This window comes from Rhopalosiphum padi, chromosome 3 (assembly GCF_020882245.1).
Source record: "Rhopalosiphum padi isolate XX-2018 chromosome 3, ASM2088224v1, whole genome shotgun sequence".
In the NCBI taxonomy this organism is placed as follows: Eukaryota; Metazoa; Arthropoda; class Insecta; order Hemiptera; family Aphididae; genus Rhopalosiphum; species Rhopalosiphum padi.
In genome coordinates, this window is record NC_083599.1 from 58,480,252 (window position 1) to 58,624,430 (window position 144,179).

General features: G+C 26.7%; 8 protein-coding genes and 1 long non-coding RNA gene across 13 annotated transcripts; 4 read left to right on the top strand and 5 right to left on the bottom strand.

Moving 5' to 3' along the window:
* Positions 1-12,020: 12,020 nt before the first annotated feature.
* LOC132924355 (F-BAR domain only protein 2) lies at positions 12,021-25,581 on the top strand. 4 transcript variants are annotated; one of them, XM_060988605.1, is made up of 20 exons: positions 12,021-12,421; positions 14,965-15,056; positions 15,173-15,389; positions 15,466-15,723; positions 15,806-15,904; positions 16,032-16,128; positions 17,421-17,696; positions 18,626-18,715; positions 20,163-20,262; positions 20,321-20,445; positions 20,512-20,651; positions 20,712-20,785; positions 20,861-21,024; positions 21,086-21,207; positions 21,896-22,098; positions 23,235-23,390; positions 23,459-23,591; positions 23,653-23,858; positions 23,925-24,151; positions 24,482-25,581. In XM_060988605.1, exons 1-20 carry the CDS (start codon positions 12,392-12,394, stop codon positions 24,553-24,555), a joined length of 2,883 nt encoding a protein of 960 aa, XP_060844588.1. In that variant the 5' UTR covers positions 12,021-12,391; the 3' UTR covers positions 24,556-25,581. The 4 variants fall into 4 exon arrangements, with proteins under 4 accessions (XP_060844588.1, XP_060844590.1, XP_060844589.1 ...); XM_060988607.1 differs by having other exon boundaries at positions 12,022-12,421; positions 17,421-17,603; XM_060988606.1 differs by lacking the exon at positions 18,626-18,715 and having other exon boundaries at positions 12,022-12,421.
* Positions 25,582-27,372: 1,791 nt separating this feature from the next.
* LOC132925240 (phosducin-like protein) lies at positions 27,373-35,456 on the bottom strand. The gene is given in 4 exon segments (XM_060989650.1): positions 27,373-27,441; positions 27,638-27,702; positions 27,705-27,993; positions 35,418-35,456. Coding segments are annotated over 4 exon segments (462 nt in total).
* Positions 28,026-28,488, top strand: LOC132923856 (thioredoxin domain-containing protein 9-like; the record flags this gene model as incomplete). The annotated part of the gene is given in 2 exon segments (XM_060987831.1): positions 28,026-28,270; positions 28,272-28,488. Coding segments are annotated over 2 exon segments (462 nt in total), but the record flags the coding sequence as incomplete, so codon positions are not given.
* Positions 30,185-31,559, top strand: LOC132924521 (probable small nuclear ribonucleoprotein E). Its single transcript, XM_060988886.1, has 2 exons — positions 30,185-30,400; positions 31,275-31,559. The coding sequence occupies exons 1-2, from the start codon at positions 30,311-30,313 to the stop codon at positions 31,464-31,466; spliced, it is 282 nt and encodes a 93-aa protein (XP_060844869.1). The 5' UTR covers positions 30,185-30,310; the 3' UTR covers positions 31,467-31,559.
* Positions 34,626-44,305, bottom strand: LOC132924520 (leucine-rich repeats and immunoglobulin-like domains protein 3). Its single transcript, XM_060988885.1, has 15 exons — positions 43,887-44,305; positions 43,570-43,799; positions 41,465-41,536; positions 40,672-40,743; positions 40,465-40,596; positions 40,238-40,381; positions 40,009-40,152; positions 39,781-39,921; positions 39,505-39,648; positions 38,795-39,186; positions 38,425-38,739; positions 38,081-38,362; positions 37,715-37,990; positions 36,318-36,545; positions 34,626-36,253 (listed from the first exon to the last, which is right to left on the bottom strand). Exons 2-15 carry the CDS (start codon positions 43,737-43,739, stop codon positions 35,934-35,936), a joined length of 2,832 nt encoding a protein of 943 aa, XP_060844868.1. The 5' UTR covers positions 43,740-43,799; positions 43,887-44,305; the 3' UTR covers positions 34,626-35,933.
* An 8,288-nt stretch (positions 44,306-52,593) lies between these two features.
* LOC132927440 (uncharacterized) lies at positions 52,594-64,218 on the bottom strand. Its single transcript, XM_060991970.1, has 4 exons — positions 64,030-64,218; positions 54,393-54,553; positions 53,017-53,353; positions 52,594-52,932 (listed from the first exon to the last, which is right to left on the bottom strand). Exons 2-4 carry the CDS (start codon positions 54,479-54,481, stop codon positions 52,711-52,713), a joined length of 648 nt encoding a protein of 215 aa, XP_060847953.1. The 5' UTR covers positions 54,482-54,553; positions 64,030-64,218; the 3' UTR covers positions 52,594-52,710.
* A 3,045-nt stretch (positions 64,219-67,263) lies between these two features.
* Positions 67,264-109,119, top strand: LOC132927585 (protein unc-80 homolog). 2 transcript variants are annotated; one of them, XM_060992139.1, is made up of 61 exons: positions 67,264-67,973; positions 72,942-72,990; positions 73,876-73,902; positions 79,082-79,102; positions 79,830-79,975; positions 83,650-83,815; positions 83,900-84,092; positions 84,174-84,283; positions 84,493-84,573; positions 84,644-84,712; positions 84,785-84,903; positions 85,115-85,297; positions 85,520-85,689; positions 85,798-86,000; positions 86,075-86,193; positions 86,280-86,376; positions 86,452-86,652; positions 86,711-86,946; positions 87,019-87,257; positions 87,340-87,512; positions 87,635-87,783; positions 87,858-87,975; positions 88,054-88,213; positions 88,361-88,520; positions 88,584-88,696; positions 88,771-88,961; positions 89,022-89,225; positions 90,039-90,174; positions 90,239-90,523; positions 90,842-90,982; positions 93,607-93,701; positions 93,782-93,959; positions 94,044-94,201; positions 94,289-94,408; positions 94,496-94,656; positions 94,731-94,884; positions 94,941-95,188; positions 95,253-95,460; positions 95,545-95,737; positions 95,793-95,968; positions 96,056-96,304; positions 96,370-96,502; positions 96,733-96,873; positions 97,002-97,195; positions 97,889-97,999; positions 98,665-98,894; positions 98,954-99,149; positions 99,521-99,739; positions 100,021-100,157; positions 100,227-100,431; positions 100,494-100,646; positions 100,710-100,913; positions 101,058-101,174; positions 101,259-101,402; positions 101,984-102,110; positions 102,942-103,154; positions 103,227-103,411; positions 103,471-103,633; positions 103,816-104,022; positions 104,636-104,751; positions 105,638-109,119. In XM_060992139.1, the coding sequence occupies exons 1-61, from the start codon at positions 67,879-67,881 to the stop codon at positions 106,088-106,090; spliced, it is 9,942 nt and encodes a 3,313-aa protein (XP_060848122.1). In that variant the 5' UTR covers positions 67,264-67,878; the 3' UTR covers positions 106,091-109,119. The 2 variants fall into 2 exon arrangements, with proteins under 2 accessions (XP_060848122.1, XP_060848123.1); XM_060992140.1 differs by lacking the exon at positions 90,842-90,982.
* A 1,068-nt stretch (positions 109,120-110,187) lies between these two features.
* On the bottom strand, positions 110,188-113,681 carry LOC132927586 (homocysteine S-methyltransferase-like). The gene is made up of 6 exons (XM_060992141.1): positions 113,358-113,681; positions 111,596-111,789; positions 111,339-111,485; positions 110,963-111,225; positions 110,552-110,760; positions 110,188-110,469 (listed from the first exon to the last, which is right to left on the bottom strand). The coding sequence occupies exons 2-6, from the start codon at positions 111,738-111,740 to the stop codon at positions 110,322-110,324; spliced, it is 912 nt and encodes a 303-aa protein (XP_060848124.1). The 5' UTR covers positions 111,741-111,789; positions 113,358-113,681; the 3' UTR covers positions 110,188-110,321.
* An 8,246-nt stretch (positions 113,682-121,927) lies between these two features.
* On the bottom strand, positions 121,928-126,069 carry LOC132926595 (uncharacterized). Its single transcript, XR_009661483.1, has 3 exons — positions 125,991-126,069; positions 124,332-124,418; positions 121,928-122,726 (listed from the first exon to the last, which is right to left on the bottom strand). It is a non-coding gene; the product is annotated as an uncharacterized LOC132926595 (long non-coding RNA).
* Positions 126,070-144,179: the final 18,110 nt, after the last annotated feature.

A 144,179-nucleotide genomic window follows, 5' to 3' on the forward strand; every position in this document is an offset into this window, starting at 1 on the left:
AATCACAATTATAATTATAAATGTTAATTGTTTATTTTATAAAATATAAGTAATTAGTGAGCGTAAAACTACATACATTTTTATTGTTATTATTATTATCGTTAAAAATTAAGCTGACATTTTTTATTTACATATAAATTATGATTTTTGTAATTTTTTTGTAATTCAAAAACTAATAAACTTAAGAACTTGAAAAATGTAACTATATTACCTTAACTTTATTGTTCTATATTACACTATACAATTTTAAAAATATTTAAACAATTTTTAGTTATTTATAAGTATTTGTAGCACGTAGGAACTTAAAACTTTTTGACACTACATATTATTACATACTTAACACAATAAAACTTTCAAAATATTTAGTTTAATTTTAAGCTATTTATACCATGAACCTATTCATACCAGTTCTATGGTACAACAATATACTTAATAACATTTTTTTGAAACATTGAAGAACATTACTGTTTAATACATATTTTTAGCAAAAATTAATTTAACCTATCGCATACTCTTTAGAATATATGTTGAAAAAACCAAATAACCATCTCCACTCAAAATCAATATGATCTTTTATTTTTTATAAATCTTAATAATTTTAACATGTCTATTACTTGATAAGTATATCAAGATTATAATTCAATATACTGACTAATTTTGCTTAAGATTCAATAATACAATAATATTTATTGGCCATTAGGTAATAAATATAGTTTGATTAGATTTTAGTTTAAAAAGTGTTAAATATATTAAACAATAGTTAAAAATAAGAAATAAAATATGAGTAATAAAATGATGATTTTCAAAAGATTTTTGAAACATCTTCAATCATTTTTCAATAAGCAAATAAAAAGCTACCATTGTTATAAAACTGTATTAAGTGATTGAAGAATAAAAATTGTAAGCATTAGCCTAATATTTATCATTTGCTTAGAATAACTTTTTGTATGGTTTGAATGATTATTTTACAATAAAAATGAATTGCACCATATCAACGTAGATTATAGATGGGTTGATATTTAATAGGTATACAAAAGTTGAAAAGTCAAAAGTATTAAGTAATGATACAGGAAGTGAAGTATTGTTGTATTGAAATAATGCTCTAACAGTTCACCTTTATGCGGCGACTTAAAATCGTAAAAAAAGGGTACTCAAGAGTTATAATTATAATCTTAATTAATAACCTCATTAAATGCTGAAAACATTAATATTGTGGCAGTAGCACACCATACATAATTTAATTTCAGGGTAAATTTTCACATCACTTATATACATAAATAATGTAGATATAGATATGAATAATGTTTAACAAAATGCTCAATAAGTAGGTATTACCTAAATACAAAATATTTTAAAATGCTATTAATCACTAATGAAGTAATTTATGACTAGGGCCCGGATTTCAATGCAAAGTGCATATTTTTTCGGTTGATCTTACACAATGCTTTCTAAGTACATAATTTGTTTCATGTAACGAGGGTTTCAAATCTACAAATTTTGTTTTGCATTTTTTGCATACTTCGACGTTTTTTCATTTTTAGAGCATTTTTAGCATTATTGGGTCATTCTATTGGTTTTTAATGCATATTTGTTCAATATACGATACAATTTAGCCAATTCAAAATAATAACTAAAAGAAACTTCTCGTACAAAAATATCAGAAGAATTAACTACAACGATATTTGTCACATGAAATTTGCTCCGATTACATCCGTGGACGTCGAAAGGAGCTTTTCCGCGTACAAAAATATTCTTTCGGATAATAGAAGATCTTTGATGTTTGAACATATTAAACAATATATTATTGTTCAATGCAATGCTCAAAATGTAGTAAGTACAATAGTCAATGGGCTTACTTAGAATTTTAATTTTACATACATTTTAATATATTATACTTTGGTATGTTTAGAATGAATAATATTTCCCCAAATCGGCCAAAACGTTACCGAAAAACCGCAATAAAAACATTACATTTTTTGCCCCATATTTTTGTAGTAAGTAGGTTCAATAAGGTTGTAGGTACAAGGTACCGGGATTGGTAAATTGGGTCCCAAATGACCTTATCTCGGTAAATTGGGTCCCGGAAAATAAAAGGTTGTAGGTAAGTTGAGTCCCAGATAAAAAAAGGTTGTAGGTAAGTTGAGTCCCGGATAAAAAAAATATAAATTATTAAAATATATGTGGTTTTTATAATATTATGTTCTAAATAAATAATAGTGTAAATGATTAATTTAAAAATGTTAATAAGCTAAATAATAAAAGTATGTAAAATTTTACAATATATGGTATAAATAATTAAAAAATTGTGTCTCGGGAAAAAATGTTAATACACTAAATATTATAGTACGTCAAATTTTACAATATATGATATAAAATACATATTATGCTTTAGGTAAAAACTTAAATGATAAACATTTAACAAATTCTAATCGAGTTATTATATTATTAGTATATTTCATCATTTGTTCTCTTAAGTATTTTTCTTTACCGAGCGTGATTTTCTTTTTTTGTATTGTACTTCGTAGTTTAATATGTGTCTCAGACTGTATTTGTAATAGTTCGTCCACAAAATTGAAAATATTAGGATGGGGACTATAAAATCTTCGGTTTAGTACAGCATGATAGGATTCACAACTATTTGTTGTACGCACAGTGGTGGCTGCAAATTCAGACCAAATATATGGGGGAAATGTAGCATCAGGTGAAATGTAGTTATCTAGTACATAATCGCAAAATGTTTTTATTTGTTTGTCATTTGGTTGTATTGCCATTAAATCTTGTGCAAAACATTCGCCAACTTCTTCAGGTCTTAAAAATGGCAAACCAAAAAAACATTTAAAAAAATCGCTTTTTTCTGTGTTTAAAGAGTTGTATGTGTTTACTAAACCAAGAGTTTGAATTTTTTTCCACCAATTTTGTCCTAAATGAAAACGACATCCTTTTATATTGATTTTAGGCCAAACAAGCTTTGCAGCCGTATGTATAGCAATCTCAAAGTCTATAAATACTACATCAGGAGAAAATATTAATTGATATTGTGCACAACTATTTACAGTATGTTCAAATAAACGTGCATTTCTTATATTTCTTTTTATTAAAGAAGTATCATTTAAAGATAAACTATTTATATCACAGTTTTTTAACTCTCTGCAAATAAGTTTCGATGGCAACACCGATATCTCTTCTACCGCTTTTCTCTTGAGATTATTATTTAATTTTTGCCGGTTGATGTCTTGTTCGCTAGGTTTATTGTGATTGTGATCATTAAAAATCTCAGTATCAACACCATTATAAGTTTTAAAAAAACACTTACATGTACTTTTACAGCAGGTCCATCTCTGTACTTCATTTTTCAACATTTTGTGAAACCTAAACTTATGACCATATTTTATAATAACAGTTTTGTTTTTTTCGCTAGCCATTATTTCCATTTTTAAAATGTATAAAAAAAACAATAACTGTAAAATTGTGTAACTGTATAGCTGTAAGACACGATATAGTCACAAGTTGACGTTCAGCAGGCTACTAAATATATAATGAAATATCCCAGATATCGTACGTATATCTGTATGTAATCATCATAAAAATCGATGATAACTACTAACTAATACAAAAAAAGATAGACGAATAATACTAACACTTGTATACGCTCGTATTTCGTATACTCGTATATATATCTTAATTAGATTTAATCAAAGATACGACATTTCGGTATCTCATTTTTGGATAAAAGTGGCTACGGCCAGTGTAATAAAATCCGCGATAAGAATACCTGTCTATACACACATAAACATCAAAGTAGAATTAATTGATGTCCAGGCGGTGTACCCCTGTATGAAATATGACGTAGTATTGTAACAGAATTATTCAAAAGTATATTATATAAATATGAAATATTAAAGTTTTAAGTTTTTAATATTTTAGACATCATTGGCGCAATGATTTATAGCCGGGACCCAACTTACCTATTACCTTTTCATACCCGGGACTCAACTTACCGCTTTCAAAACGGACCCAAATTATCGCGGACCCAATTCACCTAGCTCCCAAGGTACACACTTAATACTGTTGTATGTAGATTGTAGGTCGACTATAGTAACTAGTACTTAAGACCTAACTTAACACTTACCTACGTAGTACTAATAACTACATAGTCTATATAGTCATATAATACCTATATTAATTTATACCAATAATAGCTACATATAATATACATAAATATATAATATCCTAACGCATTTACACAGTTACACACTTACACCTAAGTAAATGTATAATATAATATCATTAATATCAATAATATCATATAAGTATTTGTCTACCATTTAATGTGAAAGGTGGCATATAGATAGGCCATGTGGCATAGTAATAACAATTTTTAGTTATGTCTTATTTATATCTATCTATGTCACCATTTTGTACGTTACGTACGTATACGGCTATACATAATAAAATTATTCAAAACATTAATTGAAACGGACATTTTCTGATGAAGGTCGTCGCATAGCGAGTGTCTGTCACAGTTTATACAGAGTGATAATTTTAACTATAGTGAATTTCAGATAATAAAAATTAAAAACTAATAACTTATAATTTATAAATAAACACTTAAAACACTCATTAATTTAAGAAATACTAACTTTTTGGAAATATTTTTTTATATACCTAACTATAAAGTTTTATTCGTATAGTATCATTTTTGATACAAAATTGTATATTTTTATTTTTATCGTTATCGTGTACTTATACTTTAAGTTAATGACGTTAATATACTTTCTTGAATGACATTACGATCGTATACATTGTTAATTTTCAAAACTTTAGAAAATGTCGATATTTAAAAATAAAATTTCAAATAAGTATTTAGGTAATATAAGGTATATAATATATTAATATAAATATTTTAAGCTTATGCTGTAATTTTAGAAAATTAAAAAAATTAAAATAAAAAAAAAATTTGTTTAATATTCATATTATTATCATATAAGTATTACACATGCAATCGCAATGTAATATTGTTATAAATTTACAACGTGTGCATGGTGACGAGTATAATCGTGAGTTCAGCAGTATTCGTGTGTTTGCGATCCAATGATCGTATAATAGTGAATAGATACCTACCTACTATTTATTATAAGAATTAGTTTCCAATAATAATTATAGTTACTGACACGCACAGCACATTGTTGCGTGTTACAATACAATATCATACCCAGTACAATATGCTGTAGGTATATATTTAGTAGGTATTAACATTAATATATCTAAATTCAAGTCATAATTTATTGTTATTTAGGTATATAATATATTGTATAAAATATGTATTTTGTATATATGATAATAATATATATATATAATATATTATAGACATATGCCAGATGACTATTGATGCGTATTTACTGTTAATGCATCGCAGTCCGTTGATACAGTGAAATAGTAAATAATTCAATAACAATTAACGACTATTATATTACTATAATAAAGGTACATTATATTAATATGTGCCTACGCGTGGTTGTGCGCCAATTAAAAAAGAAACCATTCATATCGGCGATAAAATTAACAGATAATTAAATAAGACTACCGTACACATGGTTTAAAAACTTAAAATTTAAAAATATATTTTAACCCGTGATAACACTCGTAATACTCATTAATAATTTGCCTATATTTTTCTCCTTAAACCATGCAGTGTTTATACCTACTATACATGAAAATATTGTCGAAAAGTTGAAAAGCATTAGTTCTTGTTGTTTCTCTCGACTCTTGACCAACTGACTAACCACGTATTCAGGATCAATTTTCGAGGGGGGGTTAGGTTAAAATATTTATAATATATGAATTAAAAATATATTATTTTATTATTATTTTAATTTTAATGATAAAAAATAATTCTACTTTAAAAATGTCTGGGGGGGTTCACGACCTATTGGTATTGGGTATTATTTTTGACACTATCATATAGTTAAATTATAATTATTTATTAGTTTATTACATAATAAATTTCAAACACGGTGTTCTTGTAAATGTAAATTGTAATTATAATACTATATTAAAAAACGCATATTATTTTTAACCGTTTTAACTAATTAAATTATTGGGAGTGGTTGCTTTAACACGTATTGATGTGAAATTCAAATAATAAAAACACATTTTCTATTTTCCATTGACGATATATACCTAATGGCTAATTGTATCATAAAAACAAACGACTAGAGTATTATATAAGTTTAGGTTGTATATTTAATACAGTATGTACGGTTAACAATACCTATATATCTAGGTGCAAATATAAATAAACTCACATTACATATTATAATATCAGGTATATATTTATATTATTTTATTATTTTTATAATATTCGTATATAGGACAATTACGTATATACTATATAGGTACATGTCACATAGAAATTAAACACATTGAGATATCTAGGCGCTAACTATATTCAGCATATATATACATTTTATTAGATACTATATATAAGTCTATAACATAATTAATTAATAATATCCATTATCAACTAGGGAGATTAGTAGATACCTTTAAGTGTATTAAAATTTAAAATAATTGAATATTAAAAAATATTTGATGTTTTACCTTTTACACTTATGAAGGTGGAGTTTTTACATTAACATTTAATACCTTTGTTTATCATTATTCATGATTTATAAACAACATTTAATAATTTATATCACTAAACACGTTCATAAAGCTTACAAAAATTAACATCAGCCATCGAAATTTTATTTTAGACAAAAAGTAAGTCTATTATCAACTTACAAACAGCCTTTTTTAATGTTAATTGTTAGTTCATCTATATTATTAGACTGCTCAAAATCTACGAAGTTCTAAATAATTTTTTTTACTTTAAAATAATTAATACTCGTTGATATAATACTTTACATGAATACAATTATATTTATGACCATATGGTATTTATACAAGAGTTGTAGTAATTATGAGATACGGAATTCATATTTCAATACATATGTTATTTTCAAAAGAACTTAAATTCATTTTAGTGTTTATTTATTAAGATTTTAGAAAAAATTATTCGAATTAATGCAAAGTAAATTTTAAACGTACAATATAAAATAAAAATTAAATATTCATATTATACCTAAGTATATTATTGTTGAGAATAAATATATTACTATTACTATTAGTAATAATAATTGTTAATTGCCAATTGGTTTATACTGTATAGATTGTAATTAGTAAATAGTAGGTTATTATTGTATATTAATATAGTCTTTCAAAGATAAACAGTCAAAAGAAGACTGTCTTTGTATATCAATTTAATCAATATATATACATCATAATAAATTGTATATTTATTATTATATATATTATAATTTAATTTTAATTGAGTCACAATTGTACTTACTAAAAGCATTGTAGGTATAAATTAAATTGGAATTTATTTCCCATTAATAAAGTTATTGTTATTATTTTTATTCTTCTTTTAGAATATAATAATTTAATTATAACATACAATAAGAATAATAAATATACATAGATCTATGTAAATGTAATTCACCATATTATAGTTATATGTATATGTTTATGTATAGAAATTTTATCTATCTACTTACACAGCTATTCACTAAGTGTGAATATAACTTATACCTACCTAGTAACAGCAAAACTATTATTAAATACATATTATAATATATTGTTTCAGTAACATATCCTTATGAACTTAAGATATTTCTCATTCATAGTTTGATAATTAGTAAGTATATCAATAATACCTACGTATATTATTAAAATAACAATAATGTATTATTTCAGAAGAATAGAAAAAAATTATTTACTTTTCGTGATATTTTTTAGAGTGAGAATGGACGAACACTGAATATACAGTATTCACAATTCAACAAACAATAAAAATAAAAATAAGTTTAAGTAGTGTTCACTATTCGTTAAGTAGGTATACGAGTTTTGAATACACAACTAGTATTTTATTCTATACGTAATATCGTAATATACGGTTCGTTCTAAAATTCAATTTGTAGAGGTAGTACATAGTTTTTCTTTTTATTCCGCTCATTCTTGACCATATCAAAATAAATTATTTGATTCCCCGAATATATCCATTGGTGATCGGAGTATCGGACAGTCTCATAGGATACAATCTTATTATAATAATCCGTTTACAACACTTGTCACTATTTTATTGTACAGCATGATTGTGTGAATTTTTAAAGTGTGTAACTTTAGTAGTTTAGTCATGTAAACTGTAAAGGCATACAGTAATAAATGAGTTTCTACTGTTTCGGGCGTCTTTATATAATATTAGGTACTCTTTGTTGTTATTATTGCGCTAATTTTTTTTTCAAGACAATACGTTTTTAAATCAAATTTAATATCGCGAAAATTGAGTTAAGTGAACTCCAGAAGTAAAGCTTTTGCAAAAATTTTAAAACAATACCTTTTAATATTATTTTTTAATAGATAGATATAAACATTAATTGTTAATGGACGCTTTGAACAATTAAACCTCATATTTAGTCATAGTTGAACGCATTAAAAGTGCGATTAATTTATTAACTATATAATATATTATATAGTATATATATATTATACGTTATGTATGTATACCGTTTCGACCGCATGTACATTTGCGATTTTTTAAATTTTGTTATATATGTTATTTTATTTTGCGGATAATTTGCATAATTTTGTGGACTTATTATTTTCAATTTTTGCGGAAAACCAGTTTTTTTAGCAAATCAAAAAAAGGTAGGTACTGAATATTTCATATAAATATACATATTAAATTATTAATTATTTATTTTTAGATGACAGTTCTATACAGGTCAATGGTAAATGCTTATGCTAATAGCCAATAAGCCACATCGCGATCATCCCTATCAAGTGATTATACGTTCAACTATCGATAATGTTAATACACATAGATTATTTTATCATATTATATTTTGTTCGGTTAAAAGTGTAATATAGTGTACAAAATAATGTCCACATAAATTGTTCATAGGTCAATTAACAAATATCAAAGAAAGTATAATACAACATTTTTAATAAGCGTTTAGTTAGAATTTTGATGAAATACATCAAAATCTCAACAATTTTAACTGAAACCCAAAAAACTAAAAAAAAGTGATACAATAATATAATATTCAATAATAGTTCAAAAATCTAGTTAGTTCTATGGAAGGTCAAATTCAAAAAATATTTTAGTAAAATCGGAAAAATACTAACAAAAAACAGCATAGGCGCATTGGCAGACATTTAGTTGAATTTTTAGGGGGGGGGGGGGCTATAATAATCCAATGTAAAGTGACCCCGCACCCACTTTCTATACACCAGTATAACATATTACATTCGATTTTTGGGGTTGTTTATAAGCATGGGCGTAACTAGGATATAATAGTTACAGAGGCTAGAGTCCTAGAAAACCAAAGTTAAAAATAACATGAAGGCTATAATTGAGACTAAAAAGTAAAACCTTATAGGGGAGCTAAATACAAATACTGGGGCCTATGCCCCCTCTAGTTAAGCCGATGTTTATAAGCCCCACGAATTCCTCTCGATGTCTGCCTATGCATAGATGACTAAGTTAACCTATAAAGTTAATGCTATAATTAGCGTTAAATTTGATAAATAGAAAAAATATTGCAATGTTAATATATCATAAACATTCGAGTACTATAGACTAATTTATATGCTTGCACTATATGCCTAAAGAGCAAAGACTTGTAAATTCCAAAGTATTGTTTGAGCAGTTTGAAGATTTATAGCAACGTAAAAATATTTTAATTTACTCGTAATAGTCGTATAATATACCTAATAATTATATGTTATTAGTTATTATACCAATACGATATAATAGTTTTTACGCTTGGTTAAAAAAAATTTTTTTTTTTTTTACTTTTTATTTTTTAACTACTGACTATTTATATATTAATAATACGATAGACTATAAACAATACCAATATATTCAGTGGAATAAAACAAAATTAGGGGCCTCCACAAAATAAAAAGGCCCGTTTTTTTGACGAAAAACAAAAACATCCATCTTATTCCATTTTTTTTAATCTTTCAAAAGTAAAAACAGATGTATAACTTATTTTTAATTAAAATTTTGTTGTCTGGTAAGAAAAAAAACAATTCCATCTCTTTCACTTTTGTAAGAATTTATTACCATAATGATATACCGTCATACCGATATAGTTATCTACATAGATATTAATTGTTTTAGGCTTTAAATTTAGAGTAGGACGACTGACGAATATAGGTAATAAAACGCTTTATCGTAAATATTTCCGTATACGCGGAGTAGATAATAAATAAGAATGTAATTTTAACGGAATACAATAAACAAGCCAAGTATAAAATAATGTCAGTAAAAATCATAGCATAAATAAGAAAACGAATTAATTTTTTTTTAAGTCAATCCCTCGATATTTTTTTATTATTTCTTGGAGTTTTTCCTTCAGAGGATTGCGTAAAGGCCAAACATTTTCGTGCTCCTCCCCTCTTACCAAGGTTCTGTGGAGTTTTGTTACGCCACTGTTTATATTTATATTTATGCAGTAACCAGTAGGTTACTAGTAAAGCAAATACATTAGGTAAACAATAAACATATTTGTTTTTAATACGACAAACGCATAGTCCAACAATAAATGTATGTATATAGGTATATTATAATAACCTAGTCTTTAAAACGACCATTTTTATTGTTGTAAATTTTATTATTTTTTGAGGGAGACAAATTATATCTCACTTTCAGTGGCCTTGGCATATATGATATATAATAATATAAAGGATCGGAGCGTCCGGACTCCGGAACTATATATTGCGCGTTGGCTGGTCCCACGCACACTCGTTCAGCATCCATAGATTATCATATCATAGCAGACGGATAAGACGTAATCATTAAACTCTGAAGTATGACAAATGGTTTCGGCGACCGACTTAATGACACGATGATAATCATTATTCATTTTAATAAATAATAGTCATAAACAGGGAGGACTCGGGACTTGACGCATTTGCTTATTTTTATGGATTGACTTAAGATGTAACAGAGTGCTAATTGAAGTGTATGTCATGTTAAAACACGTTCAATTATGAAATTTGAAAGTGCTTTTTTTGCTTTTTTCAACGATTTTTTAAAAATATGCTTATTTTCAGTTATTCTGATTATTTTTGTTATTTGACCAGTTTTTCTAATTTTTAAGGCTTTTTCAGAAAATCTTTTTTTTTTCAGTTTAAATTGACGACGTCGTGGGGACCGCTTACCCATTACTTCCACGACGCAGAAAATCTATAAACAATAAGGTAAAATGTCCTTAAAGTGAAGTTTGATTTTTTTTAAAATAAAGATTTATTTTTGATTTTTTGATTTTTTAGTTAGAAAGTTTCCTTACGACTAAGTTTAAATTTATAATATGTAATAATAATTATTTATTCGTAATAACTGTAATAAATAACTATATATATATATATACCCAGTCAATAACAATAATATAATACCTATATATCCGTGCCCTAGGCTAACATTTGCACACCTGTGTTATTGAGGAAAAGATATGGCACGTTTGCTGTTTTTTGGGCATAGGAAAATTCGTATGGGCGCTAAACTTGGTTTTTTTTTATATCATAGTACAACGTACCATAAATTGAATTTTTTTTTGAAAAAAAAAATGTTTTTACATTTTATCGCATTGAACATTTGAACGTGATCGAATTCATTTTAACCACAGCCTACGAAATCAACAACAATAACAACAATAACCTCATAATAACAAATAACAATGTTGCGTAATTGCAAGTATCGCACGCGCACCGTAATTATTTAACAAGTATCTACCGTACGTACATCACATAGACACACACCGACGGTGGAGGCGGCAACGCGGCGGCGGCGGTTACTGTGTCGGTAGTAGGCGTTTGCCGGAACGCTTCTGGTTTCTTCCATGACCGCATCGTGGGCGTGCTGCACCGCGGTATCGGAATGCCGTGTCGTTGCACCGGTGGCGGTTCGCGGGGCCGTCGAGAGGGCGTAAACTGTTTTTGGCTCGAGCGGTGATAGCGGGTCCGATAATTTTTTTATTCCACAATCAGTCAACCCCGTCTCCCTCGCACACAACACTAAATGTTAATGCGCTATCAGTCCCGTCGGTCGGTCCTCCTCGGCGTCGGACGAAACGACTGAATTTCGGTCCGGAGCTGCGTTTTTTCCAAAATCACTGCACTACTGCAGTCGTCCCGCTTGAGGCGTTACATAATTTCACGCGGACTACCGTTCAACAATCACTGTAAGTGCGATCACGCACACTGACGACAACACGGAAACGGCCCCACGTTTTCGTCACTCCCGTTTCGATTTTGGAATGACCAGTGCTACACGGCGTTCATCATGACTGTTGACTTTTGTGATTATTTCTGGGTAAATATCTTTCTTATCGATTGTCTCCGTGTTGATTAGCAATAATTGTCCAATCTACCTATCCTTATCCCTCGTTACCTAGTGTTGGATTTCACGGTTCCTGACATGTCTTAATCGTGTAATATACGTTGTAAACGCGCGCGCACACGCACACCCACACATTCATACTCAATCTAAATTGTTTCTTATAATGTGTGGTTAACTCCAATCAATAATAATTATATTTTTGACCTCCCTACTGCGTTTGATTTTTTTATTTATTTTATTCGATTTTGCTGTACCTACTTAATTGTTTTACCGAGCAATAATAATTTTCAGAGTGATCGATGTTCGATACTATACAGCGTCTTATTTCATCTACGTGTTTGTACGTCATATATTATTTATTCCCTATGATCAAAACTTAGGTTTTGTTGTAGTGTATGCATTTTAATCAACTAATAAAGAATCTATTGCCAGAATCATTTGATTAATATATAATGTAAATGTTAAAAAGAGACATGGTATTTTCTTTAAAAAATATAGATCATGAGAAAATTCTAATTATATTATTAGGTTTTTCTAGGACTTATTAGTTAGTATTTATATTAAAAGGTAGATAATAATGAGTCAAGTACTGGATTTTAACGCATGAAAACTCTCAAGATATGCTAGAATAAATATAACACGATATGCCTTACAACATTAAAAAATATACATGTTTAATTGTATGATTTTTTTACGATCTATATAATAAATAATAAAAGGTATACAGTGAAATTATAACAAACTGCACTTCTTTTTATAAATTATAAGTATTAAAAAAAACAAAATTGATAAAATAAGTATACTAACTTTTTACTGTTTATTTTAATTTACTCAAATTTATATACCTAACATTATAGTATGTTATGTATGTTTTTCATATCAATAACTTTGAAGCTTTTACCCTTCATCAGTCATAGGTCTTTTTGACTAACAATTTTCCAATTTCTTCAATAATATGTGTTTGGAATCTATTAATATTAAATTAATTTTAGTTTTTTATCATATAATATGTGGAATAATACTGTTTAAATATGGTATATTGGTCAATTTGACTATTGCAGCTAATAGATTTTATAAATCAAAATATATAAAATATATTAATAAAATACAAAAAATTACATTTATGTATAAAAGTATATCATCATATAATAAAAGCATTGTGATATCATAATACTTGATTGATTATAAATTTAAATTTATTATTTATCATAATTTAGTTAAGCCTGTTTAGGATGCCAGCATAGTATTTATCTCTCTCTAATCCACGCGCAACATAACAAATTAGAGTGAAATGACCTATTTTAGAATTTAAAGTTAAGAACATTATCTAAGGTATCTCATAAACGTTTTGCTATATTTTTATTTTAAAGCGAGTTATGAGTTTTTTAAGATGTATAAACAATTTACAATTTTAAAATACTTATAACTCGCTTTAAAAAAAAATATAATAAAACGCTTATGAGATGCCCTAGATAATGTTCTTAACTTTAAATTCTATAATAGGTCATTTCACTCTAGTTTGAGAAATTAATATAGCTATAGTAATTTTTGTGAACGGAAAATATGTTATGTTGCGCGTGAGTTAGAGAGAGATAACAAATACTACGCTACTATCCTCTTAAGTAAATCAAAGATACCTATTGCATAGTTTTTCAGGATTTCTCTGATGTTGGAGTTATTATCCAATATAATTTTATATTATTTTACCATTCATGAATCATGATAAAATTATACTTTGTTTTTATTATAGAACATTTATTCTTATTTAACTTAAATTTTTAGTTTGCCACTGTGGTTAAGAAGACTACAGTTGGTTGTGTTTTAAGGAGAAAAATATAGATAAATTAAAATGATATGATGTTATTTTAATGACTTATGAGCGTGTGTCAAGTAAATGAACATAACATATGTACTATAGTTATTAGTAGACCATCGATTAATGACTCATCACACATTTGCTATTATTTTAAAACAAATTAATATGAAGATTCTATTTCTTGACTGCAATTGTTTGACTATGGTTGAAAAGTTTTTTATTTTAATTTATTAACAAGCATAATCAACATTGATAAGCATTTTTAATTTCAAATATCACTATTTATTATAATACAAAAATATAATTTTTTCACTCATTAATGGTTTAGTTGAAAAACAAATGTTAAAAATTGCTTTGCTTAAAACATATTAACACTCTTATTTTGAGATGTTATATTTTAGTATGTAGTTCTTGTATGAATAAAAAAAGTTCTTCGTAATTCATATTTTAAATGTTAGTGATAAATTCTTATAATTATTTTTAAATTTAAGTTTGTTTAACATTTCTTTTGGATATCAATTTGGTACTTAACACTCATTAATAAATATAATTGTAGATTAGTTTCTTGATCTGTTAAATAAAATATACTAGGTCAGAGAGCATAATCAGAGAATAAACTATAAATCTAAATCCCTAAATGAAAAGAGAAATTTACACAGTTAACCTATGTATGCAAATTTTAATTTTCCAATTGTTGCAGGGTGAAAAAAATAATGGATTTGATATTTTGTACCATAATATGAAACATGGGTTGATTGCTAATAAGGATCTATCAGATTTTTTAAGAGAAAGGTAATTTTTTTTATGTAAATAATATAAACCATTTTCAAATAATATCTGAAATATACGTAGCATAATAATTACCTAAAGGCATATATTATACATAATGTTAATATTATTTTTATTAGGACTAACATTGAAGAAACATGTTCTAAATTACTTGCAAAGTTAGCTAAACAAACAAGTAGTAGTTCAAATACAGGAACATTCAATCCTTTATGGCAATTACTTCGTTTATCTATTGAGAAACTAACCACAATACATATGCAGATGGTACATAAAGTTTGTGAATTAGTAAAGGACGTTACTAAATACACTGATGAATTGCACAAAAAACATAAAACTGTAAGTATAAATTATAATTTACGACTGAAATTGTTATTTCTTATAATTTTTTTTTATGGTATAATAAATACTTAAGGTTAAAGAAGAACAAAGTGGAACCTTAGATGCAGTACAAGCCATTCAGTCAACCACATTGGCCTTACAAAAAGCTAAAGATATTTATTTACAAAAAGGTGGAGAATTAGATAAGCTTAGAAAAGATAATGCCTCTGCCAAGGAAATTGAAAAAGCCGAAGTAAAATTAAAAAAAGCTCAAGATGATTACAAAGTATTAGTTGAAAAATATAGTAATGTAAAAGAAGAATTTGAAAAAAAAATGAATATAGCATGCAAGGTTATACATTTTTATTTTTTTTTAAATATAATAATTATTGTTTCTTATACCAATTTAGTTAATTAAATTTTTTATAATATAGCTTTTTCAAGAAGTTGAACAATCACATCTGAAACAAATGAAAGATTTTCTCAATGTCTATACAGAGCTAATTGAAACTAATCATGAAGAAATTGGAAAGGTTAGTTAAAATTATAATTTTAATTTAGAATACAAGTCAATATGACTGTATAACTTTTGTAATCTATTAGTTAAATCAAATAAGTAACATATATTTATAAATTAATGATATATATTGTCATATCTAGGTACATGTTGAATTCAAAAAACAATGTTTAGAAATGACTGTGGACAAATTATTGGAGCAATTTGTTTTAACAAAATATACAGGATTAGAAAAACCAGGTACTTGGTATTTTACACATTATTAGGATTAGGATGTTCATGACCTTAAAAACTCAAAATATGTTTGAGCATATTTCAACATTAATTATCAAGGTGTGCCCTTAAAATAGTCAAGTATGACATAAAATGTTTTAAAAATTCTATTATTTATTATTAATTCAAAATAATATACTACCTATATACTTTTAATGGTTCTGGGTCAATCAACCAACAACTAAAATACTGATAATACTACACAACTACCGACTAGTTTCTGGAACATGATTACGATTTTTGTTGGACCTCAACTTTTGTCTTTCATCTATTCAAATTGTTGAGACTTGCCCTTTATACATATTTATAAAAAATTTTTCACAATTTAAATTAAAGAGCTCATCTCTATTTTTATCTTGCCTCATTAAAAATATCCTTTGACAACTAATTTTTCTCGGCTTTGTTATGATAGGACAATATTTCTCTATTTTACCTTTATTATATAAAATATGCACAGAGACTGCATGTATCTTCAATGGCTCAACTAAATTTTCACAGTCGGAAAAAGATATCATGTTAAATGAGTGTTCGTTGTCCCTTTATAAAATGTTTCGATTAGATAAAAACATAAAATGTATTTGGATGGTTTAATCATTTTATAACCAGTTTATTTTTGAAATGTTATAATCTCCAATAATTTTGTTGTTAACCAGATTATTTTTAATCTTTATCAAATATAAGTGCTAATTTTAAAAATTTTCAGCAATATTTACTTTTATAATATTTGGCCTTTATATCTTAAACCACATTTAAATATTCATTTTTAATATTAATTATGGGCAGATATTTTAAATAAGAATATAAAATAAAAGTTAAATTAAATGGACTACAATACTACATATTATATTATTGTCAGTTGTCCTGTCAGTCGATTGTCTCTCTCTCGCTTTTAATAGATTATGAATATGAATTACATGTTTTTATATTTATGTGCTTGCCTGAGCCATGAGTATGAAACTTATGTAGTGTACCTTACATGATAAATTCAATAATAAAATATTATATGTAAAATTTTAAGAAAAATAACATAATATTGTATAAAACTATGTATGGTAAATATAATTACAACTGCCTCTAAGTCAAACTTTTTGTATTTATAATTTTTGCTACAATAATTTATTATGCTCGAATAAAAGAAAAATAATAATAATAAAAGAAAGTAATTTAGTAATAAACATACTAACCTTACACATTATACTTAGTAGATGTATGTTTTTAATTGTATTTAACTTATAATAAATTGTATTTGTCTTTATAAGAAAACATCGAATTTGAGGAAGTTTGTCTGAATAGCACTACTAGTAGTTTGAATCAGGTTCCGGACTCGTCAAGCGATTCAAAATCAATTCAAGGAACCAATTCACCAGTCTTTACGAGTACACCACAAAATTCATGTGCAGCTAGTGTAGCGTCTGAAAAGCCTTCTACGGCAAAACGTGAAGGTAATTGCCGTGTAAGGGACAAGAAAGATGCTACCAATTACCAGTCCTCCAGAGCAACATCCTTACTCAATATCTTCATCTCCAACTCCCATGGTATGTTCATTTAACAATAAATTTTTTTCAACCTCGCAATTGGCCTACCGGAACTGCTATTATAGTAGAATTTTTTTCTGCACCGTACCAGCAATCGGTAATATCAAACATCTTTTTAGTTGCTTTATACGATTATGTTTGTATACTAGTTTGTATTACTTGACCAATTCCCTTAATATATTAGTGTTCATTTTCTTCTGTCTTTTAAAATCAGTTTTTCATTTCATTACTCACAAACACTTGAAATTTAGTTGTATTAAAATTATTTTGATTTTGCCAACATAATTTTTATTCTACCTGTATTGATAATCAAAACAAACATTTATTTGAAACTGTACTTGATTATATCTAAAAGGAAAACAGATGTATAGAAATAATAAAAAATCAATACAACATTTATAAATGTTAATAAATTTGAAAAATATTACATTACTGTTATATTGAAGTATTCTATACAATAAATCTATATGTTGTTGTATAACTAATGTATATTCATTTACAAATTAATGATGAAATTATCACGCATTAATTTTGTCATTGTTATATATTATTAGTTATCTATAAATTGATAGTATTTCGTAGTAATTTGTATTTGTAATAATTGTTGATTTGATTTCATAAACTACATTTATCGGTTTTTAAATATATTTTTGGAAAGAAAAACATTTACAATTTCTAAGTGATATTTCTTCATTTTATTGTTTTCATTAATCGTTTATAATAATTATTTTATACATTTTTATTCATATTAAATAACTGTAATGACATATTAAAAAATATTAAGTACAATATTTATGCTGTTCAAAATGTACTTATCATTGATCATTATTCATTATTGTCCTGCCAAATTATGTATAATGCATGCATATTATTTATGTAAATTAATCATAAGCTTTTGTGTTGTTATTTAAGTAAAAGCTGTGTTACAGGTGCTTTTTCAAAATCAAACAGAACTGTGAGTTTAAGTGCTGATCACACAGCTTATTCACTTCCTCAGAATTCTATTCGTGGATCAAAATGTAATTTGTGTTTATTATTATTGATCCTTAGGTATAAAGTTTCTTGCATGTTTACATATTTTTGTAGCATTTTCCTTTAGATCAATGAAGTATGCTCCCTTCTTAAGCGCTATATTCAGATTTATTTGAGTTCTTATTCTTGATATATACTGTTTAAGCAAATATATGAATGAAGTAAGTTTCAGATAAATTAAATTTGATAGTTAATAACTAAATAATTGAAATAATAATTTAGGTATACAATATTTTTTTAATTTTGTTTAAAATATTTAATGGGAATACAAAAGTATATTGTTGATGAATACATTAGTATTTAGTTGTTATTCTGAAACATATATTATACTTATACAGTTTATTTATCATAATATTTCTTTGAAGCAAATTATCTATGTTTAATACAATTTTATAATAATGATTAAATGCAATTCTACGCTCTTATGTATTTATTGTTTCTACAAATAACATTTTTGAATAATAATATATTTTTCTATCTGAAATAGCATTTGGATTTAAACCATTAATTTTTTTATATTCTGAACTAAATTAATTAATTTAAAATAGAAGATGTTTTTTATTTTATTAGAAATTGTATTATGTGTTTATTATTGCGTTTAATCATAAAGTAATCAAATTCATTAATCAAAAATTAGTCACTTTTATATTAAGGAGAATGGTCAAAATAGTATACAATTTTTTTCTGTCGTTAAGGTATTTTATGAACATTTTTTATGCATCAGTTATATTCAATATAAATCATTAAATAAATTTTTAACATAATCTTCAAAAAAAATTTAACTTTTAACATTAATTATTTAGTTTAGTTAGTACTTAAATTATATTATTTGTTTTTAAAGTTATCAATAAATACACTAATTCATATTTTTTTTAAACATATTTTTGGATTATTTTTGCGAGTTAAGGCTCATATATAAATCATTACAGTTAACATGCTTTAATACTAAAAATTATATCTTTTTTATTAACATATCTTTATATTTAGCATGCTGTCATACAAGTACACAACCTTCAAGTTAACTAATTTCAAGGTGGCCAAATATATTATAAGGCGGCTATAAGTATATTTTATTATTTCATATTAACTATAGAACATTCCAAAACAAATTTCTTTTATCCTTTATACATCCTTTGAAATGGCTTTTATTGTTGCATTTGTTATAAATTATTACCTATATTATTTATTTAATTTTAATACAATTTTATTTTATTGTAGTTGCATGTATGTTTTTCACAGTTATTTTATCATTAGTATTATTTATTGAGATGATACTTAAGTGCCAAATACAAAGAGAATGTTTAGTATTTTAAAATATTAAATTTGTTTTTACTTTACCATTATTATACTTTTATACTACCATCTCTTTGTATTATTTGCTCAATGGTTTGTATTTGCCGAGTAATTTGGTAAAAGAAATAAATATATGTTCAGGGTTTTTAAGAAGTAGAAGAGACAAACGTAAAGAAAAGAAAACAAAAAAGAAAAAGGATTCTGGTAGTGAAACAATTGGCAAAGAAGATAAATCTGACAAGTAAAACTTTTTTATCAAATAAATTGTATTTTAAACTAAATTATGGTTTAATTTTCAGTGAAGAAAAAGAAGAAGAGTCGAAAAATTGTGCTCCAGAAATAGATGATGAAGGATATTGTATTCAGCCATCCGGACAATGGACTGTTGACAAAGAAGAGACATTTGATTCTTCTTCTGATTCAGGTTCTTAGTTTTTACTTGTAACTCAAAACTATGCATACTTACTTATTATAAATAATAATTGTACAGATGAAGAAAGAGATAAAAGACTACATGTTGAGATAAAACCATTAAGCAATGGGGCAGGTCCAATCAGTGCAAGTGTTGATGAATTAAGAGCCACTGTTGAAAACATATCGTTATTACCTTTAGGAACACATACTTTAAAGGTAAATAAAAAAACAAAAAAAAAAAATGTATCAAATCTTACTTTAATTTATAATTTTTAGAATCGGCGAGGATCAGTTAATGATGATGGTACCATGAAACGTTCTAAATCTGTTTCTCAACAATTGAATTCTGCGTAAGCAATATTTCAATAATACGTTTATTATTTGTTATATATATTATAATAGTACAATTATTATTTAAATTTTAGGAAAATAAGTAATGATCTGATAGGATTGAATTTGTTTCAACCCAGCGAGCCCACTCCAAACCCAGTTCAGCAGAGTAATTCATTGAATAGTCCTACATTATCTTTAACTAATAAATCCATTTCTCCGCCAAATGTTTTTCCTGTGGTTTCAAGATATGCTGCAGGTAATACAATTTATACAATGCTATAGTAAAAAGATAATATAATAATAATATAAATTTTTAGACCTAGGCGATTTGTTTTTTGATGTTGGAGATGCTCAACAGTCTACTCCAAAACAGGGGCCTCCATCAACCACTCCTCCAGTGTGTTCTATTTCTATTCCTCGTCCTCCTTCAAGACGTGAGGTAATCAGAGTTATTTAAATAATAATATGATGGATACTAGATATTTTACTAAGATTAATTTTTAAACATTCAACCAACACAAATGAATGTGTCACATCCAATTCCCAGAACAGAATTACATTTTTTCCCAGCGCGTAAAGTAAATACATAATTTACAAATGATATCATAAATACAATCATTTTATAATGTTAGCTTTAATATTGGGGTCAATTTAACTTAATATCAAGAATATTATTTAGGGCATCACAAAGGCTTTTATTGATATTTTATTTTTTAAGCGAGTTATAGTTGTATAAAATATGAAAACTTTAGAATGATCCTAACTCACTTTAAAATAAAATTATCAATAAAATTCTATGTGATGTCTTAGATAATAATCTTACCATCAATAATATACAGTATCGATCAAATATTGAATATCACAATTAAAAGTTGTTTTTAATTTTAAAAATGTAATACCTATGTATAGTTTGTTTTTGTTATTTGGATATACAAAATGATCAAACAAGTTCCGTATTACTAAATTTCTGTGTACATTTTCTAAAAATGTGTGTGTGATTACAGTGTAAAAATGCAGTTTTTGTGAACTGGAATTTTCAAGTTTTATGAAATGGATATGACATATATATTGTACAAAAATTATATATTTCTAACTAGTTAAAATAAATTTTTTGTTATTGAATATAGAACAATGGACCTCGTAATCAACTTAGTCCAATAAGTATTGGTAGAACAGACAGTGTGTCAAGCCTTGATTTTCGATCTTCCGGGGTTTTAGGACCATCCAGAGGACCATCACCATTAACAATTGGATTATGTGATTCTATTCCACTGGCCGTTGCGTTTCATGAAATAATCCATGCATATTTCAAAGGATCAAATGAATCAAGGTGTTATTTTAAAATATTTTAAAAATATTTATTATTAAAACAAAAGCTATGATGTTTAGTGTAAAAATAAGACTGAATGAATAAAATAATCTTTTAGTACTTTAACATTGTGATATAATTGATATTTTATTATGATAAGTAAACAGAGAATATTTGGTACTTAATACTGCTAATTATTTACTTATTAAGAAAATTTTTATAGAGATATAGAATTGTGAGACTAACACTTAATATATTAATAAATATTTTAAGTTTAGTATAGAAATAATCTCTCCAAGTAAATTTTTAAAGATCTGAGTCCAATAGTTTCGATTTACTTAGTATAATACAATATATAATCACAATTTTATAATGGTATATAATTTTTTTCATAGAATATTATTAAGGAATCTTATTGTGATATCATTAATTTAAATTTTATATTTTTTTTTCATTTTTCCAAGTTTATTCTTCATTGAAACTGATTTGTTATAAACCACTAATATTGGTATATAAAGTTATTATGTGTGATAGAACAACTACAGAACAGACCAACTCTCAAGTAAATGATAGCACCATCAATCATCAATATTTTGGCATCCCCTCACTTTATGGCTTGTATAAATAGTGGTCTGAGCATATTGTGGATACAGAATAGTTTATATTTACTGTCATATTGTTTATTTTTATAATTTTTTCCCCATAAAAATAGCCACATTTTGCTTCATAACTTTTAGTTCTACTTATGTTTTCACTATTAAGAGGACGTTCAATGTAACGTTAAAACATAAAATGTGTTCTGCTGAATGCAAATTTGCTATGATGTACGTTAATAAAACTGAGACAACATATGCGGGTATAACGTCCTTTTAACAAAATGTTTACAAAAGTATAATTTGCATAATATTTCTAATATTTTGTAGAATATTAAAAATAAACAAGCTTAATGGTTGGTTAGTTAATGAACAAAACAACATCATTTACACAGTTTAAATTGGCAAACTATGCTTCCAGATGTGTTATAGTTGAACTTCTATCTTTATTTTTATATAGCTCGTATCAAAATTATTTTTAGATAAATCAACATCATAATAAAATATAAACAAATTAATTATTACAGTTATGTCAGTCAGATTATTATTAAAATGTTATTTCAGATGTCAAGTAAAAATGTTTGGAGATATGATGGTATCATTCCCTGCGGGTATTGCAAATATTTTAGCAAATAATCCCAATCCAGCAAAATTATCATTTCGTTTGAAGAACACTGCTCGGGTGGAAAATATTCTTCCAAACAAACAATTAGTTATAACGTAAGAAAATAATATAACAATAAATATCAAAAATAAAATTTATTTTCAATGTTTTTTTGTTATTTCAGTGATAGTCCATTTACATCTACTGATTCAACTGTTTATGAGTTCAATATGCCTGCTCTAACTTCATTATTACGCAAACAATTTGAGCAAAATCCTTCTGCATCTTATTTTAATGTTGATATCCTTAAATATCAAGTTAGTGTTATTAGTATCATGATTAATTAAACATTTTATAATTTTATATTTTACGTTATAGGTAAAATTACACAATACTGCAGCCGGTTCATGTCCGTTCCAATTAGTTTCATTTTACAAATGCAGTAATACTTATACAGATCTTAAAATTGGTTACAAGTTTAATAGTCACTCCATGAGTGTTCCTTCCCCTTTGCTGAATGTTACTGTTTCTGCTAATTTAAATTCAGCCATACGTAATATGCAGTCCAAGCCAACTGCACAATGGTAATTTTGATTTACTTCAATTTTGTGAATCGATATTTTTTTAAATTGTTTTAAACATATTTATAGGGCACCAGATACCAAAACAGTAAGCTGGAGGTTTGCGGAACTTGCTCAATATTCTGAAAGTCAAGGTTCTGGTTCACTAAAAGCAAGATTTGAAGTTGATAGCTTATGCCCTATATCAACAATAGTAACTCAGTTTAACTGTGAGGGTACTACATTATCTGGAGTAGAATTTGAACTAGCGAGCAGTGGTTATAGAGTATCGTTGATCAAAAGACGTTTTGTTGCTGGTAAATTTTTAATATCAATTATTCTACTTACCTAAAAAAATAATCTTAATTAACTTTATAGTATTATAAACTGGTATTAATTAAAGTATTTATTTGTATAAATATTGATTAAAAATTCTTTTTAATTTATCATTTTTATTTTTCAACTGAGATCCGTTTTAGACTTAGATAAGTTAAAATCAGGTTATTTTTATACATAATATAACAATTAGTTTTATTTCATTTTTTTTCTAATAACTGAAAGTTTCCACTGATTTTTTACATATAAAATAATCATATCCTGTTTAATAAGAATATATTTGACTAATTTATAATAATTAATTTTTTCAGGTAAATATATATGTGATGGTGAACCAGATCCCAAAAGTTCTACTCAACATTCCACTGTGTCATCAGATTGTTAATTATCAGTTACTTTATTATTTGTTTTTATTTATATTTTTTATATTATTTAAACTCGAGTATTATAATCTCAACAAATATTTTTTGTTGATAATGTTTTTCTTTGGTATATCAGTACACATCTTTTATTTTCATAAAATAATTAACACTATACAAATTAACTTCAGCTTTAACTTATTTTATCATATTCTCTTAATACAGAATTATAATTACTGTTATGTAATTATTTTGCTATTAAATAAAACTGTCTGATAGTAATTTTACAGTATTATATACCAGTTTAAAATTACTTTTTTTTTTAAAAAATGAACGTAATAAGAAGAATGATTTTAAATATTAATGTTTGTGTATTATATAAAACTATATTTTAATTCCATTTTAATATACATTTCTAACTGAATTAGAGACCGTTTAATTACTCAGCTTTAGTCAATTAAAACATATCCTTAAAGTAATAATGAATGAGACAAATAGTTGAATTAAAAACAAATTGTTTTTAAGTTAATTCAGATATAAACGTTGAAATTTTGCTTATAAATGTGTTTTTAAAATAAATAAATACTGAAATAATAATACTCTTCTGTATATTTAAACTAATATATTTATACTTATTTTATATTATTCCATTTAAAATTAGCAATAATCAAATTTATCTTCTAGTTAACTATTTTATATGTAAACCAAAACAAAAAACAATAGATCTGATTGTAAAATCTCTTTTTGTCATTATTATTATTATTATTATTATTATTTTTTTTTTTTTTATTGTTGTGATAAAATTATCAATATTAAGGCTCTATTTATGCTTCCTTGTTAAACTAGTTAGTTTTTGATAACAACGTTGCATGTTATCTAATTTTGGATTTGTGATTATAATGTGGATTTACAGATAATACCTTCTCAGACACCTGTATTAGGTTAACTGTATTTTTAATTTGTTAATTTGGACCAATTTATTATGTAGATGTACCTAAACAATTTACATTAATAATTTAGATTTAAAAATCAAAATTTTTATTTAAAATTAATTTGTTGGTATTTTTATTTTTTAATACAATAGTATTACATAAAATGTTCTGTGCTCTGAAACGATATTTATTTGTGTGCTCTGAAACAATATTTATTTGTGGCTCAAAAAAAAAGTTAACTGGTAATATTATTATATTATTAATGTATGTGAAGATTACTATTTTTTTAGATTTAATATATTGTATATATATATATTATTACATACACAAATATATCAAATAAATATACTTATCCATATAAATATATTTTCTTTTATTATATTATTACATAATATTTAAGCTTAATAATTATAATATAATTTAAAATGGAACAATATATTATACATGACACTTTTAGGTTTCTGCAAATATTACCAGAAAAGGTTACAAATTTTAATATTGATTAAAAGGTTTTATTTAAACATACATTTATAACTATACTCAATTATTTTAGTAATATTTATTTGATGGTTTTTTTTTATATAGCAATAATATTAAATAAAAAATTATCAAGTTACAATTATAAATATGCTGCCGTGCTGGTTTTTGTTTTTAGTTCCAGGGTTTTTAATAAAAATATTTACCTAACCTAATCTAACCTATGTATTTTAACTTATAATATTGTTATTTTAATTTAAATAATAATTTTTCAATATTTTTTCTTTTATCATTTACTAAAATCAGTAAAATCTCTTGGTCGAAGCATATTGTATTTTTACTTTCATTTTAATTAGTGAATTGTGTATAATTTTACAAAAATCAGTGAGTATAAACGACTGTATGGTTACACACGTTTTTCATGACTAATAACAATTTGAATTTGACGTTGGTTGTCCCTTTCACACCATAGTAACAATATGAGTTAATTTTTTTAATTCTTGAAAAAAAATTTGAAAAATTCCATCTTTAATTAAATTGTTATTATCTATTCACGATATTATATTAGAGTATTAAATTAATTTTGAGGTATTTATAGACAATTATTGAAGTTTTTGATTTTACTCATTGTTGAAACAACAATGGAAACACTAATTATGTTGATAAAAAATTATATACTTATTCAAAATTTATTTTGAGTTAAAAAGAGTGTCGAAACTCTACCTATTTAATTAAAATATACATACCTACATATTAGGTACCTACTAGTTATTTTGATATAACTTTTTTAAATCTTATTCGTAGGAAATTTAAACTTTTTGGCATTAGATATATCGTTTTCCTATACACAATGACATATTGTAATAATTTAAATTAATTTTAAACTACCTATTTATACAATACACGTATGTTTTGACTCAATAATGGCTATAGTAACTTATTATATTGACATATTGTGTTCTGTATGTTAAACATTTAATTATGGTTAGTTGCAATTTTCCTAAACTTCGTGGCTCCCTAGCTCTTTTAGATTATTATCTCATATTAAATTTAGGTAAAAATGATCTTTTAAAATTTTAAATGAATGATCTGTGTTAGAAAACTCAAAAAAAAAATAGGTAGATTATTTTAACTCTACTGATAATGATTAATATCTATTTGAATTCAAAGGACAAGATCATAAGTTTTTGTACCTGATGATATGTACACTTTTTTACAAAATGGTAACTATAGAATATAGTATTATTTAGTGTACTAGGTATGTCATACAATTATAAGTATTGTGTTTTTAAAAATGATGTATATTTTATGTAATATGGGAAATAATAGTAAATTTATCATAAGATTAGATTAATTAACCAAGATTTAATATACAAAATTATTATTTTTCTATATTAGATGCAAAACAGTTAAACAAATATATTTTACACATACTTAAAAACAATATGTCGAAACAGACTGATAAATTCCCACTTCATGGTGTCTGGAAGTCAGGCACAGGTTCTTTGTTTGACACAACATTGGGTATAGACAATGAACACATAAGTAATAATAGATTAATCATAATAATATATTCAGTGCCATGTCAACAAATGTAATGTGTTAGTAAGACCATTTTTAAAAACATATCCTTAGTACAAACATTTTAATAACTGAACAACTACTCGTTCAAATTATTAATTAATAAGTACCTATTTACAAAGTCATCACCAAGTTCATCTGTAATCCGCACAAAGTTTCCAACAAGTTGTCCTGCTCTATATGCAAATAAGCTGGAACACCACACATTTTGAAGTTTAAACTCATACCAGCACTTGAACCAATTAGTTTACAAACTTTTGTTTTTTGAAATTCATGACAAAGAACTTTCAAGTATGAGTTCATTATTGAACATGTTGGCACATTGTGTTCATAAGCATGCACAATCACAGTTACATTGGGATTTTCATTCTCAACGGCAACTAAAAAGTCATCCCCTGTTAATAAATCCAAGACTTTACCAAATTCTGGTGCTTCTTGAGTCTTAGCCATCATTTCCTTCATGCATTTTTTACGGTATTCAGCTTATTATTTATTTAACTATAAAATGTGTTTCTCAGGGACATGGAGAATATGAAGAATTAAGTGATGAAAAAAGTTTCTTCGAAAAATCAAAACTGAGTCCAAACATGGTGTTACACTTTTATAAAGATGGATCAACTCGATGCAAAATTGTTGTTTATCATTTAAAAATATTGTGTGCACAACATTTAGAAACACGTTTGGTTAAACTAAATGTTACACGTTTTCCTTTTCTGACAGAACGAATGAAGATTCGTGTCATACCAACTATTGTCAATATCCAAAGATTTTATTGTTGGTTTTACTGAGTTGGGGAATTGTGAAGATTTCTCAACAGAGATGTTGGAATGGCGTTTAGCACGGTCGCAAGTTATTGATTACAAGGGAGACTTACTTAATCCACCAGATGTTGTCAAGAACAACCGAACAATGTTATTAGAGAAAAATAAAAAAATAAGAGGTTATGTAGGAAATGATGATTCAGTTTAATCTTGTTTGAAATGTTAAATTAATATACTAATCATCTAATCACTAATCAAATGAAAAATTGATGTTTCCTAACACTACTTATAATATTGTTTATCTTACTTAACCACTACTGTAGAATATTTTATACAGTCCTACAAGGTTTTTCATACATTGAATGTGAAAGTATGATTTTTATTTTATTCTTGATAAACTTTTAATATCATTATTTTTTTTTAATTGTTTCAAAATATTCTTATATAAGTTGCTTATACCTACAAAAAATCAGTAGTCATCAAGTTTATATGATAATTTATTTACATATTTTACATGTTTAAATTTATTTTTACTTATCTTTTTTTTAAATTTTTTTGAAATACTTTTTAAGATTTGTTAAAAAAAGATGCTAATTTATTTTTGTTTTCAAGTTGAATATAACATGCACGTCACATTAGCAAGATAAGTTTATTTCCAACATTTAATTATTATTTTTAAGTAATGATTTTATAACTTAAATAATTAAATATTATTTTTCTAAATTTTTTAGATTATTTCAAAACTAGTAAAAAGTTAATAACCATTTTAAAATGAATTAGATTTTATATATTATATAAACTGAAAAGATACATAGATTATTTTTTTTATTATTCAAATATATTTAATGCATTACATTTTTTTATATCATATTCATTTTAATGGTTAACTGAACTCCCCTCGCTTTTTATTTATAATGTAGTTTTTATTAACTATAATATTAAATAAATAGGCATTTTACTTGCATAATATCACAGAATTAACAAATACAATGTTGTATAAGAATAGAAATACAGAGGTAAACAATATAATAGTTATTTAACTTGGGTCTAATCTCAATTAACTTGAGTGATAATAAAAATAAACATGATAAATTATTGTAGTAATCTCAACATACAACGTGTGCTTCATAGTTAATAGATTTCTAATGGAATTCAAGCAGTACTATTTTGTTTTGATTCATTTGTTTCAAAAAGTACTTTCAAGTTTGTAGTATAGTAGAAAATAATAGAAGTTCATAACATGGAATGAATTATTTTTTTCCTAAGTATAAAGTACATATTTACTTAATAGCGTTTAATAAAACGAATTGTCGTTAACTTTAATATTAGAGTAAATTGACCAATTATCTCTAAGGTAAGAATGTTATAGGTCGTCGGTTTTTAAAAGATTTTAATTTTTAAGCAATTAATGAGTATTAAATATAAAAAAAACTTATAACTTGCAATAATACAATGTCGGTTCTAGTGTTCTACTGTAAGAAAATCTGTCATGTTTTACGTTTGTATTGTTTATGAAATGCAAACAATACATGTGGGGCAGAGTAGCATCATAGGTCTATGTGAAGTATTGTGTACATACCATAATACACATATGTAGTGACATTGGTTACGTTGATGTTATTTTTAGTTCTGTAAATATTGTCATAGAACATGTTCTATGATATGGATCATGTTCTATGGTTAAAATTAATAAAATTATTTATTATTGAATGTAATATAATAATGAATTTTAAAAATGCTGCGGCAGTCCTTTCCAACTGTCAACACGTCAATCTATATTCTATTCTGTATATTTTCTGTTGAACAGATAACAGGCCGAGCTAACTAATCCCCTGGAAGAAACGATATTTTTAGTTTATGTATACAGCCGTGATACTCGTATTAACAATTTAAATGCTAACCCCAAACAACAAGTTATCATAATTTTGTGCGGTGCCATTTATTGACGCTAAATAATACAGTTGAGTATTTACAAATTACTGAATTTTACAAGTTTTTATTTTTAAAACGAATTATTTCTAAAAAGTAAAATGTATAAAGTTCCTCAAAAAGTACAGAAGGTTATGGTACAGCCCATTAACCTTATCTTCCGACACTTGCAAAATCGTGCTAAAGTACAAGTAAGTTATTCAAATATAGTGAATTAACATATTTCAGTAGTGGCGTATTCACGGGAGCAGATGTCAAATAAATTTTTCGTATGGAAAAAGCTTACCATACGTCCTGTTACAACGAAACAAGGTTTATAACTAGTGTCAGTTGTCTCAGTGTACCTTGTAAATGTTTTGGTTAAGTGTAAACCGAATATAATCAAAAATTATAATTAATATTATTTTTATCTAAATACATTTAATTCCATAATCGACACAATAATTAATTATCTATCAAATTTTTCCCAAACATAGAATCTATTGGATGTGTATTTTATCATAGTCAATAATTGTACTAAAAATTTTAATATTCTATTATAATTAAATACTACTGGCTGACCATAATTTATTGTTCAAATCAAACTAGCTTGTATAACGTGTATTATTGTGCAATACTTAAACTATATTATTTTTTTGGTCCAATAATAAGTTTTAAAAACTTTCAAGTCAACAAGAACCAAATAAAATTGTCAAAATAACTAAATTAATTAATAATAAACAACCAAATTTTTTTTTTTAATGAGAAATATATTTATTTTTAAGTTGCAATAGCCTATATTAAAATATATAGTTCCACTTTGTTAATTCTATAGCAATTAAAACATTAAAGATTGTTTTTCTCAATGAAAAAAATAATTTGTTAAAGTACAAAAAAAAAGTTGTTTAATATTCAAAAATATCCTGGTCAGTACTTAAAGTTGATAGTAACTCAACAACCAACATAACCTTTTTTTTTATACATCCTAGGTTTAGTTTTCAATAATACCTAAAACTATTTAGATATCTGCTCCTTACAAAAAATTATAAATGACACTATAAATTTAATTATGCATTTCAATCATAGGTGTGGCTTCAGGAAAAAATACATTTGAGGATTGAAGGACATATCGTGGGTTTTGATGAATACATGAATCTGGTCTTGGACGAAGCTTGTGAAGTTAATACTAAAGTTGACTCGCGCAAACCTGTTGGCCGCATATTATTGAAAGGAGAAAACATTACATTAATACAAAATATGACTTCATCTAAAGGATAAAACAAGAAAACTATCTGAATTAAATTTAACTTTAATATATCCTTTGTAATATAAAGTTATAATAAAATATCTTAATACTTACAACTTAAACAATGAATAACTTGCAGTAATATTTATTTAGTATTCAAGAAATAAAAAAAAACTATTCTTCCAACTATTTTACTAAATTTCATTTTATGTGATATATATGTTATGGGTAGACTACGAAAATGGGTTGTATCTTGTGTATACATTCCCCGGGTTTGAACAGCTTATCCATATGAACAGTATAATGTATCCCTTGTGCTGTGTAGATAAATATGTAGTAGAAAAAACAAAATCATAATCGAAAAATAATTATCTATCAAGTAAATTAGATATCATTACTTTATTATTATTTATTGGAACAATTCAAACTCTGGTGATTTTTGGAGTTGCAAATTGTCCCCCTAAATTTCCATTTATTTGATAAACATTTACTTATATACAGAAATTTTTTAAAACTGACCACTGGAAAGAAATTGTGCATTAGCTATTTTACGCAAAGATTTTTTTGTTACCAACACATCTAAAATATCTATTAATGGTTCAGTCAGAACATACAGAAAATTTCTTAAATAAAGTTGAAGAAGAGTGCCATTTTTATTTGTGAGAGTATATAGTATTAACTATCTCCAAAAAACAAAATTGCAAAAAGTATATTCTGTAGATTACTAACTTCTGTCTACTTTTGATAATTTGAATCTAATTGTATTACCAACATTGCATGGTGGGAATTTATTTATTTTATTCTATCAAAATACTTTATTCACTCAGAGGTAGATGGTAGATAATGTACAAAATAAACATTTTACAAATAATATTTTTACTTTCCAATAGACATGGGTAGTATTCACATTACTCGAATTTTGTTCTCTACCCGTAATATATTTATATACAGTGGAATTTTGATTATTCACCAGCACGGATATAGATCCGTATATATATATGTATATGTCTATGATAATAAGTGATTGCCAATATTATTATATTTTTAGATTAAGCAATTAATTTAGATATAATTTTGTATTTTATTCGTATTAATAGTGGGGGTCTATTATTTGAAAATGATCCGGGTTAAAAAGAAATATGGTTTCAAAAACAGTATACTGTAGAGTATTTTTAATCCTACATATAACCATTGTACTACTCGATTGTAGAAAAAAATTGATATTTAAATATTTTTAACAGAATTGGGTAAAAATAAAATTTATTTATTTTTGTTGAAATTTCAACAATATAATTGCAATTTACTATTTAGTTATTTTAGTTAAAGGATATATAATATTGAATGTAGTTTTTTCTTTTAATCATTATTTTTTAAATAATATAAATTAATATTAGATATAAATAATAAATAGACTATAAAGTAATTTTGTTCTATTTTAAAAGAATAATTTCTCATAAATAATTCATCCCCTAGTCTGTAACGTTTAATGGTCATTACATTGGATTCAGTAGAAACAATCTCTTGACAGGAGCACTTGAGAACATTGATGCATTGATGACTGATGTATTGTTCTCTATAATATTTTCATAACATCTGAATGAACTTTTAAAAATGTATTTTAATTTCAATTACTTAAATATCTGTGTGAATTGAAACTCGAAAGGAATGAAAAATTTTGTTCTTTTTCCTAGAAAAAAAAAAATTTGTTCATTTCCTCAACGGTAGTTAATAGTAGAGGACTGGGAGGTATATTACAAATATAACGGCCCAAACCCATTCTATACCAGACTTTTTATTTAATGATTTTAAAAGGAATTTTTTTCCAGTTAGGTTTTACGTACATATTTTATTAGGTAGTATACTCAAATCTAAAATAAAAATGATAAAGTCTTTAGGGTCAAAAATATACTAAATATTTTATTGTGATTATAGCAGTGATTGCATCATATACTCAAGACTTTAGTTGTTGATTTTAATAAATTCTAAATAAAAATTGGTTTACAAATATAACAAAACTTATGTTAACAATTAACCTTTTTACATAAATAATAAATAATTATAAAATATTTAATACTATAACTCCAAACACTAAATATATTTTCAGAAAAGATGTAGTTTAATAATCTGATAAGTAGAGTTACTAAATATAGTCAATAAAAAGATTGAAAAAATGACTTAGGCTTAATCTGTTCTTTAAAGCTGGTATCAATGATGTAGACATTCTTAAAATAAAATGTATAGGGTTAGTATTACAAGTATTTGTATGTTATTACTTATTAGTATACATATCTATAGTATGGTTATTTTGTCTGATCATGAATTATAAAATAGTGACACAAAATTGAAAATCTCAACATTGATCGCACATTCTGGCTTGAAAAATATAATCAACATGATCAACTTTTATAGTTATTTAAATACGTTTATTATGTTAGTTTAAGATTTTTAGGAATTCAAAAAAAATTTTTTTAACTAGACTACTCAACTTAAATAATAGTCTTAATAAATTAAAAATATATTTTTTTAAGTATCCCGAGCATCACTAAATTAAAATAGTGATAGTGGATAATATTTATTAAAAACAATTTTAGAAAATTTTGCTTTCAAAGAATAAGAATTTACAATAATTAAAATAATTAATGGCAGTTTAAAACTAAAATATGAAAAAATGAGATCAAAAAGTATATAAATTCAAGACAAAGGACTAAAAGTCATATTATAAGCTTCAAATTGAAAGTCATTTCTGTATTTTAATAAAGATTTGTTCTTCATTAATTTTAAAATCTGGCAATTGGTAAATATTTTTATCAGACATTAATCTTATAATTTAGCATGGCTTAATTCAAAAACATGGATGATACGAGAATACACTTGATAAATTTCTACCTAAGTAATACATTCCTATTTTTTTTTTTATATAAATTGTATGAATCAAGCATGAACATAATATGTTATTACTTATTCCTATTGGCTCAATAGTGGCAGTTTAAAACTTCTTAGTATTTAAAATAAATGTATTAGTAATATTGTCAAATGTTCAGTGGCTTCCAGTTCGGCGTACTACAGAACACTAGCACACTTAAACATCTGGCCAGTTTACCATTAGTTGTTAAAGGTTAAACAAACTTTGATGGTTATTGATCCATTTTTTTTTAACTAAATAGAAATTAAAAATAAATAAACAATTAAAATATTATCAAACATTGTATTTTATTTGTTATTATTATTATTTAATTAAGTAGTACAAAATACGAGCAGTTTTATTGTAACAATATTTGTAGTGAGATCATTATTTATAATATAATACATATAAAAATTATAAAACATAAGATGTAACAATATAAATAAAAATAGATACAGTAAACTCTTGATTAGGGTGGCACGACAATAATGAGCAAATTCTCATGTTGGAGGCAAAACTTGATAAAAAGTATGTCCATTTCCAAATATCAAAAAACCCCTGGATGGAACGGGGCATTGTCATCAGTATTAAGAGATATTCTTTAATTTGTTTTATAAGATATATGGATACATAATTTCTCATAGTTTTGCGGAAGACCGCAGATAATCAGCTCAGGTATAATCAAGAATTGACTGTATTGTGTTACAATTTAGTAGTAGGTAATTAAATTGTTAATTAACAATTAATAGATATTTAAATATTTATGTACATGCTATTAATAGTCATACAAAGTTTAATAACAATACATGTAGAATATTGAAAGCATTCTAACAGTAAATTAATTTTTATAATCGAGTTAGCTTATGGAAATGATAACCGCAATAAATACAAATCATTTTAAATAACTCATGTCAAAGGTTTAAAGAAAATAGAAGTTATTACATTATCTTGTTAATATTTCAAATAAAAAAATCTTAAAACTATTAAAAACAAAAATTAAATACAGGAACCATTTTGATATTTCAATAATATCTAAGTAGGATTAAGTTGGAATAATAATCATAACCAACAGCTTAACGATCCATTGAAGAATTGTGCTATCACTAATAAGTTTTTCCATTTTTCTCTATCTGAAGTCCACTCTATTGTTGCATTTCCATTTATTAATTTCATATTTTTTTCTACAGTATCTTTCCATTTGGTTCTTGGTCTACCAAGTGATCTTTTCTTGTTTATATTTTACTAATAGAACATTTTTATACAACCTCATTGGCTCTTTATAGATGTCCTAGCCATTCTAAGAATTTAAATCTTGCAAATATAAGTATATTGAGTTTCTCTTAAAGAGAATACAACTATTCATTATATATTTATTTGTATGTTCCTGGGTAAATACTATATACCGGTCCATAAATGTTTTTAAGACTTTATTTCCTATATCACAAGTTTTTTTGTTATCTTTTTTTTTTATGGACCAAGTCTCACAGGCTTACTATCATAGGTTACTATTAATCTTGGAATAATAGTAGAAAAAATATATATACATTTTACATAATACTATTGGCAGATAAAAAAAATAAAAAGATTAAACGATGAATTAACAAGGGTCAACAGTTGGATCATGCAAGCAAACATGGGAACTTGACTGTTGAACAATTGGAGGTAAATCCTGAGTCTCGTTTGGCAGTGGAACTGGTATAGAACATGGTTTTTCAGAGGTTTTAACACATTTTATTTGGTCTTCAACAGTTTCATGTGTTTCTGTAGTTGATAATTGGACAGGAGAAGCTGTATGTGAATGCTTATACTTGACAGAATTTTCGCCAAGAATAACAGAAGCATGTGTTAGTAGCGGCAAATTTATTTCAGGTGATAAATTGCCTACATTATTATTCATCTTTTGACACGCATTCAAACCTATAATAATTGAAAATTAAATTTTTAGTAATTTAATTAATTTTTAAAAATGTAGTTCATTTACTTTCATTAAATAATTGTTCTTGACTTCTTTTAGTGGATTCACCAGTACCACTATCTTTGCTGTTTGAAGAATCCAATGATTTATTATCGGCACTATTGATTAAATTTGATGAAGGGCGTTTTGCTCTATACACAAATAATACCCAAATTGCTGATATAATTATAATGCACATAATTATAACAATGACAACCACTCCGAGGGTATATTCATGAATTAAACTCCGATACACTAGAAAATTTTAAATTTAATTGAAACAACAAAATCTTAAATAGCATATGTAATATTTATAATAAAATGTAATAATATTATTTATATTATGTTTTTATTATACAAATAATACCTATAATATACATTTTTATTTTTATTTATTATTAATACAATAATTTTAGAATATAAATAATAAATATGTTGCATTATTTTGAAAATTGTTGAGTAATTTATTTAATCTACCTAAGATTTCATCTTTAAAATTGTGATATTTTTTATTTTACTAGGAGAGGAAATATAACTGTAAGAATAGTTAGACTTCAGTAAATAAAAAATTATAAAAACTAATATTATTCACGAAATATATAAATAATCTATAGATTGTATACGGAGTAGTTAAATACTTCTTTATAATATTAAACAATTTTATGTATTATAACAATAATTGGGTTGTTTATTTTAATATTATGACATATAATTGTATGTTTAAAAGAAAATTGAATTTGTTTAAAGATAAAATGTTAATAACTGAGTATATAATTGATAAAATATCTATTTAAATGTTAGTAATATTTATAAATAAAAATATTATTTATTTTTAATGAAATTTAATATTTTATGTAACAAAAAAAAAAATTATATATTATTTAATATATGTTCTTTCCATTATACTAATGTGCAAAATAACAAATTTAAATTCAGGAAAATATATTTAGTGTAGTCACTATATTAGGGTCAATTTATATGTTATAAAACTAATAGGTAAGAATATTATCTAGGGCATCTCATTTGATTTGTTTAATATTGTAATTTTAAGTAAGTTACTAAGTTATGAACATTTTATAGTTGTAATATTTTATATAGCTATAACTCACTATAAAATTAAAATATGAATGAAAACTTATAAAATGCCCTAGATAATATTATTTCCTATCTTTAAGTTAGATAATAGATAAATTATTGACCATTATATTAAAGTTAACAGCATACAATAGATTCTGTTAAACCTAAGTGTTATATAGGAGTGTGGGACTGAAACAACATATGTGGGCTTCCCCTTAACAACTATTATTAGTAATTCTGTTTTTAATTTGACATTATTTTTACTTTTTATTTTATGCGTTCAATCTTATTTTTAATAGAAACATAATATTCAAGAAAAAACTAAATACATATAAAATAATATTTACATGGCATAACTAGAACATCAACTTTTTGACTATTAACTCCTAAAGAATTAGTTATTTCACATTGATACGTGCCAGAGTCATCTGTATTTGCTTCCATTATAACTAAAAGTTGATTCTCGGCGGTAAAAAAGTGTCTATTACTCAAGGTAAGAGAAATGCCATCTTTCATCCATTTTATTTTTGGTTTTGGAGATCCATAACTTAAACACTCTAAAACGACTTCTTCGCCAACCCTAACTTGTTTGTTGGACATTTCACTTTTAAACCATGGGGGTTCTGTGATAAAAATCATTAAATAATAATAAATAACAATGTACAAAAAGAAATGTAACTATAAAAAAAATAATTATAACAGTATTTTTATACCTAAAACATTAAGTGTTGCATTTGCAGCTATCATACCAGCAACATTTTTGGCAGTACAGCTATATATGCCCATGTCAACTAATTTTACATCAACAATTAAAAATACATCATCCCTAGCCATGACTTTCATACGGCGTTCTTGTGCTGCTGGAAAATCAGTTCCCCCATCTTTTTGCCAAGATATTTGAGGAGCTGGATATCCATTTGCAGCACATTCTAACTTAGCAGTAAGGCCAGTCTTTACCGAACTATTTCCGGGGACTTTAGCAAAAAATGGATAAACTAAAAATAAAAAATAAAATAAATATTCAATTATTATTATGTTAAATCCATTTTGTACTTACCAACAACTGATAAAACCGAACGATTAGAATAAGTAATACCAAATTCGTTAGAAGCAACACATTGATATTTACCACTTTGTGACATTGATATATTATACAAGTTTAAAATAGAAAATTGTGTCATACCATTAAACTCAAAAGTTGAGTAATGGTTTGTAGAAATCGATTCCAAATCGTGGTTATCTTTTTTCCAGACAAAATTAATTTTTTCAGTTGATGAAGAATTTACCCCACATTTTAAGGTAATGTTTTGCCTTTCAAGAACCATTTTTGATTCAGGATGGAATATTATCATGGGTTTTGGACTGTTCTCAACTAAAATAATTATAAATTAGCATGGTAATAAAAGATTAAAATCATTAATACTTACGACATGAGAAGTCTGTTAAGGATATTTCTTTCAAATTTTTTCCTTTATTTTTTTCTGGGAAGCCACAAAATGCATTTATGTAATCAAATGGTAAATTTTCAATTATATTTGGTTGTTTAAGCCATGACATAGAGCAGTCACATACAAGTGAAGAACTATTTAAATATAGATATTCAAGATTAGGCATATATTTGAATGCTTCATCCTGAATTTCTAGGACATTATTTTGAAGTAAATTTAATTCATCTAGGTTGTCTAAACCAGAGAATGCTTCTTTTTTAATGAATAATATTTTGTTATTAGCTAAACTTAATTTTTTCAAATTTCTTAGACCAATAAAAGTTTCTTTTGCATCTTCAATAAGCCATGACAAATAGTTGTGATCCATTTGACTAAAAAAAGTAAATATAGTTTTATAAAATAAATATGTTTCACATATTATATTTAATAAATAAAGAATAATAATTTGTATAATAGTAACAAATTAGATAGCTGAATAAAAAAAAAAATTTAAATACAAAATAAAATAAAAATATAATGTTAGTTTATTTATTAATGGAAAGATTTGAGAAATAAATAGTTTAATGTTGTTATAAAACTAATTTTCCATAAATTAATATCCTAAATAAATTTCTTACAACATTTTATAGTAGATACTATTGATTTAACATTATTATTAGGTATATATTAGCTATATAAATATAACTTACAGTAATCGTATCATAGGTGTATTATTGAATGATCCCTCTTCAATGAATGATAATCTATTGTTATTTAAATGTAATTTTTGTAATTTTCTTAAATTTTCTAGATTACTTTTTTCAATGTACTGTAGTTTATTGTAGGATAAATCCCTAAATAAATAAAATGGAACATTTGCGCATTAATTAAAATATAAATATCATGGTTTTTACTAATGTATTATTAATATTATACATTCAAAAATAATTATTGTAACAAAATATAATATTGAATAAACGACTTACAATTCTTCAAGCTCTGCACAATATTCCCATCCACTTTTGATTTGATCTATTCTGTTATAACTTATATTTAAATAGACAAGTGAATTCAGTCCATATAACCAGCCTTTGGATATTTTGCTCAAATTATTTTCTTCTAAATGTCTAAAATTATAAAAAAAAGGTTACAAAAACAATTTAATTATGTTGTCAGTCTTATATATTATATCATATAAATATAAATAAACATACAATGATTGTAAATTTATCAAACCAAAAAATGATCCATCTTGTAAATCTTCAATTTGATTTTGTCGAAGTATCATTGTTTTCAAATTCACTAAGTCCATAAATAATAAACCATGAATGACAGTTATGTGATTTCTACTTAAATCGCTAAAAATAACAAATGTTTATTGTAATTAATGTTATAGTTAAAAAAAAGTATGTATATATAAATATATAATCAATAGGTACTTACAGTAATTCAAGGTTTTTAAGTTTTTTGAATAATCCTCCAGGTAGATTGTTGAGCTTATTATGAGATATTTTCAATTCTACTAAATTTGTCAATGAGTCCAAGCAATTTGCACTTAAGTTGGTGATTAAATTATTGTTTAGATTTCTAAAAAATGAATAAAATATACAATAGATTCCATAAAATATATATTTTATTATTAATAACAAATATGTTTAATGTTTACTAACAGTATTTTTAAATGTGGAGACTGCGGAAAAGAATTATCATCCAAAAATACCAATTTATTTTTATTCATGTCTAAATTTTTTAAGCTAGGTAAATTCTCTAAAGCCTCCAATTTTTCTATTTTATTATGTGCTCTGTAAAATTTAAAAATAATTTAATATTAATATTATAATATAACTTTTGATAAGTTATAACAAAATTAAACTTACAAATTTAAATTATTGATATTTGATTTGTTCACAAATATTGGAAAAGATGAGATTGAGTTTTTAGTAAGTTTCCTAAAAATACAAAAAAGTAAATTATTGGATTTATAATAATTTGTTGAATATTGAACATAATTAGTCTTAATATTTTAGTTTAGATAATAGTACAATGGGTACAAGCAAGTATGACCTATGAAAAAACAGAATAAATATATTATAGCCATTACAGTTATATTTTCTATTCTGGTTATATTATTTCTGATCAATTAAAAAAAATAATTGTTAGAAGTAAATTGATAATGTTAAGGACTGTTGCAAACTCTTGAGTTAAATTAAATATATAGGAGATGCTTAATAGGTGGAGGGTGCCCCCTCCCTAATTACATCTATGATAGAAATTATAATAGTTATATAATTAGTAAATAAAAAGCCGTAAAATTGAGTAATTGAGATGGTAATAATGTTTACTAGACATTCCTCAAATGCTTATAGACATAATAATTCAAAATTATTAGCTAATATAGAAGTTAAATTATTGATGTATAAATAAAAAAAATAACAGGTGATTTAAACAACATTAGTAAAATCAAATGATATAATCATTTAAAAAATGTGATGGAAATCTCTAAAATGGGACAAAACTGCAAAAGCACTTAATGAAAAATGTTTAATGTTTTTATAACTACGAGTATATACAATACATATGACACAAGAATTTTATATTTGTATTACAATTTATTACTTAATAAAATAATACATTACACAATTTAAATAGATATTAATATTGATTACTTACAATGTTGTTAGAAGTAAGTAACTATTAGTATCGATTGTCATAGTTCCATCAATTTTATTTAAGCTCAAATCCCTGAAAATAAAAATATTAAATTTTACAATTAAAATATTGTAGGTATATAAAATATATATTGTGATAAAATAATCATTGATTATTTAGATTAGTTATTACAATAAAAAGTAAATTTGATACTATAATATATGGTACAGTCAAGTCGCGATAACTCGAAGTTGAAGGGAGATAAAGATTTGCTTCGAGATATCTAACTCGAGATTAAATAAATCTATATTAATTTATAAATAATTTATATTTATTGGAGAATAAAAAAAATTTGAGTTGTTAAATTTTTTCGAGTTATCGCGACTCGATTGTAATATTTTTTTCAAGCAAATTATACCACTAAATTTGGATTTGATTTAGATTATTTTGAAATTGATCTTAGCGGTACTCTTATTCACGTTAAAATTGTTTTGTTAAATAGCGATACTTATTTTTGTAACCATACTTAGATAAGCCTACTTTTTAAAATTAATTTTGACTTAACAAACATTAGCTCTAAAGTTAAAATTTATTGAACAAAATATTATCCAGATAAAAGATCCCCAAACCTTTTGGTTCATACATCCCTGAGCATAAAAAAACTATGATCGCGCCTCTCTTGAATAAATGATAAATTTTTTATTAGTGTATAATACTATGATAGAATTGTGTAAACAATATCAATATTTACATTACGCCTCCCCTGTTCAGTGCTTGCGCCTAATAGTTTGTAACTGCTGATCTAGATAATAATATAGTTAACATAAAGGAAATTTATCTAAATAAAGATAATAATACATTCATCCAGATAAAAATATACATGAATACTATGTTTTACATTTATTTGAATTTGAATCGTATAGATTTATAATGCCATAATGGCATAACAAGTAATTATATGATAACAATGGATTGTGCTGATTACCTTTTATTTTAATCATACTATAAATATTTTAATTATTTTTTAGAATACATAAAAAATGAAACATCATAGCACATTTTAACATTTATACCAATCATACATTTTAATAAAAATTAATAAAGAAAAATATATTAATTTATAATATTATTTCACATACAAGAAACATATTAGTTCTAAATAAATCTTGTCAAATGTTTATATTTGCACTTATAGCCACTCGTAATCTACCAATTCCCAAAGATGAGCTATTAACTTCACATATTTAAAAACACAAAATATGTGATGTACTGAACTCAGAACTAAATATTGTCTACTGCAGTGGTTTTCAACAAGTACGTCATGGCTCCCAGGGGCGTTGTCGGTTATTATCAAAGGAGTCGCAATTTTGTAGTATTAACAAAAAATAAAATTGTAAACATTTTTTTTCTATTATTATCATTATTCATATGGAAGCCGTTGTTCAACCTATCAACCTAACCGTATATTTGATTCCAAAATCAAAAGGAGCCGTGGACCCAAAAAGGTTGAAAACCACTAGTCTATTGAGTACTGAGTGCACAACATGATTATCGAGTATTGACAATTTACATTTCACGTGTACATGTGTCATGTATGTATCGATATACTTTTTAAAAATATTTAAATATCTAAAATATCATGGTCTCTATGAATTTAATATTGGTTTATTTTTAAAATAGATTGGATATTAATAAATATTTCATTATGGCTCATGGAGTGCACAACGCACATTGCACATACATTTTAACGAGACATATTGTAAATTTTCTTATTTTATATTAGTATTTTAGTAACATTGGTTTTATTTGTGACACAGATTAAGTGCTTTTGTCTCATAAGTCATAGTTCATGTTTGTAATATAATATGAAGATTAAAATAAATATATAATTTATAAAAATGTAATTTTTTTGTAAAACTCATATAATATTAAAATTATCTACATACATTTATTTAGATGAGTCTATATTTTATCTATCCTAAATATTAGATAAATTAAAACAGAATTACCAAGATACATTAAAAGATAATTAATTTAGATAAATCTTATATAGATAATTCCCAACAATACAAATGATAGATCGTGTACAAATGGTTTAGTATTGGACGGAAATTCGGTTTACTTACAAAGTTTCTATCCACGGGGGTAACGCTTCTGGAAATGTGTTCATCATTTTTTTGCTACAATCGACATACGAGCCGAGACATTTGCATTTCTTGTAACAGTCTTTCTTGGCGTTGCAAATCGCGGATTCGTACAACAGAGTTGATACGAACAACAAGTATGCAATCAACATGATGGTATCAAACAGTTATACTACCTATGCGAAACGGTCATAGTCTCCGACGAACACACGCTGCAAAAATAGTAAGCATTAAGCGTCTTTCACCGGACCATTATCCGCATTCGACAGCGTTAACAGCGCGTGATGATTGATACTTACACTCCATGCCACAGCTACCTAGGTATTTCGAGGGATCCGTATTTTTCGTTCACATCACGAGTGCACAGACACGGGCTGACACAAAACGAGTTGCCGAGACAATAAGATTCAAAGCGCATGGAAGACGTTTTCCGAGTACGCCTACATCATTCGGGTTATTAATCGTCGGCATTCGCGTCGGCAGGAAGGGAAAAAAAAACACAGCGCAAAGCACCGACTACCTACAGCGGCGCGAACCTACTAAGAGCGACGAGCAGTAGTGCAGTACGAACATCGACTATGCGGTAATGACTAATGAGAGAATGAAGAACCGTTATCACTAATTCATAAACGACGATGATAATGGTTTTTTTTTTTTGTTTAAATTTAAATAATATTGTGGCCCGTAGGTTTTTGTCAAGGACCTTCCATACACCGTTACCATTTGTGGGCGGGCCCGTTCGTACGAAACTCTACACCGGCGGCGGCGTCCGACACGACCGACGCGAAACCGACGTCGTGCCGAACCGTAAAAACGTATAATAATAATATAATATAGAAATATACCTACCTATTATTGTTATTATTATTATTTACAATAAATAAATGCTGTATATTTGTATATTCCTCGGTATCCGATGGTTCGATATGCGAATTCGTTTGAAAGAAATATTTATATAATATTAGAGTCGTATCTGCACGCGTGCGATATGAGTATACCGAATGATGATTCGAACGCTCATCGAATGGTTACAATCGTATTCACGACATTATTATGCATAGAAATCGCAGCACCGAATGCATAATGATTTAATATTTTTTATGCTTAGCTACCATATTGTATCACCATCGTAATATATTATATCATAAGCGTATACCTATATACTTATAGGTATATAAAGCTGCGTACCTATACACAGTAGGTATATATACAAATATTATAATATAAGTGTTGCGATGCGCAGTCGCGTAGGTTTTTATAAAAACGGGTCCGCTTGTTTGACGATGATTCGAATAATATAATATTTCCTCTCGAAATCAGAAACAGCTCGTACAGCAGTGGCGAGGTAGTATATTAATATTAAACGCTCTGTAGGTAGTAGGAGTGGTGGCGGTTGTATATGTAAATATATAATGGTGTTGCTGAATGAATCACTGCATACGTGAACCCACCCACCCACGTACCAACAATAAAAGATGTTGCACCTGGTGTCCTGCGACCTGTTATGATCGTCACCTGCACATAATATTATACGTTTAATAAATGTGTATAGAGAGAGAGTTGGCCGCGCATATAACACACTGCAGTCCGTCGAACACAATGAACACCTCTACCTACCTACTTATATATATTGTACGAAGAGACTTGGTGTTAGCGTGACTACCGCAGACGTCCTGATTTTATAATGTGCAGTACAGTACCGATTTTTCATAGTTGTTATTCGGTTAAATGTCTGCTGTGCAGCGTCAGGACTGTAAAATGTACCGATTTTAACTGTTAACCGTCTATGGTTTTCGTCCCGATTTCGTGATGGTTTCTATATGTATGCAACCACAGACATATTTATAATGAGATTGAATATTTTTATTTTATTAGTATCCCGTATTTTACTTTATTTCAATTTTGTCCTTATAAGGAGTTATATAACTCATATACCTGTGGTAATACCTGCCCGTTTCAACAAACATTATATCTGGTCATTTATTTATAGACTTGGTGTATGCAACATACAATCATCATTTGTTTAGTATCGCTTTAAATTTACTTAAACTATATTGTCTACATTATAATTTATAAGGTATATACCACGATATATTACCTATTATTTGTATACTATAATTGTGTGTAATGTGTATACTTAACATGACGATCACACGTAATTATTATACCTATAATACGGTTCGTAATCGCCAGGATTTACGATAGGATTGTTTCTCACTACATAGGTAGTAAATTTAATAATGCTAGTACTTTGCGTTATTTTATGAATAAAAAATATAACGGATTATTATTCAGTTAACGTTATAAGCTCATGCATTTTATGAATAATGGATAAACATGGATTTAACTATGTAAAAACATGTTTATTGCTGCAATAATTAAGCATCTTTATAATCTTCATGAATATGACATTGTAAAAATCAACACGGTGAAATTATTACTTAAATCACAAGATCAAATAAGTATAAAAAATAATAAAATAAAGAAATAAGGAAGTATAGGTACATCGTACATAAACATAATATTATATGAATAATTGTTATTCCGTCAGTGTTTGCGAGGCAACCAGTCCATGCTGAGGTAGGTATTATGATTTGCCTAATAAATAACGCCAGAAAAAATAACCCCGGAAATTTAGTCCCTGAAAAAAACCCCCTAAAAAATAACCCCGCGAAAATATAACCACGGAAAAATAACCCCACATGAGATTTTGTAAGATTTAAATAATAATAATTGTTTAATATTCAAAACTAAAATGTATATTCTAATTGTTACGTGTATGAGAATATTTTATAAAATACAGTAAAACCTGACTTAACAGACACATCCGACACCTGTATACAACGGACACCTCTCTTAACGGACAAAATGACCAGGTCCTGGCAAAAAGATAGGCATTCCAATGTATTTTGACCTGTCTATAACGGACTTTTTGTATTACAGACACTGACACTAATATTTTACCCCGGTGATTTCAGAACGAACAAAAATCCTAGTTCAAATCTAAAATCTAAATGTAATATCATATTATGAATTTATGAACTACGAAATAGTGTCAATACAAAGCACAACACGTGAAAACACAGATTATGACCGATTGCATTATCGTCGATTTCGAAAACGTCAATTGCGAGTACCTATTGAATTTATGAAGTTGAGATACAATTAAACAGATATAAATCCAGAAATAAATTGTAATACGCATAAAAGAAAACCATAAGTAATTCTAATGTTTTTATTCAGTTTCTATATAGGTTAACAGTCAGAGTTTACATTTTTTTTCTTAGCAATGGCACTTATCATACCGTGTAAATCTTTCAAGTTAAAACAAAGGTGAACATTATTCGTTGTAAAGAGTCTAGTGGTTTGTCTATTCGTAAACTTGCTGATAAATATTAAAATTAAATTTATTACGTATATGTAAAATTTAATAATATAATAATAATGATAAAGATTATAATAATATGTACAATATTAATATAATATACATACACAATTTTAATTTTTCCTTAAACAGATATGTTTCTAATTTTATTTATAAAACACTGAAACCTGTCGAAAACGGACACCTGTCATCTATAACGGACAATTATTTTTGTCCCTATGACTATCCGTTATATACCTACACTTTATACAGGTTTCACTGTATTTTAATTTTTAAGTGAATTATGAGCATTTTCAAATATTTAATATTTTTCATACTCATATAACTCACCTAAAAATAAAGTATCATAAAAACTAACGAGAGAACACAGATAATGTTATTACCTAAAAGTTTGATAATAGGTCAATTCACTCTAATATCAAAACTAAAAGCACACTATATTGCGGGTGCGACGTCCTCTTAAGATATGGTATATCTTAATGTATCTATAAGTCCTATATTTGTATTTATATTGTTAAATCATGGACTTCCTAATCTTCCCATGTTACTTAGTAAATTAGTTTGAAATATCAATAATATATAAATAAATAAATAAATAAATAATATAGTAATAATAATAATATTAATAATAAATAGTCAATATTTTCAATTACGGTCAATAATATGCATATAAATAAAAAAAATTCACAATAAATGTGTTATACGATTTCAATAATATAATAATTTTAAAAAAATAGTCAATTTTTTCAATTACGGTCAATAATATATAAATAAATAAAAAAACGTATATAATATTAATTAGAATATACATTTTAGTTTTGAATATTAACAAATATAATCATTTAAAATCTTACAAAATCTCATATAGGGTATTTTTTTCCGTGGTTATTTTTTCGCGGTACCTGCAGGTATTTTTTATACATGCAGTAGTCCGAATTATAAAATAAGAATATAATATCAGTATATCACGAAGATTTCTGATCTCCACGAGGGGAGGGAGGACAATCCGACAATATATACTATATAGAAAGGAATCTGCAAGTGTATTTTCAGATTTTTTTTTTATTTGTCACCTGGAGCACCTGTCGACTGGTGACTGGTGAGTCGAGTAGGTACTTATGTAAAATCGTAAACTCAAGCGGTGTAAAGTGTATTTATTATTTATTTGAGTACGGAGTACCTAACCTATATACGACTTAAATTGAATTATATTGAACTTTGTATTTTTTTTAATAATTTTATAATCACTAAATATATTTATAGAGGTTTGTTATAAAAAAAAAAATATTGATAATCTGTTATTAGTTTATTCTCACATATTTTCAACAATGCACGTCGATTGTTTCACAATCGGATATGCTACACTATAAATAAAATAGTGTGTACTGTATACATTTAATAATTGGAAACACTATATCAATATTTTAACGCCGAGTTGTATAATTATAGTCATTATTTATTTATTTTTTATCAATATGCTAAAGATTAAAGAATGAGTATTCTTTAGAATATTCAAACACGATCATTTATTCCTAGATTCGTAATATTCGCAATAACCGCCCATAAGAAGTAGATGATTCACAAAGAAACCGAAGGATATAATGTAACAACACCATGTTGGTCTCTTTTTAAAATCATTTCTATATCTCTATATCACAGTATCTTAGATATCCTATCTATCACTTACTATATATTGGTACTACAGACTGACAGACTTCTATATAATATATAATGTATTATATAGAAGTCTGTGGTTGGTACCAAGGTAAGACCCAGTAGGTATAGAGTATACTGTATTATAGTGCATATTTAGTGCGAGTACATATTATCAAATAAGAAATCGTAGGTAAGTTTGATAATCCAAACTAAATTTTACGATACAGGTCAACGTTGCAAAAAAAGTAAATGTAACATTGTCGCCTGTATAAGTAATTTCCAGTAATAAAATGTTGTTAATTGTTATATAAACAATACGTTTAATTTAAAGTTTAAACTAACATTTCGGGTAGAGTATTTATTGTCTGTCCTAAAATTTAATATGCGTGTTTAATAAATACGAGTATACTTTATAACTTAAGACAAAATGTTTTTTATTTTTCAAACTATATTTATACTTAAATCTAACTGCGAAGATAGAACCTTTTAAAAAAATAATAAAACGATTCTATGGTTTATTTTATCAGCCTAAATTATTAAGTTTATTTATCATATAATATATTATATTTATATTGCTATTATTTTAATTAATTTTACCATTAGTAATATTGTGTAAGTAGACAATAATCTAAAATGTATTAATCAAAATATATTTTGAAAATTCCATTGCATATAGTAAAATATAATAAAATATATATGTACAATTTCAAGTTCCCAGTTCCCACAAATATTTTTTAACAAAATAACTAAAATTGTTATATTTTGTATAAATATATATTTCATCAAAATTTGAATTTCAGACGATTATAATAAAGTTTGAACCTATGCATTGAGTCCAACACAACTAAGTTTAGTAGATAGTCTATACCCAAATAGGATAGTTGTATGTGTAAAATTCAGATTTATTAATCATTTTATACTATAAATTATTAAGGGGCCGAACATCAACAATTGTTTTTTCTGTCTATTTCCCACATAATTAGAAACAAAGATATTCCGTATTTCCACGATTACGACTCTCTAATACAGTTTAGGCCCTAAACTTTAAGGAAAAGGCATTAATCATATATTTTTTAAAAGAAAAATGTTTCCCGTGCATTGATCGGATAGATTTTTAATATTTATTTTTTATATAAATATAAGCATGTATTTAATTTAAAATAATTTTAACCATAAATAACTTATTCAAAAATGTGAATAATAAAAGTCTATATCCTGTTAATATATAGAAAATATTTTTCTTATAAAATACATATTATATACTTGGTGGCTTTGTTCTAAACTGAACCAGAGTCGTAAATCGTAATCGTGGTAATTCGGAATATCTTTGTTCCCACATTATGCGAGAGATGGATAGAGAAAATAAATATTGATGTTCGGCTTCTTAATAAGCGATTTATCGACATCTTGGTCTATTACATCAAAAACCATAATGTTACGGAATTTTGATTCACGTACTTTTAACTCACGTACAATGTTAATAATGAATTAATTTAATGATCAACTATATATATATATCATATATCGTATAAATTTATTATTTTAAGCGGGACATTTTTGTCAATGAGTAGGCATAGGAAGCACAATAAAAAAAGTTATAAAAGAAAAAGGTTATAATAAGTCTATATAGCTGTATAGGTAAATCTAGCGATTAAAATGTCTTGAAAAATGTATTTTTGGATAAATAGAATTGCTGGAACATGGATTTGGAATATTATGTTATTGAGTATACCTTCCGATTTGAACGTCGAAGGAGTCAGGTGTAGGCAATTCTATAAGCATATGCGTTTTTTTGTGCGTATTAAGTGCCTAGTAAATTTCTAGAATAGTAAAATAATTTTAACATCTTAAATACGAAAGGTAAAGATGACACATATAATTAGGAAATTAGAAACAAATACATGCGAAACCCATTGTGAAAAACGTAGCCTACATTGTACGAGTTTAATATAGCAAATAAATGAAAACCAGATACACACGTCTCAATGGAAAACCTTAGGTATTTACCATCATAAGGAAACGCATCGACTAGAATACCAAATGTTACAGTGAAATCACTAACATTTTGCCAAGATTCGCCATAATCACAACTACTACTCTTATTGGAAGGGACTATCTATCAGGACATCGAAATAAGAGCTCGGCAGGTGGTTAGGGATATCGAAGTCAGATATCTGGAGTCCGGTCATTATACATCACTTATAGTTGCAAATATTGACTTATACGTAAATTGTAAATTGTGATTTGTTTTAAAAAAGGCATTAAGTTGAATAAACATATTTTTTATTATCGACAAAACATAAGTATTCATATTGGCATATGATAAATTTTCTGAGAGGTGGATCATAAAATGTGTAACCTAACCTAATGAGGTTCGTCAAAAATAGTTCACACTATGATAAAAAAATACATTATATACAATATACATGTATAAAGTTTGTTTTTTATACACATTTCAGGTTTAAATTTATACGATATTAGATATTTGAATGAACAACAACAATTTTAGTTATTTAATAAAATTGTTGTAATTTAAAAATATTATATTGTGTTCTTATAACTTTTATTTAATTTTATTATATTTTACATATACTGTAATTTGAGTACATTTCTATGAAAGATCTAATACCTTTTTGAGTTTTTTCTTATTTAAACTTGGTAACTGCTTTTATATTTTAATGTAATTTTTAAATTTTGTCAAGTTAATAAGCTGTACCGTGACCTAATGATTCAATTTTATCATTAAATAACATTTGGTTTGCTGCATACTTTATTTTAAATCTTTCTTCTATAAATTCTTAAAAGCAATAAAAGCTTTGTTAAAATTTTAACCTATTGACCTATCTGGGATTACATTGGATAATCCGAGATTATAAAGGGTATTTCGTTTTGACAACAGACAATTATCAAACATCAATTAATCATCATTTAATATTAAAGGGGAGTAACCATAGGACATAGATTCCATAATTTTGACTCTTCATTCTCAGTTTTATAAAAACTTTTCATTCCGTACACATTATTTATTTATAATCCAACTTAATTTTGTGGGTACGTTGTTTAATAATTATTTTTTTAGTGTTTAGTGTTTTTAGTTATTAAGGTTTAGGTTATAATGTTTGAAATATTGAAACTAGTGATTTTATTAATGACTAGTAATAGTAGGTTGAGTGATTGTCTTTTCCAAGTAATTTATTTAATTTTTACTATTTTTAATTATAACGTTTTAATTATTTAATTTATTTTTTCTTATAAAAGATTGCATTTTCTATATCTGTAGGTAATTGTGTTATTTCTCTCGTAATCGTATAAACAACATTTTTTCGTATTTAAAAATAGTAAATTTGACTATTTGAGTTCTAAATTCAATTTCAATTTTAACATTAAAATCAACTTAAATTTAAAATTTGTCATTAAATTCAACTTTTAACATTAATTTAAACTCTGATAAATATTGTTGGATGATTTTTATTCGGTTATAGTTTTTTATTTGTACAATCAAAATGACAAATGTAATGTGCCAAGTGTGAAATTAACAGTTCGAAGTTAAATAAACAAATAGAGGGACTACTAAAAATTCCAAAATGTTACTAATAACAATGTCCAACAAGTCAATTTAAACATTGTTGGAAGGTTTTAATAAAATTGTAATGTCGGCAAGTGTGAAATTGACAGTACAAAGTTTAATATGAGGCAGTTAAAATAGGGGCTCAAAGGAATTCCAATTATATTCTACAAGTCTATTTGAACATAGTTGGATTTGTTTTAAAAAGTTCAGTTAACAATGTAATTCTAACTTTACGTTCTTTATCAAATACTTCAAACAGAAATTTACGAGGGTAGAAAATAGATAAAAATACAATATTATACATTATAAATAGGTAATTAATTTCTCTATATTTAATTGGGTTGGAAATAATAAAGTAAGATTTGGTTATTTTAGTTGAATTGAACAAAGTACCACATACTCTATACAATATATTTTAATTGTCCACATAAAGATATAATATCCAATAAGTCATAAGTATAATGGTTGACCGAAATTCGTATTGTTTAAGTCATAATTGATGATGTAAAATTGTTCAGTTTGCATCTCCGTAAGGCTCTGCCCATATTTGATCCACCACTAATGACGATAAGCCTGATTGTTTAAAATTTTCATAAACGCCACCAGCCACTTGAATGCCAAATGAGGTAATATTTTTCACATTTAATGTAGGTCCATCATTTATTATTTTACCTCTATAATAGGGTTTGAATTGTGAAATTGGCATTTTTACTGTGGTATCTGAATCAGTGTTAACCTGTTAACATCATTGTAAATAGCACATTGAAAATAGTTGTAAATCTATATCAAAGTTACATTAGAATATAATTAATAATTATACCTTAAACTTTTGTTCAAAAGTTGGGTTTGGCTCGTCGTTCAAATTATTGTGCCTTAAAATAATTTTATATGTAGTGGCATTTCCTGTGGTTTTGCATAAAAATGATAAATATTCATATCCATCGAGGTTTAGTTGTGTTACTGTACGGACGCCACCGAAACATGCACCGTTTGGTAGTGGATTTAGCAATGTGAATAAGATTGCAGACTGTTTAGTTTGAGTTTTATATAAGTCAAATGATGCTTTTGACCTTCCTGCTGATCTTACAGTGTCAGATTGTTCTGTCCAGTTATTTAAATCGGTTACATTTTGAAAATCAAATAACAACAAACTTGATCTAAAAATTAAAAATAAACACAGTTAAATGTGTTAAGTATTATTCAGCTTTTATTAAATTAATGTACAAAATGGTGATACACAATGCTGCTGTATGAGTAAGTAGTATTAGTATACATAGAATATTCATCACCTCATATTCGTTTTTTGAATACTAAAAATATTTCTTGATGGATTTATACGGTACAACACACCTTTTATTTAATTTTATTTTTAAAAATAAGTGTAACTTTTTTTATTAAACACTAATGTATTATTATAATACGAATATGAGGTTATCTCCGAAATATTGTTTACTTTAAACTTAGTCATTAATGATTTTGCTCTAAGACAATAATCGAATTGTATTTAAACGCGCGATTTATTTGTTAAAACTTAAAAATGTTTTAAGTTTAGTTTTATCAACACTTTAAACTTAGCTTTGCCTTTGCGTTTAATATTATGATTGTAATGAATTATTATACAATATACCCTATAACACACATTTATTGTACTATTACTACTATTTTTACTTGTAAACATTTAACCTTTCCTCAAATTCTGATTAGTAATTACTTATTACAACAATCAACGACTTCCTTTGTTTTAATTTATGATCGTTCATTCTTAACTATTTAATTACCACAGTAATTATATTATAGTTATATTGTGTAATTTTTTCAGTTAATAAATCAGAATCTCATAATAAACGAAAATATACATTTAAGCACAGTTATACAAAAATAATATACATATAGGTAAAAATATTAAAATTATGTTTTTCTATTATTTATGATAATAAGCTATTACATTAGTATTTACTTGTACTTATATAGTTATATGGTATAAGCGTGTATACTGTATAGTCCTTGATTAAAAATTATACAATTGTAATAGTAAAATCATTAATATTATTAACTATTATTTTTTTTTTATCAAATTTACAACTACATGTATGCGTGGGACATATACGTATATGACACGTTGTAATTATCATTTGTTGCCGCTGTGTAATTGTTTTATAATTGTATTATTTATTTATTGATATACTAGGTACTTACACCGTGGGATTATCGGCCATAATTATTGTCGAAAGAGAAACTTGTACAATAATTGAAAATAAAATCAACACGTTAAATTTCATCGACATATTACATATGTTTTATACTTTTATAGTCAACAGATTGATATCTTCTGTGAATTGATAAACTATAGAATTATCCTGAAACAAAATTAATAAAAATAGTAAAAAAAAATTAAATAAATATAAAAAAAGTTAATATTTTTTCCAAAAATGTTGTGTTATAATAACTTAAAATTATTTAAATTAAACATTTTCAAAAACATAATGTCTCATTCACTGAAATCACTCATACTGTTTTAGTACCTATTATAGGAATATTTTTTTTTAATTTTTCGCAGGTGAAAAAAATTGATTTGTGTTATGTATTATTTTTATATTTTTCTAAAATGTATTTAATTAAAATTAAAATTACTTTATAATAACTAAGATGAAGACAAAAAAATGTATTCATTATGATAATCTATTTTTTACATAATTAGTTATTTGTTCAAAGTTAAGAATTATAACTATGAATATTTTTTGAAACATAATTTACAAATTATAGATTCTGCTTCTTTATGCTTTTTCACCAAATTTTGGTTGATTTTATTTATTATTATTATTTTACACTAAATGTATAATTAACCGTTAAATTTTTTAAATTTTCTTTGATTTCTTTCTCAAAGGTAATATCTTTATCAATGTTAATTTATTACAAGTCTAGAATTTTTCAATCCAACTTTTAAATTATTTTCAAATAATACATTATAAGATTTGGAGACTTCTTTCTACATAATGTATAAACGATAAAACGAACAGTGTTTTTGGATTGAACATATTGAAGACCTTCGGGTCTTATTTGTTTTTTGATCTATAATCTTAACATAATATGTCCATGTCCAACGTACCAATTTGCCTACTCAATACTTGATTTTAAGGACATAATGGATATCTATGTATATTTTATAATAAAAACATATACTTGATGATAAAATAAAAAAATATGAATTATGATAAAAATAATTTCAACCATTTCACGAAATGGTAAAAAGTTGTAACTATTATGGTATTATGAGTGGTCATTCACTTCATGAAATAATAAGTAGTTTCTCTATGTAAATGTGACATTTATATCTATCGGGATATTTAATTAATTTAAATGACCAATATCAGCTTTACACATTTTTCAAATGGTCACATAAGTACGAATTTCTATTGCTATTTTTTTTTAAATTTCACTGTTACAAGAATTTCCTTTGTTAAAAGTGATCTATACCGATCGTTTTTGTCTTTGTCTAACACACGAGAAACATGGAAATTTAGACGTGTTTTTTGCCAATCGTATCGCGGTTGATCTAGTGGAGCGATAAGAAATCTGGAAATACATTTGAATCGGTTGTTAAGTCTACTTGAGATCGACTTTTCTGCTTTTTTTTTCTTCTTATAATTTCTTCGAAAATTGAAATATGACGATATGGCTTTTTTTGAATTTAAGGTGATACAATCAAAAATGTTGGAAAATCGATCTCAAGTAGACTTAACGACAAATTCAAGTCTGTTTTCAGAATTCTTCAATAGATCATCGGTACATTTGTCAAAGAACATATCTAAATGTACCAAAACACAAATATAATATATTCTTTTATATAGATAGATAGAAACTTCAATCAATAACGAAAAATATACATGATATCATTTTCCAATATAAGTAAATGTAAATTAAAATATCGATATAAATCAAAGAATATATTTTATAACCTATATTAACTAGATTTTATAAGGCTTTTTCTATTTGTAATATATATATAAGATTCAGAGTGGTGATAAATTAATTGATACACCAATAATTGGTAAAAAAATACACATAATTATTATGTGTATTTTTTTATACTTAACAGAGCTGTACAAATATTTTTATTTTTATTTTTTTTGTTATAACTCATAAACGAATAATATTTTTTTGACTTTAATAAGATATATTTTTGTTTTTATGCGTACAAAAATAATATAAGGTTCCTTACATGTTGTATATAATACTATTAAAAAAAAATAGAAAATATAGTCTCAAATTTTTTTTTAAGTACCTATTTAAAGTTCAAATATTTACGTTATTCATTAAAATCATGAAAATTTGATAACTATTTGAATGTATATTTAAGGTAATATATAAAAATTTTAAATTTAATACCTATGGGGCTTGTAAACATTTGGAAGTCTGATTTTGTCACATCTGTCGACTTTCGTCTCCGTATTGATATAAATACATTTTACATGTAGGTACATAAAACATAATATTATGATATAATATATTATAGCAGGTGCCAGAAAAAACACGAAAAAAAACCACGAAAGTCAAAATAAACATAGACTCAATATATTTGATATATATATCTATACTGTCATTCGTCAGTACGATAAAACCGCTTGTTTATTACTTGTAATGTACCTATTATAATATTATGTTGTACAACGCTTGCACTTACTATATATTTTTTATCATTTACCTTATTTAAAATAACAAATTATCTATTTATATCTTTCAAATTATAGATAATACTTGGCCGATGGTTATTTATGCAATAATATATATTATAGTAACATTATAATATTATAATTACTTGAATTGTACTTTTATCCTTTTAATTAACGAATGTCGATAGTAAATCGATATTTAAATGAAAATATGTAAAAATTTAAAGTGGAGTCAAAAATTAAAACTTTACTCAACCTTACGATTTATATTTTTCTTTAATTAACATAAGAAATAGTAATATACTAATATGTTTAATTTTTAATTTTATTTTTGTTGTAATATATATATATATATGTATAATGATAGTTTCCGCTTTTTATCGCCATCAGAGAGGTTGCATTGCGATGGCTAACCAAATATATTATTTTTTTTATAAATAAATTTCAATATAATAAAATAATAATGTCAAAAAATAAAAATTTTTCCATAATGCTGGTAAATTTGAACACTCTTTCGGGAATTAGAGTACTTGAAAATTTTAATCAACTCCACATATTTATTCAGTCATTTGTGGAAATCGATTTTCGAATTGCTCATTAGGGAGTTTTTGACTAGAATTGCAATTAAAACTGCTATCTAATGATTTTAAGTTTCGATTCCCGATGATAATTTATTATTGATTTAAAATTTAAACATTAAAGTATGAATTATAGCAGCGCCCTATTTCGGGCTAAAAATAAATTAAGTAATCAAATGTATTGAGTTGTATTTTTGTTTTTGATAAACATTTATAGATAAATAAAATACAGCTCAACAATCGAAATAACTAATACATATGTAATTTGATAAAGTCTAACATGAAACAAAATTAAAAAAATTAAAACAAAAATCTATTTAGTTAATATTCAGAAAACAAGTTTTACAAAATCATTTCGAATACGTGAGATGTTTAATGGTTTCTATAAGGTAATATATAATATATAGTATATTGAATACAATGTGGTAGTGGGCGTCAACTCTGCTTAATAAGCTTTTGAGAAAATTACAAAATCGACATTTTCCTATTCTAGTGTACCACCTGTATGATACCTTAAAGTTCACTTTTCAATTAATGGATGACTATAAAAATATAAAATAACAATATAATATATTGATATTGATATATTTATGACTTTATTAAAATATTTGTAATTGTATGCGATTTTTATGTTACACTAGGTTATTACAATGTTAATTATGAGTACAATAAAACATGATATATAAAAAAAAAATTAAATATTTTTCTCTTGATATAGTGATTTTATTTAAAAAGAAAACATACAATAAAAAATGTAATTATAGTAATAACTAAAAAGCTATATAACAATAACTTGAAAAAAACAACATAAATTCTGATCGAATGAGACTCAATTGAAAATATAGAAATTGAATAATGGGAAAACAATTTTAATATCTTATATTATGTTTGCATTTTTATAAATAATTCGTAAAACTTTAAAATTTCTAACATTCAGTAATATTTTGAGGTATGGCAAGAATTAAAAACTATTTTATGAAAAAATGGTGTGCCATAAATTGAAGTGTGATTTATTTGGGAATTTTTTTTATAAAATATTTATTTCTGAGAAAAATTAATTTGAATTGAATGTTATTTTAACAATTAACATTAAATAATTAATAATTATAATATAATATATATATTAATAATTATAAATTTAAAAGTTCAATAATGACATAGTTTTTTTGGTGGCTTACGCTTAATGAAAATATTAAACTTAAAGTTAATTTTAAACTACCTTAATGCAATAATATCTTTAATGTAGTACATTTTGAGTGGTGTTGGACTAGTTTTAAATGTATGAATTATACGAAAATATAAGAAAATGTAAAATTACTTGACTCGATTACATATTATTTATTACCAAGTATATGATAAGCACAAGATTACTGGATTACTTTTTCTACTATAAAAAATTATAGTAAACATTAAAGAAAAATCAACATTATTAATATTAATAATTATTATAATCAATACCTTTATTATTGGTTCTCTTATATTATAGAAAGTTGAATTTAAAATTATAGTATATAATACGTATGATTACGTAGTTTTGTATTTTATTATTTACTTATACGTATTTACTGATGAAAACAGGAAAAATAAACCTTTTAAATTCATACTGGTAGAAATGTGAATCGACCACAGTTATCTGGTATTGCGGAAAAGAGAAAATGTTCATCGTAATGGTATTTTATTTGTATATACTATATATACTTATTACATATATTATATTTAAATAATAATTGTATATTATCAATAAACGATAATTTTCTTAATAAAATTACTTATATATTTTTGATCATACACATATCATTTAAAAAAAATTATATTTTTTGAGTTGTTCACTTATTATATGCATAATTTGTATAAAGAGTAGCACAGACATGTTTAAAAACCGTTGGTGCATGTATATTGTATATTTATTTACTGCTTAATTTACATTTACTTTGATGAAATAATATTGTCTTTTAAACTATAAAAATAAAAATAATAGGTACCTAGCAGGTTAGGTTGGGATAGGTAAATCGAAAAATTATTACGATATAAATATTATGATTTTTTTGTATGAAAATGTTGACTATAAATTATATGAAAGAAAATACATAGAATATTACTGTTTAGGAATAAAAAGATCACTTTTTATATTCATGATACTGTATATCGAGTAGGTTGTGTAGAACTGTACAGAATAGCCGGTGGTTTTGGACTTTTTGGAGTCACGTCTGTGGTCACTGTGTATACTAACCATGTAGCTGTTCTCTCGCGCGTGGACCGTTGTCGGACAAGACGACGTGTTTACCAGTGTGATAATAATATACATATATACATTTGTTAAATAAACGATCGATAGTCTAACACAATGGCTATTCATGAGAGTTTGCAGTCGTGGTTGTCTGCACTTGGCCACGTCCTATATAATATTATGGGCCACCCGGCACCCGCTCTTACTTCCCAAACTTCCATTGTACGCAAGTACGAAACTATTGTTTCACACGATGTCGTCCTGGCACATGAATTCATGACGCGGAAGGGTTCGGGATAAGTGTTGATTAAAAAATCCATTTTTCATTTATATTCATATCACGTAAAACACTCGATAAAAGAAAAATTGAGCACCCACGTTGAGATAAAATGTACGGATTTTCGTGGTATTTAAAAAGTTTTTTTGCTTTATTATACCTACCAAACTATGTTTATATTTAACGGGTATATACATACTTGACTATCACCAATAATCAGTTGATTAAATAAACTATAATTTTTTTTTTATAGGCTATAGAATTAATTTTATATTGTTTTAAAATGGGTGCAGAGACCACTATAGTAGTCCAATCACGGCTTTGCCAGAATCATTTACTTTTCCCAACTTCCCAAGTATTGATTTCACGAGGGTTCTGATTTTGAAAACAAAACACATGCGGTGTGTTCGTGAGTTAAACTTTCGAGAAAAACATTATTTTAACAACGTTTATCCTTGGCCACGGTACAATTAATATATTATTATATTATCTAGTATTAAGTAGGTACTAAATACATTAATTTATATAGTTAATATGATTGTATTCTTACTTTTAGGTCATACATGAGAATGTATAGGTACATTTTTGAGTTTTTAAATTAGTTTGATTTGCATTATACTTATTAATGTATTATGTTACAAAAATATTTAAGTTTAAAGTGCTTAAATACTTGTTTAAAAATTTAAAAACATTATTTCCAGATTGCGTGGACAATCACTAAATATTTATTGAATCAATACTGAATTAATGGTTCTTTAAACATGTTTTAGTGGCACGACCATTCAATTTAATTGAATTATTAAATTAATCAATTTTTAATTGAACTTGGAATATGAGTTTTATTTTATGTACTTAAAAGTTAAAATTGAGAAAATGAACAAAAAAATTCATATTATACATTATGTAAAAAAAATAAAACATATTTTTATATATATTATGCGTTCGATATTTAATTTATATGCAAAAATATATGTTTATTATAGAAAAATAAATAAATAGATAGGTAAACTTTGTAAAAAATATAAAACTTTTTGAATGAATTTATGTAAAGCAAACTTTTTATGCTAAATTATTAATAATATTATATAGATATTAAATTTGTCTAAGTTCATCATTTTTCTTTCTGAATTAGTAATAAAAGCATAAAAAAAAGGTAATATACACAAATATTCAAAAATCTTTGCAACCTGTATCATATTATTATTCATAATATATTGGACACGAATATTATTATTTATATTTCAATCTAATTAATAATAAAACATGTCTCTTAAAATATAACCACACCTGCAGTATACATATAATATAAATATAATAAAAATAAAACAAAACATGCAGTAAATCGTTTCTTCCGATATTTTTTTAAGTTAATTTTGGGTCACAAAATGAAAGAGTAATATTTTAAATATAAGTATTGTTTTTTTATAATACTGAAAATATTGTTTTATTTAACTTTTATTAAAGTATTACAGTTTTAAAACCACTTGTCAATCTTTTTTACGTATACACATCGTAGGTCCATATATATGACTATAATTTGTGCAGTGAACTTAAACGTATTGATTTTAAAGTTATCCTGCACGTGTGGGAGACATATATATTTATAAATACGACGTAGGTACGATTGCGACGTCGCGTCTACATTCGTAATATTATATTGAACCACTATAGTTACTACACGAATTTAAACAGCGTCAGCGTGTACCACGTACTACAGTAAAGTTAAATAATTCTGGGAAGTCACTTATTTTATATATGTTGTAAAGTATGTACCAATACAAATGTAGGTATACTTATTAAAGTCTTCAATGTTAAGTATACCACAAAACGAATAAATTACTTCAAAAGAAAATTGAAATTAGTTAAGGAATAAGAGATAATTTTTGAATAGTATAAAAGTGACGAAATCAACTATAATATGCCTGTTATTGTTCTACTATTATTCATTTAAGTATAATTACCAAAAATCAGTTTCCGACAAAGTCTGTATTGTTAATTTGTTGCAACTCGAGTATACATGACATTTTTATCAAATATTAAATTTATTAATGTAGTTTATATTATAACCTTGATATAATTTTTTAAATATTTTTGTCAAAATGCTTAAAATTTTCTTCATAACCTATGCTTATAATAATTTATCGATTTAATAATTTACAACATAAGTATATTATTTTTAATAAACTTAAAAATGTTCACCAATATAAATATTATTATTTTCTAGGAATAATATATTTTTACAATATTTAAATTAATTTTAAGATATTTATATACTTTGATCTTATTCACACCGTTCTAATAAGTAATAAGGTATAATACATTTTTTATCGTTGTTGATAATAATGTATTTATGGTATAAATATATAATAATAATATTATATTAATGTCATTATATAATATAAAATACTAGTATTTATAATCAATGCTTATACTGTTAAAATAATCAATCTATATCCCGCTCTAATCTGTACCACACTACGGGCACTGATATTCTGATAAAAAAACGAAACTTCCGGCGCAGTAAACCACTTCATATTTTATAACATCATATACAGTTGGTATTTCTGCCATTTCTGGTACGGTTATTATGCTCATAAAATGCTACGAGATAACATTTTCGGTGTAGCAATTTACAGTTTATTTTCAATTTTCAGGTAATCAAAACCGATAATCACAATTTATCGTTCTTTTTACATACCCCCCCCCCCCACACACACATACACACATACACACTCGCGTATAAATACGAGCATACACTAGTTGCCACTTATTCAAAACCCTTTTGACATTTTTTACTCGGAATCGGATTACTTAACCTCGTCATTCATCAACGAGTCCAAAACCAATAAAACACAAATTTATTTTTATAATGTTTAGATTTACTCACAATATCAATCGAAAACATTTTAAAATAATCATTTGTTTAATTATTGTAAGAAATATAGTATAACAAGTAATAGTAATTAAAAAAAAAAAAAAACGTGTTTTAGTTTTTGGGCATTTTTCGTATACACATATTGCTGAAATCGATGTATATTATAGTCGATATCGGTTAGGATACAATTATATATATATAAATAGGATTCATCAATTTATAATATTTTCTTAATGATGTGAGATGTATATAACAGTATACACTGTACAGCGTGCTCAGCGAGTAGATGGTGCTTACTGCTGCACGATAGAGAGACATAATATTTATATATTTGGGGGACGAATGGACGATTGAAATTCGTAAAGTACCACCTATATGTACACTGTATATATGCTACCCAACGAGTCTATCCAACGTTAGGATTGAGAACTAAATTGAATATCGGATAAACACATGCGCATTTTGATCGTATACGATTAGCATATATATACGCGTTTAGAACGTCGGAACAATATTGTTCCGGTCAATAATATTATAAAGTTCACGATAATCATGAATATTAATGAATTAATCGTCTATATAGACGTACTGTCGTTTTGACTACAAAATACGTATGTCACGGGCGTTGTAACACTTATTGTAAAAAAAATATTAAATGCGATACCCGCGATGTTATATATTCGATAACACTCGTATATATAATATCAACGCACGCGGTGTGCCTGTACCACAGAGTAATGTTTAGACGATATTTGCCGAAAACGATTTGCGCGCGAGTCAGAGATCGCTTCGTTGGAACGAATGAACGATTATACCTATTCGTTGTAGGCGAACGGAAAATCAATTCGCAAAGCATATATATTGTAGCAATATAATATATTAAAACTTAACGAGTGCAGCCGGCAACGATTATTCGCGCGTTTGCACAGGATGTCCGACGGTGCGTGAACTGACGTTCGGCAAAAACTTTTAGTTGAAAAGTTTAGCAACGGCTACCCGCGGCGGCGGTTCAAGTCGAATTAATTACGGGAATAAACACCTAAATAACTTAATTTCCGGCTTGTTTGCCACGGGCACGCGGGTGCGGCATCGCCGGAGCGGGGTCTTGCGGTCGGCGGCAGCCGCGGACCGTGACGTCGGGGTATTAGTAGGAGCTACACGTGGTGGTGGTGGCGGTGGCAAGAGCGGAAGTCGAACAATATTTACCTTTCCGGTTTTCGGCGTAGGCCGCGCGTCGTCGACGGCGTGGTGTATAGCGTAGCACTGAATATTATGTATATTATATATTATAATAGACGACGAGCGAGCGAGCTGTGAATAATGTGACGTGCGTGTTTGTGTGCGGCACTCGGCTGTAGCGAGCAGTGCGACGCGGACGGAGCGACTGGTGTCTGCTGTTGTCCCGCGCGTGTGGAACGACGGCGAGACCGCGTTCCGTAAACCGCGGTGGGAGGGTCATCGTGCCGTCGGCGGCTAATATTATGATAAGCACGTAATAATAATAATAATAATAATAATAATAATAATAATATTACGTATGATAATAATATTATACATTTATAGACCGAGCGTACGCGTAAGACGTTACATAACAATAATGGTAAGTATATAGGTAATGATACCGCCGCCGCCGCCGCCGGCACCTTCCCGATAATAACATCTCATAATATTATGTATAATATTATAATATCAGAGCCATATTTACGCGCACGGGGCATTGGCACCGGGCCCAGTTGACTGTTGAAAGGTCCCCTCTCTCCCGTGCAAATCGTCAAAGAAAAATGATACTATTACTACGAGTTTGCTGCAATAAATAATGTGTGTATACTACAGATTTTGAATAATATTTTTTGAGCGCTTACCGCAAGTCGTGCAATGAAATACTTTGTAACTGTATTACTTATACGTATCAAGATTTATAGCGTGGAAATGTGGGACGTAGTTATGTGTATATACAGCGTATAATACGCGGATTTGATATTTCAGATTTTCCGAATCTATATTATATAACTTTTTCCCGTCAGTTGGAGTTCCGTCATCATTACGGACGGCCTTTCCGCTCGTGTTATCTCCCACCAATTTCATGTAATCTAAAAGTTTATTGTACAAATATTATATTATGTACAGATTGTATATTCTCATAGAAAAAAAAGAAAAAGAAATGTATATATTACAACTCGAATTAGATAATTTTATTTAACGTTCCATGCATATTGATATAATAGGTAAGTGTTAACACATAATCTCATGTCCGATAGTACTGCACTACTATTACAGGTAGGTATAATATTATGCTGTAGTAGTAGTATACTAATAGTAATAGTATACTGACTAATGGCTATAGCAATAACGCCAATAACTATAAATTATAATAGTACCATAATATGTTGGATACAGTAACCACGGTAAGGTGATAAAAGAGACACAGTTTTAGTAATAACTGCGCGCGGTGGACGAAGTCAACTGAATTGTGGACACACAGTATAAATTAAAGTATATAACTATAGGGAACTTATTTATGCTATACTTCATTAATTATAAAAATCCTTGGATTTAAGTCCCATACAACAGTTATATGTGTATCACATCAGCTGTATTTTATTCGGTTTCATTCTTGTAAGTTTATAATTTGATTTTGTGTGAACATGTCCGTTTTCTTTTTACTGAAAAAAGGGTTAGATGGTATTTAGATCTAATCGTTTGACTGTTAGATTTTGGTTAGACGAATCCAGTAAGTATATTATTTATTTATATAGTCATATTTAAACTGACAAATTAAAATTTTTTTTTTAATTTTTAAGAACACTATACTTATATGCTTAAAAACATTTAAAAGTCCTTTAAAAAAATAAATCGTATTTACCGGTAGATACTGCTGAATTGAAAAATGACTTTTAGTATTAATAACAATTTTAAGTTATATCACGCGCAGTGCCGTAATTTGGAATTGGTTCTGGGATGGGATTATGATATAAGTTTATACTATTGTTCTAGTGGGGCTATGCCCCCTCCCCAATTGACCATTAAATCTCATAGATCACAATATTATATTAATTCATTATTATAAATTAATTAAAGAAGGTAAATGGTATAATAATGGTTTTCAAAGACAATAAAGTAACAAATAAATTAAGCTAAATATATTTTTCATAAATTATAATATTATTTCAATGTTTCACGTTTTTGTGATATATTTCATGCTTTTAATACTAATCTAGAGTCGTAAATCGTAGATTTATCAGTGTTATATTTTAACTATGAGCTGTACAATTTTCTTATCATATATTGTAATTGATGAATTAGGTATCGTAGTTTTATATTAGGGTAAAATCAAAAAAAAATCTCAACTATGATATTATATTAATATCCATGAATTCTTATTTCTTATCTTAAAATCTTTTAAAACTTAGTGCTTACGGGAATTTAATTATGGATATTCTAAAAAAAAAAAAGGTCTGGGAGGATATATCCCCATATTCCCCCCCCCATAATTACGCCACTGATCACGCGTGATAAAATATTTTAAATATCTACATTTTTGGCCTTCCGGGCAGCACATCTAATATTGTTATAACAATTGATTTGTCGCGCGATTTCGCATACCTAACATCGTAATATTTGTCATATACATATCGCATATATTATAGAGTACCTATATAAGGTAATATGACCAATATACTATCGAATAGAGTAGCAGGTATTACAAATATATATATAGGCATATACAACAGTGTGGGTATTTATCAATATTATTATACAACCGAATCGTAACCAAACGATATTTTAACACAACAGCCGCGTAATACTGTTTTCGTCGCGGCCCGTTGCAGGAGAATTAGCATAACATTATTGTTTGGTGTCGCGGTTCTCGGAGATTTTCGCATTTTGTGCGATGTTATATAATTATCACGTCGAATATTTGCTAGCGCTCATTTGGGAACGGCGCGCGAGGAACTCGTCGGGGCACACGCCACAGCTATATATAATATTATCGCGTGTTATATACATTGCGATGTACTGCGCACAGTCGGAGTGAAAAAAAACAAAAAAAAAAATGATTAACACCACACACACGGCCGCCGAGAAAGTGTCGTCGACGAAATCGGCCGCCTTAATCGTCTACATATACGCGAGACCGTTTCACAGATACGGAAAAAAAGTTTTCGGGAGAGAGAGAGAGAGAGAGAGAGAGAGAGAGAGAGACCGTAAAGAATATATATATATAGTACAATATAATATAATATTATTTAATCCCTCTCGGCGGTGGTGGAGGCGGCGGCGGTGGCGGCGGCGGCGGTGAGGGTTGTTAACGGCAGTGTAACGCGCGGACGATCGGCGAGGCGGCGGGCGGGTGCTCGCGCGCCGGCGCCGGCGTCGTCGTCGTCGTCGTCGTCGTCGTCGGCGGCGACTCCTCGTCGCGACGCCACCGTCCGCGCAAAACGCAACGCAACGGCCGCGGTTCCAGTCGTCGTCGCCGAGCGGTTATCGATCGCCACGGCCGCGCTCCGGTTATATATTATTATATTATTATATATATTATAATAATATCGTTTAAATATATTAAACGCGACGTCGCGACCGCGTAACGCAGCACAACCGCCGCCGCGGCTCCGGTCGTTTCATTATCATATTGCGGTCATTTGAATTCATACGGCCGCACGATACCGGCACGTGTGACCACCGCCCGTCCCGAAGATGCGTCGCGATCTCGCCGTCCCGTCGGTCCGCGAACCCGCGGCACATTGAGCCGTCTGGCGGGCGATGCGCGAACGACGCACCGCCGCCGCCAAGACAATCAGCCGCACATCGCAGAGACGCCGACGACCAAGACGGCGGCTAGGACCGCGGGTACGACGACGACGACGGCGACGACGACGACGAACACTGATTTCGATCGCGTAATCTTATAGATCATCGTCATCGTCATCATCATCATCATCATCATCATCATCACTGTCATCATCATCACTGTCATATTCATCTTCACGATATCCATCACCGCCGTTGCTTGTGTTCGTTTTTCTTATATTATTTTTGTTACCATAACTCGCAATCATGGAAAACAATCCGTTGAATTGGAACGACTTGACCACGGCCAACGATCTGCCCGTCCCGATAAATCTCCAAAATTTCTTTTGGGGCTTGACCAGGTGAGTGTTCATATTAGGTGTATTATATTCCCGAGTTTTGTCACGCAAGAGGCGCCTCTTGATCAATTTGTAGGCGGTTGGCGGAGGGGAGCTAATGACTTATACTTATATTATATAGTCTTTGCGTACGATTTTAAATCTTTTACCATATAAAATATGTATTTATACCTTTATGTAAATGTGTTATAAGAGTTTATACGGACAGACAATAATAACCGTCACATTTTAAGGCAATAAAATATTATAATATAATTGCATTGAAATGTTACTACACATTTTTTTATTAGTATATACATTTATACATATATATATAAATATATTACACAAACAGTTGTATATTAAGGTATATAAAAATTGTTCAGTTACAGAAAAGTTAATAATAAAAAATAAAGACGATATTTTTGAAAAGTTGCTAAGCGTTATGGGGGAGGGATTACTTCCACATTCCCCTCTTCTGAAAGACGTCTCTGATAATATCAAGATACTTCACTGACGTGTTCTCATGTCTTAATACAATAAATACAATATTATGGCTTTAGGGGGGTGTTAACAATGCTATATATCATTGTACGAAGTGATATTAAATAAAGATTGACGTTTTTGACATGTATAATAGTGTTATGTATCTATACTGTAAATACGCCACTAAAATCACTATAAATGCGTGTTTATTAATAATGACAGTCACGTTTCGAACCCACGGACCACGGTTCGCGTATAGATAGGTCAGTGTTTGCCGAACCAGGAAACGCGTAATATCTATATAGACATAATTAAACGTGTAGTGTAGTATTTCTTTGGTTCACTGATTTCATTTACGATTAGTGTGATGTCTCTCTAATCTTATTAGCGCAAACGAGAAATTACAACAAGAGCTATCGGGTTGAATCTCGGCATTTCATATTATTTCGTATTATTATCAACGAGCGTATATACAATAACTTGTAATCATTTATTTAATTAGCATCATTGTTTGTATTTTCCATCTACTTACTTCGATTGATCTTCACTGATTCACCCATATATTATATTTTATATACGTAATAATATGTGTACAATATACATACAGATAAACCATTTTCTTTGAACAATACTAAATGTTATTTAATATTTTCTGCGCAAAAAAAAAATGTTAATAGAATGTTACACGTTCATAAATGGTTTGTTAAAGCCGTTTCTCTTAGGTATATCATTATAAATACATTATCGGGTTTTAGTCGAAAAACTTTAACCGAGTAAAACTGTTTACTTTTTTCTCGATAACGTCAATATAAGAATATTGCAAAATTAGTTATTTTTATGTTTTTAAATTTGAATATCTTTTTTTAAGTGATATTGAAAAATAAAAACGACTTTGTCCAATGCACATTTAAAGTTCTTTTTTATATGTGAAAATTAGGTTTCTTATCTATAGGGTAAGGATGTTTATGACTTTTGCATATTTTTTCTTTTAGTCGTACACATCGCATACCCAGTAAGAAATTCGTTTTGTTAGTTTTGTATGACATAGAATCAGATAAATTCAATTTAATTTTGCATATTTTTGCATACTTAGGGATTTTTATGAATAAATGCATATTTTGGAAAAAATTGTAAATAAATGTATATATCGCTAAAAAATAACTTAAATATAATATAAATATCAATATAAACCAATAGGTAGGCATTATTGGTTTCACAACTAACGAAAACGAGAAAAACGTGTAGTTTATATTATTAATTTATCTTTACTATAACTACGTTTATTAATCAATATAACCATGTTTACGAATAATGATCGTAGTGTGGTGATGCCGGTAGGACATAACGACTTACATTATAGAATCTTTAGTTTAGTGTATGGTGTACCACGGCCAGTGTTATTGAATTGTTTTAGTATATGCGTTTTATTTTCACTAAAAATGCCAAAAGTTAAATGTTCCAATACTGGCAATACTGCTCGACTACAATAATTTATTCTAATAAAAACAAAATTATATTTAAGTACCTATATTTTTAATTTCAAAAATCTCATATTTATATATATTAAATTTGTATTCAAGCTTAAAATTATTAAAATAATTGTAAATACATTTTGGATTAGTAATAAACTAATTTTAGAAAGACATATTTAGTTTTTTTTAAGGGCATATTCTGATATTTATTGTGCATATTTGTATGAATTTTTTAGTGTTTTTAAGGTCTTAAACATCCTAAACATCCTAACTCTACTTATCTATAACTGTAGTATTCTCAGATCTCTTTAGTATTTTTTCCAAAATAGTATTTTATCTCATTTCGTTATTATGGAGCAGATTACTAATTCACTGTTAATTACTTTAAGTTAATTTTTAAACTTTTCTTCAGATTGTTTTTATCAAAATCAAACCATTTAAAAATTGAGTGTGCGTTGTTATCTTAAGTTGTACTTGACCGAAAACACACTTAATTATCTTTAAGGTTGAAACTTTTATGGTCTTATAATACGCACTTCAATTTGAAATTAACTTCAACAACAATACAAATCCGAAAAATAACCTATTTTATAGAATTGTATTTTTGAATAGCATCATGAAGTTAGTTTTAAATGCAAAGAAAACTTTAAAAGTATCAAAATATTAAAAACACCAGAAATAGTTTTACTCATATTTGTAACGTTTTTATAAAATATAACTCTAAAATATACTCTGTAGCATTATTTAATGTCAACCATAGTTAATTGGGATGTAAACATAAAAAGGGTGGGTAAGTGGGTTCCGTTTTGCTGTACAATAGGCGTCGAATTGGTTACTATTATGATTGTGCTAAATAGGAATTCAATGATATTTCGTTGTATACAAAAAATGATTCTGAGTGGACACAATCTGATGACCTACATAGGTCATGATATCTTAATTGAATTGCTATTAAAGTAATTTATTATGCTACTGGTACTTATTACAGTAAAATAGTGTGAATAGTATAAAATATGTAATACCTTAAAATTAATCTCCATATTTTAAAAAATTGCGTTGTCATTGCGTATAGTAAAATTCATGGTACAAGTAAAATGTTTAAATTTCACCGAACCGTGTTTTGAATATAACAAAATAATTAACATTGATATCATCGTTAAAATATGTAAATTTTGTCCTAATTTAACTTCAAATGTCTATAAAAAGTGATCGAGCTTGTATATATTTTTTTAGATATTTTGGTTCAATTATGATAGTATGAAATACTTATGAGAAACATTGTATTACATTTTCAAACCTTGTCTATAAAAATTGAAGATTTTATAATTATTTTACTACAAAAGACTAATAGTTTATAATTGGTCGTGATTTTGTCAAACATTTGAACAATATAAATAAAAATTATGCTTACGTATTTTTAATATTTTTATTTTTTATACAAATACCTATAAAATCAACTTATGTGAGATCATATAATATAGAGTTTTGACCCAATGAATAATTTTTTATAGTAACTTATAGGAAAAAACTAAAAAATTTCAAACATCCATAAATAGTCCAAAAAGAGTCAATATATTTAGAAAATTATAGTAGGTATATGTACATAGACAATTTTAACGTAAGCGTTTGTTGAAAATTCTAAGTATCTACGACGGTTGTTCGTTTTTGATTTACAACAAAATATCAAAATCTCGTTGATTATATCCAATGTAGTGAACATTTGAACTTCGAGTAGTCAAAAAAGTGTGACATTCTTTTGGCTCATGACTTTTTTTTTTGTTGTAGGTACCCAATGAGAAATTTTGTATTACATTTTAAAATCTTAGTTAAAAAATGAAATGTTTAATGCATTTCTAACTACAAAATAATTTATAAATATTTCTGATTTTACGAAATTTGTCAAAGTTTTAAATTTAAACGCTTATAAATAAATATCAAGAATATGTATTTTTAATAATTGTTATTATTGTTGATTAGGAAAGACTTATGAGAAATCTTTTATTACATTTTCAAGCATTTTAATCTAACAAACATTTTTTATCGGCATATATAAAACAAAATTGAAATAAATTTACATGTCAAAACTCAAAAAAAAGTCATAATAATATTGGACTATTATAATATTATGTATAGGAAATTGTAGTATACGCATTTTAGTAACAATTTCAATTAATAATCTAAATTCTACGGTTAATCATTTTTGAATGACAATAATAAATGTCATTGAAGGATACATATTACAGTTGAATATATTGTTGTAAAATTTGAATTTGAAATACTTATAAAAAATTTATTTAATTTTCTGGTAGAATTTTTTTTTAAGTTAGGTTGAAAAAGTATAAATATAATATTACATTTTAAAAACTGAGGTATGAATATTAAACATTTTATGAATTCCTTACTACAAAATATTTTGCTTCGTGATTTTAAAGAACTTCCTTAAAATACTAAATTTAAAGGATTAGGTATACTTTCTATTTTTTTGTGATTTACGCTCAAATTTTTTTATTTCTACCTTGAGAAACCTTGTATAATATTTTAAAAAATGTTGACTATTCGAAAAAATAAAGTCAACATTTATTTTTGTTTTTCTTGGTTATTTTGAAGAGTACTGCATATTTTTTACCTTCGACTTCCCAGTGCTAACTAGATACATTTTTGCATTTTGTTACCAGGAACCACCTCTAAAATTGAAAAATCGAAGATTTTTTACTTCCCCATAAGATGATATACAAAAAAATGCACAGATAATTGCGAAATAAATATATTAATCACTTCTCTAAGAATCTAAAATCACAAACAACATAAAAAATATGTATAAATACATCATATTCTTAAATATGTACTTCGATAGAGTCCATGCTCAATAGTTATAAAATCATTTATAGACGAGCGCAATCATTTAAAAAAAGATTAAATTTGTACTATTGATTAATATTATTTAGTATTATTTAAATTGACCAAAAACTGTCATAATTTAATATCGCTATTTATTTATATTGCACATTATGTTAATATTGTTTATATTTTTTAGTGCATTTATTCGACCTAAAGTTGGTAAACTACATGAGAATTCGTGTTTGGTAAGAATTATTTATTATACTTATAATTTATATTGTTTATTAATTATATATGATATATCTGAAAAATAAGATTATTTGGAATTTTGGTACAGCAAATTTTGTAAGTACACTGAAAATGATCTTGCTTTTTATACAACTTAGCATAATTATTTTGAAATTTATTTTCAGAGGTCATTAATTAACAAATTAAATATATTAAACATACGTATCAATGTATTATGTACATATATTATATATTATATATATATAATATATTACAGAAAAAATATTAAATAATACCTACCTACCAGGTTAACGTTTTTTTGAGGATTTAATTTCCGGATATTCATTATTACTGTACACATATTATATGTGTATCTATATAATTTTATCAAAATATTTTATTTCATTATGTACGGCCGTACGTATATGTTATTAAATGAAGTCGATGGCAGGTAACCTAAATATTGTTTAAACATTATTATTGTTATAAACATACAAAGTAAACCTTTAATTAAAATGGTTTTGTCTAAAAGGCCTCTTCGTGGCATTATATAAGACTATATATAAACGTAAATGTATTGTGTAATTTATTTAGGTATGAGTAAATTGTATTATATTTTATGCACATTTCAGAAACATTCAAATAAACCGTATTGTTGAATTTAAAAACGTTTGCTTTGTTTTATGGGTTATTGGGTAGGTATATTATGTACGTATTATAATGTCATATATACAATTTAATTCCGAGGGTAATACTTCATTGTAAGGTTGTAAAATAAAAAGCTGTACCAATTTTTCATATTTTCGTTTTTAATAATACCTATCTTGTTATTGTTGTTAATATACTTAATTTAATTACTCAATAAAAATATGTTTATTTTTTTGTGCTGTCTCACCATAAAGTTTTGTCAACATACTGCCGGACACCACGTAAGTTTTTGTTATCAAATAATCTATATTTTTTTAATTTACAAATGTAATTGTTTACATTTTCTTTTTCAAAAAATAATAACTTCTACCAAATATTAGTTAATGGTTAAATAATAAATATATTCTGATGCATCTCAACATTCGTCAATTATTTAGATTAAATTCAAAATAATGATATAATATTAATATATTATAAATCATAATTACAATGTATTATTGACAATATTGTAAATGTTGTCTCGTTAAAAATAATGTTATTGCATATGATAATCATATTAATTGATTGATTCATTTCGAGATAATTGATTAATTTATCTAGATTAATAATAATTATTATAATAACCATTTCTTCATTCTTATAATTTAATAATAGTACGGTTAAATGTTAAATTACATAAATCGATGAATTTGTCATATTTTAAAATAATTTTATATTTAGGTAAAATAATATTATTTAGTATTTACTTAATATTATAATTATCGATATTCATACATAAAATATTATCTTAAACAAATTCAATTATTAGGAATAAAATAATTTTCTAGTAGGTTTTATATGTAGTTTTATTAAAAACTGTTAACTCTTTAAAATCAATTAAGAATGATTCAGTTTTATTAGTTGAAACTATATTCTATTTTTTGTTTTTATTTGAATAAAGTTAAAAATTATAAACTGTTCCCGTAAAATGATAATACCTACTTTTAAAGTTAGGCTACAATTTATAATGGTTAATGTGTATTTATTTTCAATAAATAGTGATACATTTTTAATTTAGTATCACTATTTCATTGTCTTTAAGTTATCGATATTCAGTCTTGTAAGTATTCGAATAAAAGTATTTGAATACTATTCTAAATACATTAAAAAATTTTATATTTAAATACTAAATTTGAAAAAAAAAATGTTTGTGTTTATAAATTATAATCCTGGGCAGTGGTCATTAGACCTTATACTAGTTGACTAGATGTTTGGATGTGCGGTCTACGATGTACTATCTACCAGTGCTGTCACGTTTATATTTTATACGCCGAAACTACATCCATACGACCATACTCCGTATAGTATAAGGACATAAGGTCTATGGTATTACTGTATTAGCACAAAAAACTCGATAAATAGTGATAGTAATTTATTATTGCCGTATTTTAAGCAAAATAAGTATTAATAAATAGTATTCTCAAAGTATTCTGAATACAAAATAAAAGTATTCTGTACAAGACTGTTGATATTATTAGATTTTGAGTGACGCAAAAAATGTTTGAGCTTTAGGTATAATGATATATCTATTTTATTTTTATTATTATTACCTCTATTAAATTTTCCTGTAAACACTTTTTCGAGTAGAACCGGAGGACTATAAAAGTGATGTTTTATTTTAAAACTCAAACATAGATGGTAGATTGTAGAGATAATTTCTCACATTCTTACCTGTTGTGGTTATTATCGTCACGATCTTTTGAACGTATCAGCATCAGAGTTACGTCAACTGGTCTCGCCTGCTAGTCCGGTAGTCTTGTCAAGATCGTTGATGTGACACATTAGTAGTATCTTTTTTCGTTAAATGTGTGTCTTTATATTAAACATTCTAACCATTCCAACATCTAAATACCACGCCGAGCTTTCATATTATATTATATTTTATTTGTTTAAATATTAATTGAAATACTTTATAAATATAATAATTTATTTTACTTACCTCTTATGCCTAAAACTATAATAAATATATGGTTTTATTATATTTTAACTAAATAATTGTGTTATTATATTTTATATTTAATTAACTATTTTTTAAGCATTAAGATAAAATAAATAAATACAAATACCTACTAATTATTTATCCAAACCTCTTTTTTACTTCATTGTGTAAATTATTATAGTCATTACTCAGGTTGTGAATATAATTATGTATATCTACAAATTACAATTTAGTTCCAAACATAATTCTAAATACTTTTTTTTTTGAATTTTTAGTAAATTTGCCTTATTTTGAGTGCACGAGGAATTTTATTTTATTGTTTTTTATAGATAAATAAAAATTGAAGCCCTGATAATTATTCTGGTACAATTTTATTTTATGACAAAAATATTTCAAAAGGCATAAAAAATAATATGATCACATTAAAATATTATATTTGTTTAAAAATACAAATAAAATTACTTAAAGTATATTTATTGTACAGAAAAAAATATTTAAATAAAATAGAAAACATCATTTTTACAATGTAAATTCTATAAATTAAATAAACATATATCAATAAAATAACATTTTTCTTTTTTATTACATGAATTTTTATAAAATATATAGTGTAAGAGAAAAAATTTTTAATTATTAAATTATACATTTTATAATATACTCAACATTAATAGTTTTGCAGTATTTTAAGTACAGTTTTTCTAAAAAGATAAATATATTCTCTTAAAAAGTATAAAAATGCAATAAATTGCCAAATAATATAAAAAATACGTAGAATTCGCTCTGTTGTGTATTATGTTACAAATGAAACAAAGATGTTGAGTATGTTAAATTTAAATTCCCTAGTAAATAACTGTATAATATGAAAAGCGATTCTGGATAGAGATTTATAGTCAGCCTGCGTATTTCATTGGATATTATAATATAATCGTTTATACTCTTATAAATTTATTTTTCTATAAATTGTATATTATGATTGTTTTTTGTTTTACTTTTAACGAAAAAATATCCCAACAATATTAAATTAATAATAATAATTTAATTGTGTATTATTATTGTTTTTAACTTATAAATATAATTAAAAATACTTCGTACATTTTCATGATACAAAAAATTCTAAATATTTAAAAAATTATATCAAAGAAATTCATTATAATACAATACATTTTCCATCGTTTAATTATGAATATACCTAGGTCTCCTTCTTGACAAAAGACTAACTTGGGCTAACCATTTCAAATAAAAAAAAAAAAACATCACTTCACATCAAACTCCACAAACTAAGACCACTACTCCGTTCCAAAATTTCTTTAAACAACAAAACATTGATTTATAAACAATTACTACGTCCGGAAATGACATGTGGAATCCAACTTTGGGAAAATTCAAATCTAACCAAACTTCAAGCTTTTTAATCAATATCTCTTCGCGTCCTTTCTAATGCTTTTCCTGGTACGTCAGTAACCGCACCCTACATCATGATTTCAACATACTAACATTATCCACATTATTGCTTATTCCTATCACTACAACAAATTTCATAATAACTACTTTAATCACTCGAATCCCCTCATGTCTAAACTATCTGCTCGCACATTACCTGACAAACCTATCCGTCGTCTCAAACGCAAATGGCCACGTGATCTATTAAATAACACTTGGCATTAAAATATTTCTATTATCTATAAACTATCCCCCTAAATTCTAATTGGAAGTAGTGTCAATGGATGCTCCCTTCTATCACGTTTTCATGTCTTGTATTCTATGTTATCTTATTTACTAATTGTATTATCAGTATATACAGATTGTAAATATCTTTTATAAATAATAAAAAGTGTAATTTCTAATAAGAAAATAAAAATCATGAATATGCATACCAAGGGTGGGAAAGGTGGTTGTTTCTACACCTATAAAAAATCCTCGCTACACCACTAACTCAATACATTAATCACTTCGCTTGAAATCTAAAATGACAGATAACTGAATATAATAAAATTGTAAATTTTTTTTTAAAATTTATTACACACCAATACAATAAACTCTTTTTTAATAATATTTATTTGCCTCAATCGTGTCTTAAATCTTAATATAGGTAGTTTGATAAATGATTTTATTATACATTAAAATTACTAACATTTTTTTAAAATTATTATTGAATAATTTTTCTATTTACAATTTTTATAAAATGATTAATATACAATGACATTATAAATAGTGATATAGATAGCTTAATAGATATGAGTGGGAAAACCGTTCAACAACGGCACCTCCTCATTTTATATATTGGCAGGTTTCAGTAGGGAAACTGTTTTTTAGGTATCTTTTGATTATTTTATTTTCAGTCTTTTCATTGGGTTAAAAGGAACGGTGATTGATGACATACAAGAGAATAGAATAGTATACAAGTTTAGAATAGAGTTTTTTGTAATGCTTAGTTGCTTACTATTTTGTCATATACCACGGTACACTAACTTTGTCTAGGATACATGTATATTGACTAGAAACCTCGTACTTATACCCTTTTAGTACATAACTTACCATTAAATATAATTTATTTTAAATTAAAAAAAAAAAAAAAATATGTGGTCAAAGGGAATACTTGAAACTACTAGTACTGCAACTATGTGTACATGTAAAACAATTTAACTCGTGAATGGATGCAGAACACACCATAAAAATTTTACAAAGACATTTTTATCAAAAGCCTCGTACAGTATAAATATTTATATTTATTAAGTAATAGTTGTAATAAACAGTAATAAAGTATTAATTAAGCAATTCAAGTTATCAATTCAATTTAAACTTTGAATTGTTTCACAATTATTAACATAATACATAATAGAGATCACGTGCATTGAAATATTTTGTTCTCGCTCCTTATAGTATAAATTAACACAGTACAAAACTTTTAAATTAAATACTCAATATGAAATTACCGTAAAATAATCTAATTTTAAGCATTTAAACTTAAATGTAATCTTTGTTTAAAAATTTTTGTTTTGTTTATGTCGTTATTTTTGATTAGAGTTAAAATATTGTGATTTTTGTCCTTTTACTTTTTAGTATGAAATGCTTTAAATGTTCATTTATTTATTTTGTATTATATGGTTAACAATTCAGCGATAAAAGTATTATTATTTTTTTTTAATTTTAATAAATTAGTATTTCGGAACTCACAAAACATGTAGGTACCTATAAAAGTTTGTTTTTATTATTTTTCTTGAATTAATTATCAAAAATTTTAAATCTATATAATTAACCATATATAGTACATACATACAAAAAAAAGAGAAATTTGTGAATGCAGTTTTATATCCCAATAAGCACGTCCACGTATTAAAATGTGACTAAATGGTCAATGGTGAATATATTATTATATTTATTCATATTGGTGAACTGTACCAAACCTATTTAAAATAAATTATTTAGTAAAATTTATATTTATAAATATAAATAATTATTAACTTCTGTTTAATATATTTCAGGAGATGAAAGAAGCATGCAAGGTAAGAATATTTTAAAATTAAAATTTTGTTTAGTCTATTACTACCTACCGAGATTTAAAATAGTCGTCAACTTATAAAATCTTCCAAAGTATCAGTATTTTTTTCGATGAAAGATTTTCCGATTTATCATCATAGTATCGTTAACGCGATGTTTTTTAAGGTTCTAGAAGTGACTCTACATTATTAGTTTGGATATAACTAGATTATATATTGTAATTTAAATCATATTTCGTATACGTATTATATACATTTCAATTATTTTGAAGAGGTGTACTCAAAAACAATTTAATTATGATGCAGGTAATTTAATATTCTGTCATCAGTGGAAGTACTACCGTAGAAGTATAGTATAGTAATTTGAAATATAAAGTAACAATATTTACCAAACGTTTTTATTGTTTTAAAACACTGTTTTAAAAACAATTTTAAATACGTACTATTATAAACATTTATAATCATACATTTTCGGATTTTCCAAATTATTTAAAATCTAAAAATATAGTTATCATATTTTTTATAGTAAATTTAAATTTGATAAACTTACAATTGGTAACTTAATGTATATTTGATAGATTTATTTTGAAAACACTTGCAATTGTTTGATATATCCCGAATACGAGTATTAAATTTTAAATACAAAGATAATCATGTGTTTTTACTTATATTTATAAATATAACGATTAATGCTATATGTTGTCTAATTTGTTTTAATTTGTTTGATTATTAGACTTTTGAACGGTTATTAGTACTAGACTCTCAAATTGACTTGCCGCAAAAACTTAAAGACGAAATTAAATTATTACCTAGATGGAATATTATTCAAGCTTCATTTCCACACATAATACATTCTACAGCAGCTATTCTTCAAAACAGGTATAAAATTAGTAATAGTTAATTTAATGTATACATTTGCATTTTTATTTTCTACTAATCATGATTTTTTGAAACCGCATTTAGCTAATGATAGCTAGAAAATATTAATGTCTAAATGTAATAATATGCGTTGTAGTTTAATATGATATTATTTGTTTGGAGATAACATATTACGATACAAATGTATTTTCAGTTTTTATATTCATATTGTAGAAATGAGTACCTATTTTAGTAGGTAATTTTAAAAGCTAAGAAAAATCTCAGTCTTTGAAATCCTTTTTCTAAAAATGGATTTTCTGATTAATTTTGACGATGCTTTTAGAACTTTTAATGCGATTCAAATTAAATTTAAGTTGCCAAGATTATAGTTATAATGATTTCAAGGAGTTGAATTTTATGAAACTTGTATTGATTAAAAAAAAATTTCTCGCTTAATATATATGTTACATTGGATGATGAACATTGGTAAATTATTCAACCATGTAGGTTGTAGGTAAATGTTGTAAAAACAAGTTTTAAACTATTTAAACTCAAATGTACATCTTTCACCAGCTACTGACGTTGTTCACTAAGATTGGTGGTCAATGATGATAAATTTTAAATAAAACATTGATTTTTTTTATTACTTAATTGATTGTCTTACTACATATTACGTCATATTATAATCTAATGAAAAGTTAGGTTAATTAAAAAAATAGGTGCTCAATACAAATTATTTATTAGTGCAATTAAGAATTAAAATTACTATGACATTTTGAACTGTACAACATTTTCACTGCATTGCAAACACATTTTTTAGGGTAATAACCAGTTTTACATTTGCATCGATTGAAGTCTTGATGACCAGCTATTACTAGTCCTGCAACTTTGCGTAGAGTTATTTCCCTATTTTTAATTTTTTACGTGACTTTATCCAGTTCTATAAATTTTTTTATATTTAATTTTTTTAATTTACATAATTTATTCTTATCATTTTCATACAAAATAATAACTGAAAGTAAATTACGAGGATAACTTTGAGCATCAACATCTGGTATTGTACCGACTTCGAACTTTGATAATTTTTCGTTAGTAATTTTTAACATTTTGACGATGTCAAACCCGATATCCGTCGTTGCACGTTGGTTTTTTTTTAAAATTTTTTTACCTTCAAAAAAGACAACGATTACTTTTTTTGTAAATTATATTTATGATTAATATTATTAAAAAAAATAAATTATAATAACATTAATAATAATATTTTAGTGTTTTTAATTAATTTTCTGTCTCCGACTTTACTGCGTTTTCGTGATTTTCAACACTATAACTAAATCATATAATATGTCGCCTCTCTTTTATTGGTAAAATTGCTTTAATTTTTTCTCGGTACTTCGTACTTTAATACTATAATTAAATAAAACCACAACACTATAATTTAATTAAAATTTTATTTTAACAGTTCACGAATAACACAACTCATAAGTAAGTAGTAACATAAGTACAAATGGTTATACGTGCTCATCGCAAACACAACTCGCAGATTGTATGCGAAGATAATAATAAATAAACTAATAAATCATTTCATATTATTACTTGCGGGTTATCACTAGTTGGGTTTTCGCTCGTTCTTCCTCTGTCGTCATCATATTTTTATACAAATAAAGTTTTGTTGCATACATAGGTACTTATTACAGGATCTTCTTGAATGACGTGCACACCGATATAGATTAATTTAACATCATTCTCCAACTAAACTGGTAGTTAACTAGGGAATATCTACATTCACATAATTTACTATATTCGCCGAAACATAGATATTATACGATGTTATTCAAGTCAAATAGTTTAAAAATGTTTTGTAAAAATATTGCTTATTATTATTTTTTTATTTAAATAATTATCGTTTTACATTAAATGAATAAAATACGAGGTAATTTAACCTAAATTAAAAACTTTAGTGGACGCGAGGGAGGAAACCGTTCAATATTCATAACGTTAAAAATGAATCAATGTTTAAAGTTTAATTTTGTTAATTTTGGTTTATATTTTAATATTTAACTATGACACTGTTTTATTTTTAAATACGAGCGTCCCTCTTATTTTGTATCCTCTTGGATAATTGTTTAGAATCGTGTATGATTACAAAAGAGAGATTAATGATTTTTCATTAGAACGAAGTTTTGCGTTTAATCATTTGTGTGTCGGGTGGTTGGTTCAGTAAAGGTTGGTGTTAGTAAATCCTTATGTAATTCATTGTTACTTGTTAGTCTTATACCACGGCCCACGGGGTAAAGGGCTCAGGTTATTTCCTTAAATAGATTAAAAAGTCTGCATTGGTTTAATATTTGAAGGGTGTAGTTAAATTAAATTAAAATGTCACTAGTGTTATTAGAGATAGGTCATATTAATTTAATAAATTGAAATTATTAAAAATATGATTGGAATTTGAGGCTCCTCCATTGCAACACATCGTCAAGTTGGGTTTAATCTATTAAATTTCGCATTCTGAGAGATTGATTTGGTGATATGAAGTTTGCTGTGTTAAATAAATTATAAGGTGACCAAGCAAAATGTTTGTGTCATGACTGCATAGCTATACTATATAGGTACATATTTTATATTAATTATTATTATTCATTTTCCACCCCTTTTTTATGTTTACATTTTTTATGTGCCCATTGAGTACATAGTAAAAGTTTGATAAAATTTTAATATCATAATTTATCATCAAAGTTGATGTTAAGCACACATATACTTTTGACCTCGTTTAATAAGTATATATTAAAATTACATATATTGTTACAGCGTCACTAATAATTCACATAAATACTTATTTTGTTTCTCAATTTATTTTTAATAAATATTTATTTTGAAAATGTTCTTTCATACATGCAATTTCTTACTTATTTAGTTATAGTTATTAAAATATTCGATTTTGCTAAACTTACAATCTTTATTTTTCTCGTATACTATTTTTAATTTCTGTATATGATCAAAAAAACAAATATATGGAAAACTGGCAAAGGTTTGAAATATAATTTTTACCAGCTTAAGTTTCACTGTAATAAATAATAATCTAAATAATCAATCATTTTCATCATGTCATTTTTTTAGATTTAATATATTTCTATAATTTATAGTATTCAAATGTATGAAGAAATTTACAGAAATTTTAATATCTAGTTTTTAACTGTTAGTTTAGTTTTAAATTTCAATTGTTATGAGTTGTACTCATATAACACATTTTATTATTATGCTTTTTTCATAATTAGATGTTTTATTTATTTCGTATGGCGGAGGTGTTGCTGAAGATATTTGCTGTGAGGTTCTAAGAACAATACAGCAGCCACTGTTTTATTAATATTATTATTGTAATTATTGTAGTTAGATTAGAATCTCAGATACCACATATTGGCTGTCTGCGTTGTTATCAAAAATAACTTTTTTTTAATTATTAAACTGAATTAAATATTTTCTACATTTAATTAGTTTGGTTTATTTTTAATGTGAAATAATAAATATGTGCCTACCAATAAAAATGCTTGCGCGAGTCTAATTTTACCAAAATATTTAATAAATATTAGTTTTTTAGATTCAAAAAAGTATACATAAACATACAATTTTAATTCTTTTTCGAGTAAAATTAGGTTACTTTATTAAATAATTAATTTCTAATTATATATTTTTTTATTTAGAAAAGGAACAAACATACAATACATTGGGCCGATAGAATCAAAACTATTACTTATTCTGCATTGGATAATTCAAGACGCGCCTGATGAATGTGCGGATTCTGATTACGAAAAAGGGACGTTTCAAACTTTACCACATTATTACCTTTTTAATATTCCTACTATGACAGTAAATATTATTTTTAATTCGTAGATTATGATTTTAATTATCTAAAATTAAATTATATTAACTATTTAATTAAATATGTTTTAGTTATTCATTTATTTGATTGCACCTCTAATAAATCAAGTTAAAGAATCAGATTTGATAACTAATGGGTTAGAAAGTGGATTGAAAATGTGGCAAGCATTTTGGGACAATCGCACACCTAACATTGCAAGTTTTTCGGCACATTGTAAGCCAAAACCTAAATCTCTATGGTATAATCTTAAACGACTGTCCCAAGGTATTTTTTCAATAAATATTATTCTCTATAATTAAATTATAAATTTAATTTTTATATTACTTACTTGTTTATTAACTGTAGAAAAACTAAGGAATCAAGAATATAACAGTCGCACAATATCAGCATCTGTTAGCTCACCTCATAATATAAATCATAACGAGTATTGTCAGAGTAAATCACTAGATGATGAGGTATCTATATGTATTTAATTTTTTTTTTTCACATAATATTATGCATATGCTGTTTATTAAATTACATTTAAATTTTATCATTAGATTTTCTTATACTTACCATTAATTGGTAAAACATTATTATAATTTATAATAACTAATCAATAAATATTTAATAATAATATGATTATTAACTTTATTAACACTCGTTTTATTTATGACACTCGTAGATATGGATAACATCACCAAAAGAGAAATGTTTTCCAGAAACTATACCTGAAGAAAGTTCAAGTACGGAAGACGAACAAGTCGTAAGTAAAAAAGAACACAACCTTGTTTATCTATTGTTACTTACTATTATTTTATAAACATACATTATAGGTGATTTTTCACATACCTCCATATGAAGAATATATCAATAATGCAGACAATTTACAAAATAATTACCAAGTATGAAAATGAAATATTTAATTATTATTTAATCGATCATTAATATTACTAAATATCATGTATATTTATTAGGGTAAACCAAGTATATTTCAACTGCCAGTTGGCAAGTCAGACTCAATTTATACTTATGAAGATTTGGCAGCAATAACTTTACCTGAGATGAAGCAATTACAAAAAAAGATGAGAATAGGGTAAATATTCTCTCTTTGTCTTTATGTCTATCCCATCATCTACACACACACACACACACACACACACACACACACGTTATATACATAATAAACGTTGTATAATATATATACACAATAATATTAATTGTATAGATATTTTTGTTGGATTTTTCAATTTTCATTTCATATTATTAATGCGTATAAATGTGATAATTTACGTTTTTAATTTTAGAAATTCAAAAAAAAAAATGACAGGTTCAAGCAGTTACAAAAGTTCAAGTTTCTTAACAGAAGAATCTGTTTCTATTGATTTGAATGCTGCCACGTTTTTAGATGTTGCCGTATTAAGATGTTTATTTGTTCCTCAATGGTGCGAAGAAGGTGTTTACTGGTCTCTTCAATTTTTATACCATAGGTTTGTATAATGTAGTTATTACAAAGTTGTATAATAATACTAAATTTTTAAAATGTATAAATAATCTAAAAAACGAATAGATATTAATAGTACACAAATAATATTTGAGAACCTTTTATACATAATACATGAAAAATAAATAAATAAATTTAGTTAGGAGTATAAAAATGCAATACTTCACATAAATAGTTAAATTTTTGTATGCATCTTCTGTTATAATAGATTACAGAGTATCAATGAAAATATAAAAATTAAACAAGAACCTCGAAGACGCAGTAATTCATTGCCAATACCTAAAATTGAGGTATCATTTCATCATGAACCAGATTTTCGAGGAAGAATTGTAAAACCGAATTATTCGAACATATTTGACGCAGGCGATAATTCACCTGGTATGCTTATTTCAAAACGTGTTATTACGAAATTAAGTTTGACGAATGTATCCATACATTCAATCTAAAACATTATTATATAATATATTTCTTTTATTATTTATACAGAAATGATCAAAGATAGAAAAAGAACATTTTTTGAAGATCGAGATGTAACGAACCTTCATTCAAGGCATGCCAGTGAACGAATAAAGAAAAAGAAAAAAATTGTGGACTTGAAAGCATTTGCAGTGGGACGTAAACTTTTGTCAAAATCAGAAAAAAATTTACAAAAAATAGATTACATAAATGACGTGATGATGCTAGAGCCAGTAATTACTAATACATTTTAAATAATATTTTTTAATTAAAATGTTCGATAAAAATATTCAATATTTTAATACAGTGTCATGATGGCTATGCAAATGAAGAATTACCAAACCCTTTAATTAAAAAATTAGAGTTTTTGTTTCAAAACAATAAAACTGGTTTTCTTAATAGAGGAAAGAGTCTTCCAAGTCTTAGGTATTTATCAATATTTTATGTTTGTGTATAAAATGTATGATGATAATGTCTATACCTATAAATATTATTATATTTTTTTCTTTCAGAGTTAATGATATAAAACACGTGAAAAGTTTCCTAAATCCAATTATTACTATAACGGAACACTCTGGTATAACTTCCCCAGATATAAATTACTACAAGGTTAGTGTGTTTAGTTTTATTATTTGTTGGATGTTTTTTAATAATTTCATAAACAAATTGATTAAAATATTATAGGCAAAATTCTTTGACGAGTTTCCATTTGACAACGTATTTCCACAAGGACAAAAACTATCTAAAGAATTTCGTCAGTCGAATTTAACAAGATCTCAAACTGATTCGAATATAACATATATTAGCGAAGAAGTAGCAGAAGTTCCAGGCTCATTAAATTACATAACAAAAGATGGGGATGTTGATTTTGAAGTTGTGTTAAGGGTATGATCGTATTTATTATTAATTTTTTAATTTTTTATAATATTTATGATTTTTTTAGGCCATCCATTTTTCAGTGTATCAAGTAAACACTTGTAAAACATTTAGAGTATGTGAAGTTGTTATTAATTTACTGGAATTACTGTTGGACCTGGGAATATTAAATCAATCATGGCATGGAGATGTTGCTAAAGTTCCCAATACTAGTTTACATAATATTAGTCCCGAATACTTGGTGCATTTATCATACAGTAAACCAATGTCAGCACATGCACTTGCCATGAGCTCCATTATAAAGCAAGTGTTTTTTTAATTGTCTCTGTACAAAATAAATAATTGCTAAATTTTTAAATTCAATTTAATTTACAGAATAATACAAAATTTAGGATGTCCTCATAGTTGTGGAGAAGGACATAGAGGACCTCCTGCAAATTTTGTACGGACCCAATGTCAATGTTTGCTAAATCGACTAAAACAATATGACAAACGTCAATTTTCAAACTATTTGAGACATTTTGTTAAAAACAACTCACTTACTTTTATAATAAATTTTATTCATTCATACATTGGATTCTGTACTGAACCAATGCAAATACTCTCACCCATGTGTAAGTTCGAGTATAAACAAAACATAATCAGTTTTATTGGTTTTAATTAAATGGTCTTTATATGGTATTATTTCTTTTACAGACAACAAAAGGAAATCTCTTGATACGATATCCCAGATGAGTGGATCTCCATCGGGATATGGACCATCGATATGTAGTAAAGGAAATGAATATCATGTTATAAGTGTTATATTTAGAAGTCTTATTACTAGAGTTGTTATGTCATATAAAGAACTAAAACATCCTGAAAATACTGTAAGCATGACATATACCCAAGTGTTAAAATATTATTATAATACTATAATTTATAATTAGTTACATAAATTAAGTGCAAGTAATATTAAATATATGTAATAATAAACCTTTCATTTTAATAGGATATTTATAATACTTTAAGATTTTTAATCGGTTACGTCAAAGACACTCATTCATCAATATTTAGACGCGTGATGTTAAGTGGATTACTAGATACAGCTAATAGAAACAATGAAAAGCATTGCAATATTCAAACTACACGTGTAATTAGGTAATATTCGGAAAAATATGATATCTATAGTAAATAGTTTCAATAAATGTTTAATTAAATGCGTATTGTTAAAGGCACATACCTATTCATGATCACGATGAGCATTCAAAATCTATAACGGAACCATTTGTACTGGATAGAACAAATAGAAAGCTTTTATTTAAAAAAAGAAATACAATAGCTAGTTATTCAGTTAAGGCTCATTGTTTTACAATTTTGTATTTTCCAATTATTAAGAAAATTCCAAGAACATATCAATTTTTTTTCTAGAATGCTTTTGAAAACCAAATTAGCGATGATATTAGGAATCAAATGTCATCAGTTAGTCTGAAGAGAAGAAAAAATCCAATGCTAGTTTCTAAACCCAGTGAAGGAAGTATGCAATGTTCTAAAAAATCATATACAAATCGTTTACAAATCAAAGAAATAGGTCAGTTGAACAATTATTTTTTATTTTAACAAAAATATATAATATATACTATATAGTTAGAAAATATAAATGTTTTTAAGGAATATAGATTTATATTTTATCGAAAAATTTCTAATAATATCGTTTTACTATTATTTGAATTATTAGTTAATTGGATTAGTTCAAAGTCAAGTGTGCACGAATGCCGTACGAGACCGCAGGGTTTAAGTTCTTCTTATGACTCATCTTCGGATGTAGGCTCATTAGTACGACAAGCAGCAAATTTACATCAATCATATTGCAGAGGTTCTAAAAAGAGTAGAACTGGGTAAATTAATTTAATATAGATAGAATATATTAAGTTTCAAATATATAAAATTGTACGTTTTAGAATGTCTCAAACGTTCAAGAAAACTAAAAAGCGAATGGGCCACCATTTAAATAAGTATGTTTTTCGAAAAGGAAGAAAAAAGGATAAGAGTACTGAAGATTCTCAAGGAAGCTGTAAATTTGTTATTTTACTTTGTATATTTAAAGTTTAACTAAAACGTAATACTAATATCCATGAATTTTTTCAGATTTAAGTCGCCGAGATTCTTTAGATGATGGGGATCACCCTCATCAATCAGAATTTGTCGTTTTAAAGGAAAGAAAATTAGTACAAATTAAACAGCTAAGAGCGGGAATTCAGCGGTTTTCAATAATGATGGAAATGTGTGGACCAGGTTCTGTCCCAGATGCAAATTTCATATCTGCAGCATTTGATTTGGTAAATAAAAAAATATATAATTTATCTAGATTGTAATTTTTATATAAAATATTTCTTTAGCCAAATACACCAGTTTTGGCAAGAGCAGTTTTTCTTTTGGAATGTTGTCATTTTGTACATGGTTGTAATAAAGGTCAATGGTCTACTTGGATACGAATGGTGAGACCTTCTGGTTTAAATTTTAAACAATCAGTAATTTCTGGAGCCAAGAAGTCCGTTGTCGTTCAACATAATGCTGGAAAACTTTTTCGCCAATGGGGAGAAGTAAATATATATAATATATAAATACACGTATTAGGTCGATCTGATCTTCAAGGGAGGGGTCCGTGCCAAATGCATAAGATAAAAATAGGGGTCCACGAAAGTTATTAAGTCAAAAACACGTATACAGTAATTTTTACGAAAAACACGTATACGATAAACAACATTTAATATCAAAGTATCACCCTCCTATTAAAATTATAATTTGTATTTTATTTTATTAATTCAACTCGCATACCCTGGTGATTAAAAAAGTTAATAAATATTGTCATTATTATATAATTTTTACTCCTTAGTGCTTATTAAATCCTATTTAAGTAAATACCTCCGTGTAAGCTATCAAAAACACTATCATATTAATTTGTCTAAGTAATATTCATATGAAATAAGAAAATTCATCTGTATACATTGTATTGGTATATACTTGCTATTTAACATCAATGATCTGTAAAACTGTAGATGTGTAAGAACATAAATCCAAATATTAGAGTTATGTTGTCCATTTTGGAAGGATTATAGTAAATAATTGTATTTGAAAAATGATGCAGATTATATATATGACAAGTTTTTCTTATGATATATTTTCAAGATTTTTGGTTGAACATAAATTAATTTTAATAATTTTAAATATATAATTACGCAACTTCAATACTGACGTTCTATGCAGAAACACTAATTAGTAACTTTAAATCAGTATTTAAAATTTTAAATTTAATAAAAAATAATTATATAAATCCCTAAAAGAGATAAAATGTGTAAAGTTATTAATAAACATTGACAAATATAATAGTATGTACAATTTATTTTGATAAACAGATTATTGCTGCACGTTTAGATGAAATGATTTCTGAGGATAAAAAACAATTGCCTCACGTTTTATCGTGTATTGCTGACGAAGCTAATCAACGAGAGTTACAAAATGAAGACGAAGAAGAAGATTTTTTGGATGAAAGTAAAATAATTTGAATTTGAATTTACCTAAAACACATTTTAAATATATATAATTAATGTATTAGCATCTGGAATTTCTCGGATGTTCAGTTGTCCAATGGTCCTTCGGTTAATTGCATGTATGTTATTTTTGGAAATAACTTCCTATCTACGGGAGACATATAGAAGTTTACCAAAAACTCGACCATCAAATCCTTACACAACATTACCGGTCACATCAAATGCCTGGGAAAGGGAAAGGCAATCTCATAGTAGAGAAGGACGACGATGGTCGATGGCTTTATCGTCGATGGGCCATTCACAAGCTTCTGCTCAAAGTTTACAATCGATTTCTGGTGAAAAGGATCAAGGTATATTTCACCTGGATACTAACAGTTTGTTAATAGTTTTTACTAATTGCAGGATCTACGTGTTAAGAAATAAAATTTACCTTTATTCCAGTAAAAATGTCATAAAGTATGACAATTACTATTGAATGGCGTTATAATAATACTAATATATCCTAAGATCGATCATTGAATTCTGTGATTCATGTAACATGTTTGAAATTAGCTTTCGTAGTTATACATTTGTTAAGAAAAAAAAAACTTGAGTGTGAACAAATATTGTATCTTTGGCAAAATTGAATGCTTGTTTAACGAATGGATGTCATTACTGTTGTATCGCAGAGATGGAGAAAAGTGGAAATGAGCTTTTACAGAGTCATTTAAAACCAGAAGAGGAAGTTAGTCGAAAAAGTAGCGTCATTGTTGCTACAAATGTGTTGACCAAACTTCGCAGACACGCTAAACTAATTAAAGAAAAGCGCGGTATGAGCTTCAAACAGTGTTACTGACCAATAATATTGCACTACATATATAAAAAAATAGTTTGCATGGAATATAGTCCGAAACTAATTTTTACTGATGCTTTTACCAAATTAATTTGTGTTAACATTTGTTTGATTTGTTTGCCTTGCGCCTTGTGACAGACTGATTTTGCTTTGCATTCCCGATAAAAATTTGTCAATAGAATATATTCATGCTTATATAACAACTTATTTCTAAGTACCTATTACAAAGTTCACAGATGAGGTTTTACATTTCAATTCATTAGGTATTATTTTAACAACTACCTACTCTTCTTTATTAATGATAATACTCGTTTTATATATTATGTTGATTGATATAATATAGTTAATTACAATATTTGGATACTTAACTAAATATTTTATTTAAATAACGTTTTATAATTCAACATAAAACTTACATAAAGTTATAAATACTATTATTATCTAGGTATAGTATTTGTATAAAATTAATTTATATTCAACAAGTCCAACTTAAATCTTAATACGTATTACTTTTTGTACGTTTGACACAAATTAACGTATTCTAATAAATTAACGCAATGATTTGTATAAACATTCTTATAATCAAGATCTAGATTGAAACAAAAACACTAAAAAATTGCTTAAGTTTTAAAACTTAGTATTAATATTTTATGTTTTAATTACAGTTTTCAAGTTAGTTCAATACTAGTCAAAGGTAAATATAATTAGAGTGAGCAATTCATCGGATACCCTAGCGTTATTTATACAATTAATATAATAAACTAACTTGTTCTCGAAATAAATTAAATGATAAATATATGGTTTTTTTTTATACTTTTAAATAAATAAAATTTTTAAAAAACATTACCTACTTAACATGTGAAACTGTTATAGATACACGTTTTTTAAAACTCAGGTTTCTGATAAAATTAAACTACTTTTAGTATTATATATTTACTTTGTATATTATATTTTACATATTTAAAGACTTAACTAATCTTTATAATACCTATCATTCATAAACATATTTAAAAAATGTGATTTACAAAATATAACAACTGAATTTTTCTCGTAGATGCATAATCTACTTATGCATCGTATCTTTAATCCACAATTTGAATGGGATTTAATCGATCAATTTATATTATATACGTGTAAATATTTTTATATACTAATATGAACATTGGACAATGGACATATTTTTGAGCATTATATATTACAATAGGGATACTAATTACTAATAACTATAATAGCTTACGATTTATACGGTTTTCACTTTAAAATCATAATATCCTACTATTCCTACTGCATACTTACTTAATGTTTCGTATGAACGTGAATGTGTACTACAAATGTGTTAACTATAATTTCCAGATTACACATAAAGGTTAGTTTAATGACTAATTTGTATGGAATTTAAATCAAGAAATATTGATTTATTATATGTTTAGTGAACTTTGATGCAATCAGGCATAGACTGTGTAATGTATAATGTGAAATGTACTGTGTACTTACCTATAATTGTGTGGCATCTGTAAATAAGATATGTTATATGAGTCTCCATTTAGTCTGTAATATGTATATATTATTATATAAAATAATAATGAATTGAATCCTAATATTAGTTTTTGCACTTTTTTAACATACAAAATGTCCTAGATTGAAACCAGTTTAAATGTTAGGTCGTTTAATTTAAACAGTAAAGAAACAATTGTTCTATGTACAATTTTGATTAATTAATATATATTTGTAAAATTATGTACCCAATGGTAAACTATTCTGTTATTCTTCTGCAGAAAACACAGAACGATGATTATTATTTTCTTGTATTTAAACAATTTATTATATAAATATGTGATACTATTCATTATAATAAAATATTTTCTGTAACCTGCATAAATACATACTCAATAGATACCTACTCATTACCTGTTAATGTTTACACTGTTTACAGAAGCCTTAAGTTTACCGCTCACTTGTGTACATAATGAAAATCTAAATTAAACATCATCAACATTGAATAATATTAAAAGAGAAATTAATGGTTAATGCACGAATATTTACCAATCCGATCGTTTTCTAGCGTTACTATTTATCTTCTATAACTATTTTCGTAATAAATCTGTGTTTCAATCATCTATTATTGAAAATCAAGAATACCAAGAACAATTTGTAATATATATATATATATATATCTATTTATGTATAGAAATGCACATGTTGTAAAAAGTATACGTCATTATTTTGTACTCCAATTATTGAAAAATCGTAAATATTAGCTGTATAGTCTCTGGTAGAATATTATATTTGTTTGAATAGTGTAATATCTGTAATCCTATCACTACTGTTCCTCGAAGTTTTTTTTTTAGAAGATAATTATTATTCAAGTTAATTGTCTTTATTTTCTACTGTGTTTATATATCATTTATGAATCTGAATTATAATTGTATAGATTATCAGCATCGTTTAGGTGTAGTGTTGTTTAGATTGCGCTATTAAAAAAGCAATTCTTGTTGCACAGTATGTGATTCCGTAGAGGTTGGATTACCAAGATTACACTATTCATATACAATATTGTACACAATTATTTTGACAAATAAATTTTTTTTTTCGTCTGATCAGCTCCCGTTGACAAAGGTAAAACTTGTCTGAAGCGAAATGATTGTGAATCTGGACAGTCAAATGAAAATTCTAATTCAAATGTTCATTTTAATCAGGTGAATAAAAAAAAAATAAATAATAATCATACTTTCCATTGATCCTGTTATATAACATTAACATTGTTTTCTTCGGTTAGTGGGACGAAACGAGTTCAGCGAACACAGATGATAAAAGAAATAAGGGGGCAGGTCAATCTACTGTTCATCCTTTGTCACAAAGAAAGAGCATGGCGGGATCAATTAAGCGATATAGTTTGAAATTACGAAGAAATACTAAAGAAGGAATAAAAGAAATTATGTCTTCCGATGGAGATTGTGCGTATTATATTAGTGTTACTATTATACACGCTATTAATATATAATACATGATGTGATTAAACTAACTCAAATTTTCTTAAGATCGGAGCGATACGTCAGACGGTTGTGCTGCAGTAATACCTGGTGAAATTAGCGGAGAAGATGAATCGGGAGCCATGATGAGTGATGATCATGCGCCAACTAGCCCATGTGAAAGTAATGAAACTGACGATACGACATATTTTATGCCATGGTTAAAAGTAATTTTGTTAAAACATTCTTATACGAATCATTTTTTAGAATAATTACACGCATAGTAATATTTAATTACTCAATTATAATTTCAGACTGTAATTCAAATAAATAAGTCATTTGACCATAGTTGCACTCATCAGTCATTTTGTCATCCATTCTGTTATAAAAGACAGATGCGATCTTGTTCAAGACTTATTAAAGCTATCAGAAAGGTAACATACATTTTTATTTTATGTAATTTAAGTAATTTAATCACTAACGTTATGATTTACTAATGTTATAAATACTTTCATACATAGTTATATGGTGAAGAATTTGGTTTAATGGCTTCCCTAGAAGGCAGTGGGGATTTTGAAGAATTTGGCATGATAACAAAAATTGACGCTAAAAAAAATTTTCAACTATCAAGCTGTCAATCTTCTCCAAACAAACGAAAAGATAGTCTTGGAAAAATAGAAAAGTAAATAGAATATTATCTTCATATATTTAAATTAATCAATTTAGTTTTATATAATGTATATACATTTTTTTTAGTTCTAATTTACTTTATAATCTCGGAGAAAGTATGTCAAGCAATAAAAAAATGCTGTTAAAATCTGATTCTAAGGTTCATGAAAAAAATGATAGTAAAAACACCAATGAAGATAAGAATGATCCTCCAATAATTTTGAAATACATAAAAAATCAAGTAACAAACTAATTATTTAAATTAATTTATACATAAATAATCATATTGTTAAATAGGTACACGACATTTTTCATTGTTCAATGGCCTTATTGATAAAAGCAGCTGTTGTATTAACGGAGGAACAAGTTCTGGATATTTTACCAATTGCATGGGAATTTTTACTAGACCCCAACCAAGAATTGGTGGCGTCTTCTTCAACTTTGTTCATTATAGCAGCGTTTAAAGCTCCTCAAAAATGCATTGAACTAATTAGCAGCAGTTTAACTAATAAAGATCCTATAATTAGAGCCAATGCAATTTTAAAGTAATCATTTTTTTATACATTTTTTTAGTATATTGATAATTTTGTTTTATTAATATGTCTATAGATTTCATATTTTATGGAAAAACCGATTTCAACCATGGCCTCGAATGGAAGAAGGAGCACATAATTCATTCAGAATACCTCCACCAGGAATTGAATTTACTTTAACTTCACCTAAAATTGGAATAGAATGTTTACCTATCGTTGATCCTCCTTGGATGCCTCAAGTGGAAACCAAAGTAGAAGAAGTGACAATTGGTCAGGATACACATGTAAGCATTTATAATGATATTCTCTGAACTAATAATACAACTATAATAATATATACGTATGATGTTTATAAAATTAATTTATAGCGATCATTAGTAACAGCGACTAAAACACGTAAAAAACAGCAAACAGAACTTATTAAATTGGCTTTAGAAGCTAAGGAAGATCAAAGAAGAAACGAACGAGAAAGTTTTCTCATCACAGCCATTCCTATTAACAGTCAAGCGGCACACGAGTCAAGCATGCACCATGGTTTATCTGACCCAGAATATGAAGAAGGTTAATCATTGATAATTTATGTTTATTAATTTAATTTACTTAATACTGTGTTTAGGCGTCGAAGTCGATGAACATGAAAACCAATTACGTGTTGTGGCACATCATTTAGTTCAATCTGTAACTGTGTTATTTCCATCTGCTCTTTGTTCTGCAGTTATCGATATCATAACGTTATTAAATGATCCCGCCGTTACAGCAGATGGTAATTCAGTTTGTGAAACAGCTTATCAGGTATAAACTATTCAAGTGCAATATGAACAAAATGTATAAACAACAAATAAAGATTATAAAATGTTAAAATCGTATACAATTGTATAGGTCATATGGGACTGTCTGGTTGAAGACTGTAATCTATTTTTACGTTTCGTGTTGGAAAGACTAACCAGGGACAATCAAGAAAAAATGTTTAAGTTGTTACGTCATTTAATACGATTTGTACCAAAACTACCCCACCAAGCTGCGTTTATTTTGTATAATTATATAATTGGGTATGTTATGTTTTATGTGAGATCACCACATGAAGAAGGCCAAATTATGATTGGTTCGGCTTTATCTATTTTATGGATGGTAATACAATATAATTGACTTTACTTTTTATTCTTAGTTCGTTTAATAAAATTTGAATATGTTAGGTTGTCCATAGTGTGCATGGTATAATGTTCAAAGACTTAAAACAAATACTACGAAAAGAACAATGTGATGGTTCAATATTACTTACAGCTAATGTTCCTTCTACAAAGAAAGTTGTAGTGCACGGTCCTCAAGGTAAATATAATTTAATTTAAATTAGTGTGCACTCGATCACTATAGTACACTCATAGATAATAGAGCAATGAATTAAATATAAACTAACTAGTTATCGTGGTAAGGTGACTGTAGTTGTGAGATTGATAATTTATCCCAGTTGGTTCTTATTCCAATAATATACTTATTCCCTTGTTTTGAGTATAAGTTTAGTATGCTAAAAAGATTTCAAAAATATACAAATTTTACAGAACAAATGTCTGGAGGTATACCATCACAATTTCCTGTGCAAGAAGATACACAATTTTTCCAAATTTTAAAAGAATCCTTAGATTTTTTCGGTATACCCGAAGAACGACACAGAGAGTTTTTCCTTGTTAATATTAAAACACGTGAGTACAATTTAAATATCTAAAATATTTAATACTTATAGTTTTGATTATATTTTAACATGGTTATTGTTATAAAAAAAAAAAAATGATATGTTATAGTAATGTAAAATTAATATTTACATTTTTAGGTCAAATTCATAATCCTACTTCTTATGTAAGGGATTATTATTTTTTCAAGAGATCACAATATCCTCAGCTAGAATTAATCCAAATGGATCTTACTGAAGCCTTCAATCAGTTACAAAGTCAGGAGCTTATACACAAATTTATTGAAATAGGAAAAGTACTTCTCACTTGGGCGATTTTAAAAAATGTTGATATGGTGAGTTATATATTTTACTATTTAGTAAAAATAACTAATAATAACTAACTCATAATATCACAACAATATTGAACGTTATAAATTCTGGTTTTTCATTAAAATTTGTTTGACATTGTGACATTGTTTCTAGCTTAATATGTTTATAGGAAAATATAAAATAAAAATTATATTATTGTAAAACCAATGATTTTTTTCAGATTAATATAGTAACATCCATTAATATATGTTACTAATAATATCTTTAAAATCTTTAAACTGTAATTTTTATTGATTATCTTAAAAATAGCACTAGCGTTAATCGAAAAGCTCAATGTTTGTATTCAAATATATATTATATTAAATTAAAAACACCAATTATTATTTTACTTAAATTAGAAAATATTTTTTTTTACCGAGTTATTATATGTATTTTCATATAGGTACTAAACAGAATATCTATTATAAATTCTTAAAAATTAAATTAAATTTTACGGTTTGTTATTATTATAATAATGTTTATTTAGTTTCTGATAGGGACTAATTTTACTTATTTGTAATGTTAAGTTGTTTCGAAATAAAATTTAAAAAAAATAGAGAAAAAAACCTTGCATTGTAGTGTTAACTTTATTAATTAATACATTATATATTATTATAAAGCATGCAATAATTCATATAATCGAATAATTTAGTTTATTTTGAATTTTATTTTTTAAGGTCGTACAAAGAGTGGTATTTTTACACGAGGAATTAATTAAACTTCCTTCATTTCCTAGAAAAGCATTAGACGCAGATCTCGATTTATACCAAGGTGGTAACATGGGAAAGGTAAATATCATTACTACCATGGATATTATCTATTAATACTATGAGTCTAATTTGTACGGTTTTACAGTGCTTACAGAAATATGTTATTAATTACGACATTTATTAATGATTTTTTCGAGTTATTTAAGTTGATAATTTGATAAACATGCCTATATTATATTATTAAAATAATTAAATACTGATAATATAATATTATTATATAAAATAATAAATAAATTAGGTATTTTTGGAAAAAATGTAATCAACTTACCCCTATTAAAAGTAAAACAAATTACTATATCAAATAGCTATATAAAAAACATATTATGAAATATACTTAGTGATATAGGTTGATAGAAAGTTCCCGCTCAAAATCGTTTTTAGTATACAACGATATTTCATTGAATTCAAATTTAACACGCCTATAATCGATACCTATTTTACAACCAAAGAGGTACTTACTTGCTTGCTTAGGTACTTTTTTTTTATTAAAATGTCGTTGACCTTTGTCTTATAATAAACATTTTAAATTAACATTCAGTTTTAAATTATACATTATGTTTTTGAGGGGTAGTGAATGGGCCATTGTTTAATTTGCTTTGGGTTTGAAATATGCTTGTCACGCGAATGATAAAAATTTTCTTTAAAGACGTTCGATCAATATTGTGTTTCATCCGTTCTTACAGGAATTATTAGGATTGGATTTATTACACAAGTTTATTTGGGTTCGATTACTTGCCCGGATGTTTGAAGCAATGGCTGGAAACTTTGCTTATTCGGGTGATATCCACTTGTTTTTGAACGTATTGAACGGAGCGGTTACATTGCACAGCGAAGATTCTTGCGTATTACGTTATGTAATGGCTACGTATATAAACGCCGCTCGCAACTTCAAAAATATATTTTCAAGCAACGGGTAAATAATCAAAATGCATATTTAGTTTATTGGTATTTAATTATTATTTATACTCACAGGTATCTATTGATTATTCCCACACTACTCCAACTATACGCAAGTCACCATACAAATAAAATTGTTACTCGATCAATTGAATATACTATTAAGCAGTTTTACTTGATGAATCGTAAACCATTCATATTACAAATGTTTGGCAGTGCATCTAGTATACTAGACTTAGACGATGCAACAAATGTTGAGGATTCAAGTCGCGTATGTGATTTATAGTTCATATTATAATTAAAATTTGACAGTATGATTTTGTATTACGCATAGTTTATATTTTAATATTTTGTACAAAAACTGTATAAAAAAAAAATCTTTTATTTTTAGAATTTAATTATATGTATGGCCAGTCATTTGGTTTTTGGATGTATCCATGTTTTGGGTATACACTTGATTCTTCGGAAACATATTGTAAAGGTGTTTACCCAATATATGGCTATATCTAAAAAATCATATATAACAACGATTTTATTTAAATAGTACCTACCTTAGAGATTATAATACGATAAGTATTCAGTACCTATTAAATATTTAACTCATTTTTCCTTATGTTTTTCTGATAAATTTGAATTGTTTAGGTTGAAGCTAATTACTTTTTCAAATTGATATTGAGCTTGGAAACTGCATCTCCCGATCCTATTCATATTAGTGAATTGATAAAAGAAGAAAAGCCGTTACAAGCGGTTGACTTTTGTTATCAAGACGAAGATGATACTATCACAATACAGGATTGTATATCTTTATGCGTAATGGTTATAGCATTTTCACCTGAAACGCTACGCTCATATCAAATGCTCGTGAGTATTTTTGAACATGGATAATAGTTCTTAATTCAAAACGAATTATTATAAATGGCGTACAAAGGTGTTACAACATTTTTCTAGTAAAAATTCTCAGAAGACACAATTTTTTACTTAAAACTCATGTTTTTATTATAATGATGTATTTTCTTTTAAATTGTACATAACCTCTTTGAGTAATGTTTTCAATATTTTACCATCATTGTATATTATGAATTAATAATTTACAACACTAACTATTATATAGATTGTAAATTATACAATTTTTATTTTTGTAGCTTATTTTGGAAGCCATTTTACCATGTTATTTGAAACACATTCAGCAACCAATGTACCGAGATATCGAAAGAGACGTAATCAATCAATTAATAATTTCTATAAAAACATTAATTAATAACAGTGAAGCACTATCAAAGTATGCATTTTAGGTTTATATACAACAATAACTTTTGTTTATCAAAACTATTTCAAATTTGTATACTAGACATTACAACGGTCCACAAAAAACTAGCCAGGAACCAAAAGATTCTAGTCAAAGAAATTGTAGTAAAGGACTATGTTCTCCAACTGGTGGTGAAACAAAAGATCTGGAATCGAATTCAAAAATGTTTAGTGAGCGTAAAATTCATAAATCTCCATTCGATAGAGAGTTTTTGGAATTCGAGATGCAAGTTGAGGAAAAATATGCGGTAAGATTATTATATTATTTATATCTATTTCATTTATATTATTACAAACTTACTTTTTTTAGGCTTTAAGAAACGAATTTCGTCGAACTAGAGATGTCTTGTTGTCAGTTGTCACAGATTTTGTGGTTATATGCCATGCCAGACTTACTGAATTAAGTCGAAAGTATCCTCAAGAAGGGAAACCTTTTGAGATTTTAGACACACGAATGCAAATCGTTAGTTTTTATACTTAAAGTGTAATTTGTCTCTTGTTTACTTATTATTAAATACTTTTATAGAGGTTAGGTGAAGTGGCTCATAGCTTATTGAAAGTATCGCCTTATGACCCAGAAACTATGTCGTGTAAAGGACTACTTAAGTACATGACAAATATTTTGCCAATAGTTGATTGGGCAGCCGAAGCTTTACGTCCAACTCTCTTAGGAATTCTTAGGAGACTTGATAAAACATTTAATAAAATTTACAAAAAGCCATCTATCAGAGTAAGTAGAGTAAAAATTATAGTATATTATATATTATTATGTATTAATATAGACGATATAGTTCAAAATGTCGATTTTATAAAATATATTTTAACTAAATTATATTAGAATGGAAATGTCTAAACGACGTTTCTTATGATTTAGAGATACACTGATTGGTATGCTGCAGGGGAATTAATAAAAGGTGTTTATGAAATACTGTCGGAACATCCATTTATCGTACATATTCCACATTTCAAAGCTTTAATTTCCACTTGCCAAGTAAGTAATACTACTATTTTTTAGTTTTTTTAATGGAAGATATTTTACATTTAGTTTAATTTAACTGTTATTTGTTATATGTAGGGTATCATAGTTGGCGATTCAGGGACTACGGCTACTGCGGCAGTTGATAATTTCCAACAATCTATTATACCAGTGGAAACACCTCCTCCGCATTTTTGTGCCATTGTCATACGTCTATTGGCATTACATATTTTGGCAATAGGGGTAAATTAGTAGAAATATTTAGGAAACTATAAAGTACTATTCCTGCATACAATTATAGGCTATAGCTAAATGATTTTAATCACGAAGTATAAAATTAAATTCTGTATATGTATCTTAATCAGAAATAAAATGTAAATTCTTGTTAGGGGACAAAATAATTTTGATCGTAATCAGATTTATCTAAATTATTATATAACATGAAATAGCATAATTTTATAAGTGCTATAAAAAAAAAAATAATAAAATGTGGAAGTTTATGACGTCCATTTAAATTAATAAATGTTAAAAAAATAACTAAATCAGATTTTAAAACAGATAACTTTGCTTGTCATTTAAAATCATTTCAGTGGACTATAGTATATATAAATATAAAAAAGTTAATCTTATCATCTTAAAAATAAATATTTACTATAGCACTTTAAAGATCACAAGCATAAACATAGTATTATTAACTTATTCGTTAAGTCAAAAATATAAATAACTAAATAATTATAATAATAATATATTGTATCAATATTAAAACATTATTATTGTTAAAGGTTGTGAAAAATATTACACATTATATTTTATTCTGTTACTAGGATAATTATACACTGGAACAATCAGTTGGAGGAATGATGAACATAATGTCATCGCAAGTTAAAACCGAAAGCTTTCTAATGAATCTATTTTTACCACTCTGTTTCAGAGTAGGTATAGGAAAGAAAGGTAAATTACATCATTCAAAAAATATATTTTTAAATACATTATAGTTCTTGATTCGCGTTTGATTATTATTCTTAAGTCTAATTTTTTTTATGTGTTTTATGCCTAAAAACAATTTGACAGTATATTTGTCAGTATAAACTATAATGTAACCAATAAATTAATTAATTTAAATATTTTGTTTTTACTTGCAGTTATGGTTTTATATATTACAATGATAGGTAAAACATGTTAAAAAATAAATACTGTAAAAAAATATACTTAATCAGTTATAATACAAATTATTTATAAGTTATCCATTTTATACTGGGTTGGTGTCCTATTTATGATGCTACTAAAATATATGTTTTTCTTTTCTCTTTATTGTATAAAATGAACATTTTTGTAATATTATTATTTTTATAGGTAATTATTGTAATAGTAGACCTCACTTTTTGATTCTAAATGATTATTTTACTTCTGACAATAGTTTGCATTATACCATTGATTATCTATTTCGTAAATAGTGTTTAATTACTGAAGATTTTTTACAATTATCTTGTCACAAAAAATATTCATCTTCACCGTTTCTAGGAGAAAATTATTACAATGTCACTTAAAAACGTCAAAAACTAGAACAAAAATACTGTTTACTATTTTTAAATAATACAAAACAAGGATTTTAAAATAATATTAAGATTGATATATTTTATGTTGTATAGTTTTAATTGTAAATAACGAATATAACGAATACATCTTAAATGTATCTTTTTTTTAGGTACCTATAAATATTGCATTTTTTTTTTCTTTAAATTTAGCATGCGTTAATTTAATATATTTGTAAAACTTTTTTAGATATGCATTGTATGAGACCATGTGATATCAAATTTATGCTCTCGGTCGTCTTAAATTCAATGAGCCCACCTGTAAAAACAACGTGTCTGACATTTGTGCAGCTTACAAACGTAAAACAAACGTCTGATTTGCGGACAAACTCGTATACATTCAACAGAGATTCAAAACCAGCTCCAACAGTTTCTAAATCATTTTTCAAAGTTTTATTTTTAGGTAATAATCATAAAAACAACACGGCTAATTGAAGTATAACTATATTAATTAACTTTTACTTGTATTTTGTAGCTCTGAAAATAATGCTCGTGTGTTTCGAATGTGAGTTGGCTTTGCAATATCAACGTATAGCGCATACTGTGAAGGAACTTATGAACGTGCAAGACGCCAGAGCATCCATTTGGTCTTTTATTGAGTTTATCATTGTTAACCGATCACCTCTCTTTATTCTTCTTCAGCCTTTCATTTTGCAAAGAGTAAGTTATATTCATGTTAGTCTTAACAAAACTCACCGTTTAACTAACTTAATTTTTAGTTGGGATTAATAAACGCGACCGAACAAGAAACAACATCACACAATTTGCTTAAAGAAAAACTTACAGAGTATACTGCCATTACACCGTTATGTAGAAGTTCTCTTCTTGTTGAATTAATGAATGAAATGACTGAGCTCAAACAAGAATTAGATGATCGATTAGGTACGATTGTCATTTTTAATTTATATCTTAATTACTGTGCTTGATTTTGGTGTTTTCGAATACAAAAAAGTAAATCTTAATAAAATGTCAATAATCATTTTATGATAATTTTATCACCATAACGTTTGTTAAATTATAATTCTATTATATATTTAAGTTATTTGTTTTATTTGTATATTTAGATGAGCAACGAACCAGATCTAATAATGGTTTGCGAAATTCGTGTGAAACTCAACACCGACCATCTATTATAAATTTGCTGCCCGGAAACTCAAACCCCTCGTACAGTGTATGTACCATAAATACACACAGAGAATCAATATCTAGTGTACGCAGTAACTTGAGTAGCCAAGAAAGTTCCATCAAGAATTTGGGAAGTATGCAAAGAGGTGATCTTTTAAGAACATAATCATAATATTCTATACTCTTAGTGTGGTTTAAATAAATATGTTCAGCTGCGACCAACAGTTTTTCATAGACCAGTGCACTTACAACTTTCGAGGTTCTCACTACAAAATTAATCTTAAATGCTTGAAACTGTAAACCCAATCAAATGATGATTTCTCGATATTAAAATTAAAAATTGAGTTAATGCACCACAGTCCTCACGTATGTCTTAAATTTAATAGCACAAAAGTACCTTAATAAAAAAAATATAATTTTGTGATAAGTTTTACATTTCTAGTGTTTGATATAATATTTCCATTTCATTATAATTAATTATTGTTATAGTGTTATTAATTAGTAAATCGCGAGTATATATCATAATCATTAATCAACACTAAAATACATCTATTTGTACACATCGAAACACATGTGCAAAATATTGTAGATTATATCTATTAAAATAGATAGTAGTATTATTTATGGTAAATTGTAAACAATTCGCTATATTACCTCTATTATCTGGGCTTATTTAAAATTTTAAATTACTTACTGGTATAATAACTAAATCTAAATAACTGTTTATATTCATAAATTGTATTTTCGACTCAATTATAGATTATAAAAATACAGATGGAGACCAAACCGATATCAAACACAACGAACCCCGTTTACAACGTTCAAGAGCACAGAGTCGAAAAATTTTTAGATTTCGTCAAAGTCGTCGTATGGAGGTAATCAAAACGTTTTATCATTTTATGTTTTTTAATACTTCATACCAGTACTTATTCTATTTACTTATCAGCAATCTTAATTCGCCGACTTTTAAATCACATGTCAAAATGGACTTCTACTTTACGATAGCGTTTTTATAATTAATATTTTGTATACATTTTGCATAGGTATTTTCATTGTTTCCAAATAAACCGTATCCTATTTCGATAAATACATTTGAAAATATTTTACTACGTGTAACACCAGTATAATCAAAAATTACTGAATGATATAACACTATTAATTTTGAATACACTTGTATACCAATTACCAATGTTAAACTAGTTATAGGAATGTGAAAGGAAATCCTTCAAAATATATTTATTTCCATATAATAAAAATAAAACTTAAATCAAAATATTATCAGTTTATATAGCAACACGAATAATACCAGATACCAGATGTACTGAATTACAAAAATGTAACCATAATAATATGACTGTGGAATATTTGAAGCTCGTCCAAAGGGAGGATATCATTTTTTAATAGGATTATTCATACGAAAATTTTCCAAACAATGCCTCATTTTTTAAAATTTCTTGATTTTTTCACAGCAATATCAATTTTAAGTTTCTTCAAAGCTAATTTTACATTAAGTATTGTATTATTATAGAAACTATTGTACATAGTAATAAAGAATAATTTAGGCCCAACGGGACTGTCGATCGCCATCCTCACCAAACACGCAACTTCCATATTATGACGAGTATATGAATATATAATATACAGCAGTATACAGATTATGATATTGTTATCGTAAAATCGTTCTGGGACACTATATTTTTGGTCTAATTTTCTCGAGCGTATTTTTCTTTGCCACGACTCAATTACCCGACAAACCCACAGGTGATCCAGCAGGGCGTCAAGTCGCAGCAACAGCAGACTTACGACGACATGGAAAAGGTGCAGATAATGCCCAGCAACTGCATATGTGAGTGCCTGAGCACGAGAACGATGCCCATGGACGAAGGCCGGACTTCGATACCCAAACCCGATATGATATGGGAGGAGGATAGCCACAGCGCGCCGTCGCGGACGTCCAGCACGTCGGGTTATCGCGAGAACTGCAGCCTGCTGATGATGCCGATGGGCAGCTCCGACGAGCGGTCGTCATCGCCGGTCCACTTGCACCACCACCACAACTGTCTAACCGCCAGCTGCTCTACCATAATGCCGGCTGACAGCCCTGGCTCAGTGGCGACCGCTGCGGGATGCAGCGACCGAGAGATGAGTGGCAACGACGACGTCGGCAGTCAGCAGACGATCGTCACGTACGAACACGAGGACACGCTACTCTGAGTCACCGACGACGAACACTTTTTACAACTGCGGTGACGACCGCGACGGTGATTTTATTATATTCCAAATGTGCCTGTTTGTATAATATATAAAATAGTCGTAGACTTATACTGATTATCATATTATAGTAAAATACTTGCCAAAACTAAATATTCGTGAGGCCTGCAATCGGTATGGTTGCTAACTGAGGAAGCGATTACCGTACGAAACTACACTATGATAATTCACCTCGACTACTTAGAATATTCAATTAAAAAAACGTAGCCGATTTCATTATCTTTTTCTATATTATCTATGCATATACATATTAAGTATAAGTCTATGATTTAAATACGCCCAAGCATTGGTGGTTAAGTTTAAAATAATATTATAACATTTTATATAGTACGGAAAATGAACAAGTTTTTACAAAAGTCACATTTTACTTTTTAACTTTTTCAGTCTCATCTAAAATTTAAAAAGTGAAGTGTATCGCAGCTCGCAGGATACTCTTTAGCCATGACTGTGTAGGTAACAGCGTATGACGATAAACAATTATTATTTTATACTGTTACGTATTAAACTATATTATTATACATCGTATCATAATTCATAGTCACAAAGGTCAAAGAATATCTTTGGGGGCATAGTGTTAAGAAAGAATATTATTTAATTTTGGTTATATATTACGGTATAATATTAGTAGTGTTTTTTCATATTTTTGTAAAGGATAAAATTGTAACCTTAAAAAAAAATATCGTTTATTGTCCTAATTGTAATTTTCTTATATTTATATTTACGTATTGTAGGGGGTAAGTTCCTCCTGTTTGTTAAAAATGTATCATAAACAATATAAATTTTGATAATTTTTAACAGTCATCAGTAATAAATAATTATCTATTACTTTATGAAAGTAAAGATTATACAATAATAGGTAGTTTATATAAAACTTATGTATATTATATTAATAATTTAAATTTAACTAGGTAAATACTAGGCCTATATATCTATATTATTTAATAAATTAAAAAAAAAAACTAATAAATATGATAAATAATCGCATAATATCAATTAAATTCCATTTGGAAGTTGGACCGATCTCATAAAAAATTGATCTACCAGAATGATTTCCCCCCCGTCAAAAAAAAAAAAAAAATAATAATAATAAAAAAAAATGTTATAACATAGATATAGTCATTCGTTAACTATTATAAGTATAGTTAGGTAAACGGATAATTATAGGGCTTGAAACTGATATTGAAAAGCTTCAAAAAAACCGAACTCGTCAAAAATTGGCAATATTGATATAATATTGTTACAAAATATGGTGTCAAGCCCTGGTCTCTTGTACATGATTCGAGAGTTAAATAATTACGATATTGTTTTATGGAACGTCGTTATACTACTCCGATCTAAACTAACGTAGTTTGCGAGTGTGTAGAGTCGTTACAATTGTTTTTTTTCATTTTTAAATTAAACCTGTGATTCATAATAAATTATTTAATAAAATCGTCACGTATTTTATAGTGTTGAATTCCGGCCATAACGATATTGATTCCGATTGAAATAAGTTATATATATATATATATATTTATATTGCGCTCAGATTGTCGTACTTATTTTTTTATACCATTTGCGTTCGCCTATGATATCGGCTGGTCGTCGCACAGCTTTTTGAACTGTCACGGAGTTTGTTATTTCCAATTTACTTACGGCTGTCGACCGCTGAACATTTGGTTCAACGCTCTTTATTATATCATGTGATGAAAAAAACTTATGGGTTTCTATTTGTTATTAAAAAATATATATCTACATTAACTGCACGTGTGCACCGTGCGCATGCTCGAGGGTTATGAAAACATTTGTGCGATTACATTATATTTATTACCTATTATTCTAATGATTCGATGAGATACGTATAGGCGCATACCCGCACAAGTACACCGCCACGTTGTGAAAAGGAACATTTCCAAAGGACAATGCGAATAAACATTGTCTGTGAATATTTATAAAGTACACGGTTAATCGTCACTAATCAATTAAATAAAATAGCACTAATATATTATAGATAAGTTAGGTTTAATACTCGAATACGAACATTTTTAGTGCCTATTACTAATAATTTATTACATTATTATCTTAATACGTAGCAAAGAATAGTCAATTTTAAAATAGGTAGCCGTCCAGGCCTTTATTATGACCAAAATTCTACATACCTACCTAATAATAAATTTAATTTAGTTATTTCTTATTATACTCAGTTCTGTGATAAGAATCAAGTAATGAGCTTTGGGTTATCATTAGCATAATTTGGATACAGGTTTTTACATAGCTATTAGGGGTCTATAACTACGTATACATCATGTATAAGGAAACTCATTGGCAATATGTTTCGATTTTAGTAGATATTGTATAATATTAAGTTTGGTAAGCGAAACTATAATATTTTCCAATTTATAAATTGTAATGTTACTTCTATGAAATAATATTATAAATAGCGTTAATTCTATGTTAAAATTGTAAATGTTTTTTTTTTTAGTGCCAAACAATAAAAATAAAAAAATAAATTTTTATTGGTATGTAACAAATTTATGAATTATATTATTAATTAACTACCACGCATAATACATAATATTATAAGACTAAGTATATTGTAATATTGCATAATATGTAAAGTTTATAAAAAAAAAATCAAAGGGGTTATGATTGATGAGTCTATATAGGTACTCTATATCAATCTCCATATAATCTGAAACTCCGTTTTGTACATATACATGTCCATACAACATGTATAGGTACAGTCGTAAACACAATGTTCTAATACCTGAATTAAAATTATTATGTTTAGGGAACTATATATTCTATTATATTTAACGCACTTGTAATATTAGTTGTTACCTGTTTATTATGTGTTATTTTTTAGCTATGAATGATAACGTATTCAATTAATAAATTAGAGCTAACACAATTTGGTTGTACTAACTATTTAGTTGAATTATATTATGTAATCGTAACTAATTATTAAATAAACTATACAACATATTCTAGTATATTTGAATTTTATCGGGATCAAATTAATATTTATTATTATTATTATTATTATATATCTATAAATCTAGTGACAAAATATAATGTACAATTTTTACAGAATAAATGTACTTATTGTAAAAAAAAAAATGGTGAAACATATTGTGTATTTCAATACCTATATATTATGTATTTTATTTATTTTATGTACAACACAAATTTACTCTTAAAATATTCGATAGTCATCAGTTACTACAATGGATTAGCTGATATTATTATAGTGATTATAGGATACGTGTGCATAAAACTATCAAAATGGACTCAGTGAAAACTAGTAGCAATAAAAACCCAATTTTTTAGACAAATTTGCATATTTAGTTAAGTATTTTGTTTTTTGCAGTTATATATTTTAAAAACCGTCGGAATGGCATTCAAATTGTTCGTATCTAGGCATATTATGCTTATTGTTTTTATTATATATAAGTCTAATGGCTATCATTAAAATATCCTCATTAAATTTGATTAGATTGAAAGTTAAGCTAGCGTATAGCTGTTTAGTATAGCAAGAAATTTATCAAAGTGCTTAAAATAACAGACCACCATAATGATGGTATCATTACAACATTACTGTCAGATAAATTTAAACAATACATACAATGATTTTCATTGATTAATACAGACACCTTAAGTTAACTCAATTTAAAGCCAATAAAAAAAATTGTTGGTAACAAAATAAAATAATATTATATAGGTATTAATTTAAAATAAAATAGATATATTTTACAAACAAATAAAAAAACCCTTTTTCAAAATCTAATTCTATGATTTCAGGATAATGAATTGGGACCATTTATTTCCTTTTTGATAATAGGTATTTTATTTTGTCCATCTTGTCCAAATCATAGACATAAAAAAAAAAAAAATTTAAATTACCTATACATAATCAGGACTTTAAATAATATACAATTTATAAAAATCCCAACATTAGATTAAATCAATAAAAAAAAGTTTTAATTTATTTTGAATTGTCTCATTTTATTTATAAAATGATGGTAAATTTATGGTATGCAACAATTAGTTATAATACTTGATTCCAATATACGCATTTTTTATTTTCATAAATATTTTTAAACAAATATTGTTAAATTATAAATTTAATATTTAAACGAATAATTTACAATTGATTTTAAATCCCAAATTATTAATAGTAATATAAAATTTATTGTTATGAAGACAAGTTGTCAATCAAGTTTCTAAAACGCAATATTTCAGTCGCATCGGTGTTACAACAACCTCCAATTATTTTCAGACCTTTTTTACTCCATATGTTCAGATCGTCGATGGAAATTTGATACTTTTGAGTATTATCCCAACTATGAGAATATAATAAATTTATCGCAATATGTCAAACGAATAAATAAAATACAAGAAGAGTAAAGTAATAATCACACGCACCATTTTTTAACAGCATCCCACACGCCACCTCCATTTGGATAGGTAATGAAATCGACGTTCTCAGTTTTTACGGACGTCAAAAGTGGTGTGATGAGTGTTGGGTCCAGGCAGTTCATGCCAATAGCAATCAACTGTTTTCGAGAATCATTCGACCAGAACTTTTCAACGGCGCTTGCAAATGTCTCTCCGTGACTTAAGTGTTCGCTGTCCTACGAAAAAATAATACGAAATAATGTCTGTGCAAAAACAATATTCATAAATAAAACAAAAAAACCTTTTAATGTAACACTCATTTCTGAATCAAGTAACCACTCGTTACAATACTTATGGTTCTGATTTAGTACAAGTCATTTTCGCGCAAGTGTGATGTTAATAAAAAAACACAAAAAAAAAAAACAACTAATTGCATACCTTACAGGAGAACGACAAGCACGCTTTTTGATTTGGAAACTCGGACAATATGTTTAGTAAAATGTCGGCCTCGTCGACCGAAGGAATCGTTTCGAAAAGTACGACATCGACACCAGCCTCCACCAGTGCTTGGATCCGAGGTTTGTGCCAATCGTACAGTTCTTTTAAATCGATCTTGTCGATATAACTGCCCGTGTACTCGGAACCGTCGCACAGTGAAGCGCCGTACGGGCCGACTGATCCCATTATTCGCACTGTCCGTCCTGTAAGAAATTAATTAATCTTACGGTGCAATTTGAACGCGATCACATCAATATGAAAATATTGATTTTTTCGTCACGTCATTACCAATCGGTACAAAAATAATGATATTCACCAGAACTTTCTTCCATTATTGCTCGTCGACAAATCGCCACAGATTTTTTAATTAACTCAAAGCTCTGATCAAAGTTTAAGTCCAAGTATTTCCGAAAACCTTCGATACTCGCCTGGTATGTGTTAGTGGTTAGAAATTCCGCTCCGGCTGTATGCGTTCATTGTGCAATCACAGAAATCGATTTCCGAATAAAAAAAAACAACACCGAACTGCAGTTTATATCGTATGGATTTTTTTTTTACAATAACAAACCTTACCTTTTATATAATCTTTGTGACCATTAACCACAGCTTCTTCGTTAGTTAACAGTAAATTCGATCCCCAAAGTGGATGTTTCATGACATTGTCGTAGTCTGCATACGGCAAAATCCCACTGATAAAACTACCGTCCAAGAGATACATTTTCGTATTGCGCACCGTAGAATCGTGTATATCAACGAAGCACAAAAAACTGCGTGAAAAAATAAAATTAGGTATCATTTATAAAAAGTTAGCGTTAGGGTGGCATTTTAGGCCGGAATCGGCGGATGTTTTGCTATTATAATACAAAATATGTTTCATATATTAATATTTATGTTATCTGATAATATTATATCATCAAAGGCAGGAATCATAACAGGTAAAAAAGATATATTTTTAAATTAAATTAGTTCGTTTATTTTATTACGTGTATTAACTTAATAACTTAATTAGTAAATAATTTACTTCAACAACTAAGCTTTTTATAATTCATAAAAAAAAAAAATCATAGATCAAGTTTAAATCATGTTTATACATATCCTGCAGTATCGGATTTATGATTGGTTGATGGAGGGGCAAGTGGAAATCATTGCCACGTTTGCCGTTGGTATAAAATCGATCTTAATGTTTGAATAAAATGAAAAACATAAATCAAGAATATATTTAAAAACCAGAAAAGTAGTTTTGCTGTATAGAAATGTTTTCCAACCTATGGGTCGTGACTCGTGGCGTTTGTAAACTAATTCGATGTTAGCATATAAAAAAACCTAGGCAAATTTTTTTTAGTGAGGGTCGCCTACATAACAAACAGTAAATTTGTGAGTCACTATTATAAAAAGGTTGGGAAACACTGCTGTATAGTAGAAGTTGAGTAGTCATCGTATAGGTTATTTTAATGAATGTATTAAATTTAAATACAGTATAAATCATCGTATCTAAATACAAAAATGATTATGGTCGGAGATGGTACGTTGAACTATTTTTCTAAGGATATCTTAATATTTAATATTATTGCTATTAGAAATTTATTTTTCTATTAGTACCTAATGCAGTATGTTGAACTTATTCTTTCCAAAAAAAAACTACATGTATTTCGTAATACACTTTCGATTTATAGAAGAATCTAATATTGGTAACATCTTGTAAGATGTTGTCATTTAAGTAATAATTTTTGTACCTAACACTATGTATAAATAAAAATAAATCAGATTCACTCAAAAGCCAATAGTTGAGAATGCTTAATTTTTTAATTGAAAAATATATATATATATTTCATAAAAAAATCAAAATCAAATTGATTTTCAAAATGTATAGATACAATAATAATTAATTAGTATTAATATAATACCATGTTTTTTTTATGACGAGAAGAACTATTTAAAATAAAATATTTTCAAAGAGGAAATTTTCTTTTCTTTATTAAAGCAAACTTTTCAATTATAGCAAATAAGATAAACAATGGTATACAATAAAATATATAATATTATAATTATTTCTTATATTGTTCCAGTTTCGAGACATAATAATATACGACTATATGTATTAATATTTAAAAAAAAAACTTTGATGGTTTTGATTCAAAAAATGTGGGTAGTCTTGGGCCACGCCACTGTCTAGTATGACAACAACAAATTGAAATTTAATTTTTTTTAACTAGAATGAAATTTTTTATCGATTTATTAATAATATATATTTTAAATCTTTTTATATGTTATTAGTCTTTTTGATATTACAAGTGAAATTGAACCAATTAATTTATTGTAAATGATTTATACTTGCCTTTTTGTGATGATAATAATATATATTTATGTTGATATCATGTATTGGTACACTATAGCGCAGTGACTGTTCACCAAATTACTACGTTCGTGACCGACGGCGACTGGCGATGTACTACTCACTGTTTGCCTTGGACCAGTACGATTATGGCCAAAATATTATGAGCGGCATGTTTTAGGTGCATTATAACATTATGTACGTTGTCTACACGTGCACCGAACGCCGGCGACGGGCATAAGTGCATGACGCAACGTCAACGAGCTATTGGATAACAATATCAGGACGCGTTTAACAGCCGAGTGGAATTTAATCATTTTAAATATTACGAATTCTATAGCATACCATGCGAATAATTGAACAAATAACTGCGGCGAGATAACGCGCGTCTATATCGTATATTATAACGACTTACGACTGACGGCGAGTGTATCATTTAATAATAATTATTATAAGTGTGAGCTTATAGTACGTCATCGCTCGCCAATTAAAATGCAATCTTGTTTTTTACATCTGTGTGTGTATAGGTTCGTCGTGTGCCTACGTATAATTATTTTGAATATATTTTACATATATCTACTATTGTATTTAAAGTCGAATACATTGAGCGTGTGTGCGTGCACGAACAAATTTTATTGATAATTATTCAATGTATCCGACGTACTATATTGTACATTAATAACTGTTATAATGGTATGTAATAGGTCTATAATACACATTGAAATTTCAAATGTAAAGTAGGTACACGGCGTAGCGAGCACGTGCGTTTTTCAAAAACTGCCCTCAGTATATAAATCCGTTTATTATTACCCCAGTTGTAAGGACACGTCGGGTAAAAGGCCTAAGATTAAAGGTTTTCATCTAACTATAGTCTTCTCTAATTTAAAACCTGATTACCGGATGCTAAGTTCAAAATGAAAATAATTTTTATTACGTAGTACTATATAATACTATGTAGTACTTATATTTCAATGAAGTCAATTTTTGGTCACAATGCGAGAAATAGGTTGAAAATGTCCTAAAAAAATGCATTAAAAAGTCAAAAAATGCGCTTTAAATTATCAAATCCGCTAAAATGCAAAAAATACTTCAAAAACATTTGCGGTTAGAACACTGAGTACTTGAAACACATTTGTAGTTTGAAAAGCATCGTGTAAGACATTCCGAAAAAAAAAATATGCAAATGCATTGAAAGCCGAGCCCTATTAATAACCATATGGGTGTAACGATAATTATTTTTGGTGAACTTAAACGAAAAATCTATCTATAATTATATGATGGCCGCACGCGAAATACCACATTAAAGAAAGTTTATGACAACAATATATTTTATCATGGTTGAGGAAAATTAATTAATATAATATCAATAATACGACTAAGTAATAATTACGTATATAAGAACGAACTTTGTAAAAGTAAAAACTAAACTAAATCACAATTTCTATAAAAAAGGAAAATGTTACAAACGAATTTTTTTATATACAATAGATATAATATATAAATATATACTTGATTGAAATACATTTTACTCTTTAGCTTATACTATGCAAAATTCGAATTAACATTAATGTATAGTAGAATGTATACAATTATACAGTTCGGTATTACCAAAGTTTTTTTTTTTTTAATTTGAGTTGTTCTGACAATCGGGTACTATGACCTATTTTCTCCGATTTTTTAACAACGTTATAGACAACTATACTGTGTATGTGCTCTTGTTTTCAGTAAATTAAACGTGATTTAGTATCATAAATATTGTATAATACTATCATCGTCTATCGTATTACACGCGCGTCCCACTATATTATACAGTTGAAAAGATACATAACACAACGACTAAAGTTTTTAAAACAGCTAAAGAAAAGTGGCTAGTGTCAATACGTTAATATTGCAGTGGTTTTTCACAAAAATTAAAATTATTACTTATTTATTCGTGTCTCTGTCGAGTCTAGCTATGATGAATCATATATATATTATATTATGTTGAAGTATACTAAATGTTTGTTTAGCATCTTGAGTAAATATTTTGTAAATACTGAATACACGTTATTACATTATAATATTACTGCATGACCACCACAAATTATGTCAAATAGAAGTGAAGTTGCGAAGGTTAAATGCTTGTTACCGCGTTGGTAAATCTTATAGTCGATTTGTAATTACTTCGCACCTTATCGTTTGCGTTAACCACAACTGATTCACTGGACACCTATGATTTCTGAATTAAATTTCTCATTATTTTTATTTATACACATTGTTGATTAACGCAATGAGACACACTAAAAGTCGTGCTTAACAAATAGTATTTTTATTTATTCCAATATATGTATAGGTAGGTAGATTAAATTAAAAATTAAACATTCAAAAAAACACGACATTTTTTTTATTATTAAAATTTACAACTATCAGCTCAGTTTTAAAAATAATTGACTATGATATAATGTTGTGTTTTAGTATTCAGCAAATTTGATAGTTTATAGTTTTTATATAAATTGGAAATATTTTATTCCATTGACGAAATGATAGAGGAGATGATTTCATTTTTAAATTAAGATTTTTTTTAATGTATATCAAACATTTATATTTATATATTTATATATGTTCAAATATTTTTTTTATATGTATTTTTTTCCTTCTAAAGAAACAAAACAATTATTTTTCAAAGCATAATAATTACAATATTATAATAATCAGTAATATAAACTATAATAAGTAGGTGATTAAAACTCGAAACTAAGTGTTGCGACATTGCGAGTATAGAGTACAAATTCATCATGCACTTAAAAATTTAAGATAGTTATAATATAAATATAACATTATCGTTTTAATAATTTAAATAATAATATACAGTTCGAAGTATTTACAGTTACAAATTGTTTGACTATTTAAGTGTTAAGCATTAATTGGATAATATGTACGTTTTGAGTTAAAAACACGTGAAACATACAATATAAAACTAATACATAACTACATAATAGTTTAAAACAATAAAAAAAAACATGGTTATAATATTATTTAATAAAAAAAAATATAATTTTAGTACTTAGTCAAATAATTAGTCAATATAATAGACAATAGTATACTACAAAAGTTATTAAAATAATTTTATACCATATTTTTAATCTGCTAAGTTAAGTTATGATATTATTTAGCTAAATAAATATAAGATGAATATAGGTAATAATAAGATAGAAGACGGTTCTTTGGCAGTGATTTCACACTTTTGCAATGCAATGTGATATACATAGAACATTGTTGTTAATTAAGTAATAATAATTAAATTTCCAAAGTGCCTCGAATGATAATTGCTAAGCCTTTTAACTCACTCACAATATATCGTATAACACTTACACTTATTGTAAATATTTATTAAAGATTTTGCAAATACAAATTAAATTTTAAATGAAATTGAGAACATTGATTTTATTAATATGTACCTCTGTTGAAAGTGTCCGATATTATGACTAAATTTAAACTTCTTACTTCATATCGTTACCTTGTGACGTCGAATGTTTATTTTTTAAACTTGAAATAATTTTTGTTTAAATAACTGGGTTTGTTATTGTTTTGAAGAGATCAATAATTAATGTACATAATGTTGCTTTATCTTTGTCTATCTGTTAATATAATAAAAAAGAAATCGACCAAATAATTTTTGTTTAATATATTGTACAAAGTATATTTAATATTCTGAATGGAACGATATTGATGTATTGATTTTACAATAACGTTTTTTTAAGTTTTAATAGTATTGAAAAATTAGGTTTATTAAAAAGTCTTTTATTTTAGATATTATTTACTAATATTTTATTAAAATATATAATCATATTATAATAGAAATATTTATCACGATAAATATATTTAAATTGGATCGAATACTGGAGTTTTGTACCTTACGCCTATCGTATTTTTAATATTATCATTGACTTTTGAACAATAACAGTTACAAATTAACAAATTTTAATTTATAAACAAATAAAAATATAATGTATACATTAAACAAGTTTTTTTTAATGCAGAACGAATAAGCTAATGACACACTCGTTTTGGATTTAAATATAATATGATATGTTTAATATGATTATGATATGTGTTTGTTTAAAAAAAAACATCATTTTATTTATATGTAAAGATGCAATTATTGATATGTTAGGATCTCTCAGCATTGAATAAAACAACTCCTATTTTAATACCTAAAAACTTATATTAATTGTTTATTAAATTTATTCTCAATTGTATGTATTTATGTATAATTGTAAAAAAGTATATTATACAACATTGTTGTTTATAATTTTTATTTTCATTATTTATATAATAACAACAACATTTTAAATAGTAAATTTTTTTTAATGCAGACTTTGTATAGTAATGTTGCAGATAATATAATAGTTCGTAACGGTATACGAATAATAAGATATTATAATAAATGCTGCTATAACAATGCAGGAGATAAAATATTGATCACTGATAAGAAATAAGGTAGGTATTTATGTATAGAAACGATTTCTTCAACTTTCTACGGGTTTTAAACTAATTCCAAATAATAATAATTTAACAAAATCGCTGGCAACTATGCACGACTTGCCCCTAAACGACTGCATTGGCTTCATCCCAAATTGATCCTCTTTAACAATATATTCTCTGTAGTGATTTATTGTGCTTTTCAACTGCAAAATGTTTCGTTTAAAGTATGATATCGTTTATTTTATGTTATTCAAGAAAGTCTATATACTTATTGCAACACGTTAATAATTTTAGTTTTATACATTTAAATTATTTACATTTTCTACTTAAATATAACATAAAAAAAAAACCTATAATTTTTTTTCTATAACTAAAAAAATATATTTTTAGTTTTGATAACAACAGGTATAGTATCTGAAAAATATACCTTTTGAGTATTGAAAAGGTTTTTTCTCACTATTTGGTTACACACAATTGTGTTACATCCCCAAAGTCACAAGTATTAACCTAATTATCAAGAATTTGTAATGCCATTAACAAAGTTTTGTTAATTTAATTATATTAAGTTTTAGTATCTTTGTTTTTAAAATTTATATTATTTCACGAGAAAAACTTTGTATAGAAATTTAAAGCTGCTTTACTTGCAAAAAAAAATATATGTTATATTATAGTATGGGATAAAAGTAAAATTTTCAGTTTTAACAACCTTGTTAATTTTGTATAACTATGAGGTTTATGTGTCAAATAGTCTCACACAATATTATATAATTTACATATTAACACATGATTACGTATTAATATTTATAATAATATAAATTATAAATCGATAATCGATGTACACTAATTCAGTTTCTGCGATCTAAAAAATAATCAATTTTTTAACATGTTTATATGTATTAAAACGTATTTAAAATCAATTGTTAGGTCATACATAATATTTATAGATGGATAATTATTATTATACTATCTAAATTTGTCTAAACAACTTTTTGAAGAGTTACGAGTATATAGAGTACTTCTATTATATTATTTTACATAATCATCTAAAATCTTGAATAATTTTGTTCTTTTATTCAACAAACATTTTTTGGATTTTAAAAACAATAAAATATTATTTTTGAGGCAATCCAAAAGAGCAAATTACCTGCTTTTTGAAATGCTAAAAGCCTAAAAGTAATAAACATTAGTTACGTTTTTGGACATAAACGGGAAATAAGCCATTAATTACATTTATATTTTACAGTACTTGTTTAACGTTTTCCTTTTAACGGTACTAAAGGAAAATATTTGCTATATTGTACTCGTTTGTTAGTTAAAACATTCATTGATTGATTATTTAAAAAGTCACGTAATTTTCAAAAAAAAGTCCATATTATGTATTTGTCTCATTATAAATATCAAAATTAGACAGATATACAGATATGATATATTTTAATATTTAATATTGATATGTGCAATATATTTCGTCTCAATCGTCACATACTGTCGACATAAACATTATCCCGAATCGGGCCAATTATTAATTTCTATTAAGTTTTTAATTAATTCCTACAAGTAGTTATGGAAGTTTTAAAGTCATTTGTTAAGTATGAGTAAAGAAAGAGGTTCCCTATAATGTTATAAAGTTTTCATAATAAAATATTGGATAATCATAATTATTCACAATGTTAAAACCGAAAATTAGAAGCTGTCTGTTTTTAAACTATAGGTACATATTTTAAGAGGTAAACTATTAGTTTTGTGAAATATTTAAGTAAAAGCCTTTAAATATTATTGAATACTATTTAAAATACTTTTAGCATGAAGTATTTTCGATGATATTTTAAGTATATTTTTTTTATATTACCAATTGGTTATTATCTGTATTGAATACTTTTGGCTGATTTATCGAAAAATTAGTTAGAAAAACTACATATTTTCCCACTCCTGTACTACTTATAATCAGTGTAGATGCTTCATCCGGACATGGTCAAAAAAGAACCAACACAACAGAGATAATTTTTAAAATATTATGTTTTCGAAGTGCAGTAAACAATTATTTAATTTTTCAAAGTACTTATATGATAAAAATAGTATGTAAAATATTTTAGGTAAGGAAAATATACTTTAGTAGTATTTCATGGAATTGAAAAAAAAAGTATTCTTTACAACACTGATGTAAAATATTTATGTATTAAAAATTGGGTAGATAAAATTTTCAGTTGGAAGAACTAAGTTCATTTTTATTTTTATAAAATATCAAAATACATGTGAATTGTTTTTCCGTGAATACTATTGCTCTCAGAGCTAAATAATGTGGGGTATGCTGCTGTACGGCCTGTACAATAATTACAATAAAGCTTAACCCTTTAAGGTTTGTATAGATTCTTTTTTCTACGAACTCGAGTAAAATATTCCGTTTGGACCGTTCGGTTAACTAAACTGCAGACATACTTATGTCAAATACCATGATAATATGTCAAAATTTCAAATTAATATTATAAATTCCTCGGCGCGTGCTCTGAGTCGGTGTCTAGGGGATATGAAAATTAAATGTTGGGTGCCGTAGGAGGTGAAAGTAAAAAAAAAATGCATTTTTCTTGGTAAATATTATGGTAGGTACGCAATAAAAAATATATTATTTAATAGATATTTTTTTATAAATTGAAACTTATGATTACACCTGGAAGGGTGGACATAAGTAATGTTCATTATAATTAATATCGAATGGCATAATATCTTTGATTAATATCAAATATATTGTTACTATTACACTTTAATCTTTTTATCACATTAATCTCTTTAATTGTTTTGGTCGATTCCGCAGTCGCGGACAACCGAAACTGTGTACGTACTAAGCTCGCGCTCTAGTGGTCTGGTTCTAGTGAAACACGTGTATGTTTCAGTAGCAATATTGTGGTCACGCGGAGTGCGCTAGTTGTATATAAAATTATATTCTGTACGTTCGAAATACATAACTTACACAAAATAATTTATTATTAATTATGCCGCTGGGGATTTCTTAATTATTTGGTAATTTTCTAGTAAAAACATTTCATCAACATTTTAAATATGCAAAAAATTAAATTAAATCTCTGATTTTTAAGTTTTTTGAAATCAAAACTTTCAATAATTTTACATGATTAATGCATATTTATATCCCGGTAACACCTGTATAAACATATTACATTTTAAGTTTAAAAATTAAAAGTTTATAGTTCACAAATTTTCGATTTTTTTGTAAACTATTTTATAACCAAATGATTGGTAAATGTTTTAAGTAGCTAGTATTTAGGGTTTACGTTGACATTTTTTTTATATTACTACACATAAAAATAGAAGCTGATTTCATTAAAAAATAGTTTGCAGTGTAAATAGTATATAATATATTATATTTCACCATTTTTACTAAATGTTTGCCTAAAGAACGTCAATGAGAAAAACAATCATCTCTAGGTATAAAGTTTAATAACTAGATTACATTTACCGGCTTATATATATATAGTCGATAAAATATCATCTAGAAAGTCAATTGCCAAATTGAAACAATTCAACTTTTGGCACACAGTTCTACGACTTCACCTATTTATATATTATACAAACAAATATAATTGGATTATAAAATGTTAACAAAAACAATTTAATGTAAAACCAATATTCAATAAGTGATTTATTTATAAATAGTTAGTTAATTTCATCACTTCATTCGGGATTTTATTAAGTACTGTGAAATGTTACACTTTCGTAAAAATAGAACAATTATGTAAATATTTTTTTTTTTTGCGAAATTATAATTATAATATTTATATTTTATATCGTACATTTTTAAATCTTTAATATTATTGGACGTAAAATTAAATAATTCTATAGTATTTGTTTAAATTTAAACCCTTTTAAACATAAAATTAAATCTACAGCAAATTTTGAATTTAATATTATTTTTAATACATTTTTGAATAATAAATAATTCGTTATTTTATATTTTTAACATTATTATGTATTTATTTATTTAACCATGATGATCAAACAGTTTTATAAAATACATTATTAAACAAATAGATACCTAAAGCAGATACAAAAATATTATACATACATATATAACAGATACATAAAATATTTGTAGGCAAAATAATTATTTGTACATACAGCTGTTGTATTAAGCTTTAAATTAAATATATATTTAAATACTAATACAATCATAGATTATTGGCCTATTAGTATAGGACCATAGGTAATAAGTAAAATTACGCAACTATTTCTAATAAGTTAAACAAAACACATAAGTAGGTTAAGACATACAAAAACATGATGTACTTAATACATAATCGATACATCTTATCAACATTATGTGTACAATTTTATCATATAAGCAACATTGTACAATTTTTCCAACAACATCAAATATTTATGTTTGTTTAAATTTTAAGGCAATAATACAATTATTAGTTCTGTAAAATATTATCATCATTATCATGTAAAATTTTTTTTTGGCTACCACATAAGCAACTCTGTAAATTTTTTTTTGTTGTTTTACCATGTCACTATAAAAAGTGTCGTCAACAACAACATAACCAAAAAAAATTATAAATATAATAAATTAAACATGTATATTAATCAAAGGCTAATACTCCATATACTGAAATTGTAACAAGAAACTGCTCCGTTAAAATAAAACCATACCTTACTATGGAGATGTTATACTCAAGAGATAACTATTATTAAAAACACGTGGTGAACCCAATTTAGGAAAAAATGTTAAAAAAAAAAAATTAAACATATACATATACATATACGTATATATATGAATACAGAATTTTTAGTACTCATCGTCGTCGCCATCTTCCTCCTCCAGATGTGCGACTATTGTTTCTAATGGGGGGGGGTACTATACTCCACATATCATCTCCAAAGTACATCGGCGGCCACCAACTAATACAAAATGTTTAAGTAAGAAAAAAAAAACGACAAAATATATATAATAATAGTAATTACAAACATTACATATCATAAAACTCATACACAACCACAACGCTTGGCATTACGAAAGATTTTTTTTTTGTATAACAAAAACAGCGAGGAACAGCTCTGTAAAAAGCTAAGCGCAGACTGAGGTAAAGTAAAACATAAGACAATAGAAAAAAACCACAAAGGAATAATGAAACGGAAACATCAGCAACAAAACCAAGAAACCAAAATCGCAGACATCGCAAACCCAACTCTCACATATTTTAGACACCATCGCCTTATGAGAAGAAACATACACATAAACTTAAATTCTACAAAACACCCACGATAGCGAGATGTAATATATGAGGTCATATTTTTTGTAATTTCGGAGACTGTTGTATTGAGCTTTAAAATAAATATATAATATTTAAATAAGAAATGTTAGCATTTAAAAATTAGATTAAGTATAAACAATCATAGGTTATTAGCCTAATAGTATAGGACCATATAGGTAATAAGTAAAATTGCGCAACTATTTCTAATAAGTTAAACAAAACACACAAGTAGGTTAAAAATACTTAAAATAACAATTATAACAATTTAATATAACATACTGTAACTGGGGTAAGAAAACAATAATATAATTTATGCTTAGTCAATAAGGTAACCAGGTTAAGACATACAAAAACATAATGTAATTAATATATATAAGGAGGATGAAAACTCCAAGACAGTGGTCAGTGGTGGTGATCGTGTGACTCGATTACCACTGAACACCGCGCGTTGAATAAAGTATTATAAAATATTTTCGTGTGTTCACTTATTGTGTATTTTGAGTAATCGGTGTATACGACACAGCATAAATGAAAAAGTACCTTTGTGTAATTCGATTTAAGGTTAGGTTAATGTTTGGCCAAAGGATTATAAATAAAAAATGTTGGAAATTAACATTAACAGAATTATTTTATTATAAAAAACAAATTGTGATGTAGAAACGACACAATATTCTTCGTTAAATTATTGCATAACTATGCTAAAATTATTAAAAATGATTTATCATTGAATTTAATTTCAACCCGGCATACATTAAAGTGACTCCTTACCTACTCGATTACGAGATGAACTTAAAACCTGCTATATACCTGGGACTATTTTATATTTTTTGTGGGGTCTATTGCAGAAAAAAAAAATCTTTTTTATATAATAATATTTTTAAAAACGAACATTTAAATGCAAATGTTTACATATATAATTATTATATCAATTTTAGAAAAAAATATTTCCATATTTCCTATTTTTAATATTAATGTGTAATATACAATCTAGTATATTGTTATGTAACTAATAATATTATTAAGTTATAATTTTTTTTTTAATCTTCATACATCTTTTAACTTGTTTGCATAATATAAAATATTTTAAGTGAATAGCTTATCGATTTTAACTTATATAACCTCCCAGCCTTATAGTCGTTATTTGAATGGGATATTATTCAATTTCACGTTTAATATAATAAACTAATAACATAATATATTTGTAGTAATTGTCACATATTCGTTCGCCCCTTGCAGTGACAGTGTGACTCACCAAATTATGTATCATTTTGGCATGCGTGGATATCTCTCTAGTCCGAGTACTTTTGTACTTTTGTAGTGTCCTCCTCAATGTGGAGTGCTAAAAATTTTGGTATTAACAAAAAAAAAAATATATTAATAATAATAATAATAATACACAACTGTTTATAGTTTTGTCGATTGTAGATTGTATACAATTGTTATAATATTAAATATTCATAATTAAATATTGTGTCCGGCGTATTCAAACTAGGGAGTATTTTAAAAAATCATGTCCTGCATCAGAGTAAGAATCGGGCACATCTCTACCTCGTCTAACTGGCAATAAGGCACAAAGAAAAAGTCAACTGAAACCAATAATGCAACGATCCTCGTTCACAATATGATACACATAATTTATTATTGTTGTTCTGTGTAGTGGGGACTTGTGGCTTTGACGTGGACAATTGAGGAATTGTCCACGTCAAAGCCACAAGTAAAACCAGTAACCACCTATTTGAAACTGAAGAAAATCTCGCGAAACCAATAACTTTGTGGTTCATGCAAGATTCTTAACACCGCATTGATAGGCAACATATACCTAATAGTGAGACATTAAATTTCAATAATTTCAAAATATATAATATTAATACAATATTAATATGATTATTCCTTAAACAAATATATATATATATTGTCAGTTTGCGTTGGTAGATACTTAATAATGTTTTTTTAAATTAGCGGTCGCCAACCTTTTGGACCTTGCGGACCACTAAAACTATATTCTAAATTCTACAGACCACGTATAGCTTAAAATAGTTTTTTTAATTAAATACCGTTCCACTATTTAGAATTTAAATTATAAATATTATTATTTAGTATAATATATTATAATGGATGATTAACTATAAATATAATATTATAGAATAAAAATTATATTTTATATACATATGAAAAAAATATACAGAACCTTGATATATGGATCTTGAGTATAAAAAATAACCTAAAAATGTTTGTAAACAAAATGTAATAAACATTTAAATTTTAAGTTTAATTTACCGTAAAAAAATATATATTATACGAAATTATTTCAAATAAATTAAAAAGTAAAATATGAATAAAAAAATTTCGATTTTCATTGTTTATCTTAATGAAAATCACTGAAAATAAATGAAACAATAATTTAAAATAATTTTTGAATAAAAAAAATTTTATATCAAAATCTAAAATTGAAAAAAATGGCCCACATTGTACAAATACCAAAAAATTACCTTTAATATGAAAAAAAATGCATTTACAGCTATAAATGCAAAAAATTGCAAAATGAATATAGTGTATTCTGAATCAAGGGAGCAAACATCCTATCTCCAAAATACTTTGTTTTGCCTTAGTTCGCACTGTCATAGAATTCGATTCAGTTTTATGAAACCCTGTTGTTGTATTAAGCACTAAATAAAATATGCAAGAAATGTTAGTATTCAAAAACTAGGTTAAGAAAACAATTTAAAAAAAATATTTTTATCAAGAAAAAAACAAAAATAACGTCTTCTAAGTTGTCCGCCTCAAGGGTGGCTACAACGACGTGGTATATGAATGGTATGACACTCTACCTTCAGTGTACAACGACGACCACCAGCTAATATACATTTTTTTTTTATATATATAAAAATAATAATTACGAAACACAACATACCATAAAACATATTGACGACAATGATACCAGCCATATTGGAAATTATGATAACCGATTACGAAACAACACGATCAAATGCTAAACAAACACTGCAGAAGAAGAATATCAGACGAGAAATTAAACCACAGAAAAATAAAAGAGAAAATGGGAACCTCAACACAAAAATAAGAAAGATGCAAACAACGCAGAACCAACGCCAACACATTTCAAACAATACAATTTAATTATCTCAAGCAAAGAAAAATGTATATGTATAATAAAATAAAAACGGAAAGACGAAATCTTTCAAAACATCTTACGACACTAATATAATTTAATTATGAGGTCATATTTTTTGTAATTTTGGGTACTGTTGTATTAAGCACTTAATAAAATAAAATGTAATACGCGTAATAAGAAATATTATTAGTATTTAAAAACTATGTTAAGAAAACAACCATAATATATGTAATAAGTAAAACTATTTATTAAAAAAAATATAAATTAACATATAAATAATGAGAGACGTTAGCATTTGAAAATTACGTTAAGAAAACAATTATTGTATAATAATACAAGTAAGTATTTTTTATAAGCATATTGTAACAAGGGTAGGATAACAACAATATTACAACTGGTATAATAGTTGTATGCATAGTCGATAAGATAATTAGGCTAAACATAAACTTAACAATATAATATTTTTAATATATAAGGACGGTGTGATGATCAATAGAGGGTGAGTGGTGGTGATCGTGTGGCTCGGTTACCATTAGACGCCGCGTGTTAATAATAAGTATATTATTATTTTACAATATTGTTTTGGTTGTTCATTTATCGTGTACGTTCGAGTGATCGGCGTATACACGACACTGCAGTAAACGATTTATTGAGTTTAATCGATAAAATTTAAAAAATACAAAGATTATTATTAATTATACGTAGAAATAAAGAACTGCATTCAATCTTAATTTATTAGTTCGATCAATGTTTTAGTCATTGAAAAAACATATGTATTTAGTACGTATTTGATCGCTATCATCGCGGTGGAATATATACAATGATATATCATTACTACATAATTTATGTAACGGTAATATAATATGTATAGGTACTGAACTATTTCTCTTCAAAAAAAACACACGTACAAATGACATTTTTTATGTGACAAATTTTGTAAAGACATCAAATGTGGTCATGAATAACCCATTAAATCGAATAATTTAAGTTTCGTGAATAATATATGTTTGTACAGCTTTGATTTCTTTGGTAGTAGCAATGTTCAGGTAAGGTTAGTTTGTAGTGTCGGGTTAGTACTCATTCACTATACAAGTATGTTTGCTATAATACATATATATACACTTGCCTAATTTATAACAAAGTCTTATAAAATATTAAATAAGCATTAAATAAATATTTTAAATACGTCTGGAAATTTTATACTCTCGGCTACTGTGGGGGTTAAGAATTACAAATACATAAATAAACATCTAAATAAATATGATGATGCCTGCAGGTTTAAACTAATCGAATGGCTTAATAACTGTACCGTCTGTAAATATTCGCATATAATATATTATATAATACATACGAGCAATAAAAAAATAATTTTGATTATTATTTTACGATTTTCTTATGGATTAGGCCCGTGTATATATTATATATTTTATATTATTTATATTATATCGTCGTACAATAACATAGCGAATAACGATGACTCGACGGTTGTTGATTGTTTAGCTGTACAATGTACATATATTGTATAGTATTATAATACAAAGCAGTGTACCGTAATAGTTTTATGAACGTTATATATATATATATATATATATTATATTTACTATCGTAAACGCATAATATTATGTGTATGTATATATATATATATATCGATGCAGTTAAAACTTTAATCCACAACGTCAATACCAAATAGCAGCCCAATAACAAAGATATATATTATAATATACAGTGTGTACAATATATTATATACATTTATAGGCCTATACATATCGCACATACGGACGCATAGGCGTATATTATGTGTGTGTGTGTGTGTGTGTGTAAAGCCGACTTACTGCAGTAATGTCAGAATTCGTATAATGGATATCAATCGTATAAATATCGGGCGTTTTAGACCATTTGGGTGGGTGGACTGTCCAAAATAGCAATTGAACACGAAGGTAATATTATGGGGGAAACAACGACTTTGGGTCGAACAATGGTATATATATATATATATATATATACATACAGTGCCGAACAGCAGCACTACAATACTCTATATTATATATATATATATATATGATACATACGCGTCCGGGCGGGCGGCGTGTGCGTGTGTGTATATATTGTTATATTATTGTTACGCGCTTGTGTCGTGTGTGTGTGTGTGTTGGCGTATATCTATACTCATGTGTGTATATGATATAATATATATATAAATGTGAGCACGTATATATATGTATATATATATATCAAAATTAGCTGACCAGTGTCCATCATGTGCGTGCGGGCGTACATGCGTCGAGCAATAAAACCCTCGAAAATAGTTTTGCCACTGGGGTGGAGTAGCGAGCGGACGAAAGCGGGCAACGGTTCTTGACAAGGAACATTAAACATGATATATTAGCGGACATCTCACCCCTTGTCCGAGCGCGAGCGTTTGGGTATATATATATATATATATATGCGTGTGTCAACCTTCTTCGGAAGATTTTCGATCATTTTCACAAAATGCTTTTCTTTATGTCGGTAATTAACTATACACACACACACACATATATTATAAGCGCGTGGCTCGTTATTATATATTTCGACGGGTATTGACGTTTTATACTAAACAACAATAACACTACTCCATACAACTGTCCTCCAATGTGTATTTCGTCGTCGAGTTTGTCGGTGAAATCGTTACGTCAAAATTTGATTTTTAAACTTTGTATCCTATATATATATATAGTATATACAGGTTTAACATACGATAAGGAAACGCAGACATATACCTATATTTATACTCGTATATGTGTGATTTCGAAATTTTAAGGAGATCGCGATATTTTCTGCGATATATTAATTGCGCGCATTTTTCAGATGCAACAGTTTTACTTATACTTGAGCGTTTTCGTTTTTGGCGATGCGATGGAGAAGTTCGCGAGTAGTCGATTTGCAGCCGTTATACGCGATCGTTTAAACTTTTAACGCGCATCGACGGCGGAAAACTTTTCGTTCGGTAGTCGACACAACTATTATAGGAACGCGGGCATATAAATGGTACATCAACAGTTATAGAAAAGTATTCCTCCGTTCGGAATAATATGTTATTAAAAATATAGATTTCAATTTGGAAATTAAAAGTTGAATATAGTGTGATTTTATACCGATACAAATGTAAGGGTTAAACAAATATGGGTAGTACACGATGTAGTTAGTGTTAATCATTATTCAAAAAGAACATTAATTTGAGTACATTTTTTACGGAACAATGAGTGTTCGTTGTTCAAAAAATAATCACTCTATACAATAATATATGTCAGCGATAACTGTTTATATTATTCTGTTTGAGTAATAATATATTTTATATTTAGCGCAATGATATCGAAATATAAACAAACTAAATAAGCATAAATCTATTATATTCAATATATTTTGTTGTGATATTTATTCTGTTTCGTCGCAATTTGATTGCATCAGCATTCAGCGCGTAGGAATAAAACCATTGCCTTTTTCAGTTGTATGCTACACGAATCTGTAGAGTACATATCGTATATTTGATATATAAATTAATACAGGTACGACTTTATTGACTGATAAGCTAAAAAATACATTTTTATTTTCATATGAAATATTATTATATATATAATTATCGACTAATTATAAAATATATCGACTAAATATAATCTTTAAATATAATGGATCGTACTTCACACTCAGTGTGTCATGATGGCATAAAAATAATTATTCATAGGCGCAATTTGCGACGCACAATGTAGGGTGTGAATTTGAATCCCACAGATGCTCTTAATATTATACAGGTTTGTTACTGAAATCGATACTCCTTTCTAACACGATTAATAATCATTTTGACGGTTTTAGAATTCTGTCATTTTTAACGATAAAAGCAATGATCATTTGTTTTATCGGATTTGAATTATCCTTATAGCTATTTATATATATTTTACTGAACATTAAAAGTACCTACTTTAATATTAATCATCTTAAATTATCTTTTTAATTTCTCTCTGTTACTCGTCAGTCATTTTTAATTGAAAAAAATATTAATATCTTATCATTATGCATTAGTCGTTTTAATCTGTATTAACGAATAGACGATTATTAGTTTTTTAAATGTGTTTTAAATGGTAATCGTTTTTAAATCTAATTAACAAGAGCAAGTAGGCGCCTATTGTCATACAACTTGGGCAATATTCGGCTATTGTCTATTGACAAATTATTTTAACTCGCAATTATTGAAACTTCTTGTTTTTTTACATTAACTTAAAAGATATTGTTTGATTTTCGTGTAAAGTTTGACAAGCTCGTAAAAAACGTACAACAGTACAACCTTACAACAGCATTAATGGCTTGTTATTATGAATTATGCCAAGTTTATGAAAACTCATAATAGATCAATCATTATCTATACGTTATACCTACCGGCTACTACGATAGCACTAAGTATACACTATAATTACACTTTCAAAACAATGATTTTCCAAACACATATTGAAATAGACTTTAATAATTGCACGGTTTTTACATATAATGGACAAATATTTCATTATTGTTTGAAATAATTACTATTGAAAAATATTTTGCCAAAATGATAGATAAAAATATTATACATAGTGTTATTAGTCTAATACTACAATATATTAATACTTATTTGATATTTCATTTAGTTTAAAAAAATATTATTATTAATATGAACATAAGCCGAAATACTCAAATGTATGAGGAAAACTTAACCAAATAATATAATTGTATGAATTAAAAACGAGCGTCCAAATTAATAAAAATATATTAGTTATACTTTAATAAAATATACAAAAAAATAATTATATAATTAGTATTTATAATGAGTACAATAATTCAAATTTTTATTCGTGTGATTTAAATGTTTCGATACGTTAGAACTGTAAATATTAAATAATAATATTTATAAACAAATCTAAATAATATAATGATTGACGTACTTGTTATCTACTTACATTAATATATTTATATCGTAATGTATTTTTCAATATTTGTTTGTATTCAATGCACCTTACTTTATAAAATTGTACAGACTGGTAACTAAAATTAAGCTGTATTTTCTTGCTGTTCAAGTGTCAACCTGACCTAAGACCTATTGCGAATGGACACGGTAGCTGAATTGTATATAGGGACGAACGTCGAACGCACAAACTATTGACAGTTTAAAAATAAGTTACTTTTTCAGGAATTACGAGTATAAGAATTTATGTATGACACTTCAGTTTTTGTAAAATAAAGTTTAAACGACTCATTTGTAAATAACATTTTATGTAGTTTTAAATTTCTAATACAATGCAATATGAATATAATATATTTATCGTATTTGAATTTTTAAAGAGTTTAAATTAAACATATGTATACGCTTCACGACTTTCCACTTTAAATATTATAAAATATTGTGTTTTTCTAATATTATCAAACATTTGTCGCTTATAGGGTAATATCACAACGAGATAGTGATTTGCAAGTGGGCACGCAGCACGGATTATTGCCAAGACAGAACTATAATATTGTTTTATAACGTTTCTCAAAAATAAATTTGTATTATATTTCCAGTTAACACCAATACAGCAAGTTCGATTCGTACTTATTTTTATAGTTCGAAACTGTTCTACTTTAATTTAAAATCCGGCCTAGAATTTTCTTTACACCGCCATTTTCCTTATCTATCTTATAGCGCTCTTAAGTTCGGAAAAACATTGTTCTTGTCCACATAATATGTGTAGTGTGCACACATTCCACACATTTTAGATTACGAACGGAGCGTGAAAGAAGCTATTGGTTTTACAATAATGGTTCGAATAATGTGCGGTTCTTTTCTTTTACGGAAAACGTTAATTTATTTTTACTTTTGACAGTTGTAAAAATGGTTCAAAAATTTATCAAGCATCATATGGGTTTGAATTATTATATATTATAGGTACAACTTCAAGTAATTTAGGCATTTTACAATTCACATTATTTTTAATTTTTACGTACACATATACTTAAACATATAACTTATACACACGTTTAATAATTTTATCTAAAGCTGATTGGGGTTTCTTAATAGTACTTTCTATTTTCTATTAATTATTATATACTTAAAAATCAATTAATAATAACTATAATTAATAAATTCTTCAATTCTAATCAAGAAAACATTGATGATCAACATATATATATATATATATATATATATATATATATATATTTGAATATAAATTAAATAATATTTAATATTTTAATAATTTTTAGTTTGAGAGAAAAACAAAAAAAAATTAATAACATTATATAAACTATAATAATAATGCTCATTAGGTACTATAAAGTATAATATTCTAGCGGTTACCAACTTTTTCAGTTGTGTGGACCACCAATTTTGTAAAAAATCTTTGAGGCCCACTTATGACTAATATCACGTTTATATACGTATATAATATATATATATATATAATATTATTAGGTATATAATAAAAATACATAATAATATTATTTTAAATATATACGTTAGTAATGTTCCACGCTGCCCGCCGCTTATAGGTTGGTAAATATTCATTTTGATAAAAAAAAAAAAATTGTATAGTTAATAGTTGGACAATCTATTACTTTTTCAAATCATATGTACTAAACCGAATATTTCAACATTTATTGTATCTACAAAATAATTTGTACATTTTAGTGATTTTGATAAAATTTAAACTACAAAGTATTTTAATTTATATAATATGTTTATTGTTTTTGCTACAAAAACAACTAACTATTTTTCAAAAATGTGATGTACAGAGGTTGATGTATAATACAAAAATAAATATATTATTGTAATTGTTCATCTATACGTCATACGTGTTTTTAATCTTCTTGGTATTTTTTCGTGCTAAACTGTTTTTATATATAATTGTTGTAATTAATATTATACGCATCAACTATTAATACTCCTTATTATTTAGAACCACTTTTAAGTTTAAGTTTTAAGTTTCTTTTAATTAGTGCATATAAACATTTTTTATTAATTTCTATTTCAATGTACAAGTGTTTATACAATAACATTTACTTATAAAAGTGTTTCTTGTTTCAGAATTTATTAAATGATTTTCTAATGCAAAATCGCTAGATAATATCCTGAATTTTAAAAGCTCATTAAAATATTCTTTGTTCTCTAAGGGGTTAACTGATAGATTATTAATACTTTTGTTATCCTGATGACTATGTAAAGCAATATTTTCCTGTCCGAAAAAAATCAAATTTTCAACTATAGATCTAAGTTTTAATTTGTTTTATTTAACTTGTTTTAGGCGCTGTGAACTAATTTGGTTTATTACTTTTAGGTTCTAGTTCTGGATTAATATATAACAATTTAAAAATTGTTTTTCATTATTATAGTATAAATTTTTATCATGTATTTTAAGGTAACCATCATTTCCTATTAACTTACCGAATTACTAAAAGGTTTAACTATTAGTGACTTTAATGGCGTTAAGGTTAATAAATCCATGAATAGTTGTACTGTGAAAAATAAAAGAATAAAACCAATAGCTAGGTTCCGCATTTTCCGAAGGCGAAAAAAGCCAGAATATTTATTTAAATGTTCTTGTTTCAAAAATCGTATTGTCTTCAATGACACCTTTTATTTTTTATTTTAAAACATTTTGCATACAATTGGCAATATATTTTGACATTTTAATATAAAAATATAATAAAACAACTATACACGTTTGACGTTGATGAACGACGGTTACAGCATCCCTATGCGTATCGTATCCGGTGTCGTACCTATATGTCAACTAAATTTACATTTTTAAATACTAATAAATTATCATTGCACGATAAAAAATATCGTCAATAATAAAATATAGATACTATATATAAGTAACTAAACATACATCACTGCAGTCGGGGTAAAATCCTAAATCCTAATGACACGACTATCATCATATTAGTATTGAAACGATATTATATAGCTTTTATATAAGACAATTATACAAGCCTTTACCTTTTAATACAAATAAAAGTAATATTTTATTGCGTGTCAGTGTTTAATTAGATAAGACTAACCTTTGAGGGCAACCGATAAAAACGGACACGGCCGAAACGCAAACGGCAAGACCGTTCGCCGTACGGCAAGACAACGCGTTTTATCGGCTGCCGAAAACAGTTATCCTAAAATTCACCGGAGGCTACGGGAAAAGGACTATAACACCTCTTGCCCTCCTTTGGATCCCCGCCTGACAGATTGCCAATATGTCTAAAGGTAAGATGTAAGGTTTTAAGGTATAAGGTGTACCTTTATAGGTAAACACCGGAAGGGCTGCACGCGTAATATATAATATATATATAATATGGTCAGAGCCAGTGCGTTTATACGACACGATATCCCGGGTGCGGCAATTCATGCGATACTAAAAAATTCATTAATTTCTTGGACGGGGGACAAGCAATAAAACTGAACACCGCAGGACATAGTGAGGGTTTGTATGGTGTTTTGAAATACGGCGTACAATATATTATAACATATTATTATTATTATTACTATTATCGTGAAGGAATTAAAACAAAACATTTACAGACATTTTATTTGGCATTATTGCTTTTTATACAATATATCAATAACGGGCATTGACCATTAGTCAACTTATGGCTTCAGTCACAGTCAGCTGCAGCTCTAGTCTTATTTAAAATATTAAAATGTGCTTATTATTGTTATTATCAATTTAAAGTTTTTTTAGCATGATTTGAATTAAATTTATTAAATTATATAAAATGCATTTATAAACATTTTGGCTCTTGGTATCATTGTATTTATCCATGTTCTATGCGAACATATCTATGTCAGCCATCTCTGCGATACACCCGTAAATAAAACGAATTTAGATTTTTTGAGTATGGAAATTCTATCCTGAAAAACACTTTTAATAATATTTTATTTAAGTTAATGCTAATATTCAAATTAGAGCAGAGCAATAGACAAAATTTTTGCGATGTACCTCTTTACCATTTCAATTCGCTCACTTATACTCGTTAAACTTTAAAAAGTTACTTCTAACTAAAAAACTAGTCGTCACAATTTTGATTTGTATACCTACATCAAAATACTTTGAAAAATATTCTACTTCAAAATTAAAAATTAACGTTGTCAAACAAAAAAAGGAAAAAAAAATTATAACGATAAATTTTTAAAAAAAATCGCTGTCTTATTTCTACTAGAAATTATGTAAAAAAAATATATTTTTAAAGGTGTTAATAGATTTTGAAATAATTAATATTGTTTGATAAAATAATAACCCAGTATAATGTAAAAATGTTAAATTCTACTACATACCTAAATTTTTTGTAGTAACTGGCAGTGATGTAGCTGATAAACGAAATAGAAGCAATAGATTTGACGGCATAAATAAAATATATAGTTGCAATGAAAAAATTGATATTAAAAATAGTATACTATAATCTATAGGTTAATATTATAATAATATATAGGTAATAATATAGGTATAATTTATACCTTGATATTACGTATAATCATTAATTAATAGATGATTGTAAGTTTTTTATCAATTGTATTATATTGAATTTTTTCAGAAATTGTATTAGTGATTTACCTATTTAATTTATACATATATGCCCGTATTATATTTTTAAGTCATTTGCAAGTCTAAATTCTAGCAGAGTCTATAGATAAAAATATATAAAAAAATATACATAAATATATTCTACAAAAATGTTGACGCTGCCCAAGATCTCCGACATCCATATAATCTAATGTATAATGCATTAATGCCAATGTCTAAATGTGCTCACAAATTCAATCGAATTTGTAACGTAAGAAAATTCGTACAAATTATTTAATATAAATAGGTAGTATATATATTGGAAAGTTGTAAATACCATAACAAAATGGCATTGTACTGATTTAAAAATAAATAAATTATAATTATTGATATAAGATTTACAATTAGAATAGTATTTGTTTTAGTATTTCTCTCTAATACCACTCTTATATTAAGTGCCATTCAATCAGGAAGTTTGAAACACCCCTTATAAAAATAATATAGGTACATAGTAGATTTAGGCGTTTTTTAATGAAAACACTTCCATTGAAAGCTCATGATTAATTACTATGAACTTTCAGGGAATAATAAAACCACTGTGGTTTTAGGTTTTTTTCCAATCCTTAATTTAAATTTAATATTTTTTTTTTAATACGACTTGAAAAATATTGACTAATTATATTATTATTGAAGACCCACAATCGTTAAAATATAATGTAACTTTAACATATTATATTTATGTAAGTATAACATTCAAAAATAAAATAATATCTGTTTTGTCCTATATATAATTATTGTATTGATATACATTTTATTTCCAAGTGAAATCCGTATTTTATTAATATGCTGTGCGTTACATTGCTATTTATTACGCATTATGCATTATAGTATTATGGGTATATTGGGTATAATGCTAGCTATATATAGTTTATATTATACCTATAGCTGTTAGCGTAGTTTATTAACTTACGGTATCAAACTAAGAATTGACGTCCGAATATACAACTCAATACATTATTACGGACAAATTCTATTATTTGGTCAAACCCGATACACTGCAGATTAGACATAAGCTTATAATAACTTACTGTTCTATAACATTTGTAAAATCTGTAATCCTACAAAGTCCGGAAAACGTTTTGGGAAATACAATATAATGCAGTTAAGTATAAGGCTGACATTTTAGACGGTTCGGAAAGTGGATTAGGAATACAAATAATTCAATCTAATGTTTTTATTCGATGCAAGGCTTTATATATAGTTAAGACCATACACATATAGATAACTCACATTATTATGTTCATTTAATGTAAAAATCCCATTGAAGGATCGTTTTTTGAAAGCAATATACGTCTCATTACTTTTAAATACATGTCACAGTGTCTCCTCTAACGAACCGGGTATCCGCCCCAGCGAACACGTCAACACGCGGGCTTCACCCAGATCAGTGTGTATATATAGGCCTGTCCGCGCTTTTTCAATAACGATATTATTTAACAATAAAAACTTCAATAATTTAATTCGACAATATATTACTGTATAGGATACGCACATGATGGATTTTGTCATTATATATACATAAAAATATAACATTAATTTTCATCATAGGTATTTTTAATACTGCAGACTAAATTATATAGTCTTGAATTGTGTACCAACGATTTATCAGTCGACCGTTACACTCCAACACATTAAATTTAGTTAAAGAATTTTCAAAACAAAAAGTTATTTTCAAAAATCAAACAAACGTGATAACTGATAAGAGAAAAAACAATTTTCATAAATATTTTCAGTGAAAATGAATTAAGTCCACTGATGGTACGTGTGCATACCTGCCCTAAAACAATCACGCGCATGGTAATAACTTAGATTATAATATTATTAATAAAATATCATGATATATTTTATAATAAGTTATTGCTTATCACTATAATAATATAATATAATAACTTAGAAAATAGCTGAAAATGTTCTAAGTATAAGAAATATTATAATATAACAAGTAAACAAATTTAAATCGTTTAATCACTTTGTTAGGTATTAGGTAATACAAAACTATACAGAATTATTAACGAAGTATGTTTGGCCTTATTATTTAGTTGAATAATGAATTTATTCAAATACCGATTTTCAGAATGTAAAGACCATTTATACTTAATATGACCGCATATTTTCAAATTAATGAATTTTTTTGTACAACATTAATTGTGACGATAAAAATTTCTATTTTTCAAATAAGAATTTAAAGATTTTGATATAACTAATTCGAAATTCAAACGAAGAATGTTTTAGTTATTTTATTGTAATTTTAAAAAATAAATAAAAAAATTTGCATATAATAATTAAAATTAAAATTAACATGATATTATATTGTGTTTCAAAATTCAAATTTATAAAATGTACGTAGTACCGCGTACTCACAATAATTGATGACAAAATTAAAAAAAAAATACACAAAAACGTAAAACAATGCGAAATAAAAAATAAAAATACATCATATTCTGAATCGTTAGTATAATATATGGTATATAATGTGTATATAGCTCTATTTATACTTATCAATTGTCACGTTATCGACATTTGGATCAGAACATTTTTCTTGCTTTGTCATGTAAATTATTTATATTATAAGTTGAATATGTCTAATTAATTTAAATACAAGAAAGTAGTTTTATAATATTTTTGTACACCTATGTTTAAGTTATGCAAATAGTTTTTGAATGGAATATCTTTAATAACTGGTAAACTGTGTGTGTGCACAATAGCAAATAGGTACATAATACATTTCAATCAGTGCTGTACGAGTATAATATATCTTAATATTATATTAATGTATAGAATTGCTGCAGCTGTTATATAAGTATATTATAGAAGCTTATTATCAAGTTCCAACCATACGGTATGTTCACGCGTGGGACTTGGTACTTATTGGTAGTTATATATTATTTGTGTGAGCCCAGCCGAGCGCGCACGGTACAAAGCAGTTTAATTCTCGGGAGGTCTGATGAAAAAGCTGTCCATAGAACTTAATATAATGTATTATATGTTATATAATATAAATTGTATTGTGTAAAATCGAGATTAAATGTTTAAAATAATTTCTAAATGTATTTATGTTATAATAAACAGTATAAACAGTATATGGATATTGAGTTCGTGAGCGATAAAAATTCATACATTTGGTCGACCATATTCATATTTTTGTATAAACATTTTAATACAAAAATTAGAAAATTTAAAAGTGTATTGATATCTTGAGCTAAAAACGTATGACGAAAAAGTACGAGTGTTATTCAGATTACAACTGTGTATAACATATACTCATATTATTTATACCTATGATTAAATATATTGTAGTATTATGTTAGCTACACAGTATATATATATTATGCTATTTTTATAACACGACAATATTATTATAATTCGTTGTATTTAAGTATAGGTAAATATTTTTGTAGATAAATAATATATTATTATCATCGAATCTAAAAAATTAGGCTTTTATATTCTAATTTTAATTTTCTGATTTTACATAATTTTTGTCTAAAGCTGAAGAGCTATATAAATAAAACAAATAATAATCACTAATTATTATTGTAGTTAAAAAAAATTTAATTCGAATCACCTCTCTACATATAGGTAGCAATATATTATAATGAATAATGATATTATAATGTAGAATTAAGTATATTATTGAGATGACCTATTCGATCTAAAGTTGATTTGTTTGATCCTAACATTGCAACTTTGAATTTTGTCGACATTTTTTTTTTTAAATTTTGGATACAAAAATATATTTATTAAATATTAATAACAATAATAATAATACTATTCACGAGTTACAAAATTCGTAACTCATCTTCTTCACCGCCATCTGTTAATTCACTTATACTGTTCGTCGTATACGACATGACCACGAAACAACCATTAATAAATAAATATATAATAATAATAATAATAATAATATAAGGTTTTTCGATTAAAAAGTAAAAACCAAAACACTAATTTGTACCAAGTTGTAACTATAATTTCGACATTTTTATAGCCCTCATTCATAATTTGTAAAATATATTTTTTTTAAGTAAATATATTGAAAATATTTTTCAGTTATATTATTATATTAATAATATTAATTTTTTTTCTTTTTGTCGTTTTAATAATAGATATGTATTATAAAAATAATAATACTGATAATTGTTAGAAGATATATAAAAGTTAATAATTTTCCAAGGGCTGAAAAAAAACTATATGATATCTATTATATAATTAAGAATATTGATGGAAAAACAGTTAACATAGCAATTTAACTATATAAAAGGAATCGAATACAATTTGATAAATTAAATAATATTTATTTAATATACCTACAGAGTGTTAACTGCACAATAAATTTATAGTTGACTATTATTTACCAAAAATAATCATATGGCAATAACGATATTATTCCTATAGCGATGTACAAAAATGTCAGATGATATATTAGTACAATGATGTTTTAATGATTTTTCATTCCTATACAATTAAAGTTAAGTGGTCAACTGATGAAATAATATAATTTAAAACGAAATCAATTTAAAAAATAAAAAATGATTTTGTCTGTTGATGGAAAATATGTATTAAATTTCTTAATTGTATACAGTTATAGTTGTATAAAACTATTTCGAACGTTTCGAGAACAAACGAAGCGTCTTCGCCAATACAAAAATGATGACGATTGCAAACGGGTACAAAAACCACACAGCGTTTTAGAATTAATTTATTTGCCACGACTGTGTTTTCCGTTTTCTGCACCGGAGACGGACAGTCGCCACATAACGCGCCCAATCTATAATGTTCTCTATTGACTCTATTTATATAATACCTAAAGTCCTAAAACTCATATAAGACTACAACCGGCGAACACTAGTGTCATAGGTTAGACTCATTGTATAACGTATATAAGCAGTATTGTACAGTTTACAAGAAGTATATATAGCATGGAGTACGTTTAATGTCGAAGTGATGCTGGTTAAATGGTGTAGATATACAGTGCATCGTCATCGTAAGTATACACATACTATTATATACTATACCAATCGACCAAACGCACTTATCGCATAATAAACTTATACGTTTAAATATTTTTATAAAACAGTATCAGTCATCATAACATTATTATATATTGTAGCCGGCCACGATGTGGGTTTTCCACATCACGAAACGTCGGAAAACGGGAAAACGCGACGTGGTCCATACCGCGCCTATATATATATAACAATATATAATAATACAGTTGTTATATGTACATATATACATATATATATATTACGTATATATATATAGGTGTATTTGGGGGTGTGTGCGTGCGTGCATGATGGGCATATACATGTGCGTGGCGGGCGCTGTGCAGTCGTGTCGGTCGTTATTTCGTACCCGCACCCAGCGAATAAGGGATCGATGACTTATTACACGCACGGATGCCGGACGCCGCTGGTCAGAAAATCCCTTTTGCTGCAGCGACCGAATGGGGTTGCCCTTTTTTCCTCCGCGCGGCGCACACATGCACACACTCACATACTCTCTTCTTCACATGTATACCGCACATATAATAACGCCCCGAGAGAGAAAAATAGAGAGAGAGAGAGAGAGAGAGATATGGAGACGGAGACGGAGTGTCGAGGAGAGAGAAAGACGAAGAGAGACCGCATCATATATATATATATATGTATACATATACGGATACGGAAGTGAGAGTGAATAAGCAAGAGAGACTCGGCGGCGGCGGCGGGACTGCGAGTTATAACCTTGGTGGGAGGGCGAGGGGCGGCGGCGAGCGAACGTGCGGCTAAGGGTGGATGGAGGGTGTAGTTCGCCGTGACGGGGTGGGTCAGGGGTGGCGGATCCGCGGCGGGCCGGCGGGCGGTAGGGTAAACGGGAAAAATTATCGATTTTGATGACACGGCGGAAGAAAAGGGGTGACCGGTGGTGCAGGCGGTGGCGACGTGCGTGTATGAAAGCGCGCGGCGGCGGCGGTGCAGGCGGCGTATATGTGTATGTATGTGTATATAATGTATATATGTATATATAGGTGCGTGCATGGTGCGGCGGCAGCGGTGGCGGTGGCGTCATCCTCCGCTCGCGCGACCGGCCGAACGCGGCTCTCGGCCAATGGCGTCCCTTCCCGTTATTGCGCGCGTTATATGTTATTATATAACCACCACCGCCGCCACCGCCTCAGCTGCCGCCGCCGAACCCGAGGCCGATGCTGCCGCGCCGGTCCTTTTGCCGCCCCCGCGACAGATATTACATAACGCGCGCGCGCGCACTTATGACGTGAAGTTATTATATTATTATTATTATTATTATTATTATTACTGTTATATGTTGTACGGTCGGCGGCGTGCGTGGAGATACGTCGCACCGCCGAGGGGGCGTGTCGTTATTACATAATATATAAAAACTCGACCCAATCGACGGCGGCGAGAAAGGGGCCGACCAGAAAATATAATAACTGCAATATTCGTCATAAATTTTCCCGTCGCCCCGTGGTCATAATATCGCTGTGGCGGCGGCGCGGCGGCTCGGCGGCGACGGCGCAGCGGGGCGCTCGCGCGTGTAGGTAGGAGGTTCCTATATTATAATAATGTACGTGTGCGATATAATATGTTATACGACCATATTTACTGTTATTATACCGCGATACAGTCGAGTCCATATTGTATAATATATTCAAAACGAAACGCGATTTCGAGCCGACAAATATAGTAGGTCTATACATACATAATATATATACTCATTTACGACGTTTATACTGCAGCAAGATTATTCTCTCGTAAATCAGCCAATATAGTATGTAGAGGTAGCTAATATTATATTATAGAGAATTTTGAATTTTCAAAACCAATACTTGTGGTCGTATGTAGAATATAATGTATAGATACAGAAATTATATACTTATTAAATACACAAGTAATATTTTTTCTACTGCTTGAACGTTTTAAAAAAGAAGCAAAATTATTGTTTATTATTGGATGTATATATAGTTAGTTTTATTACATATATTTTATACTTTATTTAATATCACCTATATTATAGGAGTTTGGGTATATATAATACACAATAATAATATAATGATACTAATAGGTATAAGTGTTTATTATAATAATATTATGCTTTTTAATATTGTAATATTGTAATGAAATATTTTTTGTAATATTTCAATTTAATTTAATTTAATATAATTTTACATATTTTTTTTTAGTAATATATAATAAAACTAGTAATATCAATAGTCAAAAACTGTACAAAATGAATAAGTAATAAATAATAATGTTACATGTTACATTTATGTTACATATTATATTGTACTGTGTTATTATCAATAACCCTTAAAATAAAATAATTAAAATGCTTTTACCATAAAATTATTGTAGTTCTTAAAAGGCCTAATTGCTGTTAGTCTGTATGCAATGAGCCTGAAAAATAGCAGGCCTTTTTGGAAAAATAATAAGTAGTTGGCAAACGGGCTACCCCATTGTAAAGAGCCTAGTCTTTTTGCAAAAAAACTAATTTTCCATATGGCCTACGACAATTATATGAATAAAATGGCATAATGTTACAATTGTTACGAATTCAAGATAATGACTATTTTTTCAGATAAACTTAAAAAAATAGTTTAATTACTATAGCAATATTATATTGCATGAGTCAACGCGCGAAGTTCAGGAAGTAGTACTTATTGGTATAGCTATAGGTTAATAGAACATTTTCACAAGACCGCAAAATTATATATTATAGACGCAATTATAATTTATAGTCGAAGTATGAAGTCTCTCATATATATACTTATTATAGTATTTACACAAACAAAAATTATTTATCTTAGTATCTGATGTATAATATATTAGTAAATATGGTAAATAGTGAATTAGAACAATTATTATGAAAAATATTAGATATATTACTGTTTTTCAAGTAGAATCTTTTATAGTATTGTAGTAGTACCTATTATATAAGAGTAAATCAAATATTTCGTATACTATATTATTACTTATTACGCATTTATTTGCATTTGTATAATATTTTAAATCATAGATTGTAAAAAATATATTTTTTTAAATTAATATGTCCATTCATTTCTTAGAAAATCATTAATACAAATATCTAATATAACTTCTCATAAAAATAACTATAAATATTCTAACAGTGAATATATCTCCAGTTTTCGTATTTTTGACAATATTACTCTGTTGTTATAGTATATTACATTAATCAGAAAATACGAAATTTAAATTGATCACGACAAAAATAAATAATATAATATATATATTATTAAGAACTTTGTAAAAAATGTAGCAAATGTTTCAACTTTTATACATATATATATAGCTTTCATATAATTTTCAAACAATTTTGGTCATTGCTTTGAATAAATTTTAAAATAAGTTATACTATAAAA

What these genes read in the sequence shown, in the direction of transcription:
- LOC132924355 (XM_060988605.1), top strand. Translation starts at nt 12,392, where the DNA reads ATGACTGTTGACTTTTGTGATTATTTCTGG. An exon ending in CTTCATCTCCAACTCCCATG is followed by an intron (nt 17,697 to 18,625) that starts GTATGTTCATTT and finishes GCTGTGTTACAG; the next exon opens with GTGCTTTTTCAAAATCAAAC. An exon ending in AAAGGATCAAATGAATCAAG is followed by an intron (nt 22,099 to 23,234) that starts GTGTTATTTTAA and finishes ATGTTATTTCAG; the next exon opens with ATGTCAAGTAAAAATGTTTG.
- LOC132924521 (XM_060988886.1), top strand. Translation starts at nt 30,311, where the DNA reads ATGTATAAAGTTCCTCAAAAAGTACAGAAGGTTATGGTACAGCCCATT. An exon ending in AAAATCGTGCTAAAGTACAA is followed by an intron (nt 30,401 to 31,274) that starts GTAAGTTATTCA and finishes TTTCAATCATAG; the next exon opens with GTGTGGCTTCAGGAAAAAAT.
- LOC132924520 (XM_060988885.1), bottom strand. Translation starts at nt 43,739, where the DNA reads ATGTTGATTGCATACTTGTTGTTCGTATCAACTCTGTTGTACGAATCC. An exon ending in CCCCCGTGGATAGAAACTTT is followed by an intron (nt 41,537 to 43,569) that starts GTAAGTAAACCG and finishes TTTTATTTTCAG; the next exon opens with GGATTTGAGCTTAAATAAAA. An exon ending in AATATCAATAATTTAAATTT is followed by an intron (nt 40,597 to 40,671) that starts GTAAGTTTAATT and finishes TAAATTTTACAG; the next exon opens with AGCACATAATAAAATAGAAA.
- LOC132927440 (XM_060991970.1), bottom strand. Translation starts at nt 54,481, where the DNA reads ATGTCGATGAAATTTAACGTGTTGATTTTATTTTCAATTATTGTACAA. An exon ending in ATGGCCGATAATCCCACGGT is followed by an intron (nt 53,354 to 54,392) that starts GTAAGTACCTAG and finishes TTTAATTTTTAG; the next exon opens with ATCAAGTTTGTTGTTATTTG. An exon ending in CTTTTGAACAAAAGTTTAAG is followed by an intron (nt 52,933 to 53,016) that starts GTATAATTATTA and finishes TGATGTTAACAG; the next exon opens with GTTAACACTGATTCAGATAC.
- LOC132927585 (XM_060992139.1), top strand. Translation starts at nt 67,879, where the DNA reads ATGGAAAACAATCCGTTGAATTGGAACGACTTGACCACGGCCAACGAT. An exon ending in AACATACTGCCGGACACCAC is followed by an intron (nt 73,903 to 79,081) that starts GTAAGTTTTTGT and finishes AATATATTTCAG; the next exon opens with GAGATGAAAGAAGCATGCAA. An exon ending in TCTTAAACGACTGTCCCAAG is followed by an intron (nt 84,093 to 84,173) that starts GTATTTTTTCAA and finishes TATTAACTGTAG; the next exon opens with AAAAACTAAGGAATCAAGAA.
- LOC132927586 (XM_060992141.1), bottom strand. Translation starts at nt 111,740, where the DNA reads ATGTATCTCTTGGACGGTAGTTTTATCAGTGGGATTTTGCCGTATGCA. An exon ending in TCACAAAGATTATATAAAAG is followed by an intron (nt 111,486 to 111,595) that starts GTAAGGTTTGTT and finishes GAACGCATACAG; the next exon opens with CCGGAGCGGAATTTCTAACC. An exon ending in TGGGATGCTGTTAAAAAATG is followed by an intron (nt 110,470 to 110,551) that starts GTGCGTGTGATT and finishes ATATTCTCATAG; the next exon opens with TTGGGATAATACTCAAAAGT.